This window comes from Hippopotamus amphibius, chromosome 6, assembly GCF_030028045.1.
Source record: "Hippopotamus amphibius kiboko isolate mHipAmp2 chromosome 6, mHipAmp2.hap2, whole genome shotgun sequence".
NCBI classification, from domain to species: Eukaryota; Metazoa; Chordata; class Mammalia; order Artiodactyla; family Hippopotamidae; genus Hippopotamus; species Hippopotamus amphibius.
In genome coordinates this window covers 169340953-169483077 of record NC_080191.1, presented here as the reverse complement: position 1 = coordinate 169483077, position 142125 = coordinate 169340953, and the positions used below count along the sequence as shown (strand labels likewise).

Below are 142125 nucleotides of genomic sequence, written 5' to 3'. Positions count from 1 at the left end.
AGGGCCTTACATACAGCAGGCATTTAATAAATATTTGCTGAATGAATGAATACAAAGATGAACACCATAGTCTCAAGGACCTCTTAGTCTAGTGGGACGGGGAGCAGAACTATAGGCAATTGTAATCCAGGGACAGGGAGAGAATGTGGGTTAGGTGTCCCTCAGAGGAGAGGTTCTAACCAGGGGTTCGTCGCCCCCACCTCCCGCATCCACTGTGACGTTGATCACATCGTGTTGTCATGATATGTCAGCACGTCTGTCTTCACCACTGGACGGTCAGCTCTTTGAGGACAGAAACTATACTGTACAGCGCAGGGAACTCCACTCCATACCCTGTCATGACCTATAGGGGAAAAGAATCTAAAAAAGAGTCGATATGGGTATATGTACAAGTGACTCACTTTGCTTTACAGCAGAAAGTAACACAATGTTGTAAATCAACTATACTCAATAACAGTGTTGCTTTAAAAAGCTTTAAAAAGAGAAGAAAAAGACACTGTGCTGTGTGTCCCTTGGCTTTGTATCCCTAACCCTAACGCAGGAGCAGGGGAGGTATTTTGTATTTGTTCAGTGACGCGGCGGAGCAATGGATGGCTAAATGAATCGATGTACTGATACTCCCGGAGGAAGAACATTCAGGGAGCTGCTTTCCTTGGCCTAAAGTGGAGTTACCTTAAGTTTCACAAACACAAAACTTGGGGAAGTAGAAGTGACAGAAATCTTGGGAGAAAGCGACCCTGTCATCCTGGGGTTCCCCAAAGTCTCACTTTGGCAACAAACGTTTAATGAGCACGCCCTCTGAGTTAGAGCCGCTGCCTGACGCTAGGACGAGACCAACAAGACACACCTCCTACCTCTCGGGAGCTCCCAGGCCAGCTGGGGACAGGTGCCGCCAAGGGGCCGAGGCCACTGGAGGGGCTCGGGGCTCGGGGCTCAGGGAGGCTTCCTGAAAGTGAAGATGCCTGAACGGAGGGCTGAGGAAACTGTCCAGGCGAGGAGAGGGAGAAGGGCTGTCCTCGGCAGAAGGATGCACGGGCAGAGCCCAGAGGTGTGGGAACACAGCAGTCTGGGAGTGTCGTGTGTGGGGAGTGGGAGGGGGTAACGGAGACGGAGACCAGGCCTTGCCGAGGGACCGAGGTTTCGCCTTGAGGGCAGGAGCCGTTGAAAGAACCCTAAAATCCCACGACGGTCAGCATTGCATAGTACAAGGCTACTCTCACAGCAGCCGAGAAAACAGAGTGCAGGAGCGAGGATGCTGTGAGAGAGATGAGCTAGGAGACTTTGGAACACACCTGGAGAGCAGATGGAGAGGAGAATACGTACCAAAGACATTAGAAAGCAGCTGCCAGAACTCAGTGACCCAGGCTTCGGACTGGGGTGGCTGGGAGGGTGGAAACGCCATCGCCCAAGGAGGACAGGCTGAGCAGCAGGCCTGGGAGTGCAGGCGGTGCGTTGGGTGGGGGGCCTGAGGGCCTGGGGCCACCTCGGCTGATCCTCGAGGAGGATGGACACGTGGGTCAGGAGCTCAAGGAAGGGAACCCAGGAGCCTCCAGGGGACGTGGGCAGAGGGAGGAACGGTGGGCGTGTGCCAGTCACCCAGGGAGGGGGCGTGGGGTGGGAGAGGAAGGGGTTATCTGAGGACCTCAACCATCTTTTGTGAAAAGTTCCCAAACATCTTAAAGAATCCTCAGCGTTATTGCCACGTCAGAGCAGCCTCCCATCTCAAAGCCAATACGGCCATTCATGAGGAAAGCCATTAGGGGAGAGCGGCAGCCCTGAGAGAGGAGCCTGGTTTTCAGACGCCCTTTGTGGGCAGCGACACAGGGACGTGCAGGGACCTCCGTGAAGGAAGAGGAAGGCCTCCAGATGCGCCGGCTTGAGCCGTGGTGTTTGCGTCTTTGCGATGATGCCCGGGGCCTGGCGGGGACCCCCTACCCCACCCCCAGGTCTCACAGGAGGCAGCACGTCCCAGGAGCTGCCTTCCTGCCTCCCTGGCGGCTCCAGACACGAAGCCTCTGCGGGTCACAGGCCTCTGAGGCACACGATGGCCCGACCAAGCCGTGTGCCTGTGTGAAGCTGCCTCCTGGCTGCGAGGAACAAACAGCAATGTTTTAAACCCTCAGTTATTCAGACGCCGTGCCCCGCGGTGAGTCACGACCGAGCGAGCCCCTCCGCGGGAGAGCCGCCCCCGAGGGTCTGCGTGTACACGGCTTAGCCCGCGGGTTCCGGGGGCGACCAGAGATTACACGACAGCCCTGCTCCCGCACCGCGTCCCGCGGAGAAGGCCAGACTGTCACCACAAGGAGAGAAGCCACGTGCCCTCACGAAGGAGCAGAGGGTCCCCGGGCTCTCCAAGTGCTGGTGTCCTCAAGAACGCCTGGGTGCTTCGCGCACGCGAAGGCAGGGTAAGCTGGAGAGACGGGATTCTCCCAAGCACTGCCTTCTAGAATAAAACGTAAGCGCTCCCCTGAGAAAAGGGACAATAGTCATATTCCCAAGCCACCGTGTCCCTGCTGGGGCTGGGCAGGGCCTGGGCCGTCAAGACCACGTGCTGTGTCTGGGCTGGCCTGGGGAGGGGGATGAAGATGGCGTGCGGATGGTTTGGTGACACGTCACAAAGGGAGAAAGCACCCAATCCCCCTCTAGAGAGGCAGGCAGCACAGCCGCGCGCACGCGCCCTGCACCGGGGAAGGCGAAGACCTGAGTTTTGAGTCCTCGGCTCTACCGCCAGGTAACCCTGGACAAGACAGTTACCTCCCTCAGCCTCAGATTCTGTAACAAGATGCTGATGATAATCGCCTATTTACTAGGTTCTTGGATTGCTGTTCCCTGGCGCTGTGTATCCGTCAGGATGTTACTTCGGCTGTTCTAACAGGGGGGCCAATACAACAGTGGCTTACGTGAGAGAGTTTATTTCTCTCTCATGTAAAACTCCAAGCTGCTGTGGCCACTCTGGTCTGAGAGGTCAGCAGAGCCCCAAGCCCCTTGCGTCCGACCGCCGAGGGTGTTCTCGTGCTTTGCTCACTCCGAGCAGGCTCCCCGCCGCGGCCGCGCTGCCGCTGGCAGACGGGACAAAGGGGCAAGAGCAGGGCCAGCCCCTCTCCCGAAGCCCAGGACTTTGCACACCACCTCTTCCCTTCCCACGGGCCGGAATGCGGCCACGGAGTCGCATCTGGCTGGCAGGGGAGCTCGGAGATGGAGTTGTTTTCTGGGAAGTCAGAGACTCAACAGCCAGCTCGGTGATCCTGGAGGAAGAGGAGGTGGCGCGGAGGGGCCGTTCACGGCCCCTGCCACCCGCACTTTGCCGAAGCCCTCTTGACCCCCAGATCCCGGGTTTACACCACTCCCCCGGGGGGCCATCCCCGACCCCGCCGTGCGCCCTCACCCCGTCCTTGGCTCGCTGTCTGCTTCTCAGGCTGGAAGGCCACCGCCCTGAGGGTGGGGCTGCGCCTGTCATCCGCCCCGCGTCTCCGGGTGCCGCCCAGAGCCGGGCACAGAGGGGACGCGAGGCACGTCTGCGCCGACAGCAAAGGGCCTGGGGACACCCTCGGGGCAGGAGCCCGTGGCTCTGAGGCCGGCAGTGCCCCCCAGCTCAGGCTGTGTTTGGAACAAACCTGGTAGCGCCTGCTGCTGTGGGCAATCGTCACCCCGCGGACGGGCCGAACTTTCGTTTCACCCCTTCGTCCTCTCCTAGTGTAGGTCTTTAGCGCTGTGCTCCCCCTTCGTCGGAGCCCTCGGGTGGGCAGCGGTGCCCTTTCCTGATGAACACCGGCCCTGCGGCTCTGTCTTTCAGACCTGGAAATGGATGGGCGGGGGAAGGGCTTCCCCTGGCACAGCGGCCAGAACCCGGGGTGCCGCTTGAGACTTGCTCTCCATTCCCAGGCTCCACGGTGCAGCTCCCAGCCTGAAGCCCGCCCTGTGAGGAGCGGGCAGGGACCTCAGTGAGGACGTCTGCGGGCGGTCGGCCTGCACCCACTGTGGGGAAAACCGGCCCCCCAGAGGCTGGGCCACGTGAACCCGCGGTCTAGTCCCTGAGCACCTCCGTGGGCTCCACGTTGGTGCCCGCCAGCTCACTGCTGATCTGACATAAACCTCACCATTTTCTTAGAAATCTCCTTCTTCTGAGCTCATTTTCTATGTTACCAGCACTGCTTTAGGGATCCCAGCAAACACTGGTTTGACTCTGGCTCCCGTGTGGAGGGGAGGCCGCTCCCCGGACTGACCTTCAGCCCCTCAGCCTCGTCCTCCTCACCTCCCGTGTCTTCCTGCGATTGGAGCTAGAGGACAGCCTGGCCGAGCTCCGAACCACCAGCCTCCAGGGCCACTGAGGGGACGTCACCAGAGACCAAGCCCTGGGGATGCTGGGTGCTCGCGTCACACTGATACACAAAATGAGCCTATTCAAGAGCCAAGTGCACGTTTCCTGGCTTGTATCTTTCCAGAGAGCTGGGGAGCGAGCAGCCACGCCCGGCCAGCAGCCCGGGACACAGCCGTCCCCTGCCCGCCGCCTTCCCCTCCTGCCTGTGGCCCAGGGCTGAGCTGGGGACACACAGAACTGCAGTTTCATTCCAGCCGCTGGGTTTTTCCCCCCGTAACGTGGCAGTGTCCCTTTAAGTCTCTGCCGGGCCCCTCTTTTGGACCAGCTGTAGGTTAAATCAATCAACTGACCAGACTTTTCTCCCTGGGGGTTCTGGGCTGGAAATTCCTCCTACTTGCTTCAGCGTGTGTGCAGGGACAAAGAGCAGCTAAGAAGGGATTGACGTTTCCCTCTGCTGGTTTCTCTCTTCTTAGAATATTTCCGTTTCTAACTCAGGGACCTAGGTTCCTCTCCGAGCCCTGCTTCTCTCCTGGTTCTTTACTGACTGTCCACAGAGCTACAGAAAGTTTCCCTGCACCCAGCGTGGGGAGCTGGGGTCTCTCTGCGTGGATTTCACAGTGTGGCTTCTTGCACCTCTGACTCACGGATTCACCCATTTCTCTCCAGCACAAGCCCTGGCCTGGCCCTCTGAGACGCCAAGTAGCAGTCTGTTGATCATGTGATTTCCCCAAGCAGTCTCCTCTCCTGGGAGAAGAACAGGCTCATCAGCTTACACACAGAGTCTGGCTCTCATTAAAATCTGAAAGCAAAAGGTGGTGGTAGAAAGAGCACTGTTTGGGAGTGGGGGCTTCTGGGTTCTCCTGCCTCTGGTATTACCTCGTGTGCAACCCTGAGAAAGCCATTTCTCTCGGCTGAGCCTTACAGACCCCTCTGTAATGTGAGAGGTGCCTGCTCGAGCTCACATTCCAGTGTTTATACGAAACAGTCTTGCAATCCCCAGGACACCTGCTCATCAGATGCAGACTTGACCTGGGGTCGAAGGTGCTTGTAATCAGGGCCAGGATCCTGGAGCACCGGACCTCAGCAGCCCGTTTCCCCAGACGAGGTCTTGCTTTATCCGTGCCCTTTGTAGAAAAGGATCTAACAGATGAATGAAGCCCAGTGGTAACTGGGACCAGGCTCAGAATGGACAGACCAGAGGCCTGATATCACGGGATCTATGCCATTCCATGTTTGCTCCCCAAAGGGACAGTAGGTTTTTCTGTAGTCTCATGCTAAGAAGAGGTCTGAACTAGAAAAAGCTGGTGTCTAGGACAGGGTCAGGGTGGGGTGGGCGCAGGGCTCAAGGCAGACCATCACACGCCTTCTCTCTGAGGTCTCTGCAGATGGAAGAACCACCCCCAGCAGCCGTGGGGCTGCCCCACACCAGGCTCACCCCTCCCTGCCCCCAACACGGCCCGAAAGGCAGGTCTGGCTGTGCTGGGAACAGGAGATGCTTGCACTCGGCAACAACATCACTCAGCAGCCGTGTGTCATTGACTTCAGCTTCCAAAAACCTGGAAAGAAATCTGCTCTCCAAACAAATGTGAAATATTTGCAAGTTTTCAAAAACGAACCGGGTCTGTTTTCCATAGGAGAGAAAAGGGAGCTGGAAATGTGTTCATTAGAAACAGACGTTTCTTCCATTCTTTCAAGCGACGAAGAGGTTATAAGGCTTGCAGATCAGGTCTCTCCATGAGAAGGACCATTTGGGGACACATGAATTTGGCAAACAAATTTAGGAAGGCAGGCTCTGTCTCAGCAGGGAAGCTGCAGACCTGCAGCAGCCAGGATGTCTTTTCTGGAGTGTGGTTGTACCCAGTAAACAGAGTTGCCTTCAGGATTGGCCCAGGGTGTGTGTTTTGGGAGTGGGGGTGGGAGGAGGGGTGGATGTGTTGGAGTGGGAAAACATCCTTGACACAGATGCTTCAGGTTGTCATGGAATTCTCAAGAAGAAGAGGCCACAGTCTTCTGTGGTCCCAATCTCAGTGTGAGGTGGTTGTGTCCTGGGTCTGATCTCAGTTGTCTCCACCCACCCAGTACTGCAGTTAGACCCTTGCCTTCCATCCTGGCTCCCTCAGTGGAGAGAAGAAAGAGTGAGTCATGACCACCTCGCAGCCCAGTAGAGCCCAGCTCTACTAGAAACATGCCAGATAGGAAACTGGCTGTTAAAAGGTATCTGGCCAGATTTGTTTGTTTCTGTTATTGTGTTATGACCTCCGAAGAGCTGGCCAATCTCAGCAGCACTGGAACATGTCTACATTTCACTACATAGATATAGCATCCTGTTGGCTTGACTTCAAGTGTGACTCTGTTAAGTTTTATACAAATATTAAATTAATACTAATTATGCAAGCAGAACTTACACGCATTCATTTTGGTCACAGTGATTCGCATCTGTGGCTGCACAGTTTTAACCAGGGAAGCTTTATAAAAGTCTGCATGCCTCAGGCCCAGCTCCAGAAAATCTGTTTTAATTGATTTGGAGTGGGGCCTGGGCACTGATTTTTTTTAAAGGCCCCCAGATGATTCTAATTGCAGCCAGGATTGCGAGCCACTGTTCTGAATGATGCCTGAGAAATGCGCTAATTTAGCGGGGGGCAAACAGTCAAGTTGAGATCTTAGTTTGAATTGGCTGGCTTGTTTTGTCAGTGTTCAGCCCAGTGTCTGGATAGGAACAAAGCCAAGATTACAGTACCGTCGTGTAAGGTTTGGAGGGTGAGCCGCTTCTTCTGAAACTGACTGATTACTGTATGTGTACTTCATCTACAGCAATTATGTGGAAATACTGGGCAGGAGCCTCATGGTCTGTGAGTACAGAGTCCCCTAACGTTCAGTAACAGTCACTCCATGATCTGAATGGACAGGAGACAATAAAAAAGAACTCTCACATTGGAAGTAATCTGCACTGAACATTTTCTGGGAACACCAGTTCGTAATGAGCCAACTGGCACAGATTTATATCGCCTTGAATTTCAAGACGTCCCTGGTGATTTACGATAACGAGAGGCTCACATCACCATCTCTTGCCCCGCAGATGAACTTCTGGTTCAATGTGTCCGACGCCGGGAGTGGGGAGGACAATTCAGGTAGCAGAGCATTGAACAAAGGCCAGTCACTGAAGAGGTGAACTTGAGCTCGGTGGGGGGCTGGGACCGACCACCTCGCAGCCGGATGATTCAGGAGTGGCAAGTGGTTAGAACCTTTGTTTTCCCTTTTCTAAGAGACAGGTCCATTCGCTTTCCTGCTGCTTTAGAGCTTAATTTGGGGTGTGTGTGTGTGTGTGTGTGTGTGTGTGTTTTCAGACACCATGGAGGGGACAGTACATTCCAAAAGTTAGCAGACAGCTAAGGGAAATTCGCCCTCTTTATAGGATATCATAGAGCATATGGTGGGGAAGGCCATTAACAGACAGGAGCCAGGAGCGGGATTAGCTCGTAAGAGAGAAGGCTGCTGAGAGCAGCTGGGCTAAATACTGGAAGAGCTGCCCGCGAGAGCTCCAAGCTTGGGAATTAAAACATAGCTCTCACCGTGTTTTTAAAGGGTTATTTTTGAATGTATAAGGGTAGAGTTAGGAACTGCCCTCAGGAAGGAGATGCATTAAATTCACTGAGGAACAAAACCCCCAGAGGAACAGTACCTGGGGCCATGACCCAGTGGGGGAGGGGGGCCTGATTCCCGGCCGGGTGTCTGGCTGCCCCCACTGGCACTGGGGATCCTTAGTCTAAGAACACAGGCTGAAGTGCTCAGGGGGTTACCTGATCCCACATTTGCAGCCGCAAGCAGCTGAGATTTAAGGCCTCAATAGTGCTTCTTTTACAAGTAAATGACTACCTGGAGAGAAGACTAAGCCAGGTGTTGGACATTTTCTAGGTGATTTTCTATTCAGAGAGACCCAGATTAACTTTCACTCCCATGGAGCTTCCTCTCGACCTCCTGGTGGAAAGGGAATCCCCACTGTGGTCCCTGAACGATGCTCAGGTGTGGCCGTGGCTTAGCCTGTCGTCCCTTCCCCAGGCCTGTGTCTTCCGTTGGATGAGAAGGACCTTGGCAGAGGCTTTCAGGCGGTGAATAAGCCAAGCGCATCCAACTGGCAGCAGACAGCAGCACAAGGATAATGCAGAGAAAGGGGCTGCGTAACTGCAGACGGAGGCAGAGCTTTAAGAGACTGAATGCTGGGGAGCTCCTGTTTCTCATGGCCCTTCCACGGGTGGCTGTGGATTAAATATAAACATCTACCCATGCAGGAGGCTGAATTCAACTCCTTTACCAAATAAGCAAAATGTCAGTTTCTGTTATATATAGGTCGATCTCTATCTGCCAACCTATCTCCTCTACCATCCCTGACCAGCCCCAAGACAGGGCAAACCACCTCTCCTCCGTGCTCCCAAAGCAGTGCCTTCCATGGGTGTTACTGAGCTTGTTGCCTTGGACTGTGGTTGGTAGGGAAAGCGAATCTCCCAGCCTCCGACGGACCAGTGTCTTACTTATCCAGCATCCTCAGCAGTGCAACGCACCCGGCGAGTGTCTGTTGAATGAATCTGTGTATCCATGTATTTCATCTGTCACCTCTAATAAACATTGAAAACAGAAGGACAAAGATACAGTAATCAGGAAACTGAGAGAGAGGTATCTGGTAATAATACAGTAGAAGTATGGGGTTGAAACATATCATTAAACCATTCATAGCAACTTAAATTCTCTTTCTCTGCCCATGTCACCTCAGCCTCCACATCTGCAAAGGAAGAAGTGAAGCGGACAGTTCTATGGCAGGGAGCCTCGATCAAGAGTCAGGGGAGCTATCTTTTGTCTGACTATGTGAGCTGGGGCAAGTCCCCCTCTTATGGAATGAGAAGATTACACTAGATGACCTCCCAAGGTCCTTACACGTCTGTCATTTTGTGATTTTATGCATCTAACACTATAATCCGAAGGTATTTCTTATGGCTGAATAATATTGCATTATACAGACATACAAAAATACACATATATACATTACAATTTTATTTTATTTTGTTATTATTGTTAAACGTTTTGACTCCAAGGTATTGGGGAACAGGCTGTACCATGGTTTGAGGGCCAAAGGACACAGCACAGAATACACCAGCCCTGCATTTACCCACCAGCCCTCAGCCCCAGTGACCCAAGTGAGGTTCAACTTCAAAACACTGTGTCACACGTGCCAGACCACAGCTGCACAAAATAGGAAAAATCTTGTTAGGAAATGGCCACAGCCCCCTGGAACTGTGGAAAATATTGCCTCAGACAAAAAGGATGTTTCCAGTGGGAAAAAAAATCAGCAGTATTGTGTCTGCTAATGCGGTCTACCCAGGCCATCCTCAGCGAATCCTGCCTACTCAGGTCCTTGGCTCTGGGGCAGTTCTTTTCCACCCAATACTGGTCCTCATGATAAATGCAGGCTCTCTTCTCTTCTGGCCCCAGCTGTCTCAAGAATCAGACTTGAAAGTCATTTTCAAACTCATCTTTGGGCTGCCTTTTAAATGCTTCCTCCAGAGGCAAAAATCACAAAATGTTTTCACTAGAACAGGTATTAGAGATCATCTCGTGATCATAATCTAATCCCCTGTCCATGGAGAAACACAATGTCCCAGGTAGGGAAGTGCCTTGCTCAAGGTCACATAGAGATGTCAAGGGGAAGAAACCTGATACCCATTTCAGGTTCTTTCCATTTCTACACCACCTCCAGCCACAGGGCCAATTCTCTGCTACCTTCTCACACAGCTGTTTCCAAACCAACCCACCTGCCAACCCGGTAACCAACCTGTAAGTGCTTCCTGGGAGCCTAGGACTGTGAACTCTGTGGCAAGTTATGTTTTTATTGTCCCAAAGTGCAAGAGTAAACACGCTCCTTTTGGCATACAGCAGAGCTGGCCTACATGGTTGAGTCTTCCTTTGATCTCTGGAACTGGAATTTAGAGTTCCACATATTCCTTGAAACTCATTCCTAGAAAGAGTTGCATATTTTCGAGTGGGTCAGATCCCAGTTCTGGGGCAGGATGGCTTGGGTCTGGGTGGTGCTCTGACCACGCAGGGAGTAGCACCATGCAGAGAGGAGGGCCCAGTCAGAGCAGGTGCAAACCCAGGCACCTGCCCAGTGCAGCCTCCTCTGTCTGCCACAGCCACACCCCAACTTCCTGAGGTCTCAATGCTGGACCAAGGGTAGCCCTTGCCAAGCTGATGCCCTTCAGGCTTGCTCACTCAAGATGGTAATAGCCCCTTTCCTTCTTAGGCCATTGCAGACAAGGATGGACTCTTCTTCCATATAAATACATTAAATATTTAATATAACAGGCAACATATAGACATTTATTCATATGTGTATATATGGTCAGGCCGTTCAAGATGGCTGTTCTCTTGCTCTCTGTATATCCCCTGCTCAACCAGGCCCTGCTTCACCCCCATGAGTATCCAATCCTCTTAATTATATAAGGCTTAATTATCCCCTGGTAACTACTGAGCCCATATGACATCAATTCCCTCTGTAAACGGTAGCCTCCTTCTGCCCTGGGTCAGGAAGGTTGCTGCCATGAGCTGCCCACCGGACCCAGGCGCTGCTGCTCTAGGAGCCTTTGTGCAGGATCTCCTGCCCAACGAACCACGGGTCCCTCCATCGCTGTATCCAGGCTCTTTCTTTGGTCTCAAGGCTGGACAACTACAAGGCTCACAGGCTTGCAGGGTGCAGCCCGACAGTGTACTTTATATGTTTACAAATGCTTGCACCATAAAGTGAGTTAAGGAAACATTTTTTGAATTGCTTATTCACAGGTACCTCTTGGAAGTTCTTTGCTCTTCAGAAACAGAACAATCTGTTCTTTTAAAGTTTGCTGCTACGTGGTAGGAAATGATCCCCTCGGTGGAAATGATCCATTTTAAGAGGAAACATTTACTAAAATAAAATTGAAAATAAAATCAGATGTGATCACATTTATAGATTAGAGATTGATAAAATAACATTTAAAACGTTTGTGGTAGAAAACTCGAAAAATGCTTAAGGATCCACTGTCCCGTCACCTAGTGCGGGGCCGTCTAACATGGCAGCACACGTTGCCGTGAGCACTTGAAATGTGAAAATCTAAATTGAGATGTGCTATAGGTGTCATATACACCCTAGATTTTGAAGATTCAGTACCAAAAAGGAAAAAGAAAGCACAAAATCTATCATTAATTAAATAATTATTAAATTATTAAAAAATACTTCTGTGCTTGAAATCATAGTTTGGACACATTAGATTAGACAAATATATTATTAAAATTAATTTCACCTGTTTCTTTTTAATATAGCTACTAAAAAGCTTAAAATGACACATGTGACTCATGTTACATTTCTACTAGACAGCTAGGTCCAGAGAAAACACTGCTAATATTTTGGTGTATTTCATCCACTGCATGTATATACAGTTGAGGCCTCCAGCTGCTGGGCACAAACCCATGTGTGATTTTCCAGGCCTGACCTTAGGCAAGGCTTTCCCGGGCAGCCACACCAGGAAAGCTGCGCTTCCCTCACAGGCCTCGGGGCACAGCCTGGCCATCCCAGTCTCTGGAGAGAGTCGCAGACTAGCTGCAGGCCCCCTGGCTCATCATGTGCTTCACATACTTACATCCCTAGCCCTGGTGTCTTCACCCTGGGTCTCTTCACCTGAGGCCTTGGGCAGAGGTCTTCCAGGCACCTCTGCTGAGAGCTCTGTATGGAGGGAAGAGGGAGGACCCTGCCGCTTCTCCCTGCTGTGACTCGGTTCCCAGCACTTTTCCAGGCTCAGTCCTCCCCTCCCCCAGGCCAGGGTCTGTAAAGCTGCCAGAGCCTCTTACTGAGATCACCCCACATCAGCACGGATCCACCTGGCCCTCCACCTGTGTCGTTTCACAGGGAAAATGAAACAGGAGGGAGTCAGCGGCTTCTCGGGTTCAGCCTCCTGCTTATACCATCACAGCAAGTGATTAAAGGCTTCACCGTCACTTTCATTCTGACTCACGCTTGCTTCAGTCAGCTATTCTGACACCTGACAGCTCTTTCTTCCAGCTCAGCTGAACTCCTGACAGTCTTACTTTTTTAAACAAAACAGGGATCTCACTGAAATACGATTTTCTATCTGTATCACTCAGGGTTCCAACAGGAGACAAACAGCACGGTCAAATTAGGATAATTGGAGCAGGTTTCATTTATAAGAGGGCTAACTAATAACAAAGATAAGGTTGAAGTATGGGACAGTCACAAAGGACAGCGTAGAAGTCCAGGGCTAGCGGAGCGGAGCTGCTACCACCCCTAAGTCTGACGGGATAAGGAAAGAGAGAGGTTCCCAGAACCAGGAAAGAGAGCTGTGCAGAGCTGGGATGCATTGAAAGAAAGGAAACAGCCAGACTGAGGCCATGGCATAGGGTGGAGCTGGGGGATAAATACCTGACATCCCTCTCCTTCCCTCTCACTCAGAGGTTCTTCACTGGCTGAAGCCAACCAGAAGCCAGAGGACGTGGAAGCCTGTGGCTACCCAGCCCTTTCCTCACGTAGCATTGCCCTAAGTCGGAGCCTGTTACCCTGGTTTCCTTCCTGATGCAACTAGTGTCTAGTTCTAGCACTTACACTGACTGTGTGGGCACAGCTTACAGGACACCCAGCCTGAACACCTCCACCCCATTTCAGTTTCTAGCCTGGGGTAGATTCGGAGGGTACTGTTTGCTGCTGCTGCTGCTGTGTGTGTGTGTGTGTGTGCTCGCATGCATGCACATGCAAATGTGCATGTGTTATAACCTCAGTCCCTCCCAGAACATGCTTCCTTTAATATTAGCCCTGGGTAGGAGCCCCCAGGGCCTGCGCACTATGGCTTTGCAGAGGTGAGCCACCTCTGGTGAGCTGGTTCCTTTGAATCCTGCCCTGGTTCCAGCCCACCCCAGAGTCTTCTTTCTTTACCTCGTCTCACACCCCTCACCCACCCACCCTACTCCAGTATTGTTTTTCCTTGCTGGGCCACCGCAAGTGACTGGTACCCTCCTAGCCACCAGTAATCTGCTAAGAGGGGGGTCTGGGAAGGGTGATCTTTCTAGGCTAAGGTGTTCAGAATGAAGAAAATCCCTCTGGGATAGCATGCAGAATGCTGAACTCTCTAACTGAATCTTCAATTGTCTAGTCCAAGCTTGCTGGGAAATTAGAGGAAGAAACGACCCAGGCTAAACAATCCCAGAGCCAAGATCCTGGGAAGGTGGCGGGAAGAGGACTGCACGTAAGACAGGACCGACCTTCCTCTTTCATCATCCATCTGCAAAGCCAAGGGATCCTGAGTTGAGTCTGAGATCTGCCAGATGCCAGGCAAGGGGTTCCAGGGTCAGCTGGGGGAGCTGTACTCAGGGACAAGGAAGCTCATTTGAAAAGTAAGTCTGAGCCCAAGAGAGGACTGTAGAAAACACTGAGAGAAGGTAAGGCCGTGGTGGGGATGTGGCAAGCAGAAGGGAGTCATTTTATAGAACAGGAAACAATCTGTTGCAGGGATTCTTATATCTCGGGAGGAAGAAAAGACAATTTAAGTTTCGGGAGAGAAGGCAATCTGAATGTACACTATAAGGGTGCCATCTGAAGGAGCATTCATTTTGTGCTTGTCAAGGCCCTGAAAGTGCAGGAGGACCCGCAGCCACCAGGGCAAGCCCAAGGGGCAAAGAAGCCTTTCTGGCTGGGAGGGAGGTGAGTGAGCATCAGTGATGTCCTCCCAGCACAGAGGGGGCACCTGGCACATTGAGGCTAGACTGGTCGACAGTGTCTGCCCCGTCACCTGACATCCATACCGAGGCAGCTTTATATGCCTTTATTCATCCCCTCATTCATTTACGGGTCCAACAAACACTTAGTGGAGCCCCTTGCTCTGTGCAGGGTGAAGCACTCGGCACAGAGAGACATGAAAGAAGAACGAGTCGGGGTTGCCGAGACCAGCTTGGCGACTCGAGGTGAGTGACGGGTGCCGCAAGCTTGAAGAAAACACAGACACAGACTGAAGAGAAAGATGGGACCGGAGGACTCAAGACCTCTAGGATCAAGAGCCTTGCTGATTGATTCCACGTTGCTTTTATAGAGTTCTCGGCATAGCCTAAGGGTCTAACACTCCCAGGTTTATCCCATAAACAATCAAAGGCCTCACATGACTGGGGCAATGATCTTTGTTTGCCTCCTGGGTCCGATTTGAGCAGGTGTGGATCTGAGCAGGGTGCGGATTTGAGCTGGGCGTGGAGAGCAAAGCAGCCCTGGGGGCAGGAGACCTCTCTCAGAAGGATTAAGGGTCTGTGCCCCACCCCTGTTGGCCCCTCTGCGGCTGTGCCTGTCTTAGGTTGTTCCTCCCTTGAGGAATCTTACCCGTCTTTGGCTAACCAGTCATCCTTCAGGGCCAAACAGGGTGATATGAGGTGTGCAGTGAGAAAGGGGCTGTGCCCCTAGAGACGGCCAACCCTCTGCCTATGCCCCCATAGTCTCCACGCCCCGCACCCTCAGCTCCTCCACTGCTCAAGCAGGACATTCTGAATCCCATCGCTCGGCCCACATACTTTAACATTTTCAAGGATTCAGAAAGACTCCTGGATGTCTTCCCACACAGGGTGTCCACCACCAGGGAGCTAACAGAGCTGTGGAAGAGCAAGCCAACATTTCCAAGTTTCCAGTGTAGTGAGTGGCTATGACGGGGAGTAGGTAAGTTCTAAGGATTGGGGATGCATGTGGAATGCTTCACTTAGAAGTGGAGGGCTGAGGGAAGGAGAATGAGAGTTTATTGGGCAGGTTAGAGTTAGGGAGTATTTCTTGACCCCCTCCCAATAAAAATGGAATGCAAAAAACCAAAAGCAAAATAATGGGGTGCATACATCATAAGGATGTATTAATCTGTCTTGTGAATCCTGTCACAGAGTTTTTCTCTTGGATTTACCTAGTAAGGTGAAATCAACACGTTAGGTTTTCTATGGATAGGAATGAGGGCCCCTGGAATCCCTTTGTGTTCCCAGCTCCTCCAGGGGCTGCCCTTGGTCAGCTGCTGAGGAGTGTACAGATCTGAGGAATCACTAACAGTGGAAAGCTGTGAAAAGATCCCTGGGTAAGGATTCCAAGTTTCCAAGTCAGAGAGACTGAGAACTGCCAACAGAAGCTCAGGGCCTTTAAGATGCTCCTGGATGAGAACCTGAGATTCCAGTGAGCCCCCAGGCTTGAGGGACCTCGGACAGAAGGCCTTTGCTTCTGCTCCCCTTGTCCAGCCTCACCCTCTGGTTTATACTTAGCTTTGTCTCCTGCACTTGGGAAGTCTGCTCTCCTTGGAATGGGGTTCAGTGCACATCCCATTCCCAACTCCTCCATCCTGCTGTAGATTTCTGGCACAATACCTTCTCCCCTACATAAGACCTAGCAGAGCTCCAGTTTCTGCTTCTGTTAAGCCCAGGGGAGTCTGGACACAATAGAAACAATAGCCTCTAAAAGCACTCACTTTTTCCAGCTCACCCTACTATTCTTTTCCCCCCAGGACTGGACCCTCTGGCCTTCCCACGGTCAATCACTCCTGGCCCTTTGAGAGCCTGCTATCTTGGAACCCGTTCTCCCAGCCAGGCTTAAGATAACCAATAACCTCCAGCAGAAAGAACGGAAAATTATGACATGCACATAGATCCCGTCTCAATGAGGATGAACAGAATGATACCCAGTCTCCAATCTCCCAGGAGCCCAAACTGAGTGTGTACCAGGCACAGGCGGGTAGCCCGAGAGCTGGGCGGAACCGAGAACTTGAAAGAGGCTCTTTACGGAGCCAAAGCAACGGCAAGAACAGGAGAGTCCGATGAGTCCACTAAGGGCTCATCTACACGTCACCAAACAACTGTCTACGTCTTGTTCGCCTCTGTTCCCTGCATGGTTCCTAGTTTCCACACGCAAGACACTCAGGACTTATTTGTTGGATGAACAAATGAATATGTGAACACTGCCTCAAACCGTCTGAGGTTTTGACTACTCTGATGAGATATTTTGGGGTCATAAAGACCCAGGCAGGCACTGAATATTCCAGTACATGTGAAAACATCTGGAACTCACATATTCCCTTGTTACTTGCACCCTAGGAAACTATGCAGTCCTGGGCAGAAGCGAGAAAAAAGTCTCTGGTGCTTGCTGATAACCACGAGGGAAAGAAGAAATTGCCGGGGGGGGGGGGGGGGGGTCTGTGTGTGTGGAAGGGACAGGGCAGAAATCATTCTAAAATGGGAAATCTCAAGTTTTAAATATTTTTCCTTATGAGGACCTCCCCAGCCAGCTCCCACAGAGAGGCTCCTACCCCTGGCTGTTCACATCATCCACCAATCGGTCTTCAGGGCTCTGCTCTGAGGCTGCAGTTGGTGCCCCGCTGCAAGAGGCTGCTGCCCACTTTCCCAGCTCTGGGGCCGCCCTCGCACACCTCAGGGCCCTGTGCAGGAGTGCTGACAGCATCTAACTCCGTGGCGCTCTCACTGTGAGGAAGACCGTCCTGACGGTCCACCAGACGCCTGCTGCCCCCTCTCGTGGGTGATGACGTGTTGGGTAATTCTCCAGTTAGGGCTAGACCTGCTGCAGGAAAGGTGGAATCCCTGTCTTGGCCTCGTGGCTCAGTACCGGCCAATGGGGTAGTGGATTCGGCTTCCATCCTAAGCGGCCACGGGTGCTGCACGAGGAGGTAGGTAGCTAGAGCGGTATAACAAAGGTTAGAGCGGACGAGATTGTTCCCCGAGACGCCAGCGGGCTCGGATGAGGTTTGGGAGGCAGCTTGGGTGGCATGAATGCCAGGCAACCCCGCCAGCTCCACAGAGATAGGGCTTTCGCCTCCCAGCTGATGCACAGCAGGGGAAGCCAGGGCTGCCACAGGAGACGGGATGTTCCTGGGGTCCAGCCAGCAGTGTGGTGGGGGCCTCACGCCCACGCTGCCTGGGAGACACGCTGCCTGGGGGAGGAGGGCTCAGGGAGCAGGCAGGAGGCCATGCCGGGTGGGCCGCGAACGGGCCACATTTGAGAAGTCTCTTCCTTCCCCCAAATCGCACACTTCCCCTAAACACTCACAGGAAGCTGTTTATTTCCTAGCGAAAGATGAAATCTCTCACTGACCAGATCTGAAGATGACCAGATCTGAAGACGAACAGATTGTCAAGTCTCTTTCTCCTCATGCGGCTTTGGGGCGGGAGGGAGGAGAGACAGTCACAGAAACACACACAGACTGACACAGCCATGGTGAATTAGTCTTTCTATGAAGTATTTGACCACACACATGAAATTAATTGGAAATCAGCCGTCAGCCCTAATATGTTTATACCCAAGTGAAAAAAGTCAGACTGTTACGTTTCTGTTTTTCTGGCATTTTAAATAGCATGACATAAAAATCCAACAATGAGAGACAGAAAATGCTTTGTTTCTTTTATCTGGGGGTGGGGAGTGGGGAATAAAAATATATCTCCTGCCCTTGTCAGTGAATAGATTTTAGTGGAATTGCCAGGCCAGAGAGTATCCTGTTACATGGAAAAAAACAGACTGGGTTTCCAGTTTATTACTAGCTCTGGGATCAACTTCATGGTTTGGCTGATGTTTTCTTTTTCTGTTTTGTTTTGTTTTGTTTTTTTCTTTTTCTTTAATGAAAATGAAAGTCCTTTGTGCACAATCTCTCTAAACTTTTAGAATAATCTAATTGTTCTTAAGTCTCGTGGTTCCTGTGGGGCCACAGGAAGGGCACTTCTAAAACCATAATCCTAGGCTGTAAAAAAATCTAGGCGACTGATCAAAGGTGAACTGCCCATTTACAGCCCCTCTTTTCAAGGCCTCTTCCCATCTTCCTGACAGTTTTATAGAACGGTTTCTCTTTTGCTGCAACTCAGATCAAAGATTTGGATGCGAGGGTCTCCCCACGCCCCACCTGGCACGGAAGGAAGGGATTACCCCAGGAATTAAAAACCTCAGCGAAGTGGGCTTACCCACCTCCCTGGGGGGGTGGGGGTGAGACCCGGAGCCTTTACTTGATGATAGGAACAGAGCCAAACAAAAGCAGGGGTGCCTTCTCTCTGTTCTTGCAGCAGAGGAGATAAATTTACTCTGTCTTCCAGGCTTCAAAGAGAAATTTTCTGATCTTTTGTGCATAGTTTTAATTAATATCTACAAGTTGCTAGAATCATGTTTATTTATTGGTCAATGACCTTTCTTTCCCTCCCACCCATGATAAACCCAAGCAACAGACCCCTCGCAGGGTATTAGACGTTCTGCTGAAACCCTGAGTGGGCAGCAGTGAGCAGACAGGGAAGTGGGAAGAAGTTGCCGAGTGTATTTCGTTTTAGTCCACAGCTTCATCCATTTAATTTGTTTTCAATACCCTCCTCTAGCTTGTCCTGAGCACACCTGTATCTACTTTAGGTCTTACTGGTCAAGGTAAATTTCCTGAGAATGCTTCTTTGAGGGCTAGACCTGCCTCTGTCCCTGTGGATTCAGTGGCTAACCCTGTAAAGAGACACCAAGCGTGGAAACAGGAGTACCTCGAAGCTTCTCTTCCTCTGGGAACCGCCAGGCATACTTCCCCCACTTCTGTTTAGCCTTGACCCTGCACACCAGGGTTTGATTAAGGCAGACCCTCATGGCAGGGGTGTTGACAAGAGTGGGACACAGGTTCCCAAAATGACGTAATCTCTGTTCAAAGGGACTAGAGAGATCATCTAAGACCCCTCTGTGATATAGAGGAATCCTACAGAGGAGCAGGATAAGCCTGGTTCGCCCAGAGTCAGCCATCCAAGCCAGATCCTGAAACCAGATCTCAGGCCTGACTCAAGCCTCTGCTACCTTAGGCTGCCCCCTAAAGAAATTAAACTCTTGGAATGTTTGGTCCCTTGGGGACTGCTAGTTAGACTGTTCAGGGTCTAATGACAACGGATGTGGAGAAATGCTTTGGGAGGTTGGTAACCCAGGCATCTTCTCCAAAACTGCCACTTCTAGGGGGACATTCAACCCCCGAGGACCCTCTGCATTCTGGCCTTTCCTCTGCAGTCTTCCCACCCCAGTTCCCTATTCCTGATAATTTCCTCTGCTCCGACCAGCTCCCTCCTTCTCGCTTCCTCGCCTCTCTGTGCACAGCCCCCTTTGCCCTGCCTGGAGTTTATTCCGTGCTCCTCTTCATTTAAGCGACTCCTGCCCATGCTTTAAAGCCCATTTCAAGTCCCAGCCCATCTTCCTCCTGGAGTAGAACTCGTTATCTACTCTAGATGCTTGCCGTTCAAAGTGTGGCCACAGACCTGCAGTATCAGCCCCACCCCAGGCCTGCTGAATCAGAAACTCTGGGGGTGGCACCCAACAATCTGTGCTTTAGCAAGCCGTCCACAGGGCTCTGACACATGCTCAAGTTCAAGACACCGTACACACTCTTTATCTTAGCCAGGGGCTTCACAGGCATATGACCATGGTTTAAGGCTCCTTACCACTGCCTTGAAATTCCCGACTTTATCTTCGAAGTTGTGTTTTGCAAGTGAAGTCTGATGAGACATTGGAGCCCGCACGTGAGCAGAGGAGCTGTTCACCACCATCGCCTGCTCCTCTATTTGTATGTAGCATTCACGCAGCCCGTGAGGGCAGAATGCCGGTCAATCCATAATGCATAGGGTTCAGTCAGGCTCAAAGTGAGTGCATGTGTCACATCTACAACCGAGTGAGCTGGGTGATGACAGATTCGAGAAGCTACGTTCCCCCTCAGAACCAGAACTTGCTTTGTACACTGAGGAAGGCAATTTAAGAAGCACAAGTGACCGTGGACCTCTATCCTATCCTTTCTTACTCAAGTTACTTCTCTATAGCCAATCACGTATGCTGCACATCATGACAGGAGGAAAGGGTAAGAGAGAACAACTCATAGCTCCTTTTCCTTCCCGTCCTTTCTTCCTCTTTAATAAGCCGAAGGTAAACAGTGCTGGTAGAATGTGTGTCACAAGATCACATGAAAACAGTTGAGTCTGTTTTTTGTTAACACTTCCTCTGTTCTGATAAGAATAGAATAAATATACACGTACAAACTGCAAAATGTTAATTGTATAATTTTGGTGGTTCCAAACACTAGTAAAATGCCCTTATATTGCATTTAAGTGGGCATTACACAATATAAAGGTGAAAGGTAAAATTCATGTTAACAATTTTCAAACATTTTAAAATTAGAACATATAATAATTTAAAAAAAACCCACAACAATTCAAGATAGACTGCAGAAGAAAGCAAAAAGTTTTATATTCTAGCACCTTTAACAGTACTTTTTTCCTGCTTTTTGAACAAGGGCCTCCACACTTTAATTTTGTACTGGGGCTAGTAAATTATGCAGCCTATCTTGTCCACTATCCAAACAGGGACACTTCTGAGAATGACATGGAATGCTGTTAATAATTCCCTCTGGCCACAGGTGCAAGTGGGCCCATCCTAAGTAGCCTAGGACATGTGGTCATCCCAAATTTGAAAGTTCATAATGGTGAAGGAAAAAGCAAAATAGCCATAAAGGCATCTGCTTTCTTTCTGTCAACTGCAGGACATTTTACAAAATTGTATTTTGGGTTTTGTTTTGTTTGTTTTTAAGAACTTGTATTGAGATATAATTAGCATACAATAAACTGCATATATTTAAAGTGTTCAATTTGATACGAAAGTGTATTTTCTGAATGTGCATTGTGTTAACTAGCAGGCTGACTCTAGGCATTTTCACAGACCGTTCAGTGGGCTTGGACATGGATGGTGCCTGCTCTTTCCCTGTCCTTTTGCACATGGAAGAATCTTCTTAGTTATTTATCTTTAGCTTCCACAACCCTCGAAGCCTCGACTTTTTGTGTACTTTTGCTTTCCTTGGAAATTCTTAAAAGTTTGTGACATTCTATACACATCCTTGATTTTGTGCCTCTCCTCCCACCTTTGTGTGTGTGCCCTCTTAAAATCAGAGCTCATCAGCAGAAGTGCTGTTTTCTTCGGATGTCTTTTCTTCTTCCTCATCAGGATCATTCACAATTTTAGGCTCTGACTTTTATTTTTAGAACCATCCTTTTTTAGCCATACTGCCTTTCAGAGATTCTCACCATGAGATCATCTGTTTTGAACTTTCTGAAGTCTGCTTTCTTCAAGTCTGTAAGTCGGAAGATATACATTTGATTTATCCTGCTTGAATGGGATGGGCACTCCCTTCAAAACTCTCACGAGTTTCACATCACTAACAGTTCTTTGCTGGCAGTGTCAAGTCCGGAGTATCAGTTCCCCTTGCTGTTACCTGTTCCTTTCAAGTGATCAATCAAGCCACTTAAGAATTTACTAAATATCCTGCTTTTCAAAAAAGTAGGGGGTTTATGGACTTCCACAACATGTCTATTTAAAAAGTCAACATTTGTCATTGTGTTTTGTCTCTGTGCTAGTTTTCAAAAAATGTCTGCAACAGCATCTCCCATCCAATTTAATCTTCTTACTATATAACTTTGACATTTCTACCCTCAATAGGCGGGATCTGTATTCTCACCTCTTAAACAGAACAGTCTTGTGACTATGGCAGAGGGATGCTATATGACTTCAAGGCTAGAGCATAATGTGTGATACAGCTTCTACCTGGTTCTCTCTAAGGATGCTCATTCCTGTAACCCAGCAACCATGCTGTGAGGAACACCAAACTAGGTCAGGTGGAGAAACCACATGGAGAAGTCACATGTAGGTGTTTTGGAAGACAGCCTGGGTGAGGTCCCAGCCAAAAACCAGCAACAATGGCCAGACTTATGAGTGGAGAAGCCTCCCAGATCAGATGAGTAGAGCCTCCCAGACTTCACATCTTCCCAGCTGAGGTCCTAGAGATTGTGGCACAAAGACAAGCCACCTCTGCTTTGACCTGTCTGAATTCCTGACCCACAGAAACTATGAGAGAGAATACATGATGGTTTCTTTTTTTTTAAATAAATTTATTTATTCATTCATTCATTTATTTATTTATTGGCTGCATTGGGTCTTCATTGCTGCATGCAGGCTTTCTGCAGTTGTGGTGAGTGGGGGCCACTCTTCATTGTGATGTGCTGGCTCCTCATTATGGGGGCTCCTCTTGTTGCAGAGCAAGGGCTCTAGGTGCTCGGGCTTCAGTAGTTGTGGCACACGGGCTCAACAGTTGTGGAGCACAGGCTTAGTTGCTCCTCGGCATGTGGGATCTTCCTGGAGCAGTGATCAAACCCATGTCTCCTGCATTGGCAGGCGGATTCTTAACCACTGCACCACCTAAGAAGTCCCCATGATGGTCTCTTAAGGTACTCAGTCTTGGAGATGATTTGTAATGCAGCAATGGAGAACTCATGCAATAATTTAAAATGCATTAATGGGCTTCCTAGGTGGCGGAGTGGTTGAGAATCTGCCTGCCAATGCAGGGGACACGGGTTCGATCCCTGCTCCAGGAAGATCCCACGTGCCACGGAGCAACTAAGCCCGTGCACCACAACTATTGAGCCTGTGCTTTAAAGCCCATGAGCCACAACTGTTGAGCCCATGCTCTGCAACAAGAGAAGCCACGGCAATGAGGAGCCCGTGCACCACAACGAAGAGGAGCCGGTGTTCACTGCAACTAAAGAAAGCCCGTGCGCAGCAACAAAGACCCAACACAGCCAATAAATAAATAAATAAATAAATTTATAAAAAATAAATAAAATGCATTAACTAAGAAACAAAAATTAAGGCTAATTAAGAATGCATCATCTATACCCATTCTTCTGACTGATTGGTACTTGGTTTTACTGCCATTCCAGAAACCTATTCCTGTAATTTAAATTCAGTTCCACCAGGTGGAAGTGAGCCATGATTGTACTAATCCCCAGTCATTGCGCAGAGATTGTACTCCCTTTTCTACTTTTTGTTTTGTTTTGTTTTTTGGCTGTGGCTGTGTGGCTTGCGGGATCTTAGTTCCCAGACCAGGGATTGAACCCAGGCCCTCAGCAGTGAACGTGCAGAGTCCACTAGACTCCCTTTTCAAAATCATACTTTTGTATGACATTTAATCTTGGTCATTAAAGCAGTTAGATCATCCCTGCTTAGTATACTGTGTGAATTTAAGAAAGAGCAAAATTAAAACATTTCTCACATACTTCTCTAGCTGATTAACATAATACACAACTCTATCTAATTTCAGACCCCCTGCTGGAAAATGTTCCCTCCTATTTTAACTTATTGAGTCAGAGATCATTTGGTTGCAATGAACAGAACCCATTCAAACAGGCTTAAGCGAAAAAGAGAAGTGATTAGAAATAGAGGCATCTGGTGGGACCCAAAGGCAGGAAGTGCAGCCAGGCTTCATAGGCAATGATGCCACAAATGGCAAAACTGATGAGAGCCAGAGGGGCTTGTCTCTCCAAACCTCTTTCTGTTTAAAGCTCTACTGTCTCTTTTATCTGACTCTTTAGGTCAGAGGTTCCCACCCCCATCCCCCACCCCTCCCACCCCTTGCCGCACAGCAGGAGGTGAGTGGCGGGTCACCGAGCAAAGCTTCATCTGAGCAAAGCTTCATCTGAGCTCCCCTCGCTCCCTCCCCATCGCTCCCTCCCCATCGCTCCCCAGTGCTCCCCATCACTCACGGTACTGCCTGAACCACCCCCCCCACCTTCGGTGGAAAAATCGTCTTCCACGAAACGGGTCCCTGGTGCCAAAGAGGTTGGGGACGGCTGCTTTAGGGCACATTCTTCACCTCTCTCTCTCTCCCTCCTCCTCCTCCCACATGTCCTCCCTCCCTCCAGAGAGCAGTTTAGCACGTGGTTATGGACACGCTCTGAAGTCAAGATGCCTAGATTCAAATACTCGCTCCACCGTTTAGTTGCTCATGACCTTGGGCACGTTCCTTAAGCTTCTATTCTTCAGTTTCCTCACTTATAAAATGGGTATGAAGAAAATAATGGTAATTACCTCACAAGATTTTTGTGAGATCAAGTGACTCAATATACATACAGTTCTTTAAACAGTGCCTGGCACTTTGCAGATGCCTGCTTTCATTACCGTCTTCCCCTGCTCACTTAACCACATCCGAACACGGGTGCCCCAATCCCAGCTTCATATCCAACTGATAGTTCAAGCGCCTGGCAGAAACCTGCTACGTTTCCGTGACCCAGTTCCACGTTCCCAGGGGAGAGCATCTGATGGGCCCAGCTGGGGTCCCATGTCATCTTACGGTCCAACCAGCTGTGGCAGCGAGTCAGGGAGCGGGTGGTGCGAGGCGCTAGCAGGGACAGGGGAGCAGGGACAGGGGAGCAGATTCTCTGAGAAGGGGTGTGGGCTGGTCCTCCGGAGAGGGCTTGCCCGCCAGTACGCGCAGATGCGTAGCAACCCTATTTCTGATATGGCAGCCCCGGCACTTTGAGCCTCAGCTCCAGCTCCCTGCTCCCCAGGGGCTGTTCCTGTTATCGACTGAGCCCAGCGGCATGAAGAAGGTGGCTTCCTCCAGCCAACACACAGAACCTTCTCTCCCACGTAACCAGCTCTCCTCCTTCTGCTCAGCATTGAGGACTCTCACCCTCTGAGATGCCAAAATACAAGTGTCTCTTCCTACTAGAAGATGGCTTTTACCAATCCTCACCCAAATGTTCCCCTCTGAATTGTCCTTCTCTCAGAGAGAACACAAAGGAAGGATCAGACCCCTTTCATCTGGGATTGTGAGTTTGAGCTATTAAGCATGTAGTGGCTATTTGCAGCTAATAGAAACCTTGAGAAATAATACTTAAAATTATTGATCTCACCATAGAGAAAAAGAAAATTAAACAAAGTGTTGAACAGAAAGCTAATTGGTTTATCAAAAGCATAAGGAGGTTTAAGAAATATTGCTCTCAAGTCTCCTTTCATTTCTCTGTATCATTCTAATCTCCATTAGATTTGGTCATTTGGAGTAAAATGCTCTGAAACTGCATACTTCAAAATCTTAACCTAATCTTCAGAAATACTTGAATGTCACGGATAAATCAATAGTGCTTTAGGTCATGGAGCAGAGCTGATTATGGTCCTCTCTGGGAGAGGTGATGACTGCATCTGCCCACTCAGCGCCAGGCCGGCCTCCAAGTGGGAATGAGCTGACATTTTCCCTGGGCTTGCTTCTTCTTTCACTGGTGATTCTTTCTGTAAAGTCTCAGAAACCTTACAATGGCTGATATTCTTATTGTTTTGGGGTGCTACCATTAGACTTTCTTTCTTAGTTTCTGAGCCTTGTGCATTCTTGAGGATCCTTTCAGAGAAAATAAGAGGTTTCTAGGGGGAAATGACCCATGACTGATCATTAGCTCTGTGAAATGACCTACTTGAAAGGAAGTATAATGTTCCCATCAACTATAAATGAGAAGATTGCTTACAACTTATGGTCCATATTCCCTGTATCCAATACCCCCATTTCCTCTCCTCTGAGTCATCCTTTCATGAATTGATTACTTCCCTCATTTTTTTCTTCATGGAAATTGCTCTTTTTTTTTTTAATTTTTATTTATTTATTTATTATTTTTGGGGGGTACACCAAGTTCAATCATCTGTTTTTAGACACATATCCCTGTATTCCCTCCCTCCCTCGACTCCCCCCTCCACCCTCCCTTGAGTCCCCCCCACCCTCCCCTGGAAATTGCTCTTTTTGCAAGGTTGTCAGACTTATTTGCTGTTTGAGCCAAAGAAGCAACCTCTTTCACTCCATCCACTTCAACTAGAAGTAGACAAAACTATCTTAATACAATCTGATAAAGCTTAGAGGAAAGCAAGATGTGTGGCCTGTTATTAAATTATTGCTATATTTAATAAACCGTAGATGTCAGAAATAATACATATAAATGCTCCAGGCCATGTGGAGACAATTAAGACAATTTACTCCAGTAATAATTATATGGCCCTTTGTGTTCAATTCATACACCCACCAGAAGTATTATACTTTTTGCTGAACTTCCCTGACCAGCTCCTCCAAAGAGGCCACCCCACTTGTCTTCAGCCTATCACTCTAGTTTACTGTTTTGAGTAGCACGTACTAGTGTCTGATATTTTTATAGCTCTTGTTTATAGTTTTATGTATTTATTGTTCACATTCTCTATGAATGCAACGTGGAGCAGAGCCCGTTCCTGTGTCTCTCTCATCACTCTGTTAATGCCTAGAACAAAGCCTAGTATACAGAGGCGCCTAATAAATGCTCGCTGCGTTAACGGGCCCCTGAGTGCCCGGAGCCCCCAGCCTCACTACCAGCTCCTAAGGAGTGCATCACCTGCCTTCCTGGACCCTCCTCGGCGTGGAGCCTGTTGGTTCTCCATAACGCACGCGAGCTCTAGCCGTAGCCATTGCTGCTGCTGGCAACGGTGAGGGTGCCTAGGGGATCGGTTTGCTGGAAGACGGAGAGGTAACCTCTGGAGACAATCCACAGGCTAGACCCATTTTCAAAAGGCATTTTTTTTCCTTTGGGCAAACTTGAAAGAGTCAAGTTTTGCTACAAATTTAGTCTTTCATTAGAAACCAATCAGGGTGACTTCCCTGGTGATGCAGTGGCTAAGAATCCACCTGACAATGCAGAGGACACGGGTTCGATCCCTGGGCTGGGAAGATCCCACATGCCTCAGAATAGCTAGGCCCGTGCACCACAACTACTGAGCCTGTGTGTCACAACTACTGAGCCTGTGCTTTAGAGCCCGCGAACCACAAGCACTGAACCCATGTGCTACAACTACTGAAGCCTGCGCACCTATAGTTCGTGCACCACGACGAAGAGTAGCCCCCGCTCGCCACAGCTAGAGAAAGCCCGCCCACAACAATGAAGACCCAACGCAGCCAATAAATATATAAATAAATAAATAATTTAAAAAAAAAAAAAAGGAGGAAATCAGTCAGGCACATAGAATGCAAATCCATGCAGGAGCCCATGAGGTGCACTGAACTCCAGGAAGCACCCAGAAAGCAGGCCTAGTGTGTGCTGAGCAATCAGAACTATAGTTCTAAGAGGACAGGGTACAAAATGGAACCAGATCCTCCTCAGAAACCTCCACATACCTGAACCCAGTCTTGAGACCTTAGTCACCTGTGACTTCAATGCCCTCTCTACTTGTGTCACGTCCAAGGCGCACCACGTCCTCCGCAAGCCCTCTTGCACTGGCCGCTGCACTGCACCCCTCAAGCACTTACAGCTTCCTACTGCAGGTCAACAACTTGCTGTTGCAAGTCAGGTACTTATTTACATCTGTCTCCATGGGGGCAGAGACCACGTCTTATCATTTGCCTCCCCATTCCCCAGCATGATGACTTTTAATAATTAAAAAAATACATTGTCAGCCTAATCGTTAAGCCTTCTTAACCAACGATGCTAACCTAGAGGTAGGCTGGGGCTCGTACATAAATTTAAAATGCAGTGGAGAGATTTAGAGGACGGTAAAACAGCGCATTTTTATCCTTAGTGTCTGGTTGTCCAGTGGTTCCCGTATCAAAGGCCAAGCCTGGGGGCCTCACCTCCTACCTTCTTCCACAGTGCAGAGAAGAGGCCTCTTCTCATGATTGCCAGGCTGAGGGAGCTGCCCATGGAAGTTGGAGGATATAATACATGGTGAAGAGGTGGGGATCCTCTCCCTCCTGCTCAAGTGGGCAGTGGGAGAAGGAAAAGAGATGAAAATTGTGGAAGGAAATAAACAGGCTGGAAGTTTATAGTTTACCTCACCCCCCAAGTTTGAAATCCAGGTGGGTGGAGATGCTAGATGGCTTTTGGGGAGAGTCAGAAGCAAATAATTTTTTATGAGCCTTCCACTCCATAGTGGGCCCCTGTGAGGAAATCGGGTTTTCCCTGTCACTAACAGGGAAACTACTAACAGGAGGAGGTCACATTAAGAGCTGAAAATGGCCACTTCAAAAAATGGCCAGCATCAGTGCTTTCAGGCCTCACTCCAGGCTCACGTGCCATGGAAGGGCCCATAAGTCCCCATGTGCCCCTTGGAAAATAGTGATGGTAGCTGGGGTACAAGTGCGTGGGCCTGACAGGGGTCTCCGTGGAGAGGGACAGAGTGAGCCCATATCAGAGGCCTGAGGGCGAATGGGGAAAATGGCTGAGACTCAGAGGGTGTGAGCCAGTAGGGCCCTGACTGAACCACAAGGTCCCCTGTGGAAACCAGAAACTGGTCAGACACCTGGCTGGCAATAGGAGCCCACAGGGCCCAGAGGCCAGCATATGACCAGCAAGAGCCCCAAGGCCACTGCCACCACCTTGGGGTGGGACCGGGGGAGGGGAAAGACATCAGAGCCTCTAAGCATTTAGCCCCATGCGCCTCTCAAAACTAGAACAGACTGAGCCACTGTTGATTGGCAAGTTACCATTATCTTTGCTCCCTTTCCTGTACAACAGGGACAGGATTCATGCGAAAGATTAGATCATAGAAAGAAATCTCACATTTTCTCCTCATGCCTGAGTAGTTGTGTATAGACTTGTAACTGTACTACACCTATTTATTGAGTATTTGCTCTCTCTTTATCTGAAGCTTCATAAACATGTGGTCCAGTGTTATGACTACCAAAATTTGTGAGTGTCTTTAGAACTCTTTAAAAATTGATATCCGGCAAATGGATGTGCTTGCAAGATAACACCAAGTTTGAAAGAGCACTTCAGTTGATGTCATTGAGAACAAAAGACATTTTCCTGCTGGGCTTGTGCAAAGCCACAGTAGGGTCCCCATATCCCCACCTGTACTAAGATGAGTCCTCTCAGGGCTGTCTTCCAGCCTCCTATCCTCCCTAGTGAGCTGCAGTGAAATTTAGAGAAAAGGAAGGCAAGGAGAAAACTGCAACAGAAGGGCAACTTGATAAACATGCCTATTGATCATTGCACAATGCTTTGCCTTTTTTATCCTGTTGATTTTTGTGTTCTGCTGTGTATTCCACTGCGTCTAGGGCAACGGGCATGCTGGTGAGCTACCTTGCAGTTGAGTGATGATAGCTCAGGTAAATTAGAGTTTCAGTCAAACCCTCCCCAGCCCCAGCCTGTCCTCTGGTCCCCACTCTTCAGGAGAGAGAGCCGTGTGTAGTAAAAGCGGGTGGAACCTGTCTGCGGGTCTCCATCCGTTACCATCTGTGCGTCCCCACTGACTGTGAGCTCTGGAAGACCCGGGTTCTGCAGGGTCTCCACCTCAGCAGCCTTGAGCTATGCCCCCAGTGTCAGATGAACAGGTGATGCATGAGAGAATGCACGGATGAGTCTGACGCAGAGCTGGTAGCCCAGTTCTCTTAGAAGACAGTACATTCGCATGAGCTTGATGTGTCTGGGGAAAGGTCAGGAAGCATATCAGTCTTCCATGGGAGAGATTTGTTGGTCCCTGCCTTCTCCTCGCCTATGAACCAGGTCTGGGGAAGCCATAAAGGATCTTGGGATAACCTGAGATCCCGACATGACAGTGAGAGCTCTAGGGTTATGATAATCGAGCCCAGAGTATTCCTGATCGAGAGGAGCCTCAAGCATCTGGAGTGATTCTAAGGCAAGGATTCTACGGCCTTCAACACACACTCAGCTTCCACTTACCTGACAAGAACCCCTGGGGGAACTGTGGGCCCTCGGGGAGGGTTGGGGAAAAAAAGGAGAGACCCTGCTTGCCTTCAACTGTCATTTCAATGAGGGAGACTGCAGGGGGATGGGAATTCCTTGAGAAAAAGAATACGAGGGGAAAGAGATGAGAAACGGAGAGGGGCCTCAGAAAGGGCTGGGCGTTAGAGAGGCAAGAGGGAATGATGGAGAACTGGGGTCACCAGGGCTGTGGACACAGCAGTTGGAGGGTAGGAGTCATTGCTGATGTGGGGAGGGAGAAGGCAGAAGTTGCTACGTGTTGGAAATGCCAAGGAAGACTGAAACCCTGGGGAAAATTGGGGACATCGAAAGCCGGAAAGCCTCAAATCCCCAACACCCTCCTTTTTTTTTTTTTAACAAGAACACTAAGGCCACGAGGAGTCAGGCCAGTATCAGCGTCGCACAAGCCAACAGCCCAGGGATACGGAGGCGGGGCTGGGGAGCCAAGGCTCCTGTGCAGTGCCCCTTGAGTCCCCTGCAGCACCTCTGGGCTCCCATGATAAGGCAGTTTGATTGAGGAAGTAGCCAGAGTAAAGAAGAAGGATAAAAGGATTTAAAAAAAAAAGTCAGGTAGTCTGTGAAACTTTGCCCAGTAATAATAGATACCATTCAGTGAACAGTGTTTAATCCTATTAAAGCTTTGGAAGGAACTGGCAAATCACTGAGCCCTTCCTGACTAGAAGGGAGTTACTGATGAAAGAACAATTGAGGCCAATACCCTTCCCCAGAGGAGCCCAGAGCAGCTATGGACATCAAGTGTAGCTCTTCTGAGATGCCAGCAAGACTTCCTGTGCCTCCCCAAACCCCTACTTTCCCCCAAAGAAACCAAACTCTCCTCAGTATGACCCCAAGGACAGGATAAATGCATTTCTAATAAAGGATATACTCATTATGGATTTAGGCTCTGCTGTTTCTGGGCTTTTTAAAAACGGTCAACCAACTGAAGGAAGAACTAGGCCTGACATGAAACCTCACCTAAGAGGCTGTTATCGTCTAGAGTCCCCTCCCCGAAGGCCCTATAAGACAAGGGCGCACAAGTATCAATGCTTATTTGTCTGCCACCTGGGTGTTACCAGGGTCTTCACGGTAACAAGGACCCAGAGAGAGAGAGCTTCGTGCGTTCTGGACTCAGACTGGAGGTGGTGCTGACAAATCTAAGAGCAGGTGAGTCAGATTAGGAGCGGGAGAAAGTGCTCATTACAGCATTATCTGTGGCAAGGAAGTTGAAGGTCACCCAGAGTCCATCGTGCAGAGAGAGAGAGGGGAAAGCTGGCTCAAAGTGCACAGAACAACATGCATAGATTTTTGTTTTTTAATGTTATTTATTTATTTATTTTTAAATTTCTTTATTTATTTTATTGGCTGTGTTGGGTCTTTTTTGCTGTGCGCGGGCTTTCTTTTTAGTTGCGGTGAGCGGGGGGGCTACTCTTTCTTGTGGTGCATGGACTTTTCATTGCCATGGCTTCTCTTGTTGCGGAGCACGGGCTCTAGGCGCGTGGGCTTCAGTAGTTGCAGCACATGGGCTCAATAGTTGTGGCTCACAGGCTCTAAAGCGCAGGCTCAATAGTTGAGGCACACGGGCTTAGTTGCTCCGCGGCATGTGGGATCTTCCAGGAGCAGGGATCAAACCCGTGTCCCCTGAATTGGCAGGCAGATTCTCAACCACTGCACCACCTAGGAAGCCCCCACGTGTAGATTTTAAAAGCACAGTGCTGGGGGAGGAAGGGAGAAAAAGAAAGTGTATATGACACAGCACCATTTACATAAAATGAAAACACATCACAGGAAACATGCAACAAGATACAGATTAAATCCATGGTTGCCTGTAGGGGAAGGAGAATGGGAGGGGTGGTGCATGGAGGGAAAAGGGAATGAACCTAGGAGCAGGGCTTTGCACAGACCAAAGAAGACAGTGTGCCTTGAGGTCCACGGGCGTGGGGGTAGCACCTAAAGGCCCTCCTTAGGAAGATCAAAGTATTTCCTTGTGAACTTCCAGTAAAAGTCTAAATAAACTAGTGCTCTAGGTTCTTCTCCTACCCTCTGAAGATGGCCTAACCCTTCAGGAAAGAAATCTGCCTGTGCCTGGTGTGTGATCTTATAGAGGCTGAAAGGCCAGTGGGCCAGGAGAAGAGGGGCCTCTTCCATTCAGTTGCCTCTTGTATGCTGCAGCCTACCCGGGGGACACCCAGGATTCCAGGTGTTTTCAGGGGTACAGGAGGGTGGCCCCCAATGAGACAGCTGCAGTAGAAAGAGGTGCTTCTATCCACCAGAAAGGATGCACGCTCACGACGTGCATGGCACCTTCTGATTAGCTCTAAAACAAATTTTATGCTCAGAGAGGGAAGGACATGGCTCCCTGCAGACTCTTAGGGTGCATATAATTATCAATCTGCAGATAAGTAAACTGAGGCTTAGAAAGGTTAGGCAGTTTGCGTGAGGTCATGCAACTAATAAGCAGCAGAGGCAGGATTTAAATCTTGGTGTGACTCCAAAACCTGAGCTCACTGCCACGTTACAGCACCTCCAGCCTAAGTCTTTGTGTCTCACACACACACACACACACACACACACATACACACACACACACACACGTACATAGGCATGTTACCAAAGTTACACATCATGAAACAAATTCATACTCCGGTTGCTTCTTCCAACCTGAGCCCTCAAGGGCACTGTGGAAGAGTATTTCTCAGGGGCAGACAAAGGCAGTTGGGATTGGTGCAGAGCTCCTTGTGCAGAACCAACAAGAATAGTAAGGAGAAGACCAGAGTGGGAGGTGGAGCAGAGGAGAGAAAACGGGGAGGTTTCCCAGTGTGTAATGCGGCCTTGGAAACAGCCATTGAAGACAGATCGAGAAACGCTTTGCAGCAGACGTTTCCTTGTGTGTAATTCCACCTGAGGCCAAGAGAAGAGGTGAAAACAACGACTGTCATCCGTGCACTGACTAGCTGGTCCTCACGCACTAACTCAGCTAAAGTACCTCTGACAGCAGATGAGCATGGGAGAAGAGGTAGTGGAATTTCAGGGTCTGAAGGGATATCAAGCATCATCTCAGCTAACTCCTCAGTGGGCGGTGGAGACAGCAGTGACCTGCACCAGGCCACACAAGAACAAGAAGCTAGGCCTCTCAGTCCCAGGCCAGGGCTTGCCTACCTTGCCACAGCTTGTCAAGTCAGCTTGGAGGGACGACTCCCTTCAGCCACCGAAGACCCTGCTCCTGCCTCTCAACTCCTTCTCTGCCGGCTTTCCCACTCTCTCTGGGAGATGACTGCTTCTCAGGAGAAGAGTGAGAGTCAGTGAGGCCAAGAGATACTTCTTGGATTGGAGGGCAAGTGCTCAGGGGTGAGATTCTGGAAGGATGAGCAGTTTGGCCATGGCTGACCTCCTTCCACGCACCTTCTTTTCCAGCCTCTTCTTCAGGAACCCCTCCCTGCGCCTTTTAAACCCACCCACTCTTTCTTTCTAAACCTGGGATGGGGGCCATGACCTTAATTTTTAAAATTCTGGTCAATTTAATTTTCAAAGAAAGACCCGGGCCCTGCTACAACCATGCAGGGGGCTCCCTCGGCAGGAGAAGCAGAGCCTGTCACAGCAGGTTTTCTTTCTTTCCACCAAAGCAAGAGGCACTCTCAAAACACAAAAGACACTGAGAATCCGGTCTCCTTGGGGGATTTAATTATTGCCATTAGTTGTTCTCCTCTTCAGCAGTGGCATCTCTGCCTCCCTGCTTCTGGAAAGGAGGGACATAGAATTTCCATTCTGAGCCAGGCTGGGCGGGAGCCCCTCCCCCACAGGCACCCAGCGGGAGGTAAGATAAGTGGCCACCTACACAGTTTCAGAGGCTCTGAGCCCTCAAACACAGCCCCCTTTCACCAGCTGATCCCTGAAGTCCACCATCAGAGTTTTATTTATTTAGCTTTGGAGTTTATTTGACTGTCGAAATTCAAATATTCCTGGAAGGGATGGTAGTTATGACCAGCCATTCGCAACTTAGTAGGATTCTTTTTCAGATCACACTCCAAAGGCATTTTTTAGAGCAAGAGAGGAAGTCCGATGGCTGAGGAAGGGAAGAACGTGGCGGGGGAAGGGTTCACCAATGAGAGGGTAGGGAAGGGCCCAAGAGGAGGCTGGGGGGCAGAGGGAGTGCCTCGTCAGCTGGCCTGGAGCCCTGGAGCTCAGTGCGGGCTCAGCTTCAGCAGAACCAGTGCCACCTGGATCCCGTCAGACATGCAGGTTCTGGGGCTCCATCCCCGACCTACTGAATCAGAAACTCGGGGGATGGGGCCCAGAAATCTGTTTTAAGAAGCCCACACGTGACTTTGATGCATTGTCAAGGTTGAGAACCACTGGCTTGCAGGGTCTGTCATATGCAGCAGGACCGTCCCTGCGCCCTGCGACTCATCAAGGTCCCTCTGCGGATGTGCCTTCTCCTCTCTGCCCTGCACGAGTGAGGCATGGAAACCAGCACTGTGTGGCTAGCAGTGTGTTGAGCACACTGGAAAGCTCTGTGGCCACGGGAGGTGCGGTGCTGACAGAGCAGGGCTGCCTTTGGCCAAAGGGGCCAGGGCTTGTGGTGGAGCCTGAGGAATAGCTGATGAAGCCTGGTGAGGAAAGTGAGGGAGCAGCTGAAAGAAGTTCCTCAGGGCAGCCATCTGGGCATCCGACAAACTCAAGCGGGGATGGTGCTGAGTGAGGGGGCAGAACCATAGCGACAGAAGTCTGCTCGAGCCCTGACTGGAGCCCCACAGGGCGTGGGCTCTGGGCTATGAGGCCACCACTGGGTGGGCGAGCTCGCCGCCGCCCTTCCCTCCGCATCAGCTCTCTTTGGGTCAGTACACTCAAGGGGCATCTCTTAGGCCAGTTCATCTCCTGGTTACCCCCCATCGTCCCTCGACCCCCAACCCCCATCCCCCACCCAGGCAAACCTTACGGCAGAGAGGAGCCCCAACCAATCAGATGGGAAGGCTGAAGCAAGCCTCTGCAAGCCGGACGTGGCTTTGAAGTCCCCTTCCCTGCTCTATTTTTCTCCACAGACCTCATCAGCATCTGAAATATTATGGGATGTCTTTTTTTTTTTTTTTTTTTTGGTCTATTTCCTTCTACTAGAATGTGAGCCCCATGAGGGTAGAGATTTTTTCTTTTTCTCTTTTTTTTACCGTATGTTTACCTTTCAATCCTCAGGGCCTAGGACAATGCCTGGCATATAAATATTTTTCTTGGAAAACAATGAATGAATCTTAAATTTGTTCAAATCTTAAACGTCCCTCCATGATCTATCAATACTTATTTTAATTATATAAATTAATATAAATTATCCCCCCCACCCCCCACCCCAATTCTTGAGTAAAAATTTATGTCTCATGTCTTCCACAAAGCTGGGGATTCAGATGCCTACACACACCTCAGCTCTAGGCTCTATTACAGAGCAAAGCTTCGCTTATGATCAGACAGCCAGGATGAGAGAGGATGAGGCTGGGAGGGTCAGGGCCTCCTTTTGAAGGGAGAATCAGTTTACAAAGGCTCTTGTCTCTGGCCTCAGCCAGAGCAGTGTTTCTGGGAGGTGGAAGTACAGGAAAGTTATAACCCAGTGGCAGACAATGTACACAAAGCTGTCTGCCCACTGCCTGACACACAGTGGACATCCAGTAAGGTTAGCAAAATCTCTGTTTGCATCTGAACTCCAGCGAAATCTTGCTGGACAAGGCATTCAGCAAATAGCCTGGCGAGATTTGCTGTCCTTGACCTCAGGAACCAGGTCTTCGTCCCTATGTTTCCCTGTTACTGGGCACAGTATGTGTCTAGAAGGCCTAAATGAATGCTTGATGAGTGAAAAATAATGTTTCCATTGATTTTTTTCTGGATGTTAAATTATATTTCAGGCCCTGTGGCTGAAAACCATTTGAAAGTGCATTTTGCAACATTTCTACATTAGCGGGTGAAGAGTACTAAACTTCCTTGCATCGTCCTATGGGACGGCAGAATCTTGCAAATGGTCATCAGCAAGTACCCCAACCTCCCTGATCATGTGTCATTGTGAGGAGGGGTTCAGAAAGGGTGTATGTGATTGAATCTGTTTTAACCCCAAGAAATCCCGGGGTATAAAAAGAATTCCCAGCTATCTTTTTCCTTCAATCTCAGGTTTACAACTTATAAGAGACTAAGATCATCTAGCCCGAAGAGCCTAATTTGACAAATGGAGAAACCAAGGCCCAGAGAGAGGAAGGGCACTCAGTATGTGAAACGCGTTGTCGGAACTGGAAACTTGGTCTCTTGCTCCCCAGTTCAACACTCTTTCCATTTTGTTAATTTGTCTCTATCTCCTAAGAATAGGAGAAAGAAAAATTCCCATTAATTCATGTTTAAATTCTCTATTAAGGGGAAGATATAAATTTCTTGCTAAGGATATGTTTATCGAACTTTATACTTAATACTGTCTTAGCTACTGCAGGGGACAAAGCAGACACAAAGTTGTCCCTATCCATCGCATAATGGTGACCATGACGGTAATAGTAAGTTTCAATTTCTGAGTACCTGTTCTATAAAAGCATGGGGTGCTTTATGTGTTTTGCCACAACTAATTCTCACGGCAGCCTTATAAAACAGATCTCTAGATTAGGCCTCTTTGGGTTGCTCATGATAGAAAGCCAACTCATACAAGCTTAAGAAAAAAGGGAATTATTGGCACAAGTACCTGAAAATACCAGGAGTTGTCTAGTTTCTAGGTAGGCTGGATCCATGTGCTCAAACAACATTATCAAAAATTTCTGCCTCCTTCCATCTCCTCTGTGCAACTTCACTCTCTAGTATATTCTTTCCGTGTGATGAAAAAGATGAGCCCCCAGTAGCTCTGACTTCCATGAGCCTTACAGTTGATAATTTCAGAAGGAAAGAGCCCTATTCTGACCTGACATCCACATGAGCCCTCCTGAAGACCTTAATCGATGCTTTTTGGGTTGTGTGACCACAATTGCACAAATCATTGTATGTAGGAAAATAAGACAGTTTGGTCACTCCATATCTCCATATGGTTGGGGAGAACAGGGTCTTTTATCGGTGGAATGGAGGAGGGGTAATTCATAATCCCATTTTACATAGGTTGAAACCAAGACACAGAAATTAAGTAATTGCCCAAGGCCACAGGGCCTGTTAGAGGCAGAGATAGGACATAAATTCAAAATATTTGGACTTCCTAGGTGGTGCAGTGGTTAAGAATCCGCCTGTCATTGCAGGGGACATGGGTTCAGTCCCTGCTCCAGGAAGATCCCACATGCCACGGAGCAGCTAAGCCCATGCGCCACAACTACTGAGCCTGCGCTCTAGAGCCCATGAGCCACAACTATTGAGCCCGTGTGCCACAACTACTGAAGCCTGCGCACTTAGAGCCCTTGCTCTGCAACAAGAGAAGCCACCAAAATGAGGAGCCCATGCACCACAGTCAAGATAGCCCCCACTCGCCACAACTAGAGAAAGCTTGTGTGCAGTAACAAAGACCCAACGCAGCCAATAAATAAATAATTAATTAAAAACAAAATATTTGTCTCAGCCTATGTTTTTAATTTTTCCTGTTTTTTTTTTTTGGGGGGGGGATCATACTTTAAAATCCACCATTTTAAAAGCGCACAATTCCATGAAAAGCCTGTTTTCTTCATCATACCCGCTTTGGTGTGCTCAGTGCTCAGCTGTGAAGTATGTGGTAAGTAGTTTGTTGCTATTAATGGTTGAATTACCAAAGGTATTGAATGATTTACTTTTAAAAATAGACACCAGAATTAAAGATTACCCTTTTACCCTGTTAATAATGTCATCCTCATTTCCTTGTACTTTGATATACTCTTTTTGGTATAGCCAGCAACACTCCTGCTGAAGAGGGTGCTGTCATTCATTTTGAGTGTTTTCTAGGGAAAAACTGCTTGGAGTACTGCTACATTTGGCCATAAATAAAGCCTTCCACATTATAAAACAGAATGGATATACCCTCCAAGAAAGATACAGAGTATATTCTAGAAATATTGACAAATCTGTTCAGCAACATTGCAGATTATAAGATTAAAATTAAATCAATGCCATTTCTAGATTCCAGTAATGAAGACTAGAAAGAAAAGCAATGGAAAAAAGAGAGTGTTCAGTTCTCTAAAGAATCTAAAACATTAAGTATTTTGCATTTAAGCTAAAAGGACATGCAAAAATCTATTCAAAGAAAATTACAAACCTCGAGTGGAGGAAAAAAAGACTTATTAAACAAATAGAGTTTTGGCTATGAAGATTCTATTTGGTAAATGGTACAAAAGCGAATGCAATATTGGGCCACATTAATATTCTGCTTTAGAAGGAGGGAGGTGGTCATCCTGCTTCTTCTGAGTTGCACAGACCACACACTCTTAGGGAAAACCAAACAAACTAAAACACGTCCTGGGGTGGGGAGGAGGGCTGGGGTGGGGTGGGGAGTGGGGGTTGAATGTGGCCAGGCTGGCAACAGGTCTGGAAACCATGTCATACAGGGAACTGAGCAGGTTTCATCTGGATGTTAGAGAACTTCAGGCATTTCTACTGGGTTAGAAAAGATTTAGGGGCAAATTGAAAAGCGTGGCGTAGAAATATGACACGTGCTCTATGAGCAAAAATTATAGGAAAAGACACATTGGTTCAAACAAGGTGGCGGCTTTCTAAAAGTCAGAACCGTCATTGGTCTAAATTTAAAAACCTTGTAAAGCAGGCAGAGTGGTGATAGTATCATCTAACAAAGAGATGAGGAAAAGGTCTGGCAAGCAAAAAATGTGTCTGTAATAAGCCAGGAGGGGCACACGGGATTGTGGCCGCCCCGGTGCAGCGCCCACTGGCCGCGGCTGCTTCCGGACCCAGCACGGAGCTTCAAGAGATGCAGCAAAATAGGTGAGCAGCCAGCAGGACGGAAGTCACAGGAAAGCTATCAGTGTCAAAGTGTGACAAACAACTCTGAATATCCTGTGGAGAGAAGGACCAGGCAAGGAGCCACGATTTCCAGCGGGAAAGTAATGACTTCTGACGAGAAACAGGGATCTCTGTCGGGAGAGCAGGCATTTCTGACAGGAGAGCAGGGATTTTTGACAGGAGAGCAACGGTTTATGATATAAAAACAGGGATTTCTGACAGAAAATGTTGACTTATGACAGGATATTAGCAGATTTCTGACGAGAACAAGGATTTCTGAAGAGCGGTGATTTTTCTCAGAAGAGTGATTTTTAAAAGAAGAGGGGTGATTCCTGACACAACAGTGATTTCTGACAGGAAAACAGGGATTGCTGATAGCAGAGCACGGATTTCTGACAGGACATCAGTGCCCATTCCACAGACGAGTAGCGATTTCTGACAGGTCTTTGACAGGAATGAGGGTTTACTTTTTGTTTTTGTTTTTGTTTTTCGGGAAGGACAAAAAGCAGCAGCACGGGACACACTGGAAAACAACAGGGAGGACTCAAATTCCCTGCGGACCTGAGCGTGGAGGGAGGTTCGTCAGTCATGAGAACCAGCTGGCCCCGGGGAGGCGCAGACTGGGCGAGATCTTGGGTCCAGCGCCTCGTTCGGCGGCCGGGCTGGAGCGAGAGCCCCTGGACGAGTCACATCACAGATAGATGTGAGCGTACAGGACCGGGAAAGGCATTCCCATCAAGAGACCTGGCGGAGGTAGGAGAGGGAAATCTGCTCCGTCAACCCCTGAAACGCAGAAAGAGCAAAGCCTTGGTTTTGCCCCAGGCAACCTGAACGAAACTTTAGCGCTCTTCCTTCCCTACAGGTGCTTGGCAAGGAGGGCAGGACAGGAGAGAAACGGGCTCTCTAAAGCTGTCGCCCTACAGTTATTCAGGCACCAGATCCCAGCTTGGTGAGAAGTCAGCCTTGCGGCAGAGCGGAGACTGATTTAAAGGCGGTGGAGGTGTCAATAGCGAGCCTCCCATAGAAAAACCCTAGTCGCCCGGGCAAGCGTTTCCCTTCGTCCCCGCTCAGCACGCATGCGCCCGGGAGCTGCCGCGCGCGGGGAGCCCCGCGGCCTCGCCCGGGCCGCCGGCGGGAGCCTCTTCCCTCAGGCGGTGAGGCTCCCTGCGAGGCAGAGCCCCGCAGCGGACAAGGAAGCCGGATGCGTCTCAGAGGGAAGGAACGCGTCTTCTCGCAGACGGGGCTCGCACGGACCCCCAGCTCCAGGCACCACGTGCGCCACGTGACTGGATTCCTGCGGGCGCGGAGCGCCGGGGGAGCGCTCCTCGGGCGGCTCCGCCGAGCAGCTGCGGCACCCCGCGCCCGCGCCTCGGCCTCGCGCTTGCCACCGCGTGCGGGGCCGCGCCGGCCGGCGGCACAGCTGCTCACGCTCGGTCTCCTGCGGGGACCGCCCCGCCCCCGCCCCGCCCCCCGTCCCCCGCCCCGCCCCCCCACCCCCGTCCCCCGCCCCGCCCCCCACCCCCGTCCCCCCGCCCCACCCCCACCCACCTTTTGCTCTCTCTGGGGGTCGCGTTCCTCCTGCAGACCCCGGGAGCATGCTGTTTTCTTTTCGGCTGCTACCACGTCTCCCCCCTCTTGGGGTTCCTTTCAACCCCACACTGGGTTCGGAGGAGGACACAGAATTCCCCAGATTCCCCCCTCCTCGATGCCCCTGACTGGCCTTTCCGCCATTGTATTGCTGCACGTGTCAAGTGGGAAGTAGGATGGTCATTATAAAATCACAGATGACAAGCAGATGGGAGATTTTTTTTTGGGGGGGGGGTCTCAAAAAATTTGCATTTCTGAAGAGAGCGGTGATTTTTCTCAGGAGATGCGAGGTGGCTGGTCCTGCCTCACTTTGAGAACTGCGCTAATAGACCTTCCCAGGCAAAGCCCTTTCCTGCGTTCCTGCCTGAGGAGGCAGGTGAAACCTCTCCGGCCCTCAGGAGGGATTCTTATTCCTGCGTTGCCTGGGGCGCTGCTCGCCCACAGTTTCCCAGGGAGAGCAGCAGTGGGAACCAGCAGGCTGTTCAGAGCCTCCAGATCAGCTCCTTTCCGTGAAGACGCAAAAAGTCTTCCCAGCTGGGTGATTTGCGATACGTTGCTTAACCTCGCTAAGCCTTAGTTACCTCATCTTATGGGGATAAAAATGCCTACTTCAGGGACTTCCCTGTGGCGCAGTGGTTAAGAACCCACCTGCCAACGCAAGGGGACACGGGTTCAAGCCGTGGTCCAGGAAGATCCCACATGCCGGGGAGCAACTAAGCATGTGTGCCACAACCACTGAGCCTGCGCTCTAGAGCCCCAGAGCCACAACTATTGAAGCCCATGTGCCACAACTATTGAAGCCTGAGAGCCTAGAGCCTGCGCTCCACAGCAAGAGAGGCCACTGCACTGAGAAGCCCATGCACCACAATGAAGAGTAGTCCCCGCTCGCAACTAGAGAAAGCTGGTGCGCAGCAACAGACACAATATAGCCAATAAATAAATAAACGTTCAAAAAAGGAATCAGTGTATGGGATTTAAAAAAAAAAATGCCTACTTCACATGATGGTTGAGGCAATTAAATGAAATTGTGTGTGTCTGTGTAGTATCTAGCACCCGGTAGGCTTCATACATTTGGGCTCCTTACTTCTAACCGGGGTGAGCAGGGCCACAGCAGGAAAGACCATGTGCTTTGTGCCCGTCTGAAGGCACCCACGTGAGCAGCTGAGCCGAGGCTGAAATACCATGGGTACTTCACTCTCAGTGTCAGGTGCCCTGGGTGGGGCTTCTGTACACAAAGACTACAGTGTCTCTTCTGCACAGAGGCACCGTTGGGCCAGCAGCCACTGCTGGGTTTCTGTGCTGGCACCCAGCCCACCCTGCTGGGGAAACAGGGAATGGCACTTGTAAGGCAAGCCTTTACGTTATCCCCTGCCTCACGTTTAGACCAGGTTCCCCACTTTTCCTGCTTGTCGTGGGAGGCCTTGGCCAGGTGGAGAGCAGCTGCCAGTGCAGTGGGTTCCGCATGTCTCATTAGAGGGTCGTCTCCTTGAGGGGAGGCCTAGCCTGCTTGCACTGGAGCTCTAGCAAGCACTCCTCTCATCAGGTTTCTCACTGGGGGTGATTTGCAGGGTCTCAAACTCAGAACCTCTACCTTTAAATCCTGGGGCTCCCAGAGGCTTTCTTTAACCCCAAGCAGAGTTTTTTTCCCTTTTCCCCAGCAGGAAAAGACTAAACGATGGGGGAATTCCCCGGCGGTCCAGTGGTTAGGACTCTGTGCTTCTACTGCAGGGGGCACGGTTTCAATCCCTGGTCAGGGAACTAAGAACTTGCAAGCCACGTGGTGCAGCAGGAAAATAAATAAATAAAAATAAAAGCCTAAAAGATGGAGTTCGAGGTCCCAGCCATCTTGAGACTCTATGTAGCTTGCATGGGAAGGGGCTTTCCTGTGCAGGGCTACCTTGATCATTACCCCCTTTTCATCTTCACTTCTGTCTCAGATAGTTGGTAAGACACAAGACAGGGTTATATCTCCAAGAGTCAACCTATATATTTCCCTTTTGCTCTGCTTCTCACTGGTACACAAGGGCACTCCAGTCCACACTGACAGAAATACACACTGACATGCTCATACAATTCAATAGCAACAAAAACAATCCAATCAAAAAACGGGCAGAAGACCTAAATAAACATTTCTCCAAAGAAGATATACAGATGGCCAACAGGCACCTAAAACGATGCTCAACATTGCTAATTATTAGAGAAGTGCAAATCAAAAAAAATCACAATAAGGGACTTTCCTGGTGGCACAGTGGTTAAGAATTAACCTGTGAATGCAGGGGACATGGCTTGATCAATGGTCTAGGAAGATCCCACATGCAAAGGAGCAACTAAGCCCGTGTGCCACAACTACTGAAGCCCACACCTAGAGTCCATGCTCTGCAACAAGAGAAGCCACCTCAATGAGAAGCCCGCACACTGTAACAAAGAGTAGCCCCAGTTCACCACAACTAAAGAAAGCCTGCGGGCAGCAATGAAGATCTAATGCAGCCAAAAAAATAAATACTAAAAAAAATCAAATATTTAAAAAATCACAATGAGGTATTACCTCACACCAGTCAAAATGGCTATCACCAAAAAGTCTACAAATAATAAATGCTGGAGACGGTGTGGAGAAAAGGGAACCCTCCTACACTGTTGGTGAGAATGTAAATTGGTGTAACCACTATGGAAAACAATATGGACGGTCCTTAAAAAAGTAAAAATAGAGCTACCATATGATCCAGCAATCCCGCTCCTGGGCGTATATTCAGAAAAAAATGAAAATATAATTCTAAAAGACACATGCATCCCAACATTCATAGCAGCACTATTTACAACAGCCAAGACAGGGAAACAACCCAAGTGCCCATCAACAGGTGATTGGTTTAAGAAGATGTGGTATATACATACAATGGACTATTACCAAGCCATAAAAAAGAATGAAATATTGCCATTAGCAGCAACATGTATGGACCTAAAGAATATCATACTAAGTGAAATAAGTTCGGCAGAGAAAGACAAATATATCTTATATGTGGAATCTAAAAAATAATACAAATGAATCTATGTACAAAGCAGAAAAAAATCCACAGACATAGAAAACAAACTTACCGTTACCAAAGGGAAAAGGGAGGTGGCAGAGGGATAAATTAGGAGTATGGGATTAACAGATACACACTATTATACATAAAATAGATAAGCAACAGGGATTTACTGTAAAACACAGGAAATTGTATTCAATATCTTATAATAACATATAGTGGAAAATAATCTGGAAGTATATATATATATATATAACTGAAAAAAAAAATAGAAACCACAGAGCCTGGGTTTAGACACGAAGGCTCAGAGAGTGCTGTGGCACCAGATTTTCTTTCCCCAGAGGCTAGACAGAACCGAGCTTGGGAAAGCAGGAAGAGACAGCTCGACCAGGAGAGGAAGAGTGAAAACACCTAAGTCCTTGGAATAGGGGAGAGGCAGGGGAAGAAGGGAGCCCGTGGAGGCACTCAGTGTGAGGCTCTGTGTGGACCCCTACCGAGCTTGTAAGGCCTGGAACAGCAAATGATGGCTTTGGGGCCCAGGAGTAGGGATGAGGCCAAGAGGGAAAATCCCAGTCCTGAGTGGAACCAGGTGGAAATTTCTCTGTAAGTAGGAGCAGTGGTGAACGCTACGCTGCTGAGGGATTTGAATGTGGTGGGAATGCTCTTCTCAAAAGAAGGAATTTCCAATCTTAGAAAACCATGTTAGCAAAAATCCTCAACTTAGCAGCACAAAACTAATTTCTCAGGTAATTGGAATATCTTTTGTGTACTTTTTTAAGGAGGAAGAAGTAAGTAATAAGAAATCAAAAACAAATCAAAGATTTATTTTTAAAATCAACAAAATATCAACACCTTCCAGGGACTCCCCTAGTAAGCACAACCCATCCCTATTCCTTATTCCTTTAAAAAAAAAAAAGGAGCAGTTGATGTTCAGAAGGATGACCCTTGAATCACTAGGGCATCGAAGGGAAATTTCCGTTCACTAAGCTGCAGGAATCCCTATTTCTTTTGCATTATAGTGAAGTGGAGCTTGACCGTATTTCTAAATTAACACAAGTTCCTTGAAATTTATTTTTCAAGAATTCTAACATCTTTTGGATAAAGGCGACATTGTGTATAAATTGAAAGTGCTGTGATTTGGGAATGAGCTAGTCTTTGAGAAGAACCCCATGTGGTTTCATGCTGTAGACATTTAACTAGAATGATTCATGCTAGTGGTTCTTAACTGGGCGGGGGGATGGGGCACCATTCCCCCTGGCCTGGGAATTCTTGGCAATGTCTGCAGGCAGTTTTGGTTTTAATAACGGGCGGGGGCAGGATGCTACTGCTGTCTAGTCGGGAGCAGCCAGGGATGCTGCTCAACACCCTACAATGCACGAAGCAGCCCTCCACAGCAAAGCAGTACTGGATCCAAAATGTCAACTGTGCTGAGGCTGAGAAATCATGGCTCACGGTAATGAAAAAAGAAGATACACTCCTAGTGAGGGCCAATAGGGTGGCTGCCCCAAGACGGCTCACAGGCCTCAGGGCTTGGTTCAGCTCTGTCAGCCATTGCTTGGGGCTGGTCTCACCTTACCCAAGCTTTTAGGATGGTTACATGATCTACAGCCAAGACATTCATCTGCAATGAAATACAACAATCAGGATGTCTGACTGCTCTCAGCAGGCAGCAAGGATACTCTGTTGAGCCTGGAGTGCAACATAAGGAATTGTTCCTCCGGGACTTGAGGCTGAGTCTCTAGGTTCAGTGCCCATCTTCCCCGAGCAGGGCTGGGAGAGTGCTGTCAGTGCTCATCTGGGTGGAGCTACCTCCTCTGGCTTCCACTGGCAACCAAGTCTTCTTGTAACCAACACCTTGTTTCTGTGGATACGTTCATGTCATCGGTAAAGTCTGACTTCAACCTGGGGCCAGAGTCCACTTAAGATGACTGTATTGCTTGGCGCTGATCCGTTCATTATGTTTACCTTTCACAGTTGAGCGCAGGATTTCCCTGATCTGAGAGCAGAGGGAATTCTTTTGAGACGCCAACTAATCTGTGAGAGCTTGGTGGTTGAACTACTATAGTTTGCTCTAATCTAGTACCAGTATTTGCCAAAGGTATTAATATGATGTAGCAATTAATAAAATATTATACAATTTAAACAGTGGACATAATTCATAATAGCTTTTTGTCAATATGTATTTTCTTAACTGACAAATATTGTAAGTACAAATATTATCATGTGGGAGTGGGTCTGGGGAAGGTTTTTTTTTTAAGCTCTTTATTGGAGTATAATTGCTTTACACTGTTGTACCAGTTTCTGCTGTACAACAAAGTGAATCAGCTGTATTTATACATATATGCCCATCTCCCCTCCCTCCTGCGACTCCCTCCCACCCTCCCTATCCCACCCCTCTAAGTCATCACCCATCATCGAGTTGATCTCCCCATGTTATGCAGCAGCTTCCCACTAGCTATCTATTTTACATTTGGTAGTGTATATATGTCTATGCTACTCTCTCACTTCGTCCCAGCTTCCCCTTCTCCCCCCACCCCATGTCCTCAAGTCTGTTCTCTACATCTGCGTCTTTATTCTTGCCCTGTCACTGGGTTCATCGGTACCTTTTTTTTTTTTAGATTCCGTATATATGAGTTAGCATACGATATTTGTTTTTCTCTTTCTGGCTTACTTCACTCTGTATGACAGACTCTAGGTCCATCCACCTCACTACAAATAACTCAATTTCATTCTTTTTTATGACAGAGTAATATTCCATTATATATATGTGCCACATCTTCTTTATCCATTCATCTGTTGATGGGCATTTCGGTTGCTTCCATGTCCTGGCTGCAATGAATATTGCGGTACATGTTTCTTTTTGGATTATGGTCTTCTCAGGGTATATGCCCAGGAGTGGGATTGCTGGGTCATATGGTAGTTCTATTTTGAGTTTTTTAAGGAACCTCCATACTGGTCTCCATAGTGGCTGTACCAATTTACATTCCCACCAACAGTGCAGGAGGGTTCCCTTTTCTCCACACCCTCTCCAGCATTTATTGTTTCTAGATTTTTTTGATGATGGCCATTCTGACCAGTGTGAGATGATATCTCATTGTGGCTTTGACTTGCATTTCTCTAATGATTAGTGATACTGAGCATCTTTTCATGGGTTTGTTAGCCATCTGCATGTCTTCTTTGGAGAAATGTCTATTTAGGTCTTCTGCCCATTTTCGGATTGGGTTATTTGCTTTTTTGATATTGAGCTGCATGAGCTGATTGTATATTTTGGAGATTAATCCTTTGTCCGTTGCTGCATTGGCAAATATTTTCTCCCATTCTGAGGGTTGTCTTCTTGTCTTGTTTATAGTTTCTTTTGCTGTGCAAAAGCTTTTAAGTTTCATGAGGTCCCATTTGTTTACTTTTTATTTTATTTCCATGATTCTAGGAGGTGGGTCAAAAAGGATCTTGCTTTGATGTACGTCATAGAGTGTTCTGCCTATGCTTTCCTCTAGGAGTTTTATAGTGCCTGGCCTTACATGTAGGTCTTTAATCCATTTTGAGTTTATTTTTGTGTGTGGTGTTAGGAAGTGTTCTAATTTCCTTCTTTTACATGTAGCTGTCCAATTTTCCCAGCACCACTTATTGAAAAGGCTGGGGGAAGATTTCGATAGTCAAAAGGAGGGCTTATGCTGGAAAAAGTTGGGAACCACTCATTTGACCCTCAGAAAGTTAACTTCCTACATTTCTTAGTTCTTGAGCAGGGAGGCACAGGACCCCAGGGCTGCCCTCCACCCACCAGGCCCCAGAGGATCTTCTTGGCTACTCTGTCCTTAGGGACACATTGAAAACAGTCTTAACCTCTTGCATTTGCATGCTTTACAATTTCGAAGACATTTTCACATCTGTTATCTCATTGGCTCTTCCAAGCCCCAGTGAGGAAGGTGGAAGAGTAGCTATCACTTCTAAGGGATGAGGGCAGGGCTTGGGGAACTGATTTGCCTCAGGATCTACAGCTGGCAGAACTGGGGCCTGGGCCCCATCTGACTCAGAACCCAGAGCTCTTTCCACTCCCCTTACATTGGTAACAGACCCCTCTGAGGGTTCTGATCCACCGAATACCAAACTCCATAATAAGTGGTGGATAAAGAGATCCAAGAAGTATTTAAGAGCTTTGATGAGCTAGTCTTTCACATACTTCCGAATCCCAGCTAGTTTATGAGAATTTCACAAAGGTAAAGAGAGCAGAAAGTAATGAAAAAGCCCATGTTCAGTTGCCATGGAAACCCATGTTAACCTTAGGGTTCATATTTGGTACAATTTCCTGAAATTCCTCTTGAGGGTTCCAAGTGACCTTGGGGTTCTCTGAACCTCACTTTTAAAATCAAATGAAAAAAATACCGAACCAGTGTGTTCTATCTTTGACATTCTGTTAGTCTAAATCTATGAGTTCTATTAGCAGCATCAAAGGAGGAACTCTCTAGGATAAATGAATGTTTTGTTACCTCTGTGTAAGAGATATCTATCTAATCATTCATTCATTCTCCTAGTCATTCAACAAACATTGGTCAAGTGTAAAGTACTATGCTAAGCTCTGTACAGAGTACAGACCTGAAAACAGAAAAAGTTCATTGAACACAAATCTGTGCAGCTAACCTCTATAAGAAAATCAAGAACAACTACAAAAATGTCATTATAATTGGCTTACAACCGATGCTTTAAACCACTTTTGATGAAAAGTTAAGGGCTCTTCCATTGGAATGTAAACTATGCAGACAAAGAAAATTTCCTGTGACTCAGAAATTCTCTGAACTCTAAACAGGCTCTCAAATGGCAACAGTGTTTAAAGAAAACTAGTAATGAAACCCTTTACCTTCAGTTCTTTGTGACAAGAATCTAAAATTTCATCATAAAAACTTCAAAACAAGTTCCAGTGCAACTATCTCAAGGGCAAGAAAAAGAATATTTGTTAGATTTAATCTAGAGTCTGGTATTGACTGCTGTCTACTAAGGGACTTTCTTCCCGTCTTAAAAAATTTTTTTACAGTATAATTCCATTATTCATACAATACGTTTTCATTTGATCAAAAAGTAACTGCAGTATTTGGTAGAGGGAGATGAGATTGATTTGGCAAATGGAAACCAAGGAGATATTTCTAGATGGATGTTTTTACTTTCACTGTTACATGAAAGATGATAAAATTAGGCAGGAAATTATAAACATCTATGACACAAAGGAGGAAATTACTTGTGTGGCACCGTGTAGAAAGGATACACTGAGAAGGTGCTGCAGACAGATAAAGTGAGAGGCTCACCAAGCTTTTATCTTTTTTGTTTCTAAGCATCACTGCCCTCACCAATGCCAGGCACCATGCCCTGAGCAGGGGCACAAAGATGGGTAAGATGCTGTCCCTGCTTTCAAGATGCTTGGAGTCCATTTGGGGGAATCTCAGCCGAGTAACTGGACAGTTCCAGCCCCGTGTGATCAGGACCCGAACAGGGCTGGTGCTGGGATTACAGGCGTGCATAGCAGGCCCTCACACCCAGGCTGGGGGCTTGTGGGTGCTGCCTGGACGGGAGTCCTACCAACAGGCTGTCTAGGACTGATACTACACCTGTGGCTCTGAAGAGAAAAATACAGACAAAATCAGAGGTGTGCTAAGAAATCCTTCCGAGGAAAAAAAAGGGACATGAAAATACCATCAAACCCTCTAATGCCTGTATTCCACTGCACTTGGAAAGAGGAGACAGGCAGACACGAAGCCTCTGGGGTCGACGACACCTTGCTCCTAGATTTCACAGGTTGTTAGGGAATCTCCAGGGACATCCATTCTTCCCATTAGCATTGTGCTGGGCCAAAGGACGCGCCAGGGCTGCACAAGTATTCGCTCTATTGGGTCACGAAGCTGAGTAATTGCCATTTAAGTTTCAAGTAATGGTGCGGCGTTCATCTGTGTTTTCACTTATTTGTACAGCAATTAATTTGTACCTAAATTAGCAATAAAAATGGTTACATGATCCAATAAAGTAGAAATGGTGGCAGGAAAAAAAATAATGTCTGTTTTACCTTACTAGCAAGGCCAAATCATACTTTTCCCTTCCCGCTGGTGTTTGTCTCTCTGGAGAAGGTTACTTTCAGGCAGGCAAAGCAGGAACAGGGCGTGCGTGCTGGCCCCTGTCAGGGGTCCAGTCTCAAAGACTAGGGACAGGAACATGGGGTTTGTGTGATGAAAACACTGCTGACTTGAAATGGTACAGGCAGGTCACTACTGCAGCTTGCTCCCAAGTAAGGGCAGGAAACAGGCCCTCTGGAATTGTTTAAGGCAGAGATAGACACAGACGAACTCAGATGTTAGCACAGAATTCACAAACTGGTGCTTTTGGGCAGCATATGGCTAGCAGACACACTTTATTTGGCATGAAAGGGGTTTACGTCTTTGGATTTGTCTCCAACGTTTAAAAATTAGGCTACTTCACATGAATATTCAGATCTCCAGTTCTCTTGAGAAGCTGGAATATTGTTCGCACCGAATTTACGTTCCTGCCTGGCAAAGCTTGGTCGGAGCGGAGTGCTCCCTGTTCCCTTCCGTCAGGCGGTGCTTGCCAGCTAACTGCAGTCCTCACCACTCCCCATTGTCCTGGACTGTGCCTGCCTCTCTGGTTAGTAACTTGGCTGGCTCCTGTAGGAGATTCTCACCCCTGTTTTCACATTCGCCTAGTCATTTACAGAAGTAACCTGCTTTGTGCACTCTTTATATCAGCTTCGCTTTTTAACTTCCCGGAGCATTTTGTTTTTATAGAGTTTGGATGCCTTGGGCATAGAGGTTCTCCCTGACCAAAGGTCTTATACCTGCTGTTACGCTCTTCGGTTTTGGCATTGAACCTTTTGCCATAGAACCATAGACCTATCCACAGGGAAGTGACTTTGCAGAGCATCTTATCCATCTGCCTTATGTAGAAATTGAGGCTCAGAGAGGCTAAGGTACTTGTTTAAGTCACACAGAAACTTGAGACAGAGCCAAGACTGGAACCAACTCTGCTACGTTTCCTACTACAGTTCACTGCCTTCTGAGGGGCTCATTCATGATACTGCACGTCCCAAAGCAAGAATATAATTTCTCAAGTTATTGTGCCGTCTTCCCACCTCAGAAAAGTTTGAACAAAGTAGGCCTGTTGGGCACGGCTCTCAGCTCTCTAAGATGGCCCCTGGTGATGAGCTGTGGTGTTTAAAGCTTATTTTCTGATTCAGTCTGTTGACTTCTGAGAGCCTTGAACTGGGAGTGAGGCCAACTGGGTTGGAGTCCCAGCTCTCCCTCTTACCAGCTGTGTGACCTTGGGCATGTTTCCTAGCCTCTCTGAGTCAGAATTTCCCAAGTGCAGGACAGGGATGCCTCCCTCACAGGATGTTGTGACGATCACAGGACAAAACAAACATGAAGGTTCTCAGAAATGTTTAATCAGTTAGATAAATGCAAGTTACTATTACAGGCTATTGAGCTTAGATATCAGAGAATCCCAGAATTCCCTCGTTTTACAAGTGAAGCACTGAGCCTCAGGGAACAGGTCATCCAGTCAGCTAGGGCAGAGTTCAGATTAGCGAGCAGGTCTCAGGTCCTCCCCGCTGTTGCCACAGTTGGACTCACGGATCTCAGTTAAAGCCACGTTGGCCGCAGCACACAGGCAGTTGGCCATGGGGTGAAATGGGAAACGCCCTAACCTCCCCTCGCAAGGGTCTGTGGAAGCAGCGTCCCGACCTCAGACACAGAATCATTAAAGGGCTCTCATTCTAAGGGCAGAGCCCACCCTCACTGGTGGCTGATTCCCGGTCCGCGAGCATGGGCTTGGGAGGCATTATACTGTGTAAATGAACACTGTTTTTGCAAATTTGTGGGACCTGCCAGCTCTCTCAGTTTAACTAGATCTCTGCAGTGACATCCAGACATGTTCTGCATTAAATCAGAGCTGGTAATTTCAGAGGGAAACAGCTCTGAAATGGCAAGAAAGACAAAAATCTGTTCCTTGAAAAATGACACCATATGTGCGCACATTGCTGCAGTTAGGGTAAAAGGCTTTTCCTCCCTTTGTTACTCATCAAGCCGCCAATGTTAGTGTCAGATATGCAACAGAGCCATATACTAATGGAACCCAAATTAGCTCTAAAAGTAGCTCCTAACGAGAAACTGGAGGCTAGCTCAAGGCAAGCAGATTCCTCTGACTGTGAGAGACAGAAAGCATTTTAGGAAAGCAGCCGCATACTGATATTCTCAAGCCTCAAAAAAGATCCCTCTTTGCTCTAAGTGAGTTGCCCAGGAAGAATCGTGCACAGCCTGCTGACTGCCTGTGCGTCAGAAACTGGCAGCTCAACCTGCACTTTTAAGAAACCTTTCCCCAAGCAAAACAGCTACTGGGAGTCTGGAGTGTGGGTGAGAAGAAAGAGGGATTTCAGGGGTCAGATCTGGGTTAGAGACTGGGTCCTGGGAGCGGGAGTGTTCCAGATTGCAGAGCATGTTTCATTATCACTGTTTATCTAACTCTTTAGAGAACCCAGAGACGACAGAGTATTTTCCAGTGATGGAAAATATTTATATAGATAAGCAACATTTAGCAGCTGAAATGGTTAATCGTGAGTTATTTTCCACCATCCTGAACAATTACAATCTGAAATTTTCTAAAGAGTGTCCTATCAGTAATATTTCTAAGATATTAATAGAGTTGTCAGTTTCATTAACAGGCCACCAGACCCACCAAGTTTCTGCTGCTCCTGGTTCCTCCGTGGCTCCAGGTTGGAATTTGAAGGTCAATGGGTCTGCATGTTGAAGACCACTTTGTTTTTGGAGTTCACTCCAGGTCTGTGAACCAGGGCTTGGTGCAGGAGGGCACAGGAGGTTGGGTGGGTGGTTAGAACCACTGAAACCTACCCAGGGCAAAAAACAAAAGAATGAAGAAAGCAAAGTAAAGAAGCAGTTGGGGAGTAGCAAGAAGATGGCATTAGTTTAGGTGTGGGGTGGTGTGAATCAGTCACCCTTCCATCAGGAAAAATACATCCAGTTCTTGTAGATGCGGGGCCTGTGTTCCCACACTCTCTGAGAAGCAATGAACCTCTGTTTGACCACGAAGCACCTCCAAACCTGACACTGGGGCACATGAATGCAACTCACCTTCACACCCTGAACACTCGTTGAGCACTGTCGGTTGAGGATCGGGATGGTGCGGCTGAGAAGGTGCTCCTCTCAGCCTCACAGAGCTCAGTCTGTTGGGATGATTAGATGGCAACATAGGAAACCAAAATATAAAACCCAAAATGTAAGCGAGAGGGGGTGAGAGCTGCAAGGCAGGGTCCGAGAAAGTGCTTTAGGGCTGCAGATGAAGGAGTAACTAGCTCTGTGTTGTGAGTATCTGGGGAGTCTACACAGAAGAGGTGGCATCTGAACTGGGCCTAAAAGGATGGGTAGAAATTAGTGCCAGGACTTTTAGGCCATCAGAGGCCAAACTCTAAGGCTATTTCTAAAGAAAAAAGATCGTGTCGTGGAAAAAGCTCTGGCGTGAGTTCTAATCCCAGCTCAGCATTAAAGATTGCTGTGTATCTTCAACCAATTCATTTAACTTCTCTGGCAGTTAAACAAGATGGTGTATATGAATATAAGAGAGAAAACACTACACAAATGCTAGTTATTAGTAATGATACGTGTATTGCCTCACAGGGTTGTTAAGCAACTTCTTTAAAACTGCTGTTCAAAAGAAAGTTATTTTTATAAAAAAAAAAAAAAACCTGGAATCTTCTAGCCCCAGAAATAACTACAAATGTAATAAAGGTTTATTGAATTATCAACAACTGAAGGGAAAGCTGAAGCCCAGAACATACTGCATTAGGTTAACTGGGATTATGACTGGCAGCACCATATGTCCTGTTAAAGAAAAAAGAGCCTTGGAAGTGAAACAAATATCAAGTTCTCTAATGATGCTTATGAATCCATTTTTAAGATGAAGAACATGCTATCAAAACTGCTCATGTTTCCTGGCGCTGCTTGGCAGGACAAATCTCATAAACTCACAACCTTTTGTGTCAGTGCAAATAGATCCATCTCCTCCGACTGTCTCTGCAGTTTAGGATCGGTGGTGCAAATACACCGACATCGGTGAGCATGGGCTTGAGTTGTGTCCTTTTCTAAATCTGCCAAAGAGTTTCGCAAGGTGCTTTCTAATAACTCTTACTCAGCAATAAAACAAGCTCCCTCTGAATCCATCCTTCACACTCAAGAAAAAGAAAGACTCTCAAGTAAACACAAGAGACCACAGAACTTGACAGTACATAATGAGAAGGACATTTTGTTAGGGCTGCCATAACAAAGTACCAGAGACTGGGTGACTTAAAGAACAGAAATTTACTTCCCCGCAGTTCTGGAGGCTAGAAGGTCCAAGATCAAGATGTCAGCAGTGCTGGTATCTCCTGAAGCCTCTCCCGTTGGCTTGTAGATGGCTATCTTCTCCCTGTATCTTCACACGGTCTCTTTTCTGTACCTGTCTGTGCCCAAATTTCCTCTTCCTACAAGAAGGGCCCATCCATATGAGCTCATTTTACCTTAATTACCTCTTTAAAGGTCTTACCTCCAAATACAGTCACATTCTTGGGTACGGGGGGTTAGGACTTCAACACACGAATGGGGTGGGGACAGCCTATAAGAAGACGGCACTCAGTATCTCGTGTAACCTTTGAAAAAGCAGAAAGCCTATAGATGACAAAGATTCACATTCTCTTGCACGAGCTGCACACATCTGTAATGTGTGTTTCACCCACTCATGGGGCTGTGGGTGGCCCATGAGAGGGCACAAATGGCCCAAGGCCCATACCTTGCAGTTAAAGCAGCCCCATGGGAGTGAGCTGTGGGAGAGGAGGCAGGCTTGTCTGTCAGTGTCAAGGTCAGCTGTAGCAGCATCAGAACAGCAGCTGCTGGACCAGTGGGAAGGAAGAGGAGAAGGAGGGAGGGTAGCCGTGCAGCGTTGCCAGGAACCACATGGGTCCCCTTTCTCAGCATTTTTTTTTAAGGAATTCTTCCTAGCCAGTTAGGAAATCTGGGAGCAGATCCTGGGTCCCTAGAGATCTGATCCCCCTCCTGAACCCCCAAGCGTAATGACAGATAACATCTGATGGGGGAGACAGGATGGAAAACACTGTCTCATCAGAAATAGGCTCTGCCTGTTCAGACTTCCAAAAAATCTGTGAAGAAAAACAAGTGTTTTTTGTCAAACAAGTCAAACACGACTCCACCCCATCCTGCAGATGGGGGTTCTGGGCCCTCCAGTCTGGAAGTTTCCTGATGTTCCTGTGGGAACAATGGGTGTGCTTTGAGGCAAGCTCCAGAATGCCTGTAATTTTTCACCTGTGGACCTCCCTGACAGATGCAAGCCTAAACAGGAGTGACCAAGGGAACCAGGGAAGCAGTGACTCCAATCTAACAAAATAGGATCACCTAGAGACACTGGAACTAAATCAGTCATGACAAGGACCAGAATTACTGCATGCCTCCTGTGTGCCAGAAATTTACATAGATCACACAATTCAATCTCCTTGCTCTGAGGTAGAGATCATGACCTTCATTTCACAGACGAGGGGGCCCAAGTTCAGCAAAATTAAATGACTCCCTTCCCCAAGACCACCAACTGTAAGTAACAGCACGAGAGCTTGAACTGAAGCCAGGACATCTGTCCACAGTATTGCGCTGCCTTCGCCTGTGCCCGGCCGCTGGTAACAGAATACAGAATCCCACAGCCCCTGCAGCTTCCCTGCAGGCCTATCATGCCTTAGGGGCCACGGTCACCGGAGTCAGCACCAAATGGTCCCCTCTTCTGCCTCTGCCAACTGCAGCCTCATGTGGCCGCTCCGTGCCCTGCTCAGGACAGCACCTAGAAGGCCCTTAACAAAGGGGAACTAAACTCAGGTGTCACCAGGTCATGACACAACACACACCAGGTCACCGGGGTGAATGCCAGCACCCTGATTCCAGATAAAGGAGGCCCAGGAGATTCCTTGCAGGGTCAGCGGAGTGCCGGCCTGTCAGCCACCGATGAGACGTCAGCTTTAGAATGGGAACAAAAACAAATGTTCAGACCTGAAGGAATGGCCCTCTGTGATCTCTGGTGCCCCTCGTTTCCCCCCTTTACAATGAGGTGCTTCCTCCAGGGTCTTTACCGTAATTTCTAGTCTGAAACAGCAACTTCATCAAGAAGATGAAGCGGAGAACAGCTATGCCTAACACTGTCGCTGTGTTCTTTCGGACAAATCATTCCCCCATCACATGCTTCGCTTCACTAGCTGCCAAACTGGGCCGATAATGCTGACCACCTGATTCCCTCTGGGGAAAGGGGGGTGTTTACATCCAGCAGAGCCTGGAGCTCCTGAAGAAAAGGATTACATAAACACTGTACCATTCAAATGCAATCCGGGCTTGTTTTTTACTTTCGCTGCCAAGGTAGAAGTACACAGCATTTCAGATACATCCTCTAGAGCTTTAAAAGCCTTTTTCATTCTCCTGAGTGCTTTGGGGAAAGAAGGTACTAATGTGTTTTAGAAACTATGTAATTTTCTCTTTTGGAATTTGGAATCTCTGGGTGGGTAAGGGAAAATCAGATTAAGAAATCAATCTAGTGGTTCACTGCTACTCACACACACAGACCCTCCTTCTTGGCAGGTTTCAGTAAAAAATTTATAGAAACATTGTCAATCTGGAAGAAATCCTGACTCATCTTCTCAGCCTCATGGAGAGCAAGTAATTGTTTTCCTTTTTCTTAATCGAAACTAGTGTCTTCCCCAAAGCCCCTTCTAAACAGCTCTTGATTCCCTCTGGCTTGAATGGCCATTAATAACGCGGGTCCTCAGGAGTCCCGCTCACGTCTTGTCTCTGTGTGGGGTTGTGTCTTCTCGCTGAGGCCCTCGGGGAGCAGCCCAGACGGGCTTTCGGGGTGATTCGCATCACAGCCACCCCCACCCTAGGACGAGGATGGGGAAGTGAGCTTGCTCGATGCCCACACTGTCCCGGCACCTCCACCCACTGCCACGTCCAGTCGAAGTCTGGCTCCTGCTCTCGGCAGCCACCAGCAGGCAGGTACCTGCTCAAGAGATAACTGGTAACCCAGGCGACAGCTGCTAATGATGACGGAGGACGGTCCCTGAACCAAATACCACATAGGCATCCCCAGCATCTCTTTGGCCTCTCCGAAGGCCACTCGTTTCAGCCCCAGTCTCCAGGGCAGGCCAGCTCTGTGCGAGCCCCGACAACCTTCACCTGGGCCCAGCCCCCACAGGGCCTCCCCTCAAGGCCGCACCCTTCACCGCTGTTATGGCGGTGGGCCTCCCTGTGGACTCTGACACACAGAGCGCCCCGTGGCCTCCCTGGGGCTCTCACATGTGCGCGCGGAGGCGTCGAGGAGCTCGTGCCCTCCACAGGAGACGGGATCCAGCAGACACACTCTTCTCTCTTCCTCTCCCGACCAAGGAGTGTAGCATGTGATTGTCATACGGCCTCTCAGGAGACGGCCTCGTGAAAGCAGCAGTTGTGGTTTCTACACGTTGTGGCCGGCTTGAAAATGTGCCCCTCTCTTGGCTGTCCCTCAGCCTCGCTCCGCTTTGCTCTGACTCCTGCTCCTTGGGGTCGCCTGCCCTAATAAAGCAGATACTTAAGCTTTTGCCTCAAGCTCTGCTGTCTGAGGAACCCAGGGCAGACAGCCCTTCACCGGGGTGTGAGCATTTTCAAAGGGACGTCTTGGAGCAGGGGCTTTTGAAACTCATAGAAAGGCGATCTAGTGATGGGATCATGGGCGGTGGGGCTGAAGGAGGGTGAAGTCCGTCCAGATTTTCAGAAGGGGGTGTGGGAAGAGAAGACAGTCTCTCCACTGCCTCGTCCCCGCATACCAGCAAGCCGCCTCCTCCCCTGCCCTTGCTGTGACCCACGCTTCTCCCTGCCTGGCTCTGCTGTGACATGCTTTTTTTTCCACTTGCACATTCTGCTTCCCAAGGTGCTTCATCCCAGAGAAACACCTGCTCCCTCTGAAGGAGGCTGCCTGAATTATAAATGAGCCTCCAACAGAGAAAGATGTGCTCAAGTGAGGGGAAAGAGAAAAACAGGTAAACAAAACAGGTCAGAACGTTTCTCTGAGCATCCCAGGACACTGCAAACTTTGCTTTCCTTTGAGCCCCTGATCTGAACCCTGAGACCAGCCTCAGAAAGGTCTGAAATCATCCTGACCACCACTCTCTTCGTGTGCTCTGGGCTTCTCCAGCTCTGTCCTTGCCCTCTTTCCTCTGCTTCTGTGTGACCTTCCCCACCCCCATCTCCACGTGTCCAAATCCTATGTGTTCTTCAGGACTCACAACAAAATGCCAGCTCCTCCAGGAAGCCTTCCTAGATTCCCCAGTTGGGCATGATCTCTCTCAGACCTCAGTCCTTTTCCTTCTTAACTTTCTTATCTCTGCTGGTGAGCATCCTGTTCGTGCGACTCTGGCCGATCCTCCTCTGTGAGTAGTTGGTCAGGAAATAACGAGGAAAGGCAGGAAGGAAGGGAAGGAAGGAGACACGGTGGGCCCAGACGAGGGTCTCCTGAGGCGGGAATACAGCAGGGTCAGTGGCCAGTTTGCTTTGCTTTCTCCTTTTTGTGCACGGCTGGTGTTGCTAATGACACGTTGCAGCAGGAAATCTCAACTTCGCTTCCCTCAGGAGAGGCGCTGCCTGAGGTAACTCTCTGGCCGCCTTTACCTCACAGAAAAGCCCGTGTCCGGAGCCCACCAGTGACCCCGGCGTGTGGGCTCTGCAGGGAGGAGTTGCACAAGGGCATGACAGTCTCACGCGCCCAGTCAGTGGGGAAAGAGGCTGTGCTGGGCACGGGAAGGCCCTGCCCCTTGCTTTTCCTCAGTCCTCCTCCCCGGCAAGCGTCCTCCTCACCTTCCACCTTGACGTCTCCTTTGAGTCTGGTCTCCGCTCCTTCCTCTAAGCCTGCTGGGCTTTAAGTCCATGGTGGCTGGGTTTATCGTCTTGCACATTTAGACAATGCCCTTTTGTACATAGGAAGCCCTCAAACGTATGTACTGAATTAGTAAAGACAGACCATTTCCTTAATCCAAATTGCTTGAAGGGTGAGGAGACCCTCCCCTGAAGGCAGGGCTCTCTCCTGGGGACGCGGGTTAGGCACATTGGCCATCCACATGGCTGCCTAGACCGACTGACTCCTCTGCTTGATGTGGCCCAGGCATCCTGTAGAGCTGCTGGGTAAAATATCCGATGTCCAGGTAAACTGAAACTTTAGATAAACAAAGAATAATTGTTTAGTATAAGTATATCCCATGCAGTATTGGGACATATTTGTACTAAAACTTGTGTCGTTTCTCTGAAGTTCCAACCTAACTGGATGTCCTGTGTTTTTATTTGCTTGACTTGGCAACCCTCCCTGGGAGGCTCTGGAACCCTGTGTCGTAGCCATTCGCTGGCAGCCACTTACAGCCCCTCTCCTGGGCCCCTGGGGCCAGGGAGACGTCAACTGCGAGAGACTGCAGGAGTTTCTGAATTATTGATTTCTTCCCCCCTAAGCAACTAGAAAAGAACCCTTCCTCTTTTTTTCTTTTAGGGTTACTTTTAAGATGCGTTAAAAATACCTACTTTGGGACTTCCTAGGTTGCGCAGTAGTTAAGAATTCGTCTGCCAATGTGGGGGACACAGGTTCGATCCCTGCTGCGGGAAGATCCCACGTGCCACGGAACAGCTAGGCCCATGGGCTACAATTATTGAGCCTGTGCTCTAGAGCTCGTGAGCCACAACTATTGAGCCTGTGTGCTGCAACTACAGAAGCCCACGAGCCTAGAGCCTGTGCTCTGCCATCGGAGAGGCCGCTGCAACGAGGAGCCCACGCACCACAATGAAGAGTAGCCCCCGCTCGCTGCAACTAGAGAAAGCCCGTGTGCAGCAACAAAGACCCAATGTGGCCAATAAATAAATTAATAAAAACAAAACAAACAGAAAGCATGCTTTGTCATACTGTGTGTGCCGTATGTCACAGAAACCACTCAACTTGGAGAGGGGCCTACGGTTTACAGAGCAGGGCCATATGCCTTCTCTCTTCACTCTCAGGATGACCCTGGAAGCACAGGACGGGAAGGTGGACAATCACTGTCGGCTCCAAAGTTGGGGAACCAGAGGCCTGGGGAGCTGATTGGCTCGCTGACGTCCCCAGGAATGGCACTGGGGGCGCCCAAACAGGCCCCGGGGCCTGGCTCCTGGTGCGGGGCTCCTCCCTCCTCGCAGCTGCCTCCTTCTCAGGCCACTGGGCTCCAAGTTAATTAGGCAGCAAAGAAGTCCTTGGAGGAAGCTGAAAGTGAGAGGAAGTGCCCTGGAGGGACTGGTGTGGCGAGAGCGAACCAGAATGGCATGTTTTAGTTGATCTTTGATCGCGCCAACGACTGCTGGCTCCCAGGGCAAGCAGCTGCTCTTTCTGAGTCAGCATCCTTGGGTGAGGCTCCCTGCCCAGGGTGCAGGCTTTTCTGGCTTTTTTTTTTTTCTCCTTCCCAAGCTCTTTGTCCTAGAAGTGAGTCTGTGAAAAGCAAAGGGTTTCTTCTGCTTTCTTAATTAGCCAAGCAGCTTGGAGCCTGGAGTCCTGGAAATACTGTCCAGGGTCACCTACAGCTTCCCCCCCGCTTCCACCCAGGTTATCCCAGAAGCCCCAGGAGACCTGACTCTGCAGATGAAGCTAGACATAGCTCTGAAGATGCTGCGGGAAGCACAAAATACTTTGTGAAGGAGTTTAAAAACTTCCATGCTACTTGGCAAGTTTTTAGCATTAGCGGTTATCCAGGGCCACCCAGGAGGTATACCCCAGCTATAACCCTGGATAAAGAGAAGCCTTCCAATAGGAAAAAAGAAACTTTCTCCAGTCTCACTGGAGGCCTTGGTATTTGGAAAAGTCTCTTGTCACCAGACAGGGAGAAGGACCCTGGACTCGGGAGCCCTCTTGCCACTGAACTCACATAGCCACTGGCTTGCTTGCACCTCCACAAAGATGTTTAACAGGCATCTCAAACCTAACAGAACTCTTGATTCCGTCCCTCTCACCCCCAACATGAGCCTCCCCTAATCTTCCCCACTTCAACAAAAGGCCTCACCATCTATCTAAGAGTAAGCAGTTCTGGCTTAAGCCCGAAATCTAGATCCATCCTTGATTCCTCTGTTTTCACACCTCCACAGCCAAGCCATCAGCAAGATCTTTTGGTTCAATCATCATGAAATATCTTGAATCTGTCCATTTCACTTCCTCTCCATAGCCACTGTTCTTTTCCAAGCCACCATCATCCATTTGAACAAACCAGTTACATCTGTCTGCAGCCACTCTGGCTCCATGACAATCCCTTTTCCTATACATCATCCCAAGGCCCTACATGATCTGGTTCCAGCCCACCTCCTACACAAAGGGCTTCTCTCCCTTCAAATAAGAACTAAAATATCACATGACCCTCCCTTTTGTACCCGAACCTGTCATTTTCGTATTTATTCATCTATGTCTATTGTCATGTCTCCTTCATCAAAATGTAAGGTCTATATCTTATTCTCTGCCAGATGCCCAGTTTGCCAATGTATTAGTTTGCTAAGGCTGCCATAACACAGTACCACAAAGTAAGTGGCTTAAAACAACAGAGATGTATTCTCTCACAGTTCTGGAGGCTGGACATCCAAAATCAAGGTCTGGGTAGGGCCACGCCCCCTCCACAGCCCCTAGGGGAGGACCCTTTCTTGTCTCTTCTAGTTTCCAGTAGCCCTAGACCTTCCTTGGCTGTGGCAGCATAACTCCATCCTCTGCCTCCGTTTTCACATCGCAGACCTCCCTCTGGGTCTGCGTCTGTTGCTCGTCTTCTTTTCTTACAAGGAAACCAGTCACCATGGGGGAGGGCTCACCCTGCTCTAGTGTGAGCTCCTCTTACCTTGATTACATTCGCAAAGACTCTATTTCCAAACAAGGTCACGTTCACAGATACCAGGGGTTAGGACTTCAGCATGTCTTTTTTGAGAGGCACGTAACAGCCTGGTATAGTAGATGCACAAAAAATATTTTGGGAATGAATGAATACTTTCAGACTTCAGTGAGCTGATTTCCAGAGCAGCAAATACAAGCGCCTCAGGGCTGAACCGCAAGTGGTAGGAAGCCTGTAACTCTGTAATGCCACAGCAACCCACTAGAAAGAGAACATTCAGATAAACTGGTTATTTGGTATTACATAATTTTTTGAAATCTTAGACATTGACTTAATGCTTTTCCCACTGATTTCAATAAGCTGGCCAACAAGGCAGCCTGCAGTTTATAAAGGCCTCTGCATGTACCTGTCTTCAGCTCCTCACAGAGCACTGGGCATGTGTAATGGCTGAAGGGCCGGGGCTCTGAGAGAGGACGTGGCTTGCTGAGGAAATGGCAGGGCCAGGATGGGGGCCAGGCCATTCGGACTCCTTGTCCAGTGCCCCTGAAGGTAGCGACTGTGTGGGTTTCACAGGCCCTGGTCAAGGTCAGTCAGACAGTGTTCATGTAGAGCTGCATGAAAAATGCTCAAGAATGAGGAATAGGACAAGATGGAAGGAACTTGGCACAGCTTTAAAAGAATCTAACTAGCCAGGACTTAGGTATTCAAAACTGAGACTGATTCTGTACAATTTCATTTGAGAAAAAAACCCAAAAAACTCTAGAGTAACATCATTTGAGATCATAGCTTCATAGTATTTTAGGGCTGGAAGAAAGACGCTGTCTTAGGTTCTGGGAAGAGGTGCTTGTCCTCAAAAAGGATGAAATCTCAGGAGTGGAATGAAGCCTCAAATGACTCTAAGACCAAAGCAGAACATGCTAAGAATGTCACCAAAGGATCCAGAGTGAAGTGAGACTGAGTCTCTCTCCCTATGACCCTTGAGGACACTTCATAGGGGAGGGGAGATGCTTTTGATCCAGGTCTGGAGGGACATACAAGTTTCCCAGGCAGAAATACATTCTAAGAGGGAATAGCTTGAGCAAAGGAGACTGGAAAGGGTTGGGTGTGGTAGTCATATGGGGAAGAGTGGGGGGTTATGACCAAAGAGTGAGTTGGTCCAATCAGCTCATTCTGCATGGGGACTCTTCCGTGGGAATACCACCGGCTTGAGGTTCCAGCCCCAGCTCATGGGTTCCCCCGAGGGACCTGTCCCTGGGCCTTCTCATCTACTGTATACATAAAAGGGTTTTTCCAAAGATATTAAGTCAGGCCTTAAGTTCTACAAAGATGCTGCTTTGATAGCCTTCCTTATTGAGATGCCTGGTAAAATTGAATTTTAAGAATGGTTTTTGTGCTTTAAAAATGTTTAAAAGCTACTGGCCTCAATAATCGAATTCCCTTCAACTGTATAATTCTATTTCTTTATGCTGCAGGCTTCAGCGTTCCTCTGGTTCGTTATTCAAATGAAGCATGACTCATTTAGGGTTTACCAGGTCCCTCTGAATTGTCTACGGCTGTACGAAGTCATTTGACCTGTTTCTAGTGGAAAATCCATTTTTATTTATATCCTTTGGAGAAAGAGCCTGGTGCAGCTGAAAGACTCCCGGGAAGCAAGTCAGCAGATCTGGCTTCACGTAATAGCAAATATCACCCGTAACGCAGTGTAAATAAAACAATGAATATCTGGTAAATAAATGCTAACTAGTGACACCACCTTGAGCAAGTCTACTTGCCTGTGTGATGCTTGCTTTCACACTCTCTAATTCGGGACAATGCCCGCTGGCCTGCCTCACGGAACTTTTGTGAGGCTCAAGTAAGAGCATATACTCGAAAGCTCTCTACAGACTATAAAGCACTCCACATGTGTAATGTACTAGGTAGCGCTAAGGGAGTCAGGGCTTGAGAGAGCAACTCTCCTGGGTGATAGCTGGGGGGAGGTTTGACTCTGAGACCTCAGAAAGTGTCTGATGGTCTCTGACAAGCATTTCTAAGTTTGGTCATATAAAAGAATTAAAAGGGGGGGAAAAAAAAGGATGCACGCGTGTGCTGCCACTTTAGAGGTTTCCCCTTACTCCAAGTCCCAGCTAGCCTTCTCAACCACAAGGCAACTGAAACGAAGACTTGTACGAAAACTGGTAGAGGCCTAGTGGAGGGAGGCTTGGCCAAGACACGTCTGCAAGGAAGGCAGAGGCAGGTCTTACCTAGCTTCCACAGATGTTTATCTGTTCTTTGCATTATTTGTGAGCTCAAGATAAGGCTTATTTATTTTTATCTTTCATTTTAGGTCTTTAGGGGTATCCTTTTATTGAAGTATAGTTGATGTGTAATATTATGTAAGTTTCAGGTGTACAATACAGAGATTCACAATTTTTAAATGTTATATTCCATTCATAGTTATTGTAAAATACTGGCTATAGTCCCTGTGCTGTACAACATATCTTCACAGCTAATTTGTTTCATGCATTAACAGTTGGGACCTCTTAATTCCCTACCCCCATATCGCCCCTCCCCACTTCCTTCTCCCCACTGGTAACTAGTCTGTTCTCTACATCTGTCAGTCTGGGTTTTTTTTGTTATAGTCACTAATCTGTTGTATTTTTTAGATTCCACATATAAGTGATATCATATAGTATGTCTCTCTCTCAGAACTTTTTTAGTTATTGTTGAATTCCTAATTAAAACCACACCAGGGGACTGCCCTGGTGGCGCAGTGGTTAAGAATCTGCCACCAATGCAGGGGACACGGGTTCAAGCCCTGGTCCGGGAAGATCCCACATGCTGTGGAGCAACTAAGCCCGTGTGCCACAACTACTGAGCCTGCACTCTAGGGCCTGAGAGCCACAACTACTGAGCCCAGCTACTGAGAAGTCAGCACACTGCAACGAAAAGTAGCCCCCCGCTCACCACAACTAGAGAAAGCCTGTGTGCAGCAATGAAGACCCAATACAGCCAAAAATAAATAAACAATAAATAAACAAATTTATTTTTAAAAAAAAAGCCACACCGTTATGCCAATGAACGGGCACAATTTCTCTTGCACAGATTTAAGAAGCACAGATTCTTCCACTGAACTTACCCGCTGACAAGTCATCTATTTACCAAAACTCCACCAATGACACCTGTCCTTCTCTAGCCCCAAACACCATCCCCACAAGCGTCTTTGACCCTGCCTTGCTGGAGATAGTTCTCAGATGATTCAAATATGCTAGCCTCCTCCATCAAGGGATTGAGACATCAAGGGATTGCAGTTGGAGCTAGACTGCCACACAGAATGCCAGAAAGAATGCCTTTGCCCAAACACATTCTATGGTTCTCCATCTTGTGGAACCCACATTCCTTAGCCCGGTGGAAGGTCTCCCCAGTCCGGCCACATTCTGGAGGGAGTAAGTGACACTGGTGGATGCCCTGAGCTGGGGAGAGGAGACAGGCCTCAGTCTTTCTGTCTCTGCTCCTGAGACCCAGTGAGCATGTCCTTCTGCTTGCTGTGCCTCAGTTTCCCTGCTGGTCCAATAAGAAGGTTGAACTAGTCCAGCTGTAAAGCTCCATTCCTTTCCTGGGGGGGAGGGGTGCTAACCCCGGGGTAAGAGAGAAGCTGAGCCGTTCTGAGCTGTTTTTAGCATGTTGACACCTGCGTAAGTTTTCCTCTGGTGAAGGATTTTGTGCTACAAAATGCCTGAAAAACACTGGCCCTCACCGCGTGACTCCAAGGCTTCCCCAACGACTTTCCATCTCCTGCCCCTGTGAGAAGCCCATGTACTCTTACTGCAGTGAGTTTACTCAAAACCCCCATCTCAACATGTAACCCTTGGGCTCCAATTCCAGCCTCACCTCCTGCCAACTTACCTGCGAGGATCTCTGCTTTTTCTGAGCAGCCCACTGCGTGTAGTCGAGTTGTACTGGCCTTGGAGTGCCTCATGCTGGGTGTCTCAAATGTGCCCCACTTCCCCAACCAGATCTGGAGACCCCTGGGGGCAGGGACCAAGCTCCGGGTGCAGGGCCAATCCCAGGGCACAAGGAGTACCTTGTCTGTGGATGCAGCAGAAGGTGACATCACTGACAGGGCCCTGAAGGCTGCTCAGAAGAGAATCACTTCCAACTCCGGGCGTCACCCCACCCCCAACGTGGGGCCAGTGCGAGGGACAGAGACAAGGTAGATCCCCAGGGCTGGCAGAAAGTCTGAGACAGCATGGCGCCATGCCGCTGGCTCCGCTCCTTTAACAGGCCCCACCCCCACCCGACATGCCGTGGGCAAGGCTGCTGCCGCCCTGTACACGGAAGCTGCAGCTGCACCGTATTTCCTCCGGGACACGCTCTGGCTCCCTGTCTTCCTCGCTGTTCTGGGGAAGAGAATATCTTTCCTCTACGAAGAGACGATCCCCGCCTCGAATCCACCTCCGCCCCAGCAGTGGGTGAGCTTGGGCAGGTCCCTGTGCTCTCTGGACCTTGGTTTCGAGGCCCTGCCTCAATGACTTTTCCAGAATTCTGCCACCCTCTGCCGGGATGTACTGCTGGGCTCCATCCCGCCTGTGCCCTGGGGTGTGCCCTGGGGCCCTCAGGCTGGGCTCTCACCAGCCTAGGCTGACAGCCCAGGCCCAGCCCCTCCAGCAGGGAAGTGGAGACAAGACAGGCGTGGCTCCTCTGACTGTGCTCGCCTCACAGACCAGGAGCACCCCCGGCCCTGCTGTGAACAGCAGATGCCTTGGGGTCTGGTAGCACTTTCTGGGCAATAGAAAGAGCCAGCATGACCTGCAGGAGGGCATCGACTGGAGCTGGCAATGCTGAAAGGAGATGCAAGTCTCCCTAAGTGGCCAGCATGCCGGCCTCTGGACAGAGGCCTGTGGGGTAGGGGGTACAGCTCTTCCACTACAACTCATGTGATGTGGGGAAAGTCCCCTTCCTGCCCTCCCTCCCTTCCCTTCTCCCTTTCACAAACATTTACAAGCATCTTGCAACGGCCAAGCCCTCTCTGAGGCTTTGACAAAAATATAGTCCAAACCCTTGAGAACCTCGTAATCTAATTGCAGAAGCAGAAATGTGAACGAACAACCATAGCATTTTCCTCCCGGGGCTCAGTTTCCTCATCTGCAGAATGAAGGCGTTGCAGCCTTGACACTCTGTGCTGCTCTTATCGCATGAGACCATCTGGTCCCACGGTCTGGTGACGTGGGAGGCCACGGTCAGCAGCTCATCCGTGGAGTTGGTAGTAAATGATGGCTTGGATTGCATTAAGGGAAGTCTGCAGTGTGGCTTGTTGTGGGCAACAGATTGCTGTGGTCTGTCTTGCTCTCCAAATTTCCATTCTCTCAGCTACTTCAGCTGAAACTCTCAAAGACGGATCAGATGAAAGACAGATTATACGTTGGAGCTGGAACCGGCACCAAACCCAAGCTCCTTCTGATTGTCGGTCCAGGCGAACTGCGGGCCCACCAGGGGCACACCCTGCCCTTCCTTGGCGAGGAACTGGGGAATATGAAATACACGTCTGGCGGCATAAGAGGCTGTCAGGCTGAAGACATTCCGCAGGATTTCTGAGGACGCTGTGTTAGGTGGTCTAGGGTAGTGATTAACTGTTTTTCTAGCTGATGGCACATCTCAGATGTTGGTTGCAGAGTCTCACATCGGCATCTGTCTCACACACACACACCCCACACAGCAACCATGCTCCCTCTTCTGTTTCTCAAGTTGAAACCCAGCAAAGGGCAAAGAAGATACCCAAGGTATTGGACCCACCTAAGATGTCTTCGCAGCCCAATAGAGGGCCTTCAGCCTGGGGTGAGAACCAGTGGAATAATGACCCCCTCTTGGGAGCCAGGGGTACCCTACTAATTCTATATTTACGCAGCGGTCTTGCTCACTTGTCTTTCCTTCCTTCCTTCCTTCCTTTTTTCCTCCACTTGTCTCTTCTTGATATCTTCTAGAATTTGGTTTTAAAGGTCCTTGCCTTACAACGGCAAAATCTGCAGAGAAAAAGTGGTGCTGTGAGCTTCCATGAGCTGGTAATTCTGGTTCCGTGGCTCAGGAGGACACACCTGTCAGGCACCCGGAAGTGCAAGGGCGCCAAAGCACTTCTCATTGCATTGTTCGGCCGGAGCATTGGGACGGAGACGGGCGCATGGGCAGGCAAACTTCCGGGGCAGCTGTGGAGCTGTCGAAAGTCGTGTGATAAAAAATGGATCTAGAGACGTTCATCACTAAATGTGCAGTGTGGATGCTGCCCGTTCTGTCCAAGAAGAAACCATACTTGCTTTCTCGCTGGGAGCTTCCAGAGGTGGGAGGGCACGTGGAAGCCGGTGGGACAGCGCTGTCTTTACCCTGCACACCAGCTGGTTATCAGCCCTGGTCACAAGGAGTCGAGGAAGCCTCCACTGCTGCCTCTGAAGGCTGATATCAGAGCATCCAGCTTGACCAACAGAATTTGTTGACCTTCCACCCGGGCTAAGGACAGCCTTTGATTAGGCGTAGAACCATACCTTGCAGTTTCTTCTTGAAATTCTGGATGAATACAGGGGCTAATAATGCAGTTTGCACCGAGACGCTCGGGGGTGCTGCGCAGGTCAGGGCTTCTGAGAGAGTGACTCACAGAGGAAGCCCGGGCCTTCCTGGGAGGCAGGAAGGGTAGCACTTAAGGACTGATGGGCCCTGACCATGACAGACAGAGGCAGATGGGATGAGGTCCACAAGGACACTGCATCCTTCTGGGGGTGAGCTGGATAGTGCCAAAAGCAACAAGACAGGAGGACCACTGTTCTCTCATTTGATAGGTCTGCAAAGCCTTTGCTCTTGCCCTTTGCTTAAAAGAAACCTCTTCTGAATTGTCTGTGGTTTTAGTTAGGTTCTAGCCAAGCTTTCTTTTAAAAATAGGACACTCTACATAGATATTGAATTTATCAAGCATTCGTCAGCATCAACAGCATTATCAAAATACCATCCAGGTGTTCAGCTGAGCGGATCCTGGCACAAAGCAATTTAAGTGAATAAACACTTCCTTCTCATCTTTCAGAATTTAGCTGAGAAGCAAAAAAACAAAACCGGTGTGGATAAAAATGTAAAAAGACGTGCAGACACGCAACATGTGCACAAAATGTGAGCACACAGCATCACAAAGGAATAAGAAGGGAGGCGTCTGACGGTCATACCTGCATCCATCTGATGAAGTGATGGGGCGCTGGTGGCCATCAGTCAGGGCTGCTGGAGAGAGCAGTGGACTTGAACAGTCACTGCAAACTCTTTTGAGTCAAAAAGAGTCTCCCAGACTTGGAGCCCTTGAAGACAGAAACCACGCCCTGCTTAATATTTCTTATCATCAAACTACGGCGCCCAGCTGTTGTTTGATTATAAGAAATATTATTTTATTGTTGTTATAATCTCTGTTGTGAATGCCCCTATATCACCTATCTATCCCACCAGATGAGACTGTCCAGGAGGGTTAACACGCACAGACATCTTCAACTTGCTTAATTTTGTGGCAAGTACAACATATCACTGTTCTGGAAGAGCTTTTCCCCAGAATCCCATCAGCTGGAACAACTATCTGTGAATATCATTTATTAGGAGATAACACTTGCCCGTACAGTGAAATAGTTGCCATGGAAACATGAAATTTAGAGTTTTGGTCGAATAATTAAATATATGTACAGAGCAGAATGGGTTTTTGTATCCCTCTGACTCTTACTCCATTCAGGCTGCTATGCCAAATATCAGAGACATAACGGCAGAAACTTCTTGCTCACTGTCCTGGAGGGTGGAAGTCCAAGATCACGGTACCAGCATGGTCTGGGACCCACGCTTGGCAGAAGAGGGTAGAGAGCTCTGTGGGATCTGACAAGAGCACTGATCCCAAGCGTGAGGGCTCCACCCTCACGATCGAACCACTTCCCAGAGGTCCCACCTTCTAATACATAACTATGGGGGTTAGGATTTCAACATAGGAATTTCAACATAGAGAGAACACAGACATGCAGACCATGACAAATTCCCACCCCACTCCCCTGCCTCTTCCTGGGGGCTGACAAACCAACGTTGGGCCAACTCCAGGGGGACGGAGAGCAGAGATTCCCTAAGCGCATCAATAAACAGGAGATACACCAAGGCATCAGTTCGGTCTGGTCAGGAGCAAGCTCCGCTCGCCTTACAGAACCCAGTGAGCAGCCCCCACCCAGTCCCAGCCCAGGCAGAGCAGAACCCAAGGTGGCTGATGCCTGCCCTGTCTTGGAGGCTGAAGACACAAGGCAAGACCCGGCGCAGGAGCAGGGGGCTGAGAAAATCTGAAGGGGCAGGATTTGGGGCAGGGGCTGCTGAAAGGAGAGAGAACCAAATGGGAGGGGCCCTCTGGCCTCGCTCAAAGGATCTAGGGCTGAGGAGGGCCCCGGGATTCCCCAGCTGGAGTAGAGGAGCCACTTCCAACTGATTTGGAAGATACAACCCCCGCTTGAAGGGCTGTTTGTACATTCTTCCGGACTCCACGGCACACGGAGAGGCTAAGAGTAAAACTGCCCAAGAAACTGAAAACTGCTCTTCCCTTCCACTCTTCAGGGAGGAGCTCCGGATTTCTTTTATAGGCATTTTTTCCTTTCTCCCATAAAATAAAAGGAATCATACTGTCATCAGTACCCAGCTTCCTCAGCTTTTCTTGGGTCTGATGGGGGCCAGTCAATCACCGGGACCTCCCCACACAAGCAGGGTGGAGCTTTCTCAGTGGACATCTGTGAAGCCCTGCGTGCCGGCTGAGCAGGATGGGGTCGGAGAAATGCAGGCGCCAGCCAGGGGGTTTATTCCCATCCTCTCCTCTGCCCACAGAACAGCCCCTCCGCTCCCTCCCACCCCGCCCCACCCCTCCCCAAGGCTTCAGCCTTCTCCACTTGGAGCTGAAATTACCCCAAGCCCTCTGGTGGAGATTTACCCTGTTGGTCCAGGTGAAGAGAGGGAAGAGACTCTGGTCAGAGCGAATGCCTCATGAGTCATCACGCATTAGGAAAAAGCAGAACTGGAGCCGCTGCTCTGCTGGTCAGGTCCAGAGAAAGGGTATTTCCAGACCCATGAGGTTGAGAGACAGGCAAGCAGGAGGAGATCCCACAGCCCGTGGAGATAACATTCCTAATTCTTAGAAGTTCTGCTTCCTGAACCCTGGGGCAGGTTCACGTCTAGCTGGAGGGGCACGGGCTGGGCGGGCATGGGCTGGGGTGCCATCACATGAGTGTAGCAACCAGGCCTGACACCCTCGATAAGGAGGAGGGATGCTGAATGAGGATGAAGGACTAAAATGGGTTTGGGGGCTGTTCTAGCTTGAGGAAAGGAAACACGTGAAAAAAATATGCTTGATTGACGGCAAATTCCAACACATCCCAAGGCAAGGGGGGGTGGGGTGGGGAAGTTTAGCAGCAGCAGCTCCTTTTGCAAACCTGGGGTGAGCAGCTCACCTGGAATGGGGCGGCGACAGGAGAGCCACATGATAGCAACTTTAGTGGCCTGCACTTTACAAAGCACGGTCACCAACGTGCCACAGCACAGGACAGCAGTCCTGGGAAGAGGCAGCCTCACATCGCACCTATTTTACAGATGAGAAGACTGAGAGATGCCAGTGCTCACCCGCAGCCCTGGTCCTCGAAGCCAGGGCAGAGGACCCCGGGTTGCGCACAAGATGATGTAGTGCTACAGAGTGAACACGTTTACTTTAATGGGTGTGCATGTGTTGCAAAGAGCCATTAAAACTGTACCTAAAACATCAAACCTGTGATTTCAAAGAGACTTTGCTTAGGAGGAGGCTGTGTTTCCAAAGTGAGTTTATTTCAAGTTCGAAGTATTGTATGAAATAAATAACGTTATGTATGGTATTGGTTTTGATGCCAAAAAAAAAAAAACCATGAAGGTGGGAAACCCAGTACTGGTGGTGATGACGGTGACAGCAGCCTGTTTTGCAACACCTGCTGTGTAGCAGAAGCCTTTACACATATTAAAGCGTGTATGCTCCTGACAGCTCCGTGGGGTTGGTACCGTTATCATCCTCATTTTATACCGAGGCCTGGGGACGACCTCGGAAGGCACAGGGTGGAGACTGCCTCCAGGTGCTCAGACCACAGAGCAATGCCCACCAGGCAGAGCGCGGCTTCTCACAAACTGTGGAAGCACCTGGCTGGGGGCCCACGTTGGGGAGGGGGTTGGTTTGAGCCGCTAGGGTGGGGAGGAGGTCCATGTGCTCTTCCTGCTTCCAACGCAGAACTACCGGAGACTGAATCTCAGGACAGCACTCCTTCCGGATGCCAACGAGGACGAGCCAGTGACAGAAGGCCAGACCCAGGGCAGCGTGTCTTCTGCACCGGGCAGTGGTTACATTGCATAGCTGATGTGAGAGCCTCGGGCAGAATCCCAGCTAACTCAGTTTCAGCCTGGCCTTCCTGCCTGCCTGCTAAACTCTTTCAGATGGTTCTGGCTGGATTTGCGAGGCTTTAACAGACAGGTGGTCTCGGTGTTGTCGGGGTGGGTGGGGCCCTGGAAAATGCCTGAAGAGAGGAAAGGAGAGAAGCTCTGAGTTCAAAGCCTCACAGGACCAGCGTGGACCCGGACCGCCTGGAGAGCAGGCGCTGAGAGGGCCTAGGAATCCCTCAGCGGAGAGCACAAAAAGCAGCTGTGCTTCTTACTTTCACACGGCAAACATCTCCCAGCACACCCTCCAGGTCAGCATGCTATCTAAGAGCAAGAGCTCTGGAATCTCAGTCACCTCCCCTTAGCCAGGTGCCCTTGCCTCTGGCCGTTTAACCTCTCTGGGCCTCAGTCTCTCTACCTGTAAAGCGGGAATAGCAAAAGTGCTCCTCCCAGAGGGTCCTGCGAGGATGAGGTGAGATGGCGTGAGCACCGCGACGGCCTCAATCACGGCAGTTGTTGCCGTTATGGGGTGTTGCCCTCGGGATGGGGTGTTGCCCTCGGGATGGGGTGTAGGTTCACAACCTCCCTGAGGAGACCTGATTCAGATTTTACATCCAGGCTGATCTACCAAAGCAAAGTAAACTTTTAGAAAGTTTTACTTTGATGAACTTAATGCCCCCAAGATAATAAAAAAGAGGCACATGGACAAGTGTGTTGGCTCCATGGGACATTTTAGTCAAAGGTAAGAAATCAACGGGGCCAGGAAAGGGATCCAGAGTGGAATTCACGATCTCGCCCTTGAAACCTGCTCTTGCTTAAGTGTTCCCTGTCTCAGTAAATACGCCTCTGAGTGTCGGGGCTCTGAAGGGGGCTGGGCAAGAAAAAGGCAGCTCTCGTCCGTTTCCAGGTCAGAACCATGGTTTGGGGCTGGTGGACCTGGTTATGGGGCCCCGGACGGAACGTGTCTGCCGGACTGCAGGCTTCTGCATGGGGGCAGGGCCAGCCCCACCCAGCAAACTGCATCACACCCTCTGTGGCAGGGAGTGGTGACTAGCACACCCAGAAGGCCCCGAGCCTCCCCACAATGCACCAGTCGCTGCCGTGGGGACAGAGCTCAGGGTACCACTCCTACCCCCGTAGGAGTCCCTCCCCCTGGAGACAGGAGGAGCGGGGAGCGAGGGCTCCCCTGACTCCCGCCGCCTGGTGTCACAAGCCTCAGAGTGACCTAAGACGCATGGCCCCCCTCACCCCCACCCTCCCCACGTGCTGGTCACCACCACGTCCTGCCAGTGGCACTTTCTAAGCTTGTCTTGAATCTGTCCTCCGCTCCATCCTACACCCAGTGTTCAGTAGCCCAAGACCCTATTTTCTCTCACCTGGGTCCTCAGAGCTCCTCATCCACTTTTGCTGCCTCCAATCTGTTCTCCACGCTGCAGGCCCCTGCTCCGCCTTGCGTGTTTTTTTTTTAAACCGTCGCTTGCGGTTCTTTGATAAAAACGAAAATCCATTATGTGGGTCCAGAGCTCTGCTGGTCCAGCCCACGCCTACCTCCTCAGCCTTGGACAGCATGACTCTCCCTCTCGTGGTAGGAGCTCCAGCCCCCCTGCTTTCCTTCACTTCTGGGAGGGCACACGCTTCATTCTGCCTCAGAATCCTAGCCCATGCTGTTCCCTCTGCCTAGAACGCCCTTCCTTCTTTTCTTCCTCCCTCCCTCCCCCTTCCCTCCGTCCTCCCCTCCCTCTGGCTCACCATGCTTGTTCATCCCCTGTATCTTAACTCAAACATCACCTTCCCAGGGAAGCATCCCGGACCAGATCAGGCGCCCCTACTGGAGCGTTCGAGGTTTTGGTGAGCTTTTCCTACACAGTATTTATCACAGTTGGTGATAAGATATCGTGAGGCCCTTTGATGAACGCCTGTGTCCCACACTAGACGCTAAGCTCCATGAAGGTAGGGTCCTCCTGTCCCTCAGCACCCAGCACCGTCCCTGGCACAGAGCAGATGCCCAGTAAATATTTACTGATTGACGGGAAGAAGGAGAAGAATTATTGGGGAAAAGGTGCAATCCTACTAGATGGCTTTAGAGACCAAATGGGGTAGGAAACTGGGGACGTGGGGTGACCGGGAGATGGGGGTTAGGGTGTGTATGCAGGAGCGGGGCACTGGAATCAGAGGCCAAGACAGCAGCTCCTCTAGCTGTGTGTGCAACAGGAGTGCAGCAACATGGGGCATCAGTAGGGTGGAACAGAGGAGGCGACACCTGGTAGGAACCTGCTCCCGTGGAAGAAACACGGGATTTGAAACCTGGCTGGAAGAACAGGAAATGCCACGGCAAAAATCACCAGCAACATTGCTCTGGATGTAGTCTTTCAGTGTGCTGCATCTTCAAGTGAGTGCAGACTTTGTCATGTGGCGGACGCATAGCATGTAAATCCCCTCTTCAGTTCCGGGGAATCGCCGAGGCTTGAGTCTTTCTGGGAGGTAGCCATCTTTGTCTCTACCTGTATTCCAAGGCTGGTTCTCTAGCCTTCCTGGTGAGGCTCAATGCTTCCCAATATCCCCGAATAAATTCCTTTTCTGCTGAAGTCAGCCAGAATTAGTTTCTGTTGTTTTCAGCCAAGAACCATAGACAGGTATAGTCTGGTGCCAGCAGGGCAGTGACATCTGGCTTCTCTGTGCAGCCAAGCACGTGGCTGTCAAGCCCACAGACAGCCCAGGAAGGAGCAGGACTGCCCTGGCAGCCCGCACATCAGGGCCCCTGGGGAACAGGGAGGAAAAGTGGCCACTTTGAGCCAGAGAGAGGCTTTGGATGGAGTCAGGGCTCCCACAGATCGGTGGGTAGAGGCCACATCAGAGAAGTCGTCTTATGGTTGGGATGTGCCTGTGGGGAGGGTCACCTAATGCACCCAGCCTGGAGGCCGGGGAAACACCCTGATAGGTGGAGGCCCAGCAAACCCACATTGGCTCATGGCGCCTTGGGAAGGCAAAACCCTGCCCTCCCTGGGCCTTCTCGTGCTTGCTGTGCATTTTCTGAAGAGACTGTACTCTGGTCATCTATTCAAGAGATCTCCCACTTCTAGGACCCTGAGTCTGCTCTAAAGAACGAAACATGGAGGAAATAAGCAGAGAGTCAGAGCGCGCTCACCACACTTCCCGATGCCACGAATCATAGGATGTCAGTGCAGGAAAGGCCCTCGGGACCATCTCGGCCCGTGGTCTCAGACATCAGTGGGCCTCAGAATCGCCCAGAATCACCAGGTTAACGAGGTAGCTTCCCACAGACTTCTTCAGTCCACAGCTGATCCACCAGGCCTAGGGTGAAGCTCCCACATCTGGGTTTTGTACAAACTTTCCCAGGCGATTTTCACGACTTGTTTGAGAACAGTGATGCTAGTCCTTCACCCCATCTTACAGAGGAACAAACTGAGGCTCAGAAAAACTTGTCTAGCTGACCAAGACCCCGGAGAATCAGGTCTGTTGTTGACCTGGACCCCGAGCCCAGGCCTCCTGACCCGCACTCCCCTGGACTGGCTACAGCTAGGACAGGGCATGGAAAGTGCTTCTTTCCCAAGTTGGTTGCATTTTGTGCATTTTGGTGCCCTAACAGGGCCCTCCCTTTTCTAATTGTAAGAGGGGCAGCTTGTCATGGGGCAAGGCTGGAAATAGGATGGATACCCCACTTCTGTCTTTGCCAGGGAGGCTGCTGAGGCCTCCGCGGACGAGGAAACCCTGTGGGCAAAGGCAGGAATTGATACAGCAAGGCCCTCACTCAGCCTGATACAGTCACGGGCCCAGGTTCCAGTTCTGGGTCTTTCAATGTAAGTCATTCCCCTCCCTGAGACTCTGTTGTGCCCAGTTCATAAAATGGAGATAAATCCATGACCTGCTACCTACCTGCCTACCTTGTGGACCCCTGGCGTGAAGGTGCTTTGTAAACTCCCAGGAGGGATTACGGACACTGGAGATGTGACTGCAATACTGATTTCCACTCAGGGTCCCTTGAGGACATGCCGGGCCCGTCTTGGAAATAGCAGAGGAAGCTAAGAAGCGGCCAGCGATGCCTGGGGGAGATTCTCGGAGCCTCCTGGGCTGGCTGGCAGGGGGAGCCCTTCTGCTCACACAGCACTTCTGCTCCAGAACCTGCCGTGGCTGAGCACCTGCCTCGCTGCCAGGTGCATGGTGGGGGCGGACAGGGGAGTCACTGGACCAGGGCCCTCCTGCCTCTGGCCCAGTACTGCCAGGATCCTCTGCCCAGTTCTTCAAGTGTCCTGGCTCAGGAGCGCTAGAAAGTGTTCAGAGGACCCCAGGCGTCCGAGAGAAGTCACAAACCACTCTTTCATGCCAAGGCCTGTTTTGGCTGTTAGAGCAGGTTCAAGAGAGGGGATTAGCTCATTCACAGAGTATTTTTCTTTCTCACCACATCACAGCTCTCAGAGCCATTTCCTCAGCTGGCAGGAGTCCCAGTTCACCTTAAGGTGTCCGGATGCCAGGACTCCTACACCGTCTGCCAAAGACCTGCCTGGCCACCTAGCTCAGCCCCTTCCCTGCTTTGAGCCTGTTTTCTCATCTGTAAATGGGGGAGACGATTCCTGTCCCTCCCTCCATCATAGCTCTGCTGTGTCCAGTGAGAACACTGTCAGGGAGGCCTTTGTTGTCCTGATCTTGTAGGCGAAGCAGACAAAGGAGACCTGGACCGCGAGGGAGATGGGGGGGCATAGAAATGACCTTTAGCTCCAGGAGGCAGGAAATCTCTGCAGAATGATTTCACTCCTGTCTTCTCTTAGGGCTGTCTCAGGGCAGCAGGGCCTGGCCACTCTGAGAGGAGAAGGCACGTCAGACTCAGGGACCTCATGGTGATGAAGCCTAAAGAAAAGTTTTCCATCAGAGACCCAAGCAGACACGTGCTTGACACAGGTGTGAGGTCACCCGGACAAATGTTCTTCAAACCACCACCACTCCCTTTTTTTTTTTTTTTTTTAGCAGATCCTGTTCTTCACAAGATCTTAAAGCAAACCCCTTATCAGTTACTTCTGAAGAATCACTGAGATGCTAGGAAGAACCACTGATTTATTGTGCAGATGGGGGAGGCTCAAAGCAGGGATGGAATGTGACCAAAAACACACAATAAACTGGTGGTTAAAACAAACACATTTCCATAACCACCTCTAAAGCAGGTGTCTGACCCTCAGTACAGGTGTCTCCAGCTCAGCAAGGCATCAAAGAAAAATGGAAAATTTCCTTCATTTCCAAGCTATTTACATACCCTGAAGGAGGAGGCTGTGAAAGAGGGTGTGGAGTAGTAAATGGGGGGATGTATCGACACGGCTGTGATAAACAAATCTCAGTGCAGGACTGGGAACTCATGGTCTCCTTTGAAAACAAGAATGTTTGGCAGGCTGTTTCTGAGGCACTGAGGCCCTTGCTGAAATAAAGCAGAAGCAGGCCCGGCAGCTCTGGACGAATGGAAATTCTTTCCAGCTGCCTTAGCTCTGCCTTCTCCATTGCTGCTAGGAGGCTGGTGACCAGGCTCTGCCCACGGCCACCACGAGACTGACCCATCCGCAGAAGGGCCCTGGGTGTCTTCCACAATGGCCACAGGGCACCGCATGAGGCATCAGGCACAGAGGGGCTTTTTGGTGGACTTTGGGGTTGGCTTCCTGCCGCAGGGAGCTGACAGCCTAGGGACGGGGAGAGGGCAGAGTCAGACAGGCCAGGCACCCCAGCACGTTGATGTGGGGCAGGTGCTAGAATCAAGGCACAGCCCACACTGGGTGGGGAGGACTGGCAGGGCCTGGAGGCCAGGCTCACGGCTCTGTCCCAAAGAGGTGTATGAGACACGACCAAGGTCCCACGTCGCTCCTGCAGAGCTGGGGCAGAAGGTACCCCAGCTGTCCGCCCGGGATGGGGTTGGGGGGGGAGGAGGCGGGATCTGGACACAACCGGGGAGCCGCCGGGGTCACCCTGGCCGCCCGGGGCTCGGAGCAGCTGAGCAGGCCAGGGCCGGGCCGGAGCTCACCCCTCCACCCGACAGGCCGCAGCTGCTCCCGGCTCTGCCTGCAGGATGTCGCCGCCTCCCGTCCTCTGCTCTAGGGGGTGGGTGTTGCCTCTAGGTTAAAGCAGAGATGCTTTCTGAAAGGACCTAAGGTCAAACAGAAGGCCCGGCACTCCTAGCGGGAGATGTTGCTCACCTGGAAAACAGGCCATTCTGGGGGTTAATCACCGTTGGGGCGGGGCGCGGCGTGGCGGGGAGGCTCGCAGACAGGTCCGCATCAAGCCCTTAAGCCCAGTGTCGGCGGGCAGACCGCAGGGCACCCTGCCTTCCGAACCCCAGGGACTCCTGGCCAAGAGACACTCAGAATGTTGCAGTGGGAGGGGCCCTTAGCGACTAGAGCTCTGGAGCTTCGTGGCTTTCACAGCCTTCTAGGCCGAGGGCCAGGCCTCAGGGTGAGAGGTGAGACCCCACCCCCATGCCACCCCCTTCCATCGTGACTGCATGGAGGCTGCAGGAGACACCAGCTAAAGGAGAGGCTGTAACGAAATACAGGTTTGAAGTCCTCTTTCGAATCTGTTGTTCTCTCATTTTCACTCTGTTGTGCGTGACCTCGGGCCACGTAAAAACCTCTGTGTCTCAGGTCCTTCCTCGGTAAAACAGGAACAGGAACCGTATTACAGTACCTCCTTAACAGGGCTGTTGTAAGGACGAAGCGAGTTCATGCACGTAGTGCGCTCAGAGCGCGCGGTGCCTGTGTCCCCATGTGCTACTGTCATCATCACGACTGTTTGTAAAGAGGCGAGGGAGGCGGGAGTGCAGAAGGCAGTTGCCCAGGTGACGAGGGAACCTGGTCGTAAAGCGGGGAGTCGCACCAAGCGCTCCTGTCGAGATGGCGTTCTTCCCGTCCCAGACGTGTCGAGCTTGCTGCCCCATGGAAACCTCTGACGAGAAACCAAAGCCCACCTGGGGGAGGCCACGCCGTGCAAGGAGCCTCCGGCACCACCTCCACGCTCCTCGGGAGGGAAGGGCGGGGTGCAGAGCAAAGGAGGGGGGAAAGAGGAGGAGGGAGAGAAAGGCAGGGAGGGGAGGAGCGGGTGGAAGAAGAGGTGTTGGAGCCCTCTTGGCGCAGCCACTGCACAGGAAGTGTCTTGGCTCTAGCTGCCAGAGCAAGGTACCACAGATGGGGTGGCTTACTGACAACAGAAATTTATTCCTCACCATCCTGGAGGCTGGGAAGTCCATGATCGAAGTGCCAGCATGGCCGAGTGAGGACGGCCCTCTTCCTGGTTCACAGGCGTGCCTTTCGCTGTGTCCTCACGTGGGAGCGGCGGGGGAGCTCCCTGGAGCCTTCTTCACAGGCACCAAGCCTGCGGTCCGTTCCTGAGGACGCCACCCTCACGCCTTAAGCAACTCCCAAAGGCCCCACCTCCCGACACCGTCACCTCTGCGGGTGAAGACGTCAGCCTCTGACTCTGGGGAGCACACAAACATTCGGACCACAGCAGGTGAGCGCACGGGAGATGCTCTCGAGGAGTACCCTCATTAGGCGGGGGAACGCGACCTCAAACACATTTGAAGCCTACGAATTTTGTTTGGAGAATAAGGACTGGAGCTTGGGTTGCCCAGGGTCTCAGCCTGCTTCGCGGCCCGTCTCCGTGCAGCCACAGCCTCCTGAATCCCTCCTCTTAAGCGATGCTGGGCCCGGCTTGGCAGGGACCCTCCTCACAGCCTGAGGAACAGTCAGGGCTTGCGCCCAGCAGCTGAGGAGATTCTGGTTCCGAATCCTGTCCCTTTCTGACTGACTGGGCAAGTATTTAAACCTAAGCCTCGGTTTAATCCCCTATGAAACGGGGATTGTAAATCTTGCCTCATAGTATCAGGAGGATGAAACGGGATCGTGCACGCCCAGAGCTCAGCCCAGGACCCGGCACCAGGAGGCGCTCCGCAGATGCTCTGCTCCCACGTGTGCGCAGCCGCCTCCGCGTCGTCCGTCCGGCGGCAGCCTGCATGAGTTAGGATTTGATGTGCCTCAAAACAAAGAATCCCACACCAGTGATAATGCAGGAAAGCCATAAAAAAGACATTTTATCTCACATAAAATCTGAATAGGTGATTAAGGGTGGGAAGTAGTGGCCTGGTGTCCGGGATGCAGACACTACCTTAGCACACCACGCATGGCCTGGACCTCCTGGTCTAATACGGCAGTATCCAAGTTCCAGCACCAGAATGACAGGATGGAGAAGCCAAAGGGTGCTTACAAACTCCCTCTTAAGGAAGGTTCCTGAAAGCTGCTGTACCATGTCTGCTTATGCGCCGCTGGCCAGAGCACAGTCCCATGATCACCTACAGCTGCCAAGGAAGCTGGGACATCTAGCCTTTATGACGGGCACCCACGTGCCCGGCTAAACACTGGCGGGTGTATCCCCATAAAGAATACAGGGAGAATGGAGGGCAGGGACCCGTCGCAGGCCCTGTCCCCAGCCCCCGGCTGGCGCGGGAGAGCCGGGCAGCCGGGAGCCAGGCCCCTGAGCACCGCGCAGACGGGAACGGAGGCATGTCGCTTCCCCGCAGCGGTCCCCCGTGCTCAGCCTGCAGGGAGGACGCGGACCTGGAACCCCGGCCCCCTGCCGCGGGTCAGAGGAAGTCCTGGCCCGTTTAAGCACCTCCGGGCCCTTCCAGGCCTCAACTCTCAAGGCAGGAAGGAGACTGCAGAGGCAGCGGGCTGCCCTCCCCCGGCCTAGGAGGGGACACGGAGCGAAACAGGGGCTCCGAGGGGCCCGCGTGGCACAGCAGGTGGGCTGGGCACAGCTCGATGGGCGTGCCCATGGCAGGACACACCCCTGAAAACCAGCGGGCCTCCACTAGGCTGGGCCCCCAACTAGGGCCACAACCCAAACGCCACGCTGGACAGAACGATCTGCAGGGGGGCCGTCCGCCCTTCCTCCCTGATAGCGGGAACACTCCAGCAGGCCGCCGGCCTCCGCCAGGGCTCGGGCAACACCTTTCCTTCCCCGGCCTGGCCTTTACTTCACCCCACAGAGCATCTCCCTACCCTGGTGCTCCTACAACAAGCCCTCAGGCCCTTTCTGCTCCAGGAGCTTCCCTGAGAGGAGCTGTGAACGGACAGGCAGAGCCACAGCCACGGATGCCCTCGCTCACCCCTCCCCCGTGTGCGCAGGGGCGGAGCACAGACTAGGCGCGGGACACCCCGCTACGCGCCCCAGGCCTGCCACTAACTCAGGGGCGCCGTGCCCTCTTCTTTCACTGTCCCTGTCCTGGCTGTGCCTTGGAGTCACCTCTTACAGGTAAGGTTCCTGGGCTCTGCCCCAGACGCACCGGTTCTGTTTCTCAGATCCCCGAGAGATTCACACGCAGTTAGCTTGGGAGCCAAGAGGCTGCATGACTTTGAGGCCCAGCTTGTAGTGATCTGGTTCTGAGGGTCAGGGTCAGGGCGACCCTGCCCTCTAAGGTCTCACACCCCTTCCTGCCGGCATCCTTCTACGCCCAGGGCTGGAAGTTTTCAAGCCCCGCCAAATTAGTGCACTTGCCCTTCAAGAATTCTGTCCTTCCCAGATGCTGGGCCCGTCCCACACCGCTCCCTTCAGCGTGAACGCCCTGCCCAGTGCCTGGCCTCCTGTTTCTACCTGTCAAAATCCTCTTCACGCATCGTCTCCGCTGGAACAATCGCCTCGTAGGGAGCATCTGTAATCTGCCCAATCCGAATTCTCTTCTACCTGCCCCGGGCTCCCACAAACAGTGTACACCCACTGTATACAGGATGTCCCAAGTGATGGCTAGCTCCCCTGGACCAGAACACAGCCCACCTGCCACACACGACGGGGAACGTCTAGAGGCTGGGGATAAAATCTTACTGCAGATCCCCTGAAGCCTGATTATGGACAGCACTTAACCCTCAGAACTTGGATGCCAAAGGAAAAAAGACAGATAGTAAGCCGGGCCTGGCTAAGAGGTAACTGAGAGGTAACAGGAAGAACCCAAACACAGACAGCCAGGGGCGGGAGGAACAAATCCATCCTCCCATCCTCCCCAAAGCTGAAACTATCCAGACTGATCCCCCTGGACAGTTTCAAGGGTTTGTGCTGCAGAAAATACCTCCTTCTTTGCCTGGGATGCACTTGTCATCTAGGCTCAGAGGCTGAAGACCTTCTGGCCTATAATTCCTTAATCCACCTGGCATGCTCTTCTGGGATTTCCGGCAGGGAGGTGATGTAGGGCTGTACAGTTTGTTCTGCATTTAGTAACTAGAAAGGGGTGCCTGGAGGAGGAAAACCCCTCCTCTGCCCCAGGTCCCTGGAAGGAGCGAGGTGAGCAGGAAGGTGGGCTCTGGCTGCTGGGGTTCGGCTTCAAGGGTTTCCCAATTTCCGTCTCTGCCTCTGGAACACCCTTGGAGTGAGGCCTCTGCGTTTCTCAGAAAGGCTGGGTTGGGGTCGGGTGGGATGGGAGAGGGTTATGTAGGCCCTTGGCTACACTGGCCAGGATGCCTTCTGAGTCCCTCCCCCATGCCAGGTGCTGTGCTAGGGACCTTCAACACTCACCTAAAAACCCTGCCAGGTACCCACTGTTACCCCCATTTTAGACATACAGAAACTGAGGCTGGGAGACTCGATATTTGACAGCACTATACAATCAGAAGGTTGCAGAACAGGATTCAAAGTCAGGTCTGTCCGGCTCCAGAACTTGTGTTCTTTCTACGCCACCTCACCAGAATGAAAGGTCCAGCAAGGCTTGTTTCTTTCCCATCCTTCCGGCTGCAGGCTCTCCGAGGTCTTTCCATCTCTAACGGGGCATCACCAGCCAGCTCCATTCCCCAGGAGCTGCCTGCTCAGGGACCCCCAGATTTGCCCCTTCTTTCTCGGCTGCAGGAAAACAAGAGTACCCCCAAGAGTACCTTTTTAGCGTTCTGCTGCATTCTTTTCCTGTACACTTAACCTCATAGAAAGTCAGCCCCCAAACCTGAAAACTCCAATCTGTCACATTCTTTGAGGCAGCATCTACCACCACGTCTGCGCTCAGCCTGAGCACCTGGTCTGCTTCTGCGTTCAGCCTCCAGACCATGCGCCCAATCCCTGGTGTCACAGAGCCCCTGCCTGGTCATTCTGCAAGTGGTCACAGCACCATTTGCTTCGCCACTTCCTGCTGACGGCATCTGAGCCAGGCACAACAGTATTTTTCCAGGGACACTCACTTTGTATTTTTCCTTTGAGAAAGTCGGGTGACTCCACAAGTAGGAAAAGACCCCCGCCCACTCCCATCCCCTCACGTCTGCTGTCCACCTGGGGCGCTGAGGCTATAGAGGGAAGAAGACAATGTAGCTTGTGTGTAGATTAAAAATGACTATGATTACTCATTGCTGGTAGAATAAAGCATTTCACTTCCTCCCCCAAATCATGGTATCTGTCACCCTGAGTTAAAGTTTCCTAGGAGAGCAGTGAGCTGCTCTTCATGATGTCACAGACCTCTCACCCATCCCCTGCGCTCTGCTGCTCTTTGTTTCCTTTCTTTTTTTTAATAAATACACTTATTTATTTTTGACTGTGTTGGGTCTTCGTTGCTGCACGTGGGCTTTCTCTAGCTGCGGCGAGCAGGGGCTACTCTTCATTCAGTGGGCGGGCTTCTCAGTGCAGTAGCTTCTCTTGTTGCAGAGCCCAGGCTCTAGGCATGCGGGCTTCAGTAGCTGTGGTACACGGGCTCACGAGTTGTGCCTCGAGGGCTCTAGAGCACAGGCTCAGTAGTTGTGGCGCACAGGCTTAGCTGCTCTGTGGCATGTGGGATCTTCCCGGAGCAGGGATGGAACCCGTGTCCCCTGCATTGGCAGGCGGATTCTTAACCACTGCGCCACCAGGGAAGCCCCTGCTCTTCGTTTCCTTGCAGGTGTCTCCATAAAGTGTGTGTTTTCTCATCCAGCACCATGTTCTTCCCTCGTCTCTTAAGGCACGTCCCACACGACTCTGCACACCTCCAGTCAGACATTATGAGCCAAAACCTTGGGCCAGAGCACCACACAAGCAGGAGCGAGAGGCCCCAGCAGAGTAAACCGCGCAGTCACGGAACAGAGGAGGCGCGGCAGAGCGCCTTCTGGATGCATGCAGCCCCCCACCCGCACCCCCGGCGGCGGCCGGGGCAGGAGCGTGCTCGGTACCGTCCTGCCCACAGCCTGAGACCCCGGGAACCGTGGGGACGTCCTCCAGGCGGCGATCGCGGAAGCTGGGACAAGCAATCAGCCCACTGCTATTTCTGAAGGCACCCAGTGTGGTTACTCAGTGAGCTGTAATTAAGCTCACCTATAATTTGATAAGTGGGGCAGCCTCCCATTTCACAGAGTAATTAAGTCTCACTGAGAGAGCCGCACAAGGAGTTTCCGGCCCCCAGCATCCCTTGAGGTTGGTCCCCATTCACAGCCTCTCTCTTCTAATGCATGACCATCCATGCTGAGGCCAGGACAGCCTCAGCCACAGCCTTGGGAAGACCTCCTGGCCCTGCTCTGTCTGCCTCAGGCCCTCCATCAGAGTCCAGGCCACTGGCAGATCGAGACGCAACGGACACACCTGCAGTGAGAGGCAGGCAAGGCTCGGCCCCCCTTTCCCCACTGCCCTGTGCAAAGCTGTGGGCTGGGAGTGTTAAATGCTTCACAAACGACATGGCCAGCCTCTGACTGACTGGTCCAGTCCAGCTCCAGGGCCCTGATGGAGAGACTGAGGCAGCCTGGGGGTAAAGGAAAGGGCCCTAGGGATGGAGGCCAGGCCTGGATTTCTGTCCTGGCTCTCCCACTTCCTGGCTCTGTGATCTTGGGCAAATCACTCCACCTCCCCAAGAGTCGGTTTCCTTATCTGTCAAGCGGAACAGAAGCCCTGCCTCATCCATGAGCCATTTATGAGGATGCAGATGAGAGATGATTCGGGAGCACGCTTAGCTGTGAGGGGACACGTGTGTGAGAAGCTGTCAGCATCTCAACAAATGTATTATAACCTGTCTCAAAGTGCTTGCTGCTTGAGGGGACTTAGGTGACCATTCAGGCTGGTGTGTGTCATCAAGAATGAGAGACGGGATAACCACAGCCGGAACCTTCTGTTCAGAGGAAGGAGTGTAGAAACCTTGTCCAATGAGGGACCTTGGCTCTTGAACCTACTTGGCCATTTCCAACCTACTGTTCTGAGCAGTTCTGGGTCATAGCCAAGTGTCAAAGTACTTAAGTCAGAGATGGTAGATTTCAGCTCCGTCTCTGCGTACATTTTCCCTAGCCCAGGAAATGCCATCTTAGGAAGTAAGGAGGTCCTTGTCCCTGGAGGGTTTCAAAGCCTGGCCAGCTGCCTGGAGGCTGGGAGCTATGCTTGAGGATGGCTGAGTCCCTTCTCCTTCTCTGAGGTCCCAGGGGTCCTGGCAGCCCTCCCAGCCCTAATCCCAGGCCCTGGGCCCTGACCAGTAGGTGCTCACCCTACACCTCTGAACCCACAAACCTCACCAACCACCTTCCTTAGTGCCTACACACACCACGATGGCCTTACATGCTCTGGGTTGGCTTGTTTGCTCTACATCAGCGCACTGGGTCCCCACAGCCATCCTCGTCCTGCATCCGCATCTGAGGATGCTCAAGCCTTGTGCTCATACAAACCTCGAGCTCTCTGAGGGCAGTCCGAGGTTTAGGTGTGGGTGTTCTTAGAGCATGCCTTCAGAAATGCCTAGGATGGGGCTGTGTGAGCCCAGGCCAGGCAGATTGCCTCCTGGAGGGTCACTGATGGACTCCTCTGGTACATAACTTCCCAGGCACAGCACCCAGAGCTTGGGGGAGGGAAGGAGGAGATGGGGGAGGGAAGGGGAGGTGGGGGAGGGAAAGAGGAGACGGGGGAGGGCAGGAGGAGATGGGGAGGGCAGGGGGAGATGGCTCCCGGGGCAGCCCTCCGTGGCTGTGCCGTGCACGTGCCTGCAGATCCTTCTCACTGTTACATAAGTGAGGTATTTTTTCCCCTCCTTATTTTAGATCGGGTGCCATCTGCCCTGCTTTTCATGCATCACTGGCTCTGGGCTGGAGGTTAGAGCCGCCTTGGCCACCCGGTTCTGTCCCTCGCTTGGTGAGAGACTGGGGTCGTCTGTTTCCGCACGAGCACAATGAGATAAGGACCCCCCCCCGCCTACCCCCGGGGCTGTGGGGGGGAGGGGAGGAGGGGCTGCGCCAGCTGTCCTCTGGAGCCCGGCTGCCGGACCCACGCCGCTGCCGGACCCACGCCGCGGGAGCCTCTGCGTGCTCAGGTCTGCTCCTGCACCAGAGGAACGGGGCACAGCTGTGCAGAGCCGGGCCCTGTTTGAAACACAGAAAGTGAGCAGGCCTCACAAGTGGGGAGTCTGGCAGACCCCCCCGCCCCACAGGGCCACTCCAAGAAGATCGCGGCAGGCAGGGCCGGCCCGTCACCTGCTTGCACAGCCCTCGGCCCCGGGTGGAATGATAAGCTCAGCAGGTGCTCTGTAACAAGGCGCTGTCGAGAGCATCTTGCAAAAAGCCCTCCCCCAGCCTCCGGCCATCAAGGGAGGGGCAGTGCGGCTGAAGGCACCGGTCCGTGGGTGCCCACAGACGGAGGTACTACTGGGCAGAGTCCCGGGTGCAAGCCCGGCCCAGCCCGCACCCCACTCCCACAGCACCAGGCTTTGTCTGCACGCGTCCCCTGCTCTCGCCCGAGGCCCCATCTGAGGGCCTGGACCCAGAGCCACTTGCTCAAGGTTACAGCCCCGGGGTGGAGGGCGGGTTTGGGGTGCAGGACCCTCCCCGCGTCGCACAGGCCTTGAGGAGGACCCACTGAGACAACGAATGCCTGGGTCCCGGCCCAGGGCCCCGTGTACTTGCCTGTTCACTGGGGCCCTGCCCTGCACAGTGGACCGGGACCTGCTGGGGGAGAGGGGATTATACTCCAAGGGGCCCAGGCCCACAGCTGCAGCCCTGAACAGACCACAGGCGATGCCTGCTTGGGCCTCACTGATGGAGCAAATCCTTCCAAGAGGAGGGTGCTGGAGACAACGCCCCCACCCGAGGCTGTGCCGCTGGACACCGTGAGTCCTCGGCAGCCCCCCCTGCCCCCCACGAGAAGGGGCCGCTCTGCTGACAGGCAGTGAGGGTCTAGGTGCCAGGCAACCCTGAGCCACCCACCTGGTTCCCAGGGCGCCTGAGGCCGCAGGGGGAGGTGATGGTGAACCGCACCACTCAGCAGACGCTCCTGCCGGCCCTGGATCTGCTCAGACCCACTGGGACGCGGGGTGAGTCACTTCCCCTCTCTCGGTCTCAGTTATGTCACCTACCCAGCGGGAACAAGCGCCTCTATTCTGCCCACCTCAGCTGTCTCTTATAGGGACCAAACCCAGACCTGTACCCAAGGAGGCTCTCAGCTGCGGAAGGTGAGTGAGGTTTTAATGAGCACTGAGATTATCTGGAGGGAAGCTGTCCTGGCGTTGCAGGCACGGGGATCAAAGGTAAACCGTGGGGTGCGCTGCAGGGCAGCCTAGCGTCCTGACTTACCGCGGAGGCCCCAGCAGAGGCAGCTGGCCCTCTCCAGTGCTGGGTGTACTGCGGACCCTGACCCAGAGCGCGTGCCCGTGACCTCCCTTTCCCGCCAGTTCCCAGGCACCCATGCACACGAGCAACCTCACGTGCTGCATACATTCTCCTTTGATAAAATAAAGCCTGGAAACAAAATCTCCCAAGATATACACATGAGATTCTGAAGGGCAAGCCTTGTGATTCAAAAAGCTCCTCTTGTTAGGTGAAGACAATGGCCATCGCGTGTCCCTCCCTGGCTCTGAAGGGTTTCGGTCTCCCTGACCACCCTGCCATCCACACAGGCTCTCTGGGCCTCAGCCTGCAGATGGGGAGCTGGGCATCCCTGGCTGACCACAGAGGGGACCAAGGGCCAAAAGACAGGCTGAATTTTCTCCTTGTGAGTCGCCCTCTTCCTTGGCACTGCCTGAGCCCTTTGGCCAGTTCCAGCGACCCAGGTTCTGCGTTCTCGTGCCACGATTAAGCCAGGCAGCTACTAGAAGAGCAGGAACATTGTTTCTAAAGGAGCCTTGTGTCTCTGTGCCTGGACCACTTCCAAGGTGGGGAATCTCCAACCCCTTGAGACCTCAGGCTTGGGTGGGAGCTCCCAAATCGGAGCGGAGACCACTCTGGCTGCAAAGGAGGCAGGGCACCCTCTAGTGGCAGGCCTGGCCCTTGCAGGGGGAGGCGGGAGGGCTGGTGTGATTTGCAGGGAGGGAACCCAGGACCCTGTCTCGAGGCCTGTAGCTACCTGGAGGCGGCTGTTGCCTGATTTTGGTCCAAACATGAAGGCTCTGGGCAACTGCAGGGATACCAGCCTCCAAACTCAAACCCAAGAAGTGGTAACACAGGCTGCTCATCAGTGACCTAGCTTAATTAAGCATAAGGCCATGGCAGGAAGGTCAGCCATCAGTGAAGGCCACAGAACAGGGGGCGGGTGTGTGTGTGTGTGTGTGTGTGTAAGCACCATGCGAGATAGACAGGGAACCTGGACCCACCCTGAGGGAGAAGATGCCACCGTGCCCATCCTCTGTATCACGGCTCCTGCCAAGAAGGTCCCATCAATATGGCCCCACCCCAGGCAACACCAAGCAGATCCAAACCAGAAACAAACAACCTCTTAGCCAATGAGCATCTCCACACAAGTCTGTCCCAAGACAGGCTGGAGAACTCTCAAATGGAAATCTCCAGAATGTGCCCACTCCGTCCACACAGCTCTGAATCACTGGCTGCAGGCTGCCCACAGCAGCACCGGGGACATGCAAAGAGGGCACATGGCACGTGTGGCTCAGGTGAGGGCACAGAGCTCACCACGGGACCCTCTGATCACTGGACCCAGAGCAGCCCCGGACATGAAATACGAAACGTCTCTACAGCAGTGGCAGGAACACATGACTTGGATCTTTGTATTTTATATAAAGCCGTATCAGCAAAATTGATTTATAAGCAATAATAGGGTAATTCACGTATCCCCTTTAAGCCAAAAATTCTACACCTATAAAAGAGAAAAAAAAACCTATTCTTTTCACTCATGAGGCTGATTTAAGGATCAAATGAGATAAATGTTTTGAATTGACGCTTTGGCTTTAAAATATAAAAGATTTGGGTTCTATTTGATAATAAATCTGTTGTTAATATAAAAATGTCTACCTGAAATCTTTGTGTAAAATCAACTGCAGAAAGACAGATGCCCCGTGTCCGCCCTGAGGGCTGGGGGCCCTGCCCACCCCTCTGCACGCCCGTGGAGAAGGGCTGAGCCATTCACAGGGCACACGCGCGGAGCGGGGCTCCCTGCTCCGGTTGACGCTCAGGCTGGCCGCGGTCCTCCTGGGCCGGGGGTAATCCACACGTGGGTCGTCAAGAGGCAGGGCGGCAAGCGCCTCCTCCCGCCTCCCTCCCCGCAGGGCTCCCGGCCAGAGGCCAGCGGCAAGGTCCTCAGCGCACGTAGATCCTGTCGGAGATGGCCGCCGGCAAGTGGGTCATGAGCTGCATTCGCAGCCAGCAGGAGTAGTCCATGGGGTGGTAGCGCGTGTAGGGCACGGCGGAGGTCAGGGCGTGCGCGACGGCGCGGACGACGGGGGACACGTCGGTGGAGCCGCTGCTGCAGTAGGCCTCCATGCTGGCGACCCTCTCGTCAAAGTACTTCCTGCCGTAGTCCCTGCGCACCACCTCGGGCAGCTCGTCCCACATCTTCCTGGCGATGGCCCGGATGCGCTCGGCACCGTAGAGGCTGGTGGCGGCGATGAAGTTGCCGGGCTCCACCACGCTGACCTTCACGCCCAGAGGGTGCATCTCGTGGCGCAGGCAGTCAGAGAAGGCCTCCACCCCGAACTTGGTGATGCAGTACGGAGAGCGGGCCACGCTGGCCATGCGGCCTAGCATGCTGCTGATGTTGACCACGCGGCCTGCGGAGGAAGACGGCACACGGCCTGCTCAGCGGGCACCGCCTGCAGAGGGCCTGGGGCCTGGCACGTTCTGGAGGCCTGGCCGAACCCGGTCTCCTGGCCCCCGACGCCTGTCTTGCGGCCGGTCGGCCTGGGGCTCAGCCTTCTGAACCACCCAGGGTCGGGCGCCCCTCTCGTTTACAGTGAAGGTCAGCTCAGGCCCGCACGCCAGCCTCAGCACCTCTGGCACTTCCTGGGTAGCTGGCTGTGCCCAGGCAGGACAGGTGAGGAGACATGAGTGAGAGGCAGGCCTGCATAGCAGGAGGGCACAGGTTATGAGCAACACACAACCAAGCTCTGTCTCGCCTGCCACATTCTCCTGTTGCCAATAACCTCAAATTGCTGTCACCTGGTCGGGCTCTGGTGCCAAGCAGGCAGGAGCGATGTTCTGAACCTGACTTCAGATCTAAGATTGCGGACAGAGTCTCAGACACCGGGAGAGAGTGGGGACCTGGAGAAGCTCTCCCACAGGCGCAGCCTGGGGTGCCAGGCGCTGACCACAGCCTCTCCCAGCCCTGGGGCAGTGGATGGAGGAGGAGCCCAGCCAGCCTGCCCGGTAAGCCCAGGCGGACCTGAGACCCACTCTCCCTGGTGTGCACCCAGGAAGTTCAGGCACAGCCCCACCTGGGCACTGTGGGGAGACACCTTTGAGAAAGCTCTAAGTTGGAAGTCGCTGAAGGGTTGGGGTTTTCTTCTAAAACCCTACAGCTGCTCTCTGGGTTCCCCCTGTCGTTGCTGGGACACTGGGATGGATGGAATCGTCCCCTTTTTGCCATAATTGTTTGCGACTGTGAGGCAGTGATGTCTTCGGTGGTTTGCCTACCCTTGGCTACCTAACATGGTTTGGGGGTTTTGTCCATTTTGCCAATTTCCAACCTTGATTATTACTATTTTCACCTACTACCATAATTGTCTCATTTTCTAACTATGGCAGTAGTAACCCACAGAGTGGATATACCAACACTTACTCAACCACAGCCCTGTCGATACCTGATGTGTACACACAGCTCTGTGCACAAGGGTGGTTATTTGTCCAGATTAGGTTCCCAGACTGGGATTACTGCTGTAATCTTTTAGTCTTGGGTGAAGACTGCGGACCTCTCGCCTGCTCTACTTTCTGAAAACCACACACCCGTCCTCCCAACTGTCCAGGGCGTCCCCGCTGGCCACCGTCCACAGGCCCCGGGTGGCCCTGGAGTCACGCGCTCGGCCCGCGAGGGCAGTGGATGCTGGGTCTGCTGAGACCTATTTCGATTCTGAGCAAAGATGAAAAGGTAGAGCAGGTCCAGGCAGCAGGAAGGAGGTCCCTTTCCAGCTCACCTTTGGCCCTCCGGATGAGGGGGAGAGAGGATTTTGTCACCCGCACTGTGCCCCAGAGGTTCACTTCCGCCACCTCCTTGTAGGTCTCCATGCTGGTGAACTCCACGTCTCCGAACATCGAGATGCCCGCGTTGTTCACCAGGCCCCACAAGCCTGGACAGGAGGGGACAGAACTGCGGTCATCACGGCGTTCAGCCTCAGGTGTCACCCATCAGCCTGCAGGCCATTCTCCTCCCCACTTTCATTCCTCTTCCCCGTAACTTCCCAGCTCTTGTCCAAGGCTCTCAGGACACATTCTAGAGTCACCCAGGAGTAACGGGAGATGCAGAGGCCTAAAGGGCTGGCTGTGACCCTCCCTTCAGTCTAGTGTCCAATTCTCAGCTCACTTCTGCCTGCAGCGACTCTCTGACCCTCCATGACCCAGCCCTGCCAGGTGCCCACAGCCTGGAGCTCCACCTCACCTCCCTCATTTCTACCCTATTCTCTCCAGTCTCACCCTGCACCCCGTGCCTGGGCACCTGTTTACTCCTTCCTGCCTCTGAGCCTTTGCTTGTATTCTCCCTCTTGCCAGAACCCAGAGGAACCTCAGGAGTCTTCCGGGCCAAGCCCTCTCTGGAGGACCCAGCATCCAAGGTCACACAGCAAGTTAGAGGTTCGGCCAAGCCCTGATGTCGGGTCGAGCCCCTGGTCTGGCTCCACTCTGAGACCTTCCCAACAACTGCTCCATCCTCTGTGAACCATTCGCTATCGGCTGGGTGTCCTGGGGTGAGCCCCCGAGACCTGGTAAGCTGTTCATCGATATGAACTGTGGACACACCTGGTCTTTGCAGGTAGAGAACACCCCTCAGCCTTGTGTGGTCCTACAGGGCTTAACACGAGGTCAGAGCAAACTCTCTGAGTGTACTTTGTGGCTGTTTCCTGTAAGGCCAGCTAAGGGACAGCTGGCTTTTACAGACTCAGAGAACGTGGGTGCTAGAAGGGCCACTGGACTTCCTTTAGTCTGGCAACTATTCTCGCAGCTAGGGAAAGGCCGCTTCAGTGTGACCAGTGAGGCAGCGCTGAAGCAAGGGACGTGGCAGTGCGGAGGCAGCCTCGTGCCGCAGGGCCCACTCTGGGCTGTCTGTCGGATGCCAGGCCTGGATGAGCTGGAGCCTGCGGACAGCCAGGCCCTGCCTCTTCGCTGTGGAAACCCTCAGGGTTGAGTCTCTCCTGGCCATGAGATGCTCCTTCCCGAGGTGCCGCCTCAGGGCAGAGCTGCCTCCCGCCTGTGGCCACCCTGGCCTGCTTCACTCCCCCCGTTCATCACGGAAATGAGTTTGTGTAAATGACAGAGTCATTGGTCTCTGGCTGCTTTCCTTCCGCGTGACCCAAATCAAAGCTTCGTCAGCGGACCCCCGGTGCCTTCTCCTTCAATGACGGAGAATTAAGGACGTTTATTAGAGGAAGGAAATTGCCAGTTTTACCAAAGCGCCCGTGAGGCTCTCCCCCCGCTCCCCACCCCCGCAGCTCTCACGGGTGACCTCACGGCGACACAGCCCCTGCCCCCCAACCCCCGCGGGCTTTCCCCTGGGAGGGGTCGCCCCTCCTCCTCCCAGGAGCGGCAGGAGGCCTCTCGCTAATGGTCACGGCTGACACGTCACCCTCCACCTTCCACACCATCACCCGTCCATCCCTCTCTCTTTTCTGTGCGACGTCCACTCTTCCCTCGCCCCTGGCTCCCTCCCTTCAACTCTGTACACATTAGATGCTCAACAGATGTTTGTCAGGTGAACGAGTGTCTGTAAATACCACGTCCCCGTATCCGAAAGAACTTTCTCTTAATCGTGCTAACCCCTCACACCCCTATCTGCTCTCCTTCCCTCCGTGGCCAGGCTTCTGAGACCACGAGCTGAACTCCAGTTTCCCACCTCCCTGCCGTTCTGGGTCCCAGCCCCACGCCGCTCCAGGGTGTCCAGGGCGCCACGTGCGAAGGACGCCTCCCCCACCCTGCACCACCGCCATCGTCACTGGCTTCACCCTCCCCCGTCCTGGCACAAGCACCCCTCGTGGTTCCTGACCCTCAGCCCTCCCTTGGCACTAATGACACCCAGGCGTCTCCTCCATCCTCCCTGTGCCCCAGCGTCCTGCCCTGGAGCACCTTCCCTCCAGTGACGCTCAGTGCTCAGGCGGCCTCGTCTTCTTCATGTTCATGGAAATCCCCAGCTGCTCTGTGTTTGATTCATACGGGACCGTATCACGTGATATGAAATACACAGTCCTCTTATCCACCTAAAAATTAAGTACACCTGACATTGATAACAAAAAAAGTTTAACTGAACTTGACCTGTGGAAGCACAGGGCTCCTGGACCACAGCTCTGACGACATGACAGGTAGCAACCGTCCGTGGACCCAGCAGCTTCCTGGAATCCTCAGCCAACACTCTGAACAAACTCATGACACTCCCGCTGGTCTGGTGACCACGGTTTTCCTGCCACAGCCCCAGCACCACCTCCGAGGAACTGCTCCCACAGACCCCTCGGGAGTCACGGCTCTCTCCCAACCCCACCTGCTCCTCCAGAGGGTCGCTTGCACCCGCGTGTCCCACAGGTCCCCAGCGCACCCTAACCAACCAACACGCTCAGTGCCCAGGGGCCCGAGCCTGCCCCTCTTCTTCGCTAATCGTTTCACTGTCACCTCCGACGCCTCCAGCCCCTCCGTTTCTCCCGCGTCTAATGAGTCACCAGTACCTTTAAAACGACTGAGAGAGACCAAAGGACAGCTGTCAGGCCCTGAACTAGGCACTCTGTATCCAGGCATTCACCTGACCCTCACAAGCAACCTATGAAGAAGATAACGCAATTGTCCCACCTCTGGACGAGGCAACGGCGGCTCAGAGAGGCGAAGCACCTTGCCCAGGGTCGTGCAGCTCACCGGCGGGCAGGACAGCACGAGGACCCAGAGCCGTGTGAGGACACAGGCCCCGCGCTTAACTGCGTGCTGCTGCTGTCGGCTTCCTTCGCTGCGTCACTGGGGTCGGTGTCCTCCTTCCTGTGTCCACAGCAACGGTCTGGACCCTCGCTGCCTGGAGAAGCCCTCCCAGGTCTCCCCGTGGCCGTCCCTCTCCTCCTCCTCCACCCTGATCCGACGCCCTCCGCCAGGCTCTCCTCCCCGGTCAGCAGCTTCCTGCTGCGCTGCTTCCCTTCCCGAGCGGGGCGTGGGGGGCCTCCTTGCCCAGGCCCCCCCCACGCCCCCACGGACTCTGCCCTCTCTGGACCTGAGCAGCCCGCCAGCCCTCTGACATCAAGGCCCCGCCTGCCCCCGCTGCTCCCTGGCTCCGCTCAGCAACCCCGCCCTCCGTCTGAGAGCAGCTTTGGTTGAAATGCTCCCGAATGGTTGGCTCAAGGTATGAGCCTCGCAGGTGGGCGAGCTGAGCCCCACGCGGGTGAAGGTACAAGCCCCAGCGCACAATACTGGTAAGAGGCTAAGCCCAGAGTAACTCCAGTCTTCTCACACCCAGACCAAGCCTGCCCAGGTGTAGGGTCTTCCCTGCCCATGGCACAACGTCCCCAGGGCTATCACCGATGCTCGCGGGTCCCGCTGTGAAGCCGCTGACTTCCACGCGGCTGGGGCCCCGCTACAAACTCTCCTGCTGGATCATACCCTTCTGGGTGCTCAGCGCGCTACCACGTGTACAGGAGGCACTCCACACATGTGTAGCGAATGTGAGATAAGGGATGCTTTCAAGGTCAGGCCATGCCCACAGCCTGCCGGTCGGCCCACTCACTCAGCTGTGCCCTGCAGTGGGGGAGGAGAGGGCTGGTCACCGCTCTGGACGTCCAGTCCCTCAGAGCCCTGCTGGGAGCAAAGGGGCTGGTGGCAGGCTCTGATCCGGCAGTCCCCGCCATCGCACTGCCGCGCTGGCTCCCCTGGCTTTGGCAGCAACTGTGCCTCAGAGCCAGGGTGAAGGGCACCAAACGCGCCATCAAAACGTGCCCTCCATGCGGGGGCGGGGGGGGTGGGGAGAGTGGACGTGTCTCCTGGAAGGTTCCTCCCAGGGTGGATGGGTGGGGCATGAGTCAAAAGCCCTGGCTTCGTGAAGGCATCTGGTCTGAAAGCTCGGGGAGGGTGCCAGCTGGAGGTCAAAGACAGTTTTGCCCGAGAAGGGGGGAGTTTACACTGTTTCACCAGGAAAGAGTCCGTCCGTGGGGGGGGGTGGGGGGGTGGAGGGCAGGAAGGGAAGGGAAGGAAAGGGAGAGAGAGACCTGCGCAGCCAAGTACCTGACGGATTTATGTTCTGTTTCAGACCTAAAAATCTTCAAATCTTTTCCCCAGGAAGTGCCGTCTTGGTTAAGTAAGGTCATGGTGAGTGGTTTAACTACCCTTGCGGGAATGCGTCGTGTGGAGAAAAGCAGCCGGGAAAGGGAAAGGCTGGTATGTCAGGGGGGTGCGAGGGTTTGAGCCCAGTCCAAGGACGGGGTTGAGGGCCTCCCCCTGCAGCCCGGGGTCCTCCCCGCCCTGCCCCATTAGGCTAACTGGCCAGACCAGTACAGGGAACGGAGGTGACTCTGCCCTGGTGTCAGAGGACAAGGACCAGGGTCCTGAGCAGCCCCCCGCGCAGCCCCGTTCTGCGCTCAGGTCTACGCGGACGATTCCTTCCACGGCCACTGCAGTCACCAGAAACCACAGGCTGTGATGACGTGGCTGTACGGTGCCGAGTGCAGCTGTCTTCCAGCCTGACCGTTTATGAAGGCGGCCCAGGGAGGAGGACTTACCACCGGGGAGGGGGAAGCAGGCTGTGCCTTCCGAGCGGGCGATCATCCCCGTGGGACCCGTCCTGCCCTTCCTTAATGGGGCAGGAGTCCTGGCTCTGCCTGGGAATTACTAAACAGATGTTCAGCGCGTTCAGGAACTCACAGGCCTCTCCCCAGAGTCCCGCAGTGGGGGTGGGGGTGGCACTGGGCTGACAAGGTGATGCACGGGTGACAGCTTCTCTGACAGCTGCACAGCACAGGAGCCCCTGGGGTGGCTGCTGAGGGATGATGGCATCTCCACCTGACTGGAAAATGCCCAGCAGAGTGGCCAGCACAGGCCGTGGTCACCCCACCAGTCTCCCTCCTCCCCACCAGCGACTGATGTCACCACTCAGGAGAACTGCCCCCACCCCATTCTATGGGAGAGCAGACAGCTCAATGAGGCATACCCTTTTCGCCTGGGCTATCAGGAAGCTCAAAGGTAAATGTCCTGGATGAAGCGAGTGACCCAGGATGCAGCGCCGTCACTGCTGTGTTCTGTGTCCCCTCCCCTCTGCTGTGTAACAGAGCCCCTCCCACCAAGGTCCTCCATGGGCTGAAATTGGAGGGCACTTGAGTTCTTATGTTCTGGAATTTTCTGTATGTGACCCTGTTGGCTACTGGCCCCCAAACTTTCCGCTCCCTTAGTTTCTGGGGCACCGCACCCAACCCCTCTGACAGTCGTCTTTTCCTTCTCTGGCCCCTAATTGCTTCTGTTCCCCAGGAGTCCCTCCTTGCACCTCCCCCACTCCGCGTCTCACTTGCAACCTGCACACCTGATCTCCAGCTCACACACTTCCCGGGGGGCGGGGGGCATGGGCCCTGGAGCATCTCCCAGCCCCTGGCCTGCTCCTCCAGGGAGGGCACCGGGTGTCCAGGACAGAGACCCCTCGCCTCTCCCTCACCCCACACGCAGCGGTCACCACGTCCAGCTGACCTCGTCCTCAGTGTCCCTAGAGTCTGACCCCTCCTATTCCCCAGCGCTCACAGCCCTCCTCCAGGCGGCTCACACTCACGCTGCCCCTTAAAGCCACCCTCCGCGCTGCCACCACGGTTCCCAGAGCGAGCCTTACAAGTCCGACCAGGTCGTTCCCCACAGCAAGCCCCCTCCAGTGGCTCCCACTGCCCTCAAGACAGTGGCCGCGCCCCTTCGCCGGGACGCCAGGCCCTGGACCCCGCTCTCCCCACCGCATTTGCGGCCAACGCGCCCACCAGAGCTGGCCCGACCCACTGCCCCAGCACAGCCCGTGTGCCCCACACCGTCGCTCACGCTCCCCTCCCCCTGGGATGCCCCTCCCGCGCTCTGCCCAGCTGCCCTGGCTGACTCGTCCCCCAGCTGCCCTGGCTGACCCGTCCCCCAGCCCGCCCCAAGACCGGGCTACATCCCTCCGTCCTGTGCTGCCCGCCCAGAGTGGGCGAGGACATCATCCAGGTCAGCCCCGCAAAGAAGTGTGAGATCCCTGGGGTCAGGGACCGTGTCTTGGCCACCTCTGTGTCCCCACCATCAGCCCAGCACCTGGCCCAGAGCAGGCGCTCAATGCGCCCTGGCTGGACTGACCCGCGTGGCCCGCGCAGTGTGACATTTAACCCACCGCCTCCCTGCTGTGCGGGAGGAAGAGCACAAGCAGTGGAGAAGCTGCCTCTCAGCAAAGCTGTCAGCAAAGGGAAGGGGGTGTTTGGGGACGGCCCCTCGGAACTGCCCAGGTGCTGCGCCTACTGCCCACGGTGCCCCTACCTTTCTCAGGGTCCTCCAGGCTCGAGCGGATGACCTCCACCGCTTTATCCACCTCTTCGCTTTTGCAGACGTTGAGCTGGATGGTTCTTAATCGATCACTCTTCAAGCTGTCCAGCTCCTTGACCCCGTCGCCCCCTTTGTCCTGGGGAGGAGAGAGGAGCTGCTTCACCCGCCTCCTTCCCACCCTGCCCCTGGGGTGAGGGCCAGGACCGAGGCAGGGCACGGCCCCAAGGCCCAGCCAAAGCCCAGGGCTTACTAACAGCCGCAGGTGGTGGTCTTCGGAGGCCCACCTGGGCCCGCTCCACCAGCAGCTGGCTCTCGTCAACCCCTGAGAACTGACGACACATCAGGCACCAAACTTTAGTGCCGCAGACACAAGCCCCCAAAGCCTCACTGGCAGGACGCTTTCTCTAGGCAGATGCTGCAAACCCGGTGCCTACTGAGGCCAGGCACGTGGGGATCAGACAACGGGGAGGGGCGCCGCAGGAATGGAGCGCGTGCCTCGCCTCTCTCCCCCGCCAGCTGCCGTCCCTGTGGGTCTGTACGCCCAGGCTCGTCAGATGTTTAGATTTCTAAGCTAGCAGTTAGGATCCCCTCATGTTTTAAGTCTTGGCAAGTTACACTTAAAAAAAAAAAAAAAACCCCACTACATGGGCCAAAGCATGTCCACAGCCACATGTGACCAGCCGGCTGCCCGTCTGTCACCTCTGTTCTAAGCCAAGAGCCAGTCACCACCAGGATGACAGACACCAGAGCCAGGTTCTAATTCCAGTCCGGTACTCACCAGACTCTGCGCACTCGGGTGCATCCCTTAAGAGGTGCCCAGTCTTTCCAGCCGCAGTTGGAAGGACGGGCACGGCCACCTGTCCTGACCTGCTCAGATTAATGGAATGATGAAACTGGTTGTTTTAAAAACCTGTTATATGACAAAGCACGATGCAAGTTCAGGTATTATTAAACAGGAGAAAAGTGTCACTCACTCAGCGAACATTTCTTGGGCCTCTATCATGTTCCAGCACCGGTGCTAAGAACAGAGACGTGAAAATACACAACTCAGCCTCTGTTCTCCAAGAGCCACACTTTAGGGAAGGAGGCAGATGGGTGAGCAACAATACGGCACAACTCTGCTGTACGGAAGCTTGAGGGAGGCGGGGCGGGCAGGGAAGGCCCTCCCGAGGCGGCGCCAGCTGAGGACATTAACCAGAGGTGGCCCGAGGACGGGGCACGTCGGGAAGAGGGGCACGACGGTCCTGCCGTACGCTGAGGCAGGCAGAGCAGAGGCAGAGGAAGCGGTGAGCCAGGAGGCTGGAGAGGGCGCGCAGGGGTCTGCTCAGGGGCTGGAGGGTGTGAATAGACTGGACGTCATTTGTTGTTTTCTGTGCTTCACACTGTGCTACGCATTTAACATGCACTTTCTCATCAGTCCTCACATCCTGAGCAGGCTGTATTACCATATTTCCCGTAGTCTGTGATACATTTTTTTCACCACAGGGGTGAGTTACAATCAATGTGAAAATTAAACACCGTCCGTCGTCATTTAATTGGCAGTGACTTCTCTCAGTGGTCCGTGGAACAGTGATGCATCTCACGAGAGGACAGGAGTCGCTGCCAGAGGATGAAGGGATGGAGAAATGCCGACTCGCAGCCGAGGGCTTGCCTGGGCTCCATCCGGTACTGAAACAAATACCCCCAGCAAGGCCAGGGCGGAAAGCATGAGGGTGGTCGGCACACACGAGGGGGGCAAAGTTCTCCACAGGTAGGGCTGAGGGTCAGTGGTCTGGACCAGGAGGACCCTAATCCCAGGCCTGTGGGACCAACATCATACAATGTCAGAGGGACAGAGGAGAGAATAGTGGAGGGCCTGTGTCACGTTGGACCAGCAGCGCTGGAGATAACCACTTTGGAGAGAAGACTTGGGAGAACATGATGGTGAGGGGGCCAACTTGTCCTATGCAGCCCAGAACACAGAACCAGGACCAAGAAGTCAAATTCAGCTCGAAATGAGGTGTGACTCTCACGGTCTGAAGATAGACCGCCCTGAAGCTGTTCACACATTGGGGGTGGTCGTGGGTTCCGGATGGGATGGGGAACACGGCACGGAGAAAACCCACGCATCAGGCTGCATGTCAGGCTGACCCCGCTCTACTATCTCTTCCCCCCCTACACGGCCATCTTCTCCGGGGAGCCTCCCTAGTGGCCCTGGAAGAAGCTACATGCTGTGGCACCAGGAACGCCCGCCGCACCCAGAGTCACTTCTGCACAGGGCAGCCAGGTGTGAGGCTCAGTGAGTCCACGCTGAACCCCCCGAGGTGCCGGCCTTCCCAAACGGCCTGGAGCTGCTGCTGTCCCCACGGAGAGCTCCTGCAGGGAATTCTCCGGACCCCACCTTCAGGTGCAGAGGCTGGAGGGGCCGCTGCCCACGGACGCCTCTCTTTCCCACGGACAGCGCGCGGGCGTTAGGGAAACACATATCTTGTTTCCATTCCGTCTCTGTGTTGTGGTTCCTCACACGCCCCTCAGGGCAGAGCCCGTGTGGCCTGAGTCTCCAGGGGGTGCTGGCGTCCCCTCCAACAGCATGCGTTCCAGCCGCACGCGCGACAGCTGAGGGTCCTTTCCTCCCCCGGACTTTGTTAGCCCCGCGGCCAGCCGGCAGCAGCTGGCGGCCCCCCACCCGACCTCTCCTGTGCCTGCAGCCAGCATCACGGCCCCACCGCAGACCTCTCCTGTGCCTGCAGCCAGCATCACGGCCCCCACCCCAGACCTCTCCTGTGCCTGCAGCCAGCATCACGGCTCCCGGGGGAAGCCCCTCCCTCTGGGCCAGGCTGCCGGCAGGAACTCAGTTTGGCAGCTTGGCAGCTTAGAACCTTCTCACGGAGGAAACCCGGGGTTAATCTCACGGCCCCCAGCTCCAGGCTCAGCCGTCAGGCCCCCGGAGAGAAACCCCAGCCCCCCACCCTCTCCTGACAGACCTCCCAGAAGTCCGCACCCGCCTCCGAGCAGCCTGCCTGTCCCGCTGTCCGGCTCCCAGCTGTCCGCTTGCCGCCAGCCGTCCAGAGGAAGCCTTCCCCCGCCGCCCGCCGCCCGCAGGCCATGGCAGTCTGTCCCCTCCGGGTCCGCCTGTCCTGGGGCCCAGGCTGCCCTGCCCGGGCCACACCGCCCCCCAGTGCCCCGGTTCTGCCTCTGTCCGCATCTGTCTTGCGGCTCAGGAACACCATTCAGTCCTGCTGTGTCGGCGCCTGTGTGACCGGTGCATCGATGAACCCACGTCTCTCACGGTCCCTGTAAACGTCATCTGTAAGAGACGTTTCCACCCCTGGATGAAATTTCAGGCAAGTCTTGTAGCTTTTCCACTCATTCTCAGACAACAGAGAACTTCCTTGTTTTGGCAGAGTCCAGCCTGGCGTGAATACCCGAACTCTCAAACTTGTACCCAGTTCAGAGCCTGCCCCGACCCAGGCCTAGCGGGGTGTGGTAAGCGGGAGTGGGGTGCCCGGTAGCAGGGCTGCAGGCTGGCTTCCTCACTACTTTCTAGCTCGTCCTCCTCTCCTTTTCCTTCATCTCTGACCCTCCCAGGCTTGGATGCGGGGGCTGCCCGATGAAAGGGCAAGACCAGAGTCTCCTGAGGGTAGTGTCACTGTTGCCTGCTCTTGGGGCCCTGGGACGGCAGATGCACAAGAGCTGGTCCTCCCTTCCTGGCTTCCACAGAGATCCCTCCACTGGACCGTTCCCTCCTCCACCTGGGCATCTCCTCCCTCAGCCTGGGCTTCAGCGGGACACGCCTCTGGCTGGAGTCCCACGCACCCTCCCAGCAGTCTCTCTGAGCAGGTGCCCTTAAGATGGCTCCAGGCAGCTCTCCCACTGTCCACATCAGTTCCAGGCAGCCGTGTCCTGCCTGGGTAAAAGGACAGCCCTCTCTCCAGGGGCTCTCTTTGCTCTTTTTCCAGATGAGCCACTCCAGACTCATTTGGGGGCTTTTAGACTTCTTTTGGCAAACATTAACACACCATTTTGTGACCTGCAAACTCCAAGGCACAACAGGTAAGCTCTCCAAGTAAGCTCTGTTGAATCCCATCTCATTTTACCTGAAACCAGAGGGAAAACATCACAGTACACCAACTACCCTCTCCCACATGTCGATCTCTTCTACCTGAATTTACTACAGCATCGAGGCAGGTCATGGGCTAATCCTGGCAGAAAGGTTTCACAGTCTCTCAGCATTTATTGTCAGGCAGTCTAGCACCTCAAGGCAGAACCTGAGGACACTCGGCAGATGTTATATGTGAGCATCTATCACACGTATTAGAAACGTGGTGACGAGAGGAGCAAGTGTGGGGTGTTGTCATATCACACGATGAGCCGAAGGAGGAGTCAGCAAAGGAGATGGAGAAAAACCAAGAGCACAGGATGTCCCCGACGTCAAGAAACAAAGTGTTACAAGCAAGACCGGTGTGTTTGGTCAAAGGTGCTGAGGTTGAGTATGACAATGGTCTGAGAAGTAGCCAATGGATCTGACAAAATAGGGGCTGTTGGCATCCTTGATAAAAAGCCGTGTCAGAGGCCTTCACAGCCCCTCCTGGTCTGGTCCTGCCTTCCTTTCTCAGTGTCCTCTTCCTCCACAAGGGCACTGGGCCTCAGCTACCTCAAACTACTGGTGGTGCCTAGATATGCCACCTCCACCCATCACAGGGAATTCCTGTTCATCCTTCCAGATGGTGATGAAATGCCACCTTGGCCCACCAAGCCTTCCCTGCACTCCCAGAGAGAGGCAATCCGTTCCTTCTCTGATACAGATCTTCCCACTACCACCCCCCGTGCTCATTCACACCACGTGCCTCTCACGTCACGGGGCTTCAGCCACAGCGGCCTCCTGCTGTCTCTCCAGCCCCCCAGGCACACACCCTCCTTGGGGGTTTGGCTCGGCAGTCCCCTTTCCCACACACCTGCAGGACTCGCTCTCTCTCCTCCTTCCAATGTCACCTCCTCGGCGAAGTCTTTCCTCCCTCTGAAACCGAGCACCCCCTCCACCACATTCACCCGCCATCTTCTTTTCCTGCTTCATTTTCCTCCATAGCTTTTATTATCCCACAGAGAAGCAATTTACTTACTTACCATGTTCCTTGTCTACCTGCTCCCCCCGTATAAGCTCCACTGGGCAAGAACGTGTCAGTGAACTGGCACATGGTGTAGCTCCAGCAGAGAATGCTGTCGGCTCACCGTAGGTGCTCAATAAATATTTTTCGATGAATAAACAAATAAACCAAGTGGTAGGAGCAGAAGCCTCATCTAAGCAGGCTGGGGGTAAAAATGGAAAGTAAGTGAAAATATCGAGCACAAGCAACCCTCTGGGGATGCTTTTCTACAAATGGAAGCGGAGACATGCGGTAGTAGCAGCACACACAGGAAGGGAAGTGGTGTCATGGGGGGGGTGTGCACACACGCGTGCACGTGCACACGTGTGCATGGACCGCAACGATCTGGCAGAGAGTGAGGGGTTAAGGATACGGGAGGTCGGACACGTCTGTCTGGTGGAGCCAAGTCTAAGGATACGGGAGGTCGGACACGTCTGTCTGGTGGAGCCCAGTCCTTGAGCTGGCCGGAGGCACTAAGACCTCAGACACAAGAGGAGGGGGGACTAAATAAGAGCAGACGGAGTGTTTGGCAGACGCAGCCAGAATCCATCACGTGCCTTAACCCCTCAGGACCAGGCTGCACGACGACTCCCGTTTTCAGCTCCTGCAGCACTTTACCCACAGTCCCCAGCGGCTCGGGTCATTTTCTGGTTCGCGTGACTACTTCAAACCGCTAGTGACTTCTGCCCCTCTAGCTCTTAACCAGGAAAGACAGACCACGACACCACAGGCGTCAAGAGGCAGACACCACCAGACACACCCTGGCGGTGATCTTGCCTGGCATTCTCTTCACAATACCTGTCAGCAGCTCACAGAATCACGGCGGCAGGACCGGAAGGACCTAAGACCTCCCAGTCCGACCCTCTCACTATCCGTAAGGGCGGACTGGGGCTCAGGGAGCGGAAGTGCCTGCCCAGCTCCCAGGTCGGTGGCTGACCAGGGACGAGCACCCAAGGCCCTGCCCCCCTCTCGAGAGCCCCCGGCAGCACGACGTCCGGGTGTGCCCCCAGCCTTTGTCGCTGGACAGGCCAGCACCACGGTCCAGGCGCTGAACGTGTGGACGGGGAACTTTAAAGGAACAAAACGTTTTGAGGCATCATGACTCCTGCCAGGACCTGTTAAGGCAGGTGCACCTTACGCAGAGAACCAGCCCTAAGCATGGCCACACCCATTTCCTCCCAAATCCCTTCACCATGAGAGGGAGTAGGCATTGGTATAGCTTTTGAAGGGAGCACTTTAGCGGATTTGCATAAATTCTAAAATATGCATGCCTTTCCACCTAGCACTCTCACATCTAGAAATTTTTCCAAAGAATTACTAATGGAAGCCCACAAAAATAGGTGCAAGACGACTCACGGTGGCTCAGTTTACGATAACAAAAGTAAGAAATAAAGTGCACAGATGAATTGCAGTTACTTTGGGGCAAGAGACTGAAATGAAAAGACTTCATTTTTTTACACTATACACTTCTGTATTGTTTGAATCTATTAGGAATATGTACAGCTTTCATAATTCAAAAGGAGTAAAAGTTAAAAGGACAAATAAACTCTTCTCTGACCTAGAAATATGTTCAGACCACGACAATGAAAATTAGTTTATTATTTGCACTTGTCTATATCATTGAAATTTTTACATTGAACAGATATTGTTTTATAGATATTAAACCTAGTTAAAAGAAAAAATTCCTTCCCAGGGTTCCTACTGCCTGCAAAACAAAGAAAAATGTCTCATCCACTGAGCAGAGACAGGAAGCTGTCCTGAATACCCATTCTTCCCTTCTTCTATAGCAGTAAAACCCCCGACTTCAAGCAGGGTGCGTATTGTTTCAGAATACCGACTACAACTGCCGGCATCCCCAGCAGCCAGGCAGGCCATATGACTAAGCTCTGGCCAACAGAGCGAGAGCACGAGTGCCATATGCGCAACTTCTAGATCATGCTTTTACGGAACAGGAAGAGAAGCACTCACAGTAAGAGAAATACAAATTAAACCTATACTGAGATACATTTCTCACCTATCAGATTGGCAAAAATCAAAAGTTTGAAGCACACTCTGTTGGTGAAAGTATGTGGAAACAGGTATTCTCATACATTACCGGTGGGAATATAAAATTACACAACCCCTATGATAGGAAATTGGGGGATGTCTTTTACAATGATGACATTTCATTAATCCTTTGACCTAAGAGTAATCTCATTCCTAGGAATTCACCCTCAAGATAAACCTGCAACAACATGTGAAAAATACATATTCACAAGGTTATTCATTGTGGCATTATTTGTAATTGCAAAATATTGGCCAACTACATAAATGCTCATACGTATATAGGAAACCAGTGCAGGAAACTGTGGTCCACCCACACAATAGAGTACTCGATGCTGTTTAAAAAAAGTGAGGACGATCTCTGTGAATTTACATGGAGTGGTTTCCAAGATATATTGGTAAGCTTCTTAAGTACAAAGGAGTATATACAGCATGCACACATTTGTGTAAGAAGGAGGAAATGAAAGAATGGAGTAGAAAAAATAGGAGGTGGGAGAGTAACGCTACTTTGAGTTTACCTTTTTATATAATTTTGACTTTAGATACTTCTCAATGTTTTACATCTTCTAAAATTAAATAAGTCAAGAAGAATGGGGGGAAAACGAATCAAACTATTTTCAAATTAATAATAATATAATAATAATTAATCCAAGTAACTTTTAAACACAGTACTTTCTATACCTTTGGTCAATAGATAAAAAACGCTTTAAAGAACTCTTAAGCTCTACTGTGGTGGCCACAGTAGACCTCCTTTCAAGACAACCTGCTGTGGGAGCGGCTGACAGAAGGTCTCCGGCTCCCGCACCCTCGGATCCGCCGCGGCATGAATGCCATGACCATGGCCACGTGTGCCTAAGCTGCTCTCGGCCAGTGCACAAGCATGACAAAGCTACTGGGCCACTCCTGCCCGAGGCAGGTCTCCTCTAACAAGTAACCTCTGCTGGGGACGTCCCCATCATCGTCCCAGCCGAGGCTCTCAGACTGAACTGCTGTCTGACCTCTGCCCACCTATTCCTCTTTTCACAGACCTGCACTGCAATCTAAAGGTTTTCCCTGCCTTTTCCTGCTCTATTCCCTTCAGCCGTCACAGGCATTTCCTGAGTCAATCTCTTGCATATCTAATCCTATTTTGGCTACTGCTTCTTGCAGGATCTGGGCTGACACAACTTAGTAGGTTTGCTGTTTATAATGGGATGAATGTAGCAATTCTGAAGTCTTTGTGTATGTACTGCAGGTTTAACTAAATCAGTAAATATATCGGTATAGTTGGGAATCAGCATTCTAACTGCAGGAAAAAAAGAAACAAATATGGAATGAGGGAAGCAGGAAGAACTGTATGTGTGTGTGTGATATTTGTAGGAAATGTACATAGGAGATAGATATAAATAGATATAGTGTGGACATAGTGTGCATATGTGTGTATGATTATATATACATCTTCTAGCTTTGTCCACTGAGGAGATCAAGGAGCAGCAATGCCCCATTAGCAATGAGAACATCTAACGCCCAGGTGTTGGTGTCTAAATTCCATTAAAAGGAACCAGGTAAAAACACATGCTACACAGAGACACGTATGTGATGTTCGCAGCAGCATTTGTCATAAAGGCCAAAAATCCAAACATTTTTATCCAAATATCTATCAATTAATGAATTTTTAATGTAGCGTATCCATACAATAAAATACTAACCAGTAGTAAAAATGAATGAACTACCGATACATTCTACAAAATGGATGACTCTCAAACACTATGCTAAGTAAAATAAACCTACTACTCATTGTATGATTCCATTTGTTTGAGTAGTCCAGACAGGCAAATTTAAAGAGACGGAAGTCAGTGGCCACCTAGAACTAAAGGTAGGTGTGGGTAGGTGTGCAAGTGATCAAGAGGGAAATTTCTGAAACTTGGAAATGTTCTAAAAATGGATTGTGGTAACGGTTGCACAACTTGCCAAACTAGGGGAACTGTCTCCTAATTAGTTCTGCAGCTTCACGTCCTGGTGCTTCCTTTCATGCATCTTAAATTACACCTTATGAGTCCCTATGGAGCCTCACACTCCCAAGCCTATGGTTAGGTTACTCCTTCTGTGTGACAGGGCTTTCCTCCCCGTCTCCACCTATGACAGCATCACTCATTCTCCATGGTCCAGAACAAATGTCACTCCTTCTGTCATGCCAGAGTCAATCCCGTTCTTTCATGCATTCTCATTAAACATTCTTTGCACAGCCCTGAGAACACGCTGCACTCTAATTCTTCCAGCTCTGTCTGCACATGGCTGTCCCATCACCATCGGACCAGGCTCCTCAGGGAAAGGGATCAGGTCTTACTCTTCTTCAGCACCTAGCAAAGTGTCAGGCACATCAGTAGCATTTGGCAGATGAATGGATGAATGAAGGAAGCTATGGAGAACAAGACACACTGAAATGAATGGAAAAGATATCAGCTGTTCTAAGTAACAGATGAGCCAGTTGTGGGAAAGCAATTAAAAAACAACTACAAACACTGGCCAAGGTTCTAGACAGTACTGATATTAAATGCTCAGCTTGGAGTAAGATTCTGGGAAGATGCAGACTAGGAACCACCAGGAATCTGTCTCCCCACCTAGACAATAAGTGCACTGGCAGAATCTGTCTAACGGAACTATTCTGGAACTCTAGCATCTGTTGAAGTCATGCAACTTCCAGGAGAACGTATGGATGGTAAATTGCAGTTGATTTCACCCAATCTAACCAATTTTATTCAACATATCAATGGAAGTTGTAGCCAGAGCAATTAGGCAAGAAAAAGAAATGAAAGATATCCAAGTCGGAAAGGAAGATGTAAAACTATCTCCTTGCAGATGACATGATCTTACATGTAGAAAACCCTGAAGATTCCACAAAAATAAAACCTGTTAGAACTAACAAGTGAATTCAGCAAAGTAGCAGAATAAAAGTCAACACACAAAAATCGGGTACATTTCTATACACAAACAATGAACAATCTGAAAAACAAATTACAAAAACAATTCCATTGACAATAGCATCAAAAAGGAATAAAATACTTAGGAATTAACTTAACCAAGAAGGCAAAAGACTTGCACAACAAAAACTACAAAACATTTCGGAAAGAAATTAAAGATGAGAGAAATGAATGGAAACACATCCTGTGTTCATGGATCAGATGACTTAATATTGCTAAAATGTCAATACTACCCAAAGCAATCTACAGATTTAATCCAATACTCGTCAAAATCTTAATGATGTTTTATTAGAGAAAGAGAAAAACCCATCCTAAAATTCATATGGAATCTCAAGGGACTCCAAATAGCCAAAATAATCTTGAAAAAGAAGAACAAAACTGGAGGACTGAGACTTACTAATTTCGAAACTTACTACAAAGCCACAGTAATCAAAATAGTCTAAAATTGGCATAAAGACAGACACATGGACAAATGGAATAGAATAGAGAGCCCAGAAATAAATCCTCATATATATGGTCAAGTGATTTTTGATAAGGATGCCTTGACCACACGATGGGGAAAGCACAGTCTTTTCAACAAATGGTGCTGGGAAAACTGGATATCCACATGTAAAAGAATGAAGTTGGACCCTTACCTAATACCAAACACAAAAATTAACTCAAAATGGATCAAGAACCTATATGTAAGACGCAAGACAATAAAACTCTTAGAAGAAAACATAGGGCAAAAGCTTCACGACATTGGATTTGGCAATGATTCCTTGGATATAACACCAAAGGCACAGGTAACAAAGTTAAAAATAGGCAAACTAGACTTCATAAAACTTTTTAAATTCTGTACATCAAAAGACACTATCCACAGAGTAAAAAGGTAACCCACAGAATGGGAGAAAATATTTGCAAAACACATATCTGATAAGGATTTAATATTCAGAATATATAGAGAACTCCTAAAACTCAACAACAACAAAAACATAAATGGAAACATAAATGTAAAAATGGGCAAAGGACTTCAACAGATATTTCTCCAAGGAAGATACATAAATGGCCAATAAGCACATGAAAAGATTCTCAATATCAAAAATTAGGAGGGAAATGCAAATCAAAACTACAATGAGGTATCACCCCACATCCATTAGGATGACTATTAATCAGGGGGAAAAAAAAGACAGAAAACAACAAGCCTTGGCAAGGATATAGAGAAATTGGAACCCTTGCACACTGTCGGCATGAATGTAAAATGGTGCCATCACTGCGGAAACCAGTATGGCAGTTCCACAAACAATTTAGGATAAAATCATCATATGATCCAGATGTTCTACTTGTGGGTATATATCCCAAAGAACTGAAAGCAGGATCCTGAAGAGCTATGTGTACACCCATGGTCAGAGCAGCATTATTCACTATAGCCAAAATGTGGAAGAAAACCAAGTGTCCATCGGCAGATGAATGGATAAGCAAAAACGGTATATACATACAATGCAATATTAGCCTTAAAAAGGAAGGAAATTCGGTAATGTGCTACAGCTGGATGAACCTTGAGGCCATCATGCCAAGTGATATAAGCCAGTCACAAAAAGACAAACACTGCATAAGTCCACTTATGTGAGGTCCTTAGAGTAGTCAAATTCATAAAGACAGAAATTGTAATGGTGGTTGCCAGGGACTGGAGGGGAGGGGAGAATGGGCAGTTATTGTTCATATTAGGTGTAGAGTTTCCGTTCTGCAAGATGAAAAGTGTTCTGGGAATGGATGGAAGTGAGGGTTGCACAACAACATAATTATATTTAATACCACTGAACTGTACACTTAGACGTGGTTAAGATGGTAAACTTTATTTCATGTGTATCTGACTGCAATTTTAAAACCCTACAAAATAATAACTATGTATAGAGGAGAACAGTTATGAAGATGCCCCATCTCTTACCTTCATCAAGCAGCCAGCAAACACAAGGAAGCCTTCTGAATGCAGATGCTTGGCCAAGGAGAACCCGAAGCCAGAGTCACAGCCCGTGACCAGGACAGCTTTGCTGCCAACCTGTTTTAAAAGGTCAGACCCCATGTTAGGAACCCAGGATCCTGAGGGCTGAATAACCAGGCCTCCTCTGGGCAGTGAAAATTTGGGCTTCCTGAGCGGACCAGGCCTGGCCCTCCCCATCTGTCTCCTGCTGTTAGGAGAAGCACCATGGTATAGTAGAAATGCCCAGACTCAGAATCGAGAGACCAGGTTCTAACCCAGTCTCTGCCATCAACTAGAAATGTGGCCTGGGGAAGACAGCTCCTCTTTCTGGACCTCAGTTTCCTCATCTACAATCACCCTCATCACCGTCATCTTCACCACCAAGTACTGAGTACTTACCACATGCAAGGCGCTGCACGTGCATTATTTTAATTCTCACAGTAACTCCATTTAATAAATATGATTACTATATCGTGCTGCACGTGAGGAAATAAGACATTTTTAAATGCCCAACGTAATGAGCGATAGAGCTGGACTGAAACCAGGGCTGAGAGGCTTCGGAGTCTAAACTCCTAACCCTTAACTTCGTTTGATGGGGCAGAGGGATGTTCAGCAAGTGAGAGAGAGGCTCCAAGTGCCCAGAAGCACCGAAGCCCTTACTCTGAGGGTGGTCCAGGGCCTGGGAGCCCAGGGAGGAGGGCTCTGACCACCAGCTGGTTCCCAGGTAGCCAGGCTGCCACTCACCGGGTCCACGGAAGCCGCATAAGTCCGACGGCCGACAGGGATGGAGGAGGCGGAGTAAAACAGCAGTGAGCGTCTACGAGAGGGAAGAAAGACACGAGCAGAGGCTGTGGACGTACCAGACTTTGTTCTGGGGTGGAAGCAACTCAGCAGACCCTCAGGCAACAGTGAGCAGCCCACGGCTCCCACCCCAGCCCCTGAGGACAACCTTGCTGGTACCGCTGAGGAGGAGGGCCTGTCTCCTCCAGAGTTACGAGTCTGGGGGAAAGTGGGCCGGCAGTTGCAGTGGACATTTTTGCCACTGCGTCGGAAGAGCCTTCCAGCGATAGACCTTTGTTAACAAAGCCTTCTGCAAATTCCCTCAGGTTTTATGCGGCTTCCTGATAGTTTTTTATCTTGAAGTAATTCAAGAGTCACATGAAGTTACGACATAATACAGAGAGATGCCCTGTACTCTAACACAAAATCACAAAACTCTAGCACAATATCACAACCAGGATTTTAACATATGCAGTGAAAATCCAGGACAGCTCCATCACAAGGGTCCTTTGCATTATCCTTTTATAGCCACACCCACTCCCCACGTCCTGTCACCACTAATCTGTTCTCCACCTCTGTATTTCTGTCATTTCAAGAATGGAAACATACAGTATTAACCTTTTGGGATTGGCTTTTTTCATGCAACATAATTCTCTAGAGATCATCCGATTGTCTGTTGTCACACGTACCAATAATTTGTTCCTTTTTACTGCTAAATTATATTCCATGGTATCATGTCCTGCAGTTTGTTTACCCATTCACCTATTAAAGGTCATCTGGGTTGTTTCCAGTTTAGGGCTATTACAAATAAGGCTGCTAGGAACTTTCCTGAACAGGCTTTGTGTGAACCTGTTTTCCTCTTGGGTAAATGCCCAGGAGAGCAATTGCTGGGTCAAACGGTAGTTGCATGTGTAGTTAAGAAACTTTCGAACTGTGCTCCAGAGTGGCTGTAGCCTTCTACATTCCCTGCAGTGTGTACCAGTGATCCGGTTTCTCTATATCCTCGCTAGCATTTGGTAGTATCACTATTTTCTATTTTAACCACGCGGTAACTGTGTAAATATAGCCACTGTGGTCTTAATTTGCGTTTCTCTAATGGCTAATGACGTGGAACATCTTTTCATGTGCTTATTTGCCATCAGTATATCCCCTTGATAAAAATGTCTCTTTATGTCTTTTGTGCATATTCTAATTGGATGGTTCTTTTACTGCTGAGTTTTGGGAGTTCTTTATATGCTCTGATGCTAGTTCTTTGTTGCATATGTGGTATGCAAATATTTTCTCCTAGTCCATAATTTGTCTTTTCACCCCCTTCATAGGCTCTTATGCAGGGAAACAGTGTTTCATTTTGATGAGGACTGAGTTTTCAATTTTCCCTTTTGTGGATCAATCATGCTTTAGTGTCAAGTTCCAGAACTCTTCACCTATGTCCCAACCCACAGATTTTCTATTTTTTTCTAAAAGTTTTATAGTCTTGTTTTATAATTGAAGTCCATGATCCATTGTGAGTTAACCTGTGTATAAAATGTGAAACTTAGGTCAAAGTTGGTTGCTGTTGTTCTGGCCGAGGAATAGCCATGGTCCAGCACCATTTTTTGAAAATGTTATCTTTCGTCCACTGAACTGCTTTTGCACTTTTGTCAAATGTCAGTGGGATCTGTGTAGGTCTACTTCTGGATTCTCTGCTTCACTGAGCTATGCACTCCCACCTTATTTTTTTCAAAATTGTTTTTTAATTGATTTATTCATTTATTTATTTATTTATTGGCTGCATTGGGTCTTTGCTGCTGCACACGGGCTTTCTCTAGTTGCGGTGAGCGGGGGCGACTCTTCATTGTGGTGTGCGGGCTCCTCACTGCCGTGGCTTCACTTGTTGCGGAGCACAGGCTCTAGGTGCATGAGCTTCAGTAGTTGCGGCACACAGGCTCAATAGTTGTGGCGCACGGGCTTCGCTGCTCCGCGGCATGTGGGATCTTCCTGGAGCAGGGATCGAATCCATGTCCCCTGCTTTGGCAGGCAGATTCTTAACCACTGCACCACCTAGGCAGTCCCTCAAAATTGCTTTTGCTATTCTTTTTCCCTTGCCTTCTCATATAAATTTTAGAACAATCTTGTCTTTGTCTATAAAAATCTGACTGGGATTTTGACAGAAATTGTGCTAAACTTGTATATCAATTTAGTGAAAGTCAATATCTTTACTTTTTTGAGTCTTTCAATCCCTGAACATACTGTGGGTCTCCATTTATTTAGATCTTTGATTTCTTTCATCAGCACTGCATAGGTTTCAATGTGCAAATCCTGTATAATTTGTTGTATTATACCTAAGTAATTCATTCTTTTGGGCAATTGTAAATGGTATTATTTTAGATTTTCACACCCACAAGTTCATTGCTAGGATGTAGACATATACTGACTTTATGTTATCTTGTATCCTGTGCCCTACCGACCTCACTTATTACCTTTAGGGGTGCTTTGTGGATCCCTTGGGATTTTCTACGTAGTCAGTCATGTAATCTGCAAATAGGAACAGTTTTATTTCTTCTTTCACAATCTGTATGACTTTTATTTCCTCTTCTTGCTTTACTGCCCTTCCTTATTGCACGACGGCTAATCAGTGGTGAGAGCAGACATCCTTGCCTTGCTCGCCATCTTAGGGGGAAGGCATTCAGTCTCTCACCAGGACATATAACATTAGCCGCAGGGTTTCTGTAGGTCCTCTTTATCAAGTTTAGGAAGTTTCCTTCTATGCCTATTTTTCTGAGAGTTTTTATCACAAATGAGTGTTAAATTTTGCTTTTTCTGCAATAACAGATTCATGTGATTTTTCTTTTTTGGCTTTGAATCTGGTGAGTTATCATTAATTGATTTTCAACAATGAACCATCTTTGCCTCCCTGGAACAAATCCACTTTTTCATGGTTTATAATTCTTTTTATATAGCGCTGAATTCTACTGGCTAATATTTTAAGAATTTTTGCGTCTATATGCATGAGGGGTACTGGTCCCCAGTTCTCTGTTTTGTATGGTCTTTGTCTGGTTTTGGAATCAGCTAATACTAGCTTCATAAGAAAAACTGAAAGGTGTTACTGCCGAGTGTGGGCTGGGAGTTCCGGCTCCCCACTGGGTCTCCCCCAGCACCTCCCTGGCTGCGCGGGGCTGGCGCGCCGCGTCCCTGCTGACAGGTGGCGGGAGTCCTGACTCTCCCTCTCCACCAGGTGTCCTCTGACCCTCCCCCCCCCTCCAAGCAGGCCGGGGGGCTTATTACCGCTGGGTGAGCATGCACATCCTGGCCCCTCCTTGGCCTTCTCCCACGCGGCCTCTGGTGGGGGTATGGTCACCACCCCCAAAACTAGGTACATTATCTAAACATAATCCTTATCTAAAAATAATCACTGTTTACCATAACCCCAGGATTTGCTGTATAAAAAGGACACGGTGCACATGGCAGAACTGTGGCCCCTGCCATCCCTTCGCACTATTTGATGTTTTAAAAAGTAACAAAAAGGTCACAGGCAAGAAAAAAAAATTGTTTCAGACTGATGTGTTGCCAGATTTTCTCTAACCCACCTCCCCATATTCAAATACTTCCACGCTAGCTTGACTCTCTCTGGGTGTAAGACACCAGGCTCTCTCGCTCTCACCCAGCTGCCAACGGCATGTTTCTGCTTCTCCAGAGAGGATCGGGCTCGGCCGTCCACACCTGACCCCCAAGGGGCAGGACCCTGACAAGGCAAGTGAGTCAGGCCACGAGCACTGCTGGGAGCTCCAGCCGACACAGGAGCGCCGCCCTGGGCGCGGCTCCGCTGCTCAGGCTCTCCCTCTCGGCCTCCGTGGGGAGGGCCTCATCCCGCCCTCACCTCTCCTCTCACTCTGCAGCGCCTGCAGGTGCCCTGGGGGGCCTGGCTCGGGGCTGCTTGTCAACGTGGAGGAAGTCCTCAGCACCTCACTTCTCTAACTTTAGTTACCAAGCACCTGGGAAGCTTGTTCAATGCAGGTTCCCGGGTCCCTGGCGGACATTCTGATTCCTAGGGGGGCGTGGGCCCTGGGGGCCCTGGTAATGTGCATATCTAACCAGCACCTGATTCTAGCACAGGCGGCCCGGGAAAGGCCTAGCTGATGCAGGTCCAGAGCCGCTGTTCTCAGGTGCGCCTCCCCGGTTATTAGAATCACCTGGGAGGACGAGCACGCTTACGCGCTTACATTGTTAAAAGAGTTCTTACCATTCGGTGATACCTAAACATTTACAAATCCACATGATGTCCAGGATCTGCTTTGAAATAACACAGTAGAGGGAGGAGGAGGAAAGTCGGGGGTGGGGGGGGGAACGTGGACGAAACAAGACTGGCTGTGAGCGGATAACTGCTGAAGCCCAGGGAGCAATACACGACTTCCTACTGTCTACGACTGAAATTCTTCCCAAGATAGTGGAAGAAGAACTAAGGAACCAAAGGAGCTTTTTCAACTATTCCCAAGGTTGGCCTCACCCCTCGTGAACGCACTCCAAGTTCCCAGGAGTGGGGCACAGGCATTTTTCCCCCAAGGCGCTCTACGTGATTCTAGCCTGCAACGACAGCTCATACCTGCTGCCTTAGGAAAAGAGAAAAAGGACCTCTTCCCCGTGGGGTTTCCTTTTCAAGCCTCTGGACTGCCAAGGTCCTAACATCTCTGGGTACAACATCAGCTCTAGGCCACAGGCCAGCTCAGGCAAGGCGGACACTACTGTTTGCCACCAATATCTATTCTCATCTGCCTCGCTACCAAAACATTGTCTGGGGTAGCCACGTGCCCAACTCTTTCCCGACTATCGCCCACCCAGCAATCACGTGACCCACCCTGGCCCACACCGGGCAAGCAGAAGTCTGCCACGGGAGAGTTTTGCTCTCTGACGCAGGGCCAGCTCCTCCCTTCCTCCGTGTTGCTTTGCGTCTTCCTGCCTAGACTGAGGCTGGAGGGGGCGGAGCACCATGGCATCCCGAGGGGAGAGCCGCCGTCAGGACGACAGAGCGGAAAGATACAAGAAGCCTGAGTCCACTGATGCCTCTGCAGCCCTGGCCTTCTGGACGTCTCTGCCCTTCTTAGTGTGATGCGGTCCTGATACACGGGCTTATCAAGGCTAAGAATACACTACCCCTACGGGATGAAGTCCAAGCCCCATAAAAAAAACAGTGTGCGTCCAGGGAACTAGACTCAATATTTTGTAATAACCTATCAGGGAAGAGAATTGGAAAACTATAGATACAAATGTGTGCTTAACTGAATCACTTTGCGGCACACCTGAAACTAACATTGTGAATCAACGACACTTCAATAAAAATTAAAAAAAAAAACTAAAAAGCATAAACCTCAGAAAAAAATTAAAAAATAAAATATGAAGCACTGTATACTTAAAGGATATAATTCGTTTGTTGCGTATTTAGGGAACAGAACTGTTCACCTTTCTGCAGCACGATGGAGGCGGGCACGGAAACGTACCGCGTAGATCTCCCTTCAGTAGGAGGCTGGGAGGGGTGTGCTCTGCAGGCAGCCTCCAGGGTCAGCCCCTCCCGCAGGGTCAGCCTCAGCTGCTGAGAGCTGGCCAGGCCCAGGCAGGCGTCACTGCGGCCGAGCAGGATGCCAGCGTACGGTCTCAGCCACCTCGGCCTCAACTCTGACAGGCGACGCTCACTGCAGAGCTCCGCGCCAGGCTGGCCAAGGCTGTGTGGGATCTGCACGTCATTCAGCTCTTCCCTCTGCCCAGTCGTGCCTTCTCCCCATGTCCTTCGTGAGTTGATCCTTAGTAAGCACCCTGCACCTCTGACCTCCGTCTCACGGTGTATACTTCCGGAGAGCACAACCTGCGACAAGGATAATTTACTGAGAAAAAAGAATAGTATCCATTGTCCTGGAGGGTCTTGCGGTGGCAGCAAACGGCTCGTCAACCAAGCCACTTATCCTAACAGCTGGGCCAGCCTCACAGCGGGTACAGAGCAAGCTCAGGCTCGTCAGTAAACCTGCCGAGGGGTGAATCTTAAACACGCAGCCTCCAGATTCAGGGGAGGAGAGCTTGCTGCTCTCCATCCTAACCTAGATGTACAATCTAGCGGGTGGAGAAGGCGCAGTCTGGTCCTTCCCCGCGGGCCTGTGAAGACCCCAGAGCACGGGTGTCCAGGAACTTACGAGGCCGCACTTGAGGTGCCACCCCGTGCTGGCCACGGCATTACCGTTGGCTTATTTTCCAACCTTCCGGTCTGTGTCTCTATCCCGGTTGTTCCTTCCGTCACAAATCAGCAACGACGACCCGTTACCCAGCTTCCTGCTGAGAGCGGTCCGTCTGACAGCCTGCCTCTAACAAGATGGGTTAAGGAAGAACAAATGTCGGTGACACAAGTGCAGCCAGAGAGGAACGCGGCCTCACACAGCAACGTCTGTGAAAAACATTCAGTCTGATCGACCACGAATCACACGTGACGTGGCGGCCAAAAGAAGCTACGTGAGCCTAGGCTGGACAGGAAGAGGGAGGCAAGGGCCGCTCTCCTCTCTGCCCAGGTCAGGCTGCCTGGAGTATTACGCACCATGCCAGGCAGGCAGAGCCAGCTGGTGTGTGTAACCAGAATCCGGGAGGTAGTGTCCTGGGCGGGAAACGTGGCACCTGCTCTGGGGGGAGCCAGAGCCTTCAGAAATCCAAAATCTGAGGCCCGTGCAGAGCCAGTAAGCAGAGCAGGTGGCCAGATGTCAGGGCGGGGCGGCACCTGGCCACGCCTGGGGGGGTTTCATCGGGACAGGTGCTACGTGCATGCAGGGTGGGGGGGGGCACATCTCAGGAAGGAGCACAGGCCAAGGGGACATCACCCAGGTGGGAGACCTGGACGCTGAGTGGGAAAGTAGGGGCGGTGAGCGATGGGACACACGCAGGTGCAAGAAAAGGAGTCGGGGGCATCAGGGCGGCACCGTGTCCCCGGGGACAAGAGGTGAACGTGTTCACTATGAATACAGAAGGCAAACCCAGGAACAAGGGGTGGCATGTACAGAGGAGAGATTTCTGCCCGACATGAAGAGGGACTTTACAACAGCACTGTCCACAAAGACAGGAGAGCCGCTGTGAGAGCTACTGACCACCCCATGGCTGGAGACACTCAAGCAGAGGCTGTAAGGTCACTTGCTAAGGGTGCGATCAAAGGATCACCCACAGGCGGGGACGGGAGCACGCGGCCCTTTCCAACTGAGATTCAAGCACAGTGACCAGGCCGCCCGAAAACCTCCTGTCTGATCCAGGCACAGGGAGCACCCACCATTCCACGCACACTCACACGTCTGAGTCTCCGTCCCTGACCTCTGCCCACAGTTTTTCCTGGAGGACAGCTAATGCACTCTGACTCAGCTCTGCCCCTGACCACCCTGTGCCCAACCCCCTTAGCCTAACCACGTGATTTCTTCCTGAAGACTCGGAATCTCCTGGGACAGCCTTTCTTTCCCCTCAGATGAGCCAGAAGCTTGACTAATGCCTCACTTCCCTTTAATATTTTAAAATAAAGTGTTGAATATTTCATGTAATTTGTTGAATACTGTATTAAAGTGACAAATAGAATGTCTGCCTGGGTACAGAATGGTTGTTATCACTCCCTTTAATTTGAGGATAAAATCTTTGTAGACGTATTTAAACTTACTTTGGGATTATTTTCTCCTCCGTAAGAAAATCTCCAGAAATCCCTGAAAGCCACTTTTGAGACAGATTTTATCATTTCTATGAATCATTCACTGAAAAAAATTACAGCAAATCACCTTCTTTCAAAAGCCCTTTAACAGAACCAAGCTCCATTCCCTCTTTGATGGAACGTTGACTCTTCTTATATGGTGTCCTCTAGTAGCTGGAGCCTCACCTCCAACCAAGCTTTTGTATCCCATGGAAATGCTTTTAAGCAAACGCTGCTAAAAACCTAAATGCATGTTCTTCTAAATATATTTATTGGCATACAAAATAACCATCAATTTTCCAGCTGCTGGGACTTTGAATGTAACTTGCCACTTGATTTCACTTCTCTCAAATATAAAAGAAAGGAAAAGGCATTATTTTTTCCTTGCTCTGGCTGCAAAAGAAAATGAGGTAGCAGAGCACACTAAATCCCCTTGGGAAAGGCAATTTCCAGAAGCTCTCAGAGAAGAGTTGCTTGTTTAACTTGTACTTAATGTTTTCTCTGACTCACCCTGTTCCATGAAGTCTTGTGACATTTCAGTTAACTGGTTTCATGGGTGAGATTTTAAAAGAGCCATTATCCCATTATCCAGGCGATCAAAGTAATGAGATAAGTGGCTCCTCATGTGATGCACCAAGAAGGGCATCGCGTCCCCTGGGTGGGATTGCGTGCAAACCCGGATCTAAACATGAGGACATCTCACAACCCACGCGGAGAGACATTCTTCCACGGTGTCAAGGTCAAGAACCACAAAGACTGAGGAACCCCCGCCCCCGATAGGAAGAGTGTAAGGAGACATGACAGCTAAACGCACTGAGGACCCTGGCTTGCATCCTGGACGAGGAAAACGTCCATTTGTGGACCATCTGGTGAAATTTGAATCAAGTCTACAGATCAGTTAATAGTATCGTATTAGTGGTAATTTCCTGGTTTTGATAATTGCACCATGGTTTTGTAAGATGTTAACATCTGGGGAAGTTAGGCAAAGGGGATACGGGACACTTTTGTATTACTTTTGCAACTTTTGTATAAGTGCAGAGTTACTTCAAAATAAAAAGCTAAAAAAAATATCTGGTGAAAGATATTGTTCTGTGCCTCGTGTGCCACGGGCAGGTCTCTGTCTTCCGAGGACACCTTTGAGTGTCCTCTGGGGGTAGATGGCCGGTACTGAGAGACACCTTTGAGAGTCAAGCCTTATTAGCTGTGAAGAGCTCTGCTTTGCCCAGAACGTGTAACGCTCAAGGCCACCTCCACCCTTCATTTTCTTACCTTGTTGCATCCTCTCTATTAGAGAAACGCGGGGTTTTCCTCAGGAGCTGTGAGAGGGGTCTGGAGAGGCGGGCAGTCAGCATTGCGGCCACAAGAGGCAGAACGGTCAGGCTCCCGCTGGTGGCTTCTGAAACACAAAATGCACCCTCAGCACTGCCTTGCTGCCTTCAGGGCTTTAGCCAGGAATGGCCTGTGGAAGTCAAACTGGGCTCTGTTCAACCCAGGTCCAGTCGTGGCACCAGGCAGCCCCCGCCTGCCACCTCCCTCTCCAGCTACAGCCTCACGTGACAGAGAGAGAGGCAGGAGGCCGGGGCATCTAGAAACCTGGCTTCTGGTTTTGGCGATGCCACCAGGTCACGGGGCAACCCTGGATGAGTCATCACCCATCTGTAGCAGGAGGAGGGTGGACCAGGCCAGCGACCCTCAAACCAGGCTGTGCGACAACCCCCGGGGTGCTCGGGGACCTGGCCCCTCAGGGATTCCAGCTCCACGAGCCCCATCCTCCTGTCTGTATTCCTATGTACAATGAAACATCCATCTCAACTGGCCCACATGCCCCCACAGGCAGCCTTCCCAGCCCCGAGCCAGGTATCTCTTGATTCAGCTCTCCTCCCTGCTCCACCCCACCACGCACAGCGTCCAGCTCTGCGCCTGAACTCACCAGTAACTCAACGCGTGGAGACTGAAGCTACAAAATGACACACTCTAATCAACCTAAATGAAAACACACACACACTCTCCCAGCACCCTACCACTCCCTTTCCAGGTTAAATCAATCTTGCTGCAACAAGGCCATGTATCACGTGGTGTCACCTTGCGTCTACGCAGCACGCAGCACGGTGACTAGCAGCGTGTTGTGAATTGTGGACCAGCGAACGCATTAGTGGCCCTCTTGTTCTGGCTAACTCCCTCTGGTGAGCCCTCCTGGCCTCAGGGAAGGACAGGCAGGTGGGGAGGGAGTTGAGCCAGGCACTCGCAGCCGGGGAAGCTGTTGCTCTCTTCTGGGTGAACAGTCCTAGTCTCTCTGCACACCTGCCTGGGGTTTGTTCTACGGCCCCTCTCAGGAACAAGGTTCCTCCCCTGCCATCTGGCTGCCACCCCTCACCTGAAAACCTGCCAAGGGTCTGCAGTAAGTTCCTTAACTAGCCAACAACCACAGCAGTCACTGCAGAAGGCAGGTGGAGGTGTTTCCTCTGCTGAATCTTCGGGAGAGGAAAACGAACAGGGCTCTTCTGTCATGTGATCCTTCCTGGACTGCGCAACAGGCTCTCGCTTCCGCTCCTGCCCCTGCTCACCACGCTGCAGCCAGAAAGATCCTTATGACACCAGCCAGGCTACGCGACTCCCCTGCCTAAAAGCCTCCTCTCTACACCTTTTTGGAGCAGGCCTCTGCCTCCGTGTCTACCCGGGACCACCCACCCCTGTGCTCACTGCTCTGTAGCCCCACGGACCTTCTGGATGTATACCAAGCTCTTTCTCGCCTCAGGGCCCTGGCCCTTGCTCTTCCTCACTCTAGATGGCTGAGTCTTTCTGACCCTTCTGACTTCAGAGAGGCTGCCCCAACCCCCAAGCAACACACAGGGGTTGCTCTCCGTAAGATCACTCCTCCATCCAAAATGCTCTTGTTTTGTTACTTTCTCTCCCCCTTCTAGATCATAAGCTCAGTGAGGCCAGGCACCTTGTCCATCTTAGTCACCACTGAATCCCCCATGCCTGGAAGGAACCTGACACAAAGGAGGCACTCAGGGAGTCCCAGCGGAGTGGGGCTGAGCTGTGTGCTCGAACCCCACCCTCACCCCGACACAGACTGGCCCTTCGTGGAGGCACAGGCCCATGGTGGGCTCAGATTCTTTAAGGGCGTGCCCCCCCACCAAGGACTACCAGCTGGCTAAGCACACACATCTCCACTTCCTCCCGCCAGGACTGGAATCTGAGGTCACCACCACTGGGTGATTTTAAATCCAGTTGTCTTTCAAGCCCTTTCCATCCCTTCTGCTCAATGCCTGTGGCAGAGAAATGCCTCAGTGTTATCTCCAAATAGAGAGCTGCCTTTAATTTTATTTTCCTTCGAGTCAGCAATATTTAAAAGCACTGGCGTCGTCAAAATAGCTTAAAGTGCATAAAAACTCAGCCCCTTTAATAAGGCACTGTTCTCTTATACAATAATGCAGTCTCTTATATACAACATGCTAGAATTTTAGATCTTTTTCTTCTACTTTTTTACATTTCTTAAATATATTGCTATTTTCACCCCAAATACAATGATATAGGCAGTGGAATTCCTGCACACTCTTCATTGTTATCGTAATGTCTTGTGCTGGGCTTTGGTCTCTGTAGATATTAGCTTCTCAAACTTGAAATGCCACTCACTTGCCTTTTGGTTTGGAAACAGAAATGGTTGTGGGAGATGGGTGCTGCAAGGGGACAGGCAGAGTCCCTGTGGGGTCGGGGGCCATCTCTTTAGCTTTGAATTCAATTAGCTGCTCCAGGGTGACCAAATTCATGAGATCACAAAATCAAGGTGCTTATGTATTACTCTGGAATCTGGGAGAAACTCTTCTAATCCTGAGAACACTTAGGTCCCCTCTCAAGGGCACCTCCTTTCCACTGTCAATGCAAAACCCATGTGTGGCCCATGGAAAGCACCCCCTCCCTAAAAACAAACAACAAACAAACAAAAAACTGCATGCATCCTTGTCTTGATGCTGGGCTCACTTGGCTGCATTCTGACAGGACTATCTTGCAGAAGACAGAGCTGGTTGCATTCCTTTGGGTCAGGGTCAAGGTCTCCCCTGCGAGTGGCAAGCATTCCCCGTACTGACATCCTCAGAAGAGGCAGGGCATCAGCAGCAAACAGGAATTCAGGAGGCAGGACTTAGGCAGGGAAGAAAACTCTTGAGTTTCTGGACACCAAGTCTGAATGGGCCTTGGTACTACCAAGTGGCAGAGGGAGGTCCTGTTTCACTGGGGAGGGCAAGCTGGGTTTAAGCTGAGAAGCATCTTGTGTAGGGACCCCCCACTAAGGCGCTCAAAGCCAGTAAGCTGTGTGAGACTCCAAGGTCTGACAACCAGCAGCCAGGTTCCAACATACTCTACCTGGCTGTTTTGTTTGGCCAGCCTGGTGCTTTAAAAGGCAATGTAACAAGGCAGCTACATCACGCTTGAACTCAATACAAAAGGTCTGCACTTACTATCGTAAGCTGACTCACCTCACCTCTGTCAACTGCCTGCACACCGTGGGCATCAGAGTCTGAGATCTCTCACCAGATGGATGTCGATTATCCTTTGGCTACTTCCCTTCTGATCATTTAGCATAATCTTGCCTGAAAGTACCAGCTCAGCTCAGCTACGCATATTAACTGCACAGTTAACGGGGGCTTCCTTGAGGCCAGGCAAAAAGGAAACCTGACAAGTTTTAAAGTTCTTATTCAAAAAAGATGCCTATTATTCCTTAGAGAGATAATTATTCTGAAACAAAAGTCTAAAGACATTATGCAGGATCATTAAATGATATTGTAGATGATGTTCTCACTACCATTTTATCATAAATGCAGAAGTGACTTTTATACAGCTGCCTTTAACAGGGACCGTCAATAAAAACCAAGGGTTTTTTACAGCCCAGTTCAGCAGAGGCAAACCTGATGCAGACACGTGGATTAGTCCGACAGACACTAGTCACCAGATTAGACGTAGGTGATGGCCAGTTCTCCTCAGAGGACACATCATACTCTCTGCAGCGGCCATCTTTTGGGTGTCTATCTTGCTCACCTGATCCCTGTCCTTCCAGACTTGCCTACTGCCCACAGGACTCTCTGGCCATGGAAGACTGCGTCAGGGAGAGGCAGCTGGCCCCAGATGGACCCATCATTCCATCCCCCGGCACTGTGAAAGAGTGCAGCCAGCCTCTGTGGGGCAGAGACGTGATCTGGCTGCTGGAGCTGGAGGAAGCAGGGTGGGCAGCTATGCCACACTGAGCCCGGAGCCAGAAAGAGAGAGAGAGAGAGAGATGGAGAGAGAGAGAGATGGAGAGAGAGAGAGAGAGATGGAGAGAGAGAGAGAGAGATGGAGAGAGAGAGAGATGGAGAGAGAGAGAGAGAGATGGAGAGAGAGAGAGAGAGATGGAGAGAGAGAGAGAGAGATGGAGAGAGAGAGAGAGATGGAGAAAGCCAATCTGCGAAGAGAGAGAAAAGAGTCAGGCACACATGCAGAAAGAAGCAGAGATGGAAGTGAAGAGAGAGGAAAAAAACAACAGAGCCGCCTGGGGGCAGATCTGCCCGGGACCCAGCTGCCCTCCTCTCTTCAGCGCTGGGAGGTATGTGATGTCTTTACTCTCTGTGTTGATTTAAGCATGCTTCAAGTTTCTGTTAGTTGCAGCCACAACAATATTGGTGAAAACACACTGAAAGCAGGTTCTTTCTGCAGATTATTATCATTAATTCTTAAGTTTGCCCGATATTCTAAGACCACCACACATCAGACCTCATAATGGTAACAGGAACACGAGCCGTTCCTTCCCCACTTCTGTCAAGGAAGCATCTGTCCTTCCCCAAGAGAAAGTGCTACCAGAGCTATCAAAATAGCCATAATTACAACCACCAGATTAAGCAGGCATTACATCCCGAGAACAGGACTTGCCTACCAAATTCAAGTCAGACCTGTACACAGTAGGCACATAATATTTGAATGACAGAGCTTTCAGCAGAGGAATACCATAGCAGGCCTATATTTTAATAGGATAACTCTCACCGGATTAAGAATAGACTGAGGATGGACAAGGACAGAAGCAGGGAGACCATTTAAAAGCTATGGCAGGAATTCCGGAACCATAAAGTACAGCCATGCAGGTTGTGCACTGTACAACTCCATCGAAATGTGAAGAGGAGATACATGAAAGGGCTGCCAGCCCCAGTGGAAACCATGGAGCCGATTAGACGCGGTCAGAGTCTGGCTGTGTTTTGAAGGTAAAGCCCACTGTGATTTACTGACAAATTAAATATAGGATATGAAAGAAGGAAGCATCAAAGATAGCGCCAAGATTTTTCGCTCAGATGTAAAAAATGGCATGAGTGCAATCGACAGTTTAAGGAGCTGTCCTATTCATGAGTGCTTATCGCATTTCCAATCAGCGTGTACAAGCCCAGCATCCTGGTCCTTACCGGCCCCTCCAAATCGTATCTCCCACTATCCATGTCTCATCTACTCATTACCCCATTTGCTACACCATCTCTCAGTAAGCCTGTACGTTCCAATTTTTTTTTGCCTGGCTCATCCTACACCAAGTCCGAGGTCTCCTTCACCCACCAAATCCTAACGGATTCAAATAACCTCCTTGAAGAAACCCTTCCTGATTCCCAAAATCAAAAATCAATCTCTTCCTGCAGGACTTCCCTGGCTGTCCAGAGGTTAGGCCTCTGCGCTCCCAATGCAGGGGTCACAGATTTGACCTCTGGCCGGGGCAATAAGATCTCGAAGGCCCCGCGGCGAAGCCTAAACGATCCTGTCCATATTCGCATTTCACTGCTTCCTCGCGTGCCTCTGAAGCAGCACGTCACCTAGGCTGGGGAGCACGAGCGGAACTTCCGTCTCCCACCACGCACAGCCCCCACCTGACCCCCCGGCTCAACCTGCCCTGTTCACTGACCCCCGGCTCCTCCAAAGGGACGGCTCCGGTGTCCTGACGGGAAGCGGCCCCTCTGTAAGTGCGTGCTCAGGGCCCGTGCGCGCTCCCCCGCCCGCCGCGGGCCCAGGCCCGGTGCCGCGCTGGGCGGCCACGCGCCGGTGGGAAGCACCGGGGCATCTGGCGCGTCATAAAGGGTCCCGGCGCCCACGGGAGCCGCACGCGTGCCTCCGCAGCCCCCCGCGGGCTGGGACCGTGACCCCGCGTCCGCCGGCTCCGGGCAGACGTTGGCAGGCGGGCTGGGAAAACACGCGCAGAGCCCGCGTGGGCTCCCCGCCGCGCGCAGGTGCCCGCCCTCCCGCCGCCGGGCGCGGCCCCGAGGCGCGCGCCCCGCCCGCGATGCGCGGCGCCCGCTCGGTCCGCGCGGCGCGCGGCCGGAGGGCTCGGCCCCGGCCGCTCCCCCATTGGCGGAGGCGCGGTGCCGCCCGCACCCGCCCGCCCGGGCCCCGGCTCCTCCCGCCCGCCCGCCGCGCCTCACCCCGCCCGCGCCCCCCGCGGCCCGGGCGGCCCTCCGGCCACCGCCGCCTCGGCTGCTGCGCCAGGACACCGGCCCGGCGGCCCGCGCGCCGTCCCGCCTCCTTCCCGAGGGCGCGGCGGGAGGGCAGGACGCGCCCCCCGCCCCCCGACCCGCCACCGGGCTCCCGAGCACAGGGTCCCGCGGGGCGCGCGGAAGGAGGGCGCGCGGCGGGCGGCAGAGCCGCGGGGAGGCGGCCCGCGAGGAAGCCGGGCCCAGGGCTCGGGCCGCGACGGAGCTTCAGGGGGGGGCTCGGGCCGCGCGCTCCGCCGGGCCCCTCCCGCCCAGCGCCGGCTCCCGGAGCGCGGGCCTGAGAGCCGGGAGGTGAGGGGCGGGCGCCCTGCGGCTGGGCCGGTCTGGGGGGGGGGGGGCGGCCCGGCTGCACGCCGGCCCTGCGGTCGCGGCCGGTGGACTCGGCGCCCGCTCTCCACCCGCACCCCCGCGACCCGGCTCAAGGGCAGCGCGGGTCCGAACCGAGGCCCGCGCCGGGCCCACCCCAAACCAGGCCGGCGGGGGCTCCGCGGCCCCTGGCGCCCGCGCCCCCCGCCCCGAGGGCGCCCCTCCCGCGGCCTCCGCGCCTCGCGAGCGCCCACCTACCGCGCTGGGGTTCGGCCGGGCTGCGCGGGGCGGGGCGGGGCGGGGGGACGGCGCCCGCCGGGGCGGGGAGCGCGCCCGCGCCGCCCCCTGGGCTCGGCGCCGCCGTCCTGGGTGCGCAGCGAGCGGGGACCGGGTGCCCCGGGTGCGGGAAGGCGGGGGACGCTGCCTCTCCAGGAAGGAAGGCGCCTGACGAGGTGCAGGCGCCCTCCAGGCCCCAGGCCTCTTTTCTGTCTTCAGAGCGTTATCGGGGTGGCTGGCTGGGTTGATTTTTAAGTTTGTCTTTTCATCCGATGAAATTTATTTACAATTTTATTCCTGCGGTTTAAAGAAAATAAGAATAGCACAGCTTCCCAGAGTTTCAACAAGGGGACCCCTGTTGCTGCAGTAACGGCTGTTCTGTGCGCGGAGGCCAAACAGAAACAGCGAGACAGAGATTTTGGAGGAAGACAGAGATGGCTGGATTTTTCTGCCAAGCAGAAGGGAAGACATAGCACGCTAGTGCCTCAAGAACTGTGCCCCCACCTCCTTGGGAGCCGGGGAAGAGTTTATACGTGGGGCTGGCAGTCCTGGGTATATGATCAATGACGTGGAGGTCTTGCATTCTTTTTCCTTTGCATCATTTCAAAACAGTCCTGGCTGGCATCAGGCAGCGGGTAATTGGGCTCTGGCCCTGTGTTACTTGTGTCTGTTGGCCTCTGGTTGATCCACTGGAGACCTTTCTGAAATGCAGAAACTACAGGGGTGTGTAGGATGTAAACACCGGGAGTGATAAGGTTAGGGAGTGAGAGGCGCAGGATGTAACTCGCGCACAGTTAGGCGGTGATAGGTGCTAAATGTAATTTACATAGTGTCAGGGAGTGAGGGTGGCTTTGTGAAGTACAGATCTACCAGGGTGAGTCAAAAATTATCCGCACTCTGGTTACATTAAAACTTCTATAAATTCTACAGCCAGAGTGCAGATAATTTTGACTCACCCTCATACTTACAGACACTACAGATTAGTGACAGTTAAAATAAAACAGAGAGTGATTAACTCTTTCAGCCAGGTTATGTTTCTTCTCTAGCCTGTTCACTGTTCCCTTTGTTTTCCTGGTTACCAGGAGAAGAATAAAAACCTCACTCCTATTTTTGTTGCAACACACGGAAGGGCAGTCTGCCACAGATCAGGCTCCCCTGCTAAGTTCCCAGGATGAGAAACCAGCTGAGGAGAAAGAACCTATCCGGGCACATTCGTGGCAGAGCTATGTTTAGGTCAAATTACAGAGAAGGACTGATTGGAAAGGGACCAGGCAGATGAAAACAGGAAAGAAGTAAGGGCCTGGTGGGGCTTTAAAGAAACCTGTCAACTCCGTTACAGAAACTTTTTGAGGGCTGAGGCTGTCTTCCTTCTTTGCGTCAGTCTCCTGACCCGTACAGCTTTGAAGACCGGGAGAACCGGTAGGATACACTTGGTTCTCTGTACCCGTTATACAGACAGACTAAAGCTTGCTTCAGTGCTGTTTTCAGAATAGTCACTGGTACAGCATGCCACAGCCATAACATAAATTGTTATATTGGGTCACCAGGGTCTACTTGGAGGGTTATACATTGCTAGAAAAGCAGTTAACTAAAGGAAGAGTTAATATTTCCACCTAGGAAAACCATAGATCCTGACTTTGGACTGAGAATTAATGGGAAAAAAGTTCTATTTTTGGAAGACAGGGACAGGACGGCTGACCTATCTGTGGTTGTATCTGACTCCACCCGTGGCTGACCTCACACCTTCCCAGCCCATCTTTTTATTCCAGCTTTGCAGTGGCAGCCGGCTGCATACGGGTGTAACCTGAGAGCACGTTGCCTCAGCCCCTCTCGGCGTCTCTGCCACTGCAGCAAGCCACAGCCCATTCTGACACGTGCATAAACCTGGAAATGCGAAGGAATTAACACGTCCTGGGACAGTGTTTGAGCAAGGCAGACAGGAGCTGGTGGAAAACCAGTCCCTGTTCCATTCTCCCAGTAGGCAGTTCCGAGGTACATTCCGTACAGCATCTACGATGACAGAGCCCCGGCTGCCCGCGGAAGTGCTCCGACTTAATCAGCTCAATAACGCACCCTTGGGCTGCCTTTCTCGTTCCTGCCTTGACTGTTTGACGCGTCCCAGTCCTCCACTCCTGTTCCTTGGGATTCATTCCCAAAATAAACTACCCGAGACAAGTTCTTGTTCAGATTCTGTTTTGGGGGGAACCCAGACTAAGTCAATGGTTAATCCAAAAGAGGCATCTCAACAGGGAACTATATTCAATATCCTGAGATAGACCATAATGGAAAAGAATACGCAGGAAAAAGAATGTATATGTGTGTACAACTGAAGCACTTGGCTGCACAGTAGAAATTAACACAACACTGTAAGTCAACTATGCTTGAATAGAATAAATTTTAAAAAACACAAAAGACCAAAAACAAAACAACCAAAAGAGGCATCTCAGCCCAACTTTCAGGATCATTCTCTGAAGACCTTTTCCAAGTCTGCTAACAAGGAATCCATTTGTTCTGTTTGAGCTGTTGCTCTTTTTATTCCCCAGTTGCCCTGCCCCCTAGGGCACCATTAATAAACTCTCAGAGGCAGGCAGTTAGGAAGTATCAGACTCTCAGGAGACAGACCAGCTGAAGGGCCGGGTCTAGGTTAAGGTTGAACAAAGCCATTCTCAGCCCCACCTGAAACCTTCTCCCTCCTTACAATGTAGTTCCTCGCTCCTGACCTTGAAACAAGAAACTTTCAGTTCTGAGGTTGAACGTGGAAGCAGAGACAGGGTGGAAGCCAGGTCATTCCCACCGCAGCATGTGCCAAGATGTTGTCTCCTTTTTGCCCTTCCTTTCCCCCTGCCCCCCGCTGTAAAAGCCGTTCCTCTCCCCAAATACAAGGTCTCAGGCCAGGGTCTTCGGCATCTAGCTCACTTCATCTCATTTCAGTACCAGGAGGGTGCTGTTGCAAGTTACCAAGCTAGGTTTGGGAAGAAACAGCCCTGAGTCCCAGCCTTCAAGAAGGGAAAGGAGAGATGTACATGAGTGAAATGAATCCTTAGAAGCCCTGTAACTCTTCTAAAAGAGGGACTTGTGAGTGTAGTGGGAGTTCTGGCGAGGCTTCGGGACAGGATCCATAGAAGGGTAGCATCCTCAAAGACTCAGCATGAAGCCCCCTCCAAAGATCCCCCTCCTAATGGACTCCTCGTTAGCAGACTTGGGAAAGGACTGCTGAGAATAACCTTGAAAGGTGGGCTGAGTTGCCTCTTTCGGATTAACCGCTGGCTTCGTCTGGGTTCCCCCTCAAAACAGACTCCTGCCCAGAGAGCCACAGTGTTTTCCCCTGCCCCTCTGTCGGCTCCTGACTGCCTCCTAGCTCACACCCTTCTTAAATCCCAGCTCAAGCTAATCACTTATCTTCCTGGGCCCCAGCGCTCCCCTGCTAGACCTGGCCCTGCGCCATCTCCGAATGCCCCCGCTCTTCTCTGCCTTCAGTGTTGTGTCCAGCGCCAGATGGTGCAGGTTAAATCCTGCCCCTAGCCAGCCACCTGGGAGCCTGCCAGCAGCCTACAGGTCTGCACTCTGTGCTGAGTTCTACTGGGGGATAGACAATCACGCCATTTACGATACCAAACCCCACAGGTCTTCCGTTGGATGCAACTGAATTTTCTTCTAAAAAAATTTTCTTTTTGGTTTTTTTGCTAGAAATCATGCCCTTAATCTGCAGAACTTTAAAAGTCTAGCAGCGTTTTCTATAATTGACCGTGAAAGAAAGAAAAAGTCCAGTGTATTATTCTAAACAAAGCTGGGCTGCCCTGAATTTAGTGTGCTAAAGAGTCCTGGATCCTAACATAACACTCAGTTCTGCCCTTGGGTGAGAACTGGAGGCCCAGGAGAAGTCCCTGCAGTGACTGAGCAAGCAACACAAGGGCCTGGACCTTACTTGGAAAAAGGCGGTGTACCAGGCACCCACATCCCTGCGGTGTACCAGGCACCCACATCCCTGCAGTGTACCAGGCACCCACATCCCTGCGGTGTACCAGGCACCCACATCCCTGCGGTGTACCAGGCACCCACATCCCTACTGCCTTCTGTCTCTTGACTCTGATGTATTGAGTTAAATTGATTGTTTAAGCCACAGAGTTGTGAGGTTCTTTTCTTTTTGTGTGTGTATTGCAGAGGGGCGAGTAATTTGGAAATTTAACCAAAGTTCTTTTGAGGTAATTGGGATTTTTTAAGAGGGAAAAGTATAACGAAGTAAAAAACAACCATGTCCCCACCTCTGCCCATCCACCCCAAGCTACAGCACTGCATGAAACTCCTTCCTTCACGCAGCTTAGCTCGATTGAGCACCCTAGATCCCAGGCTTTGTGCTGCGTGCTGGGAATGCAGTGATGACCCTTTCTCCAGTCGTACAACTTAGTAGCTAATGACTGATCACTGTGTACCACACACTATGCCAAGTGCTTCGTGTGCATTATTTCCCTTAATGTCTGCAACAATCCTAAAAGTGACCTAAGATTCTCCCCATTTTCCATCTGAGGAAGCGGAGGCCCAGAGAGGTCAAATAATTGCCCATAGCAACTCAGCTAGGAAGTAGCAGAGACAGAGCCCACACAAGTCTGCCCTACTCCAAAGGCTTTCTTTCAGCACATCACCACCTAAGGTTCTTGCTTTGGGGAAAAAAAAAAGGATAAAAATCCCAGTTTATAAGGCTATTTGGAGTACAGAATTTTTTGTAACCAGTTGGGCATTGTTTCTGTGTTTTGTGAATACTGTATTTTATCATTAGTTGGCTGGAATTGCTTTGTTACACTGAAATTCCTTTCAATGAGTATAACACAGATGCCAAGATCTGATGCCCTCAACTAGGAAAAGAAATTATAAGTCCTAATGGATCATATAAACTTTGAAAGACAAAAATATGGGACAAAATTCTCAACCCTTAAATCTGATTTAATTTCCTGACCCTCAAATTCTATTTTTTAAAGAATAGTTAATATGTTACAATAAACTGTTTTAAAAACCAGGATACAAAACTATATGCTTATTTCAATTAATATCTTTTCATTTTTTTCCCCCATGAATGTGCATTATTTATATTTTCTGCTTATTGCTACCAGGGACTGAGCCTACTAGTTCAAAAGGGAAATCAATTACAAAGCTGCTGCCTCCCATTTTGAGGTTGTCAGCACCTCTTTCCAAAGGCCGACTTGTTCCTCCCCGACCCCTCCCCTCGCACCAGGCTCTTCCCAAGACTTGAAGGATTTCCTTCTGCTGGTAGTTTTGACGCTCAGAGTTCCTCACCTTGGCGGCTATAGCAAGGCTCCCTCGGCACTATTGGCACACAGGGTCCTCTCCAGGCGAGTTACAAGCCAGATATACCTGGAATCCTCTTAATTCTCAGTTGATAGGGTGTAATAGAGACCCCTGGAAACCTCTTCCAGGCTTTATGAGTATTATTTCAATGCTTGTCTTTAGCTGGGAAGGGAAATACTCACATTCATAGGCTAAGCAAAGCCAACCAATGATAAGATACAGTGTTCAGAATTCTGGATGTTTGTGTGTTCATCACTGAATGGGCACAGTTCAGCTTCATAACTGTTTGTTTGAAGCTTAAAGTGTCTGTGAATTTGGCTCTCTGACAAGTGGAGGGTCCGTGGTGGATGCTGCTGCCTGGGGATGCAGAAGAAAAACTGATGCCAAAGGGCAGCTCCAGCCGACCCCGAAGGGAGCTCTCCCTGCCAAGGTGTGTGGGCCTACACGAGCACAGGAACTGGCCTGAACAGAATGAGAAATATCCGGAGGGTGCCCCGAGGGTGACCCAGAACCTGGACCTGAGAAAGAGTGCAGGATGGCTTTGGACAGGGTCAGCTACAAGGTGGGGCTAGACCATGTCCTTAAACATCACCGTGGAGGTGAGGAAGAGAATGTCTGCAATACAGGGGATCCCTTCAGGGCGTCTCTTCATATTACCATACCTTGTGATTAAAGTCAACGGAAAATTACAACAGCTGAATTCAGGCAGCACTTCTAACGGTCTAGTCTCTTCATTAATGAACGTTTGGGTCACCCAACCAGCTAAAGAAACATGACCTACTGAGGGCAAAGGAAATATGGAATGGCAGTGGAAAAGTAATTATAAGTACCAGCTACAAACATGTGACTGGTTACAGAGCAAGGACTAGAATTGTCATGAGTATTTCTTCCTTACAGTGTTATGAATGTGTGTGTGTGATATCTTTTCTCTTTTATCCCTTTATCATGTAACGTAAGATGCTTTGACTCTATATCATATATGATACTATTAACTTCACATCACAGTATTTAAGTTATGGGGCATCAAGAAGACTGGACATCACCCAAGCTTTTTGCATCCTCTTTGGCAAAAGGGTTAGTGTATTTTTAGCTGTATACAGGATAGTTGTATCATGTAGGTTGAATTATGACCTTGTTATTGTCTTTATTTGGTGAATAAGTATGATCTAAGGAGATATGTAAGGGTGCCAAGTTGACAAGGAGTGAACTATGGTGGTTAATTTTATATGTCAACCTGGCTAGGCCACAGTGCCCATATATTTGGTCAAACGTTATCCCGAATGTCTCTGTGAAATTGTTTTTGAAACAATGTCAACATTGAGATTAACGTTTAAATTGGTGGACTTTGAGTAAAGCAAGTTACCCTGCGTACTGTGGGTGGGCCTCATCCAATCCCATGAAGGCTTTGGTGGAAAGAGACTGACCTCCTCAGAAGGGGAAGGAATTCTGCTTGCGACCACCTTTGGGCTCAAACTGCAACTCTTCCCTGGGTAACCACCTTGCCTGACTAACCTAGATTGTGGACTTGCCAAGTCTCTACAAATGTGTGAGCCAACTCCTTAAAATCAGCCTCTCTCTGTCTCTTTCTCCCTTCCCATCCATGTACAGCCTATTGGTTTGTTTCTCAGGAGAACCCTGACTAACACACCTACTCAGAGTGGCCTGCTTCCCGGACTGGACCCTGAACAGCACTGAAATAGACCCCACTATTCTGGGACTGGTCCCTCTTCCTGTCTGCAAGGGCAGGACTCAACAGGAACAGGGAGGGCCCTTACTCGGGGGCCTGGGACACAGGCCAGAGGTAAGAGGGTTGGTCCCAGGCCAGTGGGGAACGTGGCAAAGCTTGCTCTTCCCCCTCTCCACCCCCCGAGATCGCTGCGGTCACTGCCCTCCAGGGGCTCAGAGTCCAGGGAGGTAAACAGACACGTCTGCAGCTTATCCCGCTCCAGGGTGGCTTGGGCCAGGTGATGTAACAGGCAAAACCATGAGGCTCTGGAAGGGTGGAAGAGGGAGCTATTCCTTCAGATTGGGGCCAAGGAACAGGCTTCATGGAGGAGGTGGCTGCCTTGGATCTCAGGTTATCAGATAGGTAGGATATTTTTTCCTCCAAATTTTTATTTTGAAAAAGTTTAAACACCCAAAAAAAGATGAAAAAAGAGTATCATGAACACCCATATAGCCATAATCTAGATTCACCAACTGTTAACAGTTTGTCACAGTTCCTTCCTCTCTCTATACATTTATACACATACACATACACATGGACACGTCGCTGAGTCATTTGAAAATATGTTGCAGACATCACAACACATCACTCCCGGATAGTTCAGCGTGCACCTCAAAAGAACAAGGCCGTTCTCCCACACAGTCATGACACTATTGTCACACTCAAGAAATTTAACATTAAATAACAATAATATGATTTAATCTATACTCAAATTTCTTCTATTATCCCAATAATGTCCTTTATAAGTTTATAGTTTTTTCCCTTATTCAAGGAGCATGACTTACATTTGGTTATCATGTCTCTTTAGTTTCCTTTAATCTAGAACAACACCCTGCCTTTTCTTTTTTGGGGGGACGGTCTTTCATGACATTGACAGCTTGATGAGTCCAGGCTAGCTGTTTTGTAAAATATCCCAAATCTGGATCTGTTTGATCATTTCCTCATGATTGGATCCAGGCTAAACATTCTTGGTTGGCATACTATATAGGTGATTCTACCTACCACATAGGTAGCACATGGACAGACTGAGAATGGGGAAGGATACACCAGACATAAAGAACAGCAAAAATGTTGTTCCTTAGGTATGAAAAAGGCCAGCATGTCTGGGAATGGCTGTGGCCCCAGGGAGCTGCACTGTGGCATGGGGCACACGGGCAGAGGGCAGGAGAAGGAGAAGCATTAGGCGGATGGTGAGGGACGTTTGGTCCATGTTCACTGGCCTCTGTTCAGAGGGCACTGGGGAATCACAGCCTCTGGAGGCCTATTAGCTTTTCATAAAAGAGCCTCAAAGAGCAAAAAGGCTTCAGACCCAAATAAATGAGTTTCAAATGGTGAAGTGTGAGCCCCGGAACAGACTTCGAAAAATAAATAAATAAATAAACAAATACCCAAGAATCACAACACAACAAAAACTATGAAGTACTTGTAGACAACAGGGAAATGCAAAGTCTTTATAGAAAACAAAACAAAACAAAAACCATATGTCTATACTGAGAAAAATGAAAGACAGACTGAAGAAGGAGGGGACAGACCATGTTTCCACTTAGGAAGGCACTATTGTAAAGATGGATCTTCCCGCGCATTTATCTAGAGTGCAATGCTGTTTTGGTTCAGGGGCAGACAGAGGCTGGGGAGGGAAAACTTGACTGACATCAAATATAAGTAAAGGCAAGGAAAGATATCCAGGGTATATTGTAGTATGACAAAAATCAAGGTACAGAACAATATGTATATCATGATTCCACCAACATTTCTTTTTAATTTTAAGAGAACTATTTGTGCAATATACAAAATTACAAACTTTTACTTAGGCACAGAAAAATATGTGGAATATTAGACACTGAACTCCCAGTAGCAATTACTTCTAAAGGATTAGAATGGCATAGAGGGTGAGGAACTTTTACTTTTTGCTTTATTTCCACAGTTTGAATTTTTTACTCTAAGAATATATTGCTCGGGAAGAGGGGGTGTGGGATGAATTGGGAGGTTGGGGTTGACATATATACGCTAATATATATAAAATAGATAACTAAAAAAAGAATATATTGCTCTTTTATGCTTTAAATAAGCTTTTTATTTTGAATAATTTTAGATGTACAGAAAAGTTGATAAGATACTGTAGATTTCCCATATACTCTTCATCCAATTACCCCAATGTTAATATTTTATATAACCATACTACATTTGTCAACACTAAGAAATTAACATTGCCACACCACTATTAACTAAACTCCAGGATTTGTTTGGATCCCGCTAGTTTTTTTCACTAATGTTATTTTTCTGTCCCAAGATCTGATCAAAGACATCACATTGCATTTAGATATCATGTCTCCTAGCTTCCTCTAATCCATGACAGCTTCTCAGTCTTGCTTTGATCTTCAGGACCTTGACAGTTTTAAAGAGTTCTGTGGAATGCTCCTCAATTTTTGTTTGTATGAAGTCTTTCTCATGATTAGACAGGGGTTTTTGGTTTCAGGGGGAGAATACCACAGAGGTAAAGCGCTTTCCTCACCATGTCACACCAAGGGTCAATACTATCAACATAACTTATCACTGATGATGTTAACCTTTATTACTTGGTTAAGGAAGTGACTGTCAGGTTTCTACCCTGTAAAGGTCCTGTTTTTCCCTTTCCATCTTACCCTTTGGAGGCAAGTCACTCAGGACAGCCCACACTCAAGGGGAGAGAATTAAGCTCCAAATCCAGGTGTGCTACTTTTTTAAATAAAAAGACTTCTGAGAGCAAGGGTGCTGCCCTACACTTGTTTTTTGTTGTTGTTGTTTTGTTTTTAACAATTGCTCCAGTATTTATCTATGCATTCTATAAATACATCTTGAGCCTCTCCTATGGGAAGACTAGCCCCTGATCTAGACGTTGGAGATACAGCAAAGGGGCATCTTTATGGAACGTACATTCTAGACCAACACCCAATGCACAGTAGGTTAAAAAACAAACAAACTAGCAAACCAAAGCCTACAGGACCTAAAGAGCTACAACATGGAACCACAAGTGAGGGTGGGGCGCGGGCAGGGCCCAGTCCCAAAAGCAGGGGAGTGAGCAGGACTCCCAAGCCTAGAGACGCGGCCAGTGCCCACAGCACAAGTGACACGTCCTATCACACGTCAGAACAGGCAGGCTGGACTTGTGTGAAGGGGCGGAGCCAACTGGACGGCATGTGAGGGGATATAACAGGCGATTCCAGGCATGCCACGGGCCCTTCAGAGATACTTGTTAAATACACAGGCGAAAACGACATTAAATAGGCGCATTCCCCCTCGCGCTCCTCAGCACTAAAAAGTCCACCAAGACCGTCCAAGGCAATCAGAGGAGGGAGAATGGCAGCCCTGGGCAGCGGGGCTGCCCCTCTCAGCCCCAGCTCCTGCCTCCCCTCAGGTGTGCCTGAGGCCGATCCCCGTGACCTTCACACCCCGGAACGGGCGCGGACCTCTCCCCTGATTCCAGCAGGGCCAGGAGGGCAGAGTGCTTCTGAAACCAGGCTGAAACGTTTGCCCAGTCTTAGCCAGAGATTCAGAGCAAACTGAAGGGAACATTAGGTAACAGGCAGCCTGATTCCAGAGGCGATGGCAGTGGAGTCACTCAAGGGGAGCTGCGATCGCGGCTAACGTGGAGGAGTCCCTGGGGTCAGCCTTTCACACCCGTGCCCGTCTTTACTCCATCTCCCCAGATCTCCCTAGCGTTTCTGCTCCCTGAGGTCCAAGGGGACAAAAAGCAAGTGTTCACCACGTCCCCCTCGTCCTGAGGGCAGAGAGCCGAAGAGGAGCCCTTGGAAACGGAGAGGTCCGCCCCTCCTGTTCTGTTCTTGCCATTCTTATAGTGCTCTGAGGGGTGGGACCGTCAAGGGCAGCCTGCGTCAAAACGACAAAGCTGTGAAGAACTCCGACTTCATGAGAAGTGAGCAATGTAGCAGGTCTGAACACGTCTCTGAGTCAAAAAACCAGCATCCAGTTTCTGCTACTATCTTGCCATGTGACCTTACAAACTCTTCTCCCTGGACCCCCATCTCTGCGGAACAGAGTGACAAGGGGGGCTTGGGTAATACTGAAGATTACTTAGAGTTCTCATGTGCCCTCATTTTTACCCAGGGTGATGCCCTCCTGACTCCTCCATGAACATCACCCCCTTCAAGCTCCAAAGACCCGTGATTCCGGGCACACAGCAAGAGGCAAGGTGGAGAGCCAGGGAAGAGCCCAGCACCCTTCCCAACAGTGCTTGCAGCACTTATGAGAAACTGCAGTGAACCAGACTTCCTAGAGGTGGAGCTCTCTACTTATCTGAGAAAGAATTAAGCTGTATGTTGAGTTGATGGTTTACTTAAATATTATCATCCAACAGTGTATCACTGAACATTTTAGGTAAATAATACTCCCTCAAATAGCAATAAGCCTCTGCCAGCAATGAGCGACACACAATGTGTATGGTCATTTCTCTTCTTGGAGAAATTAATCTGAGTGCGACAACTTAGTTTGGGCCAGAAACAGTAAGAAATGCAATTTAATGGGCTTAAATTAATTAAAATAAGGCTCTAGCAGATGCCTCTAAAATCAAGGGCTGAACAAATTTGGATTCCACACGGTTGTAGATATGTATCCCCTTAATAAAATTACCACATGCAAACACATCATTTTAATTTATCTCCCAAACACTCAATGGCATTTAAAGTAGTGGCAACCTCCATCCTCAGGCTGTATTTAGAATCTTGCCTTCCTGACCACTGCTCTATCTCTCAAATCGTTTGGCTACTCCACGCAAAATTTTACAGGTCTTTGAGACCCAGGCCAAATGACTGCCTCAGAAAGGCACTGACCTTCTCAAAGATCCAGCTCAGTTGATGATGGGCCCTCGGTGGCAGGGACAACTGGCAGGACACTTAGGCCTTGGCATCTCCTGCAAGATGCCCCTGTGCTTCCTGCCTCCACCAAGCCTCCTGGCCCCTGCACCACACAGCCTGTATCACTCTCTGCTGAGCCTTGAGCACTCTTGCACAGTTCATGGCATCTGTCCAGAGCCATGCCCCTTGACCCAAGGTCCCGTCCACTCTGACCTGTCTTGGACTTCCCCTCTGTGTCTTATTTTCCTGTCTTTGGGATAATCTTAGGTATCCTTTGTGTCTAATGCTGACGCCCTATCTTTATCTTTGTTCCCATTCAACCCCACTCCTTTTAGGTGCTTAGTGATCCCCTGGGGCTAGCAAGTGCCCCGGGGGCATGACTGGGGAAGAGGGCCTTCTTATCATGGGAGAAGTCTCTGAAGCAGAGGGACTGAGAAGTGGAGCGTCTTTCCATGGGCAGGCGCCTTAGAGGCAATGGAGCAGAAAGGGGCCCTCAAACCTCCTCCTGCCTTCACGTATCTGCCCCTTAAAGAATATCCACACCCTATGGGCCCCAGCACATCCAGACCAAACGCTAACCTTGTAGAGTCAGGACCTGGGCGGAGGCATAGGCACCTGTCTTTCCATTCCTCCCACCTCTGTCCTCCTCCCAGGGTCCACAAATACAAATTAGCTTATTCCACGCCCTCACTCCAAATAGTGAGCTTTATTCATTCAACAAAAAGGTTTTTTGAGTGCTTACTATTTGCTCTGGGCATCAGGATTATGCCTGGGAAGAAAGCACATAAAAACCCCTGCTCTCATGGAGCTCAAATCCTCGTGAGGGATGCAGAAAATAAACAAGTTTTAGTGTTGCCAAGGGTGGTAAGTGTTAAGCAAAAACACAAAGCAGGAAAGAGGATAGGCAGTTGCCAGAGAGGAACGGAGGGAGGTACAGTTTAAAGAGTTTAATTCCAAAGGTGATACTTGAACAAAGACTTGAAGGAGGTGAAGTAGTGGCCGGTGCAGATATCTGGGGAACAGGAGTAGATTCAAGGTTTGTGGACCTGATGTTTATACAATTTTGAGACCCTTTTTAAGAAAAACAGTATAAAATTATCAGTATAAAAGTAGGTACAGGGCCTTAGAGAGGCCTGTGGAAGTGACGGGCAGGAAGCTTCTGCCCCATTAGCTCAAGAGTAACTCCGCCTTGCTTGGGGAGTAGCATCTGCACCAAGAGCACAGCAAGGGCGAAGACAGGGAGGTCGAGTGAGGTCGGGGAGGCTCGGGTAGCTGGAGCAGAGCCAATGAGAGGAAGAGAAGGTTGCAGTCAGAGGGAGCTGGGGCCAGATTACAGGGAATGTTGGACTTTGGCTTTATTGGTTGGGATGGGAGCCACTGGAAGGTTTTGAGAAGAGGAGTAACATGGCCTGTCCTGGATTTTGAAAGAATTCCTGAGTGGTATTTGAGAATAGACTGAAGTAGGTCAAGGATGGAAGCACAGAGACCACTTGGGAGCCAGCTGGAATGATTTAGGAGGGAGATGATGGTGGCTCAGACCAGGCTGATAGCGGTGAGGTGTGAGGAGTGGCCTGATTCTGAATGTTCTGAAGATGAACTCTGCAGGATTTGCTACCAGATCAGATGTGAGGGTAAGAGAGAGAAACATGTCAAAGATGCCTCTGAGGATTTTGTTCTGAGTAACTGATGTAGTTTCATTAACCGAGATGGGGCAGAAATTTGAGAACAGATTTTAAGTGGAAGAGTACAGTTCACTTCTGAACATGTGAACATCGAGATGCTTACACACCCAAAGGGAGAGATGGAGTGTGGCATGCCGTCTGGAAGAAATCTGGGCTGGAAAAAATAAATTCCTGAAGCTGGGTTAGATCACTAAGGGAGTAATGTGGATAGAGAAAAGAAGTGGCCCTAGATGTGAACCCTGAGACCCATGTGATATTTAAAGTCAGGGAGGAGAGAAGGAACCAGCAGGAGACAAAGAAAGAACAGGCAGGGGGTAGGAGAAGAGGCAAGAAAGAGCGATCCCCTGCCAGCCAGGCGAATGAAGTGTGTTAAACAGGCACGAGTGATCAGCCCTCAACGGCTGCTGGTAGGTCAACACATGAGGCCTGGGAACTGACCACTGCATGTCGCAAGTGGAGATGGTTCCTGATCCTGCGGAGAGCAGGAGGCATGTTCCTGAGAATCCAAACCACAGGTAAATCTTCAGCCTGATACGTCTGGCTGTTCTGCCTTTGGCCCCACTGAGCAGTTCGCACCACCTGCTCTGTTCCCTGGGACCTCCTACCTTCACCATGACTTTCGGGCTGTTCCCGCCTCCAGGTTCTTTCCAACCCTACAAATAGAACCCAGACACGGGAGCCAGCGCTTCACCTCTGGGAAGCCACTCATCTCCCAGAGAGCTGAGATTCTATACTCCCCTATGTGGGAAAAAGGAGACAGAAAAAAACAAACAAACAAACAAGAGAAACAGGAGATAAAAACAATTAAACCTGAGGCAAGATGAGTTGCCCATTTTTAGTTGCTGATGTCAGCAAGTAAACACTACCTTTACATCGTGTTAGCTGTTACAGGACTGTATCAATGACCGCAGTGCAAGTTGGTGGGAAGGTAGCTCAAACATTACATTTACCTGTTTATAAAAGTTCTTTTTTTCCCAAGTAAAAATAGGTAGTCGCTAAACTAATGTCCCTAGTTTCCAGAAAGTAAACTGAAAGGCTAAGGAGAGGCTGCTTTAAGGTTGATAGCATATATCTTTAACGTAGCACGGTTTGCCTTCAAGTGATATGATACACATATAAGAAGCATACAGTAGTCTCCCCTCCTGACCTTCTGCTGTTGTTCACATTTTCCTTTACATACACTACAAAACCGACACTACGCTGTTATTTTTATTTAAACAATCAGTTGTCTTTTAAAGAGATTCAGATAATAAGGGAAAAGATTTTCCATTTTTGCCCGCGTGGTTGCTCTTGGTTTCTGCCTTGATCCATCGTTCCGCCTGGTACCATCTTCCTTCTGCCTAAAGGACCTCTGCGAACCTCTCCCGCAGTGCGGGTCTGCTGGTGATGCATTCCTCCAGCTTCCGTACGTCTGAAAACGAAGCCTTTATTTCACCCCTGCTTATGAAAGATACCGGTGCCGGTTGCGGAATTCTAGGGAGCAGGTTTGAGCTTTTCTCAGGCAGCGCTTTACAGACGCTCCCCTGCTGTCTCGCTTGCATTTTTTTTGGTGGGAAATCTGCTGTCATCCTTGTCTCTGTTCCTCTATTCCTTCCCCCTTTGCCGCTTTTAAGATTTTCTCTTTATCACTGATTTTGAGCAACTTGATTATGAAGTTCCTTGGTGTAGTTTTCTTCATGTTTGTTATGCTTTGGAGTTGATTGAACTTATCGGATCTGTGAATTGATAGTTTTTTATCAAATTGGGGGAAATTTTGGCTATTATTTCTTCAAATATTTTTTCTGTTCCGCCTTCCCTCTCCCCTCTCTTCAGCGGCTCTCTGACTGGCTCAGGAGGCAGGGTGTGTCCTGACGAGCCGGGGGCGAAAAAGCACACGTAGATTTCTGCTGTGTGCATCCCAGGTCCAGGAGCCAGCCCGGGGCGCTCCTGTGCGGCCGCAGCGGCGGAAGGAGCCGCGCGAGGGCGCCCTCCGCAGGCACCGCGGCACCCGGCTGCCGACGTCACGAGCAGCCGCCCCGCCGCCGCCCCGCCCTCCCGCCCCCGCCCGCGCGCTCCAGCGCCCCCTGCCGGGTACCCGCGTGCACTCCTCCTCCCGGCGCTCCTGGCAGCGTCCGGTTCCCAGGCCCCTGCAGCGCCGCCGGCCCCCCCCACCTCGCTCCCCGCCACCCCGCTCCCCGCTCGGCCCTCAGTCTGTGCGCGCTAAGCCCGCCACCCGCCCCCAGGCGCTCATGGGACGTTCTCCTTCCGAGGTGGAAGGCTGCGGAAGAGACAGAGCTCTGCCCTTCCTATGGGCATCGCTTTATCTAGTCCTCCCTGCCTTTGCTTTGCAGTTGTTTCCATGGTGATAGGGCCTGATGTATAATGATCAGTATAAATGTTTTGTCAGTAAAGCGTTTTGTGGGAAAAAAAGATCTTAGAGT

At 50.8% G+C, this 142125-nt stretch overlaps 2 protein-coding genes and 1 long non-coding RNA gene across 5 annotated transcripts; 1 reads left to right on the top strand and 2 right to left on the bottom strand.

Moving 5' to 3' along the window:
• Positions 1 to 71251: 71251 nt before the first annotated feature.
• Positions 71252 to 73424, bottom strand: LOC130855956 (uncharacterized). Its single transcript, XR_009054401.1, has 3 exons — positions 73108 to 73424; positions 72150 to 72355; positions 71252 to 71868 (listed from the first exon to the last, which is right to left on the bottom strand). It is a non-coding gene; the product is annotated as an uncharacterized LOC130855956 (long non-coding RNA).
• Positions 73425 to 88840: 15416 nt separating this feature from the next.
• On the bottom strand, positions 88841 to 126172 carry BDH1 (3-hydroxybutyrate dehydrogenase 1). 3 transcript variants are annotated; one of them, XM_057737883.1, is made up of 7 exons: positions 126129 to 126172; positions 119341 to 119467; positions 110367 to 110439; positions 109590 to 109700; positions 97531 to 97672; positions 91026 to 91178; positions 88841 to 89666 (listed from the first exon to the last, which is right to left on the bottom strand). In XM_057737883.1, the coding sequence occupies exons 2-7, from the start codon at positions 119421 to 119423 to the stop codon at positions 89197 to 89199; spliced, it is 1032 nt and encodes a 343-aa protein (XP_057593866.1). In that variant the 5' UTR covers positions 119424 to 119467; positions 126129 to 126172; the 3' UTR covers positions 88841 to 89196. The 3 variants fall into 3 exon arrangements, with proteins under 3 accessions (XP_057593866.1, XP_057593865.1, XP_057593864.1); XM_057737882.1 differs by lacking the exon at positions 126129 to 126172 and adding an exon at positions 124982 to 125305; XM_057737881.1 differs by lacking the exon at positions 126129 to 126172 and adding an exon at positions 120446 to 120564.
• LOC130855016 (basic proline-rich protein-like) lies at positions 123159 to 141908 on the top strand. Its single transcript, XM_057737819.1, has 8 exons — positions 123159 to 123292; positions 124999 to 125092; positions 125194 to 125855; positions 125988 to 126270; positions 127528 to 127565; positions 136463 to 136567; positions 137010 to 137086; positions 141607 to 141908. The coding sequence occupies exons 1-8, from the start codon at positions 123159 to 123161 to the stop codon at positions 141906 to 141908; spliced, it is 1695 nt and encodes a 564-aa protein (XP_057593802.1).
• Positions 141909 to 142125: the final 217 nt, after the last annotated feature.

What these genes read in the sequence shown, in the direction of transcription:
- BDH1 (XM_057737883.1), bottom strand. Translation starts at nt 119,423, where the DNA reads ATGCTGACTGCCCGCCTCTCCAGACCCCTCTCACAGCTCCTGAGGAAA. An exon ending in AATAGAGAGGATGCAACAAG is followed by an intron (nt 110,440 to 119,340) that starts GTAAGAAAATGA and finishes TCCCTCTCGTAG; the next exon opens with ACGCTCACTGCTGTTTTACT. An exon ending in ATGCGGCTTCCGTGGACCCG is followed by an intron (nt 109,701 to 110,366) that starts GTGAGTGGCAGC and finishes CTTTTAAAACAG; the next exon opens with GTTGGCAGCAAAGCTGTCCT.
- LOC130855016 (XM_057737819.1), top strand. Translation starts at nt 123,159, where the DNA reads ATGGAAGACTGCGTCAGGGAGAGGCAGCTGGCCCCAGATGGACCCATC. An exon ending in CCGCCGCGGGCCCAGGCCCG is followed by an intron (nt 125,093 to 125,193) that starts GTGCCGCGCTGG and finishes GTGCCTCCGCAG; the next exon opens with CCCCCCGCGGGCTGGGACCG. An exon ending in TTTGAAGACCGGGAGAACCG is followed by an intron (nt 127,566 to 136,462) that starts GTAGGATACACT and finishes CGCGCTCCTCAG; the next exon opens with CACTAAAAAGTCCACCAAGA.